We start from the raw sequence: 143,269 nt of genomic DNA, 5'->3' as shown, positions 1-143,269 counted from the left end.
ACTCCCTTGAAGGCAATGGAGTTACACCACTAAAAACCCAGTCAAGGTGAGGGGGGAATCATGCTCGACTGCAGTGGGACTACTCAAGTGAGTGAGGCCAAGTCTATCCTAGGAGTGCTTTACCATTCTAGGAATATCAATATGCTTTATGGGCAAAACACGCCTAGTTTTGTTGCAGCTCATACTGGCAAAGCATGCTTTTACCAGGATAGCTTATTCCAGCCGCCTCAAGCCAAACAAGCTATACTGCTAAAAGCTCAGTTTTGCTGGTATATCTTTGTCTACACTAGAGATGTCAGCTGTCACAGGTGTGTTGGTTGGGGACAATACTTCTTCACACGCTGACCAATGTAATTATATCAGAGAAGTCTGTAGTGTAGATATGGTCCAAGGGTTAGCAGGATCAGAAGTAAACACAGACTAACACAAACACAAAGATTTGGGGGCATTTAAAGAGAAAAGGAGAAAAAGGTTAAAATAATTCACTAAAGCGTGGTCTACACTAGAAACTTTTGCTGGTATAGTAATGTCGCTTAAAGGTTTGATTTTTACACCCTTGATATACTTGCAAAAGCGCTAGTGTAGACAGTTATACTGGCAAAAAAGCATTTTGCCAGTATAGCTTATTTAATCTGGGGAACTGGCATAAGCTATACAGGCAAAAACATTATTTTGCCTCTATAAACTGCATCTATTGTCTATACTGACAGGTTTCAGAGTAGCAGCCGTGTTAGTCTGTATTCGCAAAAAGAAAGGAGTACTTGTGGCACCTTAGAGACTAACAAATTTATTTGAACATAAGCTTTCGTGAGCTACAGCTCACTTCATCAACTGCATTTGGTGGAAAATACAGTGGGGAGATTTATATACACACACAGAGAACATGAAACAATGGGTTTATCATACACACTGTAAGGAGAGTGATCACTTAAGATGAGCCATCACCAGCAGCGGGGGGGGGGGGGGGAAGGAGGAAAACCTTTCATGGTGACAAGCAAGGTAGGCTATTTCCAGCAGTTAACAAGAACATCTGAGGAACAGAGGGGGGTGGGGTGTGGGGAAGAAATAAAATGGGAAATAGTTTTACTTTGTGTAATGACTCATCCACTCCCAGTCTCTATTCAAGCCTAAATTAATTGTATCCAGTTTGCAAATTAATTCCAATTCAGCAGTCTCTCGTTGGAGTCTGTTTTTGAAGTTTTTTTGTTGAAGGATAGCCCCCCTCAGGTCTGTAATCGAGTGACCGGAGAGATTGAAGTGTTCTCCGACTGGTTTTTGAATGTTATAATTCTTGATGTCTGATTTGTGTCCATATATTCTTTTACGTAGAGACTGTCCAGTTTGACCAATGTACATGGCAGAGGGGCATTGCTGGCACATGATGGCATATATCACATCAGTAGATGCGCAGGTGAACGAGCCTCTGATAGTGTGGCTGATGTGATTAGGCCCTATGACGGTGTCCCCTGAATAGATATGTGGACAGAGTTGGCAACGGGCTTTGTTGCAAGGATAGGTTCCTGGGTTAGTGGTTCTGTTGTGGTGTGTGGTTGCTGGTGAGTATTTGCTTCAGATTGGGGGGCTGTCTGTAAGCAAGGACTGGCCTGTCTCCCAAGATCTGTGAGAGTGATGGGTCGTCCTTCAGGATAGGTTGTAGATCCTTGATGATGCGTTGGAGAGGTTTTAGTTGGGGGCTGAAGGTGATGGCTAATGGCGTTCTGTTATTTTCTTTGTTGGGCCTGTCCTGTAGTAGGTAACTTCTGGGTACTCTTCTGGCTCTGTCAATCTGTTTCTTCACTTCAGCAGGTGGGTATTGTAGTTGTAAGAATGCATGATAGATAGGTGTAAGAATGCATTGTCTATACTGGTATTGCTATACCAGCAAGCCCTTTCCAGTGGAGATAAGGCCTTTCGGTTCCACTTGCGCAAGTTGCTCTGCAAGCGGGCTCTACATCTGCACAGAGCCCCGATGAAGTCACAACAGGACTCCGTGTGGATATAGAAATCTGCCTGTGTAGGACAGTTTGCACGATTGGCACCTAAATATCTATAAAGAAATCAGGGAAAAATAAGATCAAGTGAATACAATAAATACAAGCTTACACGTAATTCCTGCAACTGATTCCAGGCAAGTCGCCTCCTGCTCCTGTCCTGAGCCCTGGGGAAATCTGGGGTTGGGGCTATTGTACAAGTCAACTCAAGCACCTTCAATCTGCAATCTCATGTCTGAGGGACACCCTGCAAGAAAATGTCATGGCTCTCATACACAGGCAGTCAAGGAGCCAGTCTCTACCTGGCTGTAAGTGGACTGGGGATTTGTTTGTTTTTAAAGTTTCCTTGGAGTTTTATTTTGCCCCTAATTCATAAGAACATTTCTACTGGACTTAGGTATTCTGAAAGCTTGTTTGTACAAAATCAAAATTTGGTGGGCAAAAGTTAAATTGATCTTGTCCCTTTAACACAAGGTGAGCCTTTGCTTTATAGAATTTGTACCCATTCAACTGCATAATATCTGAATATAGACATGTAAATGTTTTCCAAAGGGCTACAGCTTTTCAAATTCTAAACACATCCCCAATATCTCACGCAGCTCTGATTTTCGGATGCATCCTGACATTGTGCATCACCTCTTTATTCCTTTTCAGCTTGATAACTCTGCTCACAGAGGTCTGGAATTTCTACCAAACAGAGAGCTCCCTTGATTCAAGGGTATTCTAAATTTTCACCGCTCTCTGCCAGGTTTATACATTGTTGGAGAGGGACAGTACACTGCAATTTACTAAGTTATGTGTACAGCAGAAAAAATAAATGAAACCCTTGCTCCCAGAAATCCACTAAAGGCTCAGACCTGCAAACAGTTAGTGCCAGGTGATGTGCTGATGATTGCGAATGAACCACTGAGCTTTACTGCTTTCACTTTACACTGGTATAAATCCATTGTTTTTGGTGGAGTTACTCCTGATTTACACCAGCGTGATATCAAAATCAGGCCCAGTGACTTCATTGGGTCAATTCATGGTGGCAAGCACTACCAACCTGATCCAAAATTCATTAAACTCAATGGGATCATTTTCATTGGCTTCAGTGAGTTTTGCAATTGACCCTATTCGTGAAATTCTAGCCCCATTAAAGCCAATGGGAAAACTGATTAACTTCAGTGGAGCGGGATTTCACCTGAAGACTGGTAATAAATATTTGTAGGATGAGGCTCTCGTGCCGTATAGGGCTGTGCACAGCTCCTATTGACTTCCGTACATCAGGACCTAAAAGTCACAAATAGACAGAGAACAAATCATAGATAATGAGCACCATGTGGTCATTTTAGTCAAATCCTCCTTTTCCAGCCTCTGCAGCCTCTTGTCCTTTCACTATGGTCCCTACATTCAATAACGGAGCTACAGACCTTTCCCATATGAGCACTTAGCAAAAACAGGGTCTGCCTGTGTGTATTTTTACTGTCCCTCTTAAAGAGGATCTGATAAATATGCTACTTTAATACTTAAAAAAAGAGACAAGTACAGCTGTTATGTCTCTTATTTCTATAGATCAAGGCTTGCAGTCCCTAAAATAGCCTGCACTAGTGTTATGCAAGGAGGGCAAGAAAGTTTCACCCAGTGATGTCTCACAGCTGGCCTCATGATTCCCACTAATACCACCAAGAAACCTTATTTTATTAGCATCTAGATACTGTATTATATTAATCTGTGTGGCCTGTACCATATAAGGCTTTTCAGTTATCTTTTGCACCATACAGCATGTGTTTGTGGAAATCTTTGAACTCTGTTCAGGGCTGGAGCACTGTTGCATTGACTTATTGTGATACTCACTTTTGTTAACATCTTAAGAAAGTCACTCACAATCTATCACTTTGAGGTCTTATTAGCTAAGCACCCCTGCTTGAAAATGGGTGCCATTAGAAAAAAATGAAATTTAAAGATGACATGAAGTGATGGTAGCAAATACAATACAAAAGAGATCATTGTGTTATCAGTTTATTTCACCTACCTGTCTCTCATAAAGTGTTAATGTCTATTTCAGCTATAAGTTTTGAAGCCCTCTAATGGATTTGCTTGAGCAATGCAAATGAAACACTTAGTATAAGTCTGTAGCTCCTAAGTGAAGGAAAGGGAATAATTTCGGATGCCAAATTAGAAAATCAGGCATGGACCTATACTGTACGTTAGGAAGTGGAGTGGTTATATTGAGTTACTGCATAAAGAAGATGGTTATGCAATTGTCACCGGATTACAACTGCTTATGCATTAATATTATCATAACAAATTGATTTATATAGTCACACACACAAGCCTCCAAGTACTTTACAGAATGACAAGTGAATGTGGCAAGGATCACGTCACAATCACTGAAATGCAGCCAGCTCTGGGCAGGGATTAAAGTAAGCGGGAACACAGGGTAGCACAGCTACCCCATCCTCTGCTGAAAGTATAGGGAGAACGTCCCTTTCTGGGCAAGATTCAACAACAATGTGCATTATACAACATTATGTATTTTTAATAAAACCTACTAGATTGTGCAGTGCATTTTGCATATTTAAAATATTGATTTAATTATTTAGATTTATTTCAAATGTGCCTCTGGGTGGTTCTAAATGCATGTGTCCAACACATTTATGCAAAAACAAAACACCACTGACCCTGAATAGATTGTAAGCTCTTAGGGGAGGGGATTGTCCTTTTATTCTACGTACAGCATCTAGTCCAGTGGGGCCTTGAACCTCATCTGAGGTCTCTAGGTGCTGCCACAATACAAATATAACAAACCAAGGCCCTGATCCTACATGATGCATTTGAGCAGACCTGCCTATGCAGGCCCCACTGCCTTCAGTACAGCTCTGTTGAGGCATAAGAGAGTCCAGCTGGGCAGCTTGCAGGACTGGGATTTAAAACAAAATCTCAAAGGCATAATAGATTAAAATTCCTGGATTGATTTTACAGCACTGTTGTTGCGAGTCCAGTCTCCCCCTTTCATGACTGAGAGCCTGTGTCTATCAAATGACTGCTTCTCCACAGCTGAGGCCTTGGAGAAGCTACAGTTATGTATAAATATGCACAAAAAGATGATGTAAACCAAGGGACTTTCCATTGACTTTAAATCAGGCCAAATCCATGCAGGCGGGTGGGGCAGAATCCTGCGGAGGTTATTCAGCTTTTATTTGTTTTGATTTATTGCCTCCCCTGGAAACAGTACAGGAAACTGAGCAATTGCAAGAAGCAGCCGCTTCTGATTGAATAGGTTTCACCTAGAAGGGAAAGGGCAGCTCTCGATCTGTCTCTCACACACACACACCCGCACACGCATGGCAGACAGAGCAGATGAGACAAGTGTGGGGGGAAACAGGGAGGGCAGTTACAGAGAGGTGCAGAATCAGGAGAAATGCAATCAATCATTTTGCATAACCCTGTACATAGCTGAGCCCTGCGGATGGAGTGTGAAGGTTTTACTGAGAGAATCGGCTCGCAGGAGTCGGCACTGTAAATCTCAAACTTAGTGGATCAAGGGCTGCTGTCGTTTCTATTTCCAGAATCATGTTATGCTCTGCCTCACTGAGCACCTGCCCATGACTTCCTGCAGCGTCTCTGAAGACTCAAACCTTCACTTTGCCTCCTAACAACTGGAGTGTTTTGAAAGCAGCAACTGGTTTTGTGCCATGAAAAATAGAAGAAAAGGAGCTGGAAGTGACCAGTGGAGCATCTTAGCTATGGCAGAGTACACATGCACGTCACTGACTTAGCTTTCAGCAGTTGCAGAAACCACCGACAGCTCAGACTTATTGGTGGTTCAGGTGGGTTGTTATTAACCCCTGTTGCCATTCAGACATCCACAGGAATGACACAGGCCAAACTGCTTAGTTTGGCAGGGTGTCAGAGTCTCTCTACCCGAGAACTTTTATCTATTTGATGTGGCCCCCCATCACCACTGGACCTCAGGCCTACTCACTTGGCTGAGCCAAACGGCAACACTACGATCACAGCCATATTTCCTGGGGCCTGTCATTCTTGAAAGCGCTGATTTGTCAAAGTTGGACTTCTGTGCCACTGGACTTCTGATTATTTCAATGAGAGCAAGATGGGGCCACGGGGGGCAGGGCGGCGCTCTGTCTGACAAACCATCAGCACCTATGGTGCTGTGTAAATAGGCTTGGAAGGGTTAGATTTTTATGGGTAAATGTTGATAAGCATCGATTTCACCGCACACACGCGAATTGACAAAAAATATTTCCATCAGTAGTAGTAGAAATTTACCGATAGGCATAGTAAGAAAAGGGCTGCTTGAGAACTTATTGGAGTCCAACCGCAATGTGTATAAACTGTGTGGTAACATTGGTGTTAGGGGAGCTGTGGCAGGGGTGCCATTTAGGTAGCTTTAATGTTTTGAATCTCAACAACTATTGTCATTACATAATTATTTTCTCCTTCCCTCCCCCACTATAAGTTCCTGCAACTGAAAAAACTGAAATAGATAACAGAAGAAAATGCTTGGAACTCATAATTTCGCACAAATGCGAACATTTAAATCCATAAAAAGTAAAAAAAAATGCTTAAAAATAAACATCAATATTATCCATCAAAATTATTAAAAAATAAAGATTGAATTCTGCCAAGCCTATGTATAAGCAACAAGTGATATGATGCCATTACCAACAACAGAGATCATTGGGACCACATATGGTATTTCCAACCTATATTTTTTTTAGTGTTGTTGCCATAGAAATCTAGAGATGCTGAACTGTAGTCTGTCATCCTTATGGAGACAAAGGGAGGTGATAGGGCTTTGAGCTGATATATGATGCTACACTGGTTTATGGGGTCCAGAAATCAGATGCCCTTTTTAGCTGCTTTCTTTCTTAACAGCTTTCAACAACAACACAATCCTGCTCTCATGACAACAGAATCAACACTCTAGAAAGGAGCTGGCACATTAAATATGTGAACTGCATTTTGTAAGGGCGTAGGAGTCCCCAATCCCAAGTCCGGGGGTTCTCAGCCCTCCATGCTAGCTGCTACTGGGCAGCTCAAGGGTTAGCAGAAGTGTGACCCTGCCCAGAGGCACCCCCACGAGGATCCTGATGGGGGTGATGACCAGCCGCACCGATTGGTCTGATCATACTATTTAAGCCAGAAGGAAGCACGGGAAGTTGTCTTGGCAATTGAGTGACTTCTTGAGTGGCTGCTGCAGTTGACCTGACTCTTGCTTGAACCCTCGTTCTTGGACTCTGATTCCTGGCATGAACTCTGGCTCTGACCACTAGGCCTGACCACTCCTGCTCTGACCACTAGGTTAGTCTGTAACTGTCTCGGTCCTGACATATTTACCATCATATGTAATAAGCTACCAGGTTTCAGAGAGACATTGCAAAAGAGAGGCCCTTTGTTGCTAAATGGCTCTGAATTCACATCTGTATATGGTTTTCCAGAAGTGCACCTATCAGCACTCAAGGAGGAGACAGAGCACATGAGAAGATTTGGCTCCGGTCACCAGTGAAAAGGAGAGAAAACTGTTGCACTGGTATATTGTGTATCCTAGAATTTTCCTTTTATGTACCCTTAGTCCATGCCATAGATAACCCTGTATAAAGAAAGCATATCTCTTATCCAACAATATATTAATTATAACACTTTCAAAGAAATGTAGGACAGGAAGGGACCTCGTGAGGTCATCAATTTCCCCGCTCTGTGCTGAGGCAGAACCATGTAAAGCAAGACTATCCCTGACGGGGGTTTGTCCAACCTGTTCTTAAAAACCTCCAATGATGGGGATTCCACTACCTTCCTCAGAAGCCAGTTCCAGAGCTTAACTGCCCTTGTAGGTAGAACGTTTTTCCTAACATTTAACCTAAATGTCCCTTGCTGCAAATTAAGCCCATTGCTTCTTGTTTTACTTTCAGGGAACACGGAGAACAATTGATCACTATCCTTTTCATAAGAGCCCTTAACATATTTGACAGCTGTTATCATGACCCCCCCTCTCTTCTTTTCTCAAGACTAAACATGAGCTTGTTTTTTAACCTCTCCTCATAGGTCAGGTTTTCTAAACCTCTTGTCATTTTTGTTACTTTCCTCTGGACTCAGCAATTTATCCACATCTTTCCTAAAGTGCGGGTCATCAGAACTGACACAATACTTCAGCTGAGGCCTCAACAGTGCTGAGTAGAGTGGAACATTTACCTCCTGTGTCTTTCATACACCATTCCTGTTATTACACCCCAGAATGATAAACCCATTGTTTCATGTTCTCTGTGTGTGTGTATATAAATCTCTCCTCTGTTTTTTCCACCATGCATCCGATGAAATGAGCTGTAGCTCACGAAAGCTTATGCTCTAATAAATTTGTTAGTCTCTAAGGTGCCACAAGTACTCCTTTTCTTTTTGCGAATACAGACTAACACGGCTGCTACTCTGAAACCCCAGAATGATATTAGCCTTTTTCACAATTGCATCACACTGACGATTCATATTCAGTTTGTGGTCCACTATAACTCCTAGAGCCTTTCAAGCCGTACTATCACCTAGCCTAGTTATTCCCCAGTTTGTAGTTGTGCATTTGATTTTTCCTTCCTAAGTGTAATACTTTGCACTTGTCTTTGTTGAATTTCATCTTGTTGATTTCAGACCAATTCTCTAATTTGTCACGGGCATTTTGAATTTTAATTGTGTCCTCCAAGTGCTTGCAACCCCTCCTAGCTTGGTGACGTCCACAATTTTCATGTAATAGCCGGGAGAATATGTTTATAAGTCCTGAAAATATTGACTAGTACCAGATCCAGGACTGACCCCCCACGGGACCCCAATAGATACGCCCTCCCAGTTTGACAGCAAACCATTGATAACTACTCTTTAAGTATGAAGAAAAGGAGTATTTGTGGCACCTTAGAGACTAACAAATTTATTTGAGCATAAGCTTTCGTGAGCTACAGCTCAGCTTATGCTCAAATAAATTTGTTTGTCTCGAAGGTTCCACAAGTACTCCTTTTCTTTTTGCGAATACAGACTAACACGGCTGCTACTCTGAAACCTATCTTTAAGTATGGGTATTCAACCAGTTGCAGGCCCATGTTGTAGTAATTTCATCTAGACCACATTTCCCTAGTTTGCTTATGAGACTGTCATGTGGGACTGTGTCCAAAGCTATACTAAATCAAGATATATCACATCTACTGCTTCCCCCCTTCCACTAGGCCAATAACCCTGTCAAAGAAGGAAATTCATTTGCATTGTTTAAGCACCTTTTGTCAGCGCAACCCAAAGCACTTTGCACACATTAAAGAACTAAGCCACACAATACCCTTAGGAGGTATAATAGGTAAGTACCATTGTTCTCAATTTACAAATGGAGAAACTGAGGCATACAGAGGCCTGAGGTAAAAAGAAAAAGGGGTAAACAGCGAGGTGGCAAAATTTGCAGATGACACAAAACTACTCAAGTTAGTTAAGTGCCACGCAAACTGTGAAGAGTTACAGAAGGATACCTCAAAACTAGGTGACTGGGCAACAAAATGGCAGATGAAATTCAATGTTGATAAATACAAAATAATGCACACTGGAAAACATAATCCCTGCTATATATTTAAATTAGCTGTTCCCACTCAGGAAAGAGATCTTGGAGTCATTGTGGATAGTTCTCTGAAAACATCCACTCAATATGCAGCGGCCATCAAAAAAGCGAACAGAATGTTGGGCATCATTAAGAAAGAGATAGATAATAAGACAGAAAATATCATATTGTCTCTCTATAAATCCATGGTATGCCCACCTCTTGAATACTGTGTGTAGATATAGTTGCCCCATCTCAAAAAAGATACATTGGAATTGGAAAAGGTTCAGAAAAGGGCAATAAAAATGACTAGGAGTATGGAACGGCTGCCATATGAGCAGAGATTAATAAAACTTGGACTTTTCAGCTTGGAAAAGAGACGACTAAGAGGGGATATGGTTGAGGTCTATAAAATCATGACTGGTGTGGAGATAGTAAATAAGGGAGTATTATTTACTCCTTCTCATAACACAAGTACTAGGGTCACCAAATGAAATTAATAGGCAGCAAATTTAAAACAAACAAAAGGAAGTATTTCTTCACACATAGCACAGTCAACCTGTGGAACTCCTTGCCAGACAATGTTGTGAAGGCCAAGACTATAACAGGGTTCAAAAAAGAACTAGATAAATTCATGGAGGATAGGTCCACCATTAGCCAGGATGGGCAGGGATGGTGTCCCCAGCCTTTGTCTGCCAGAAGCTGGGAAAGAGCGACAGGGAAAGGATCACTTATGAAGTCAGACAGCAAGTCAATGGCAGAGCCAGGAATAGAACTAGTTCAGTCCCCTGCTCTTTTTATTAGATCCCATACCCAGTACGTACAGATAGACCTATGTGATCAGCAGCCCCATCTATTGGGATTCGTGGCTTGTTCCCTCTCTCCTGGAACTTGAGGCTTCATCACTTCTGCAAGTTCCATTCAGAGCTACTTCTACTGCATGATTTGAGTGTCTGCCTGCAGCACTTACCTCCCTGATCACTCCTGCTTTCCTCAGCTGCCACAGAAGACATACAGACAAATTTTTGCTTATAGAAATATTTGCTTATAGAATCTGCTGTCCTGGCAGAATGAACTTTCAACATTTTCCCTCTGATCACAGCTTCTCCCTGCCAGTCCAGCTGGTCCTAAGGCTCCTAAAAAAACATTTGTCAAGTGCATCTCCTTGAGCTCTGGTCCCATAGCTGCTTTCTCTGTACATCTGAGCCTGTGTGAACAGATTAGCCAAATTGTTCAAATCCATCATAATACACAAGGTCTTGATTCAGCAAGGTGACACACAGCATGTGTGTCACAAGTCATCACAATGTGCCTCACTTTAACCAGGCAAGTTGTTCCATTAAGTTCAATGGAACTACTCACTTGTATCAAGTTAAGTCCATGGATCAGTGTTTGCAGAATCAGGGCCCAATCGCCTTAGCTTTGCATTAGCATGTGCAGTATCTTGTCCTCCAGCATCATTTCCCAGCTTAGCATGCCAGAAGCCCGAGTCAGGGACTAGTTTATCTCCCATTTTAATAATAAGTCAACCCCAAGAAATTCAAGATGGCATTATAGTTACATACTGAGGCTGGCAACCCCATATGCTGATGATCTGAGAGATACTGAGCACTAAACAGGACTCTTAGAATCCAGCAATAAAGAACTGAACAGACTATATCAGACTTTGATCCAGACTTCCATCTGGCTATGGATCTCCAACCAACATCTTCCCAAGGCAGTAAATAAAATAAAATAAAACTGGCCATTTCTAAAGCGTTTTGAGTGTGTTTCATGCTGGTGAAAGGTGGCCCTGGAGACTGACAGAGTCAGGATTTACCTGCTTTGCTCTGCCTAAAACAAGCCCTGGAGAGACATCTAAGGTAAGAGATTAGTTCACCCTCCGTAACCTCTCTGCTGAGGAAGCCAAGAAAGGTGCTAGAAGTTAATGCCAATTGTGCTGATGTTCCTTGTGACGTAGGGTAGGAGCTGGAGGGGTAATTTCCAACTCAAGTAGATACATCCTAAGTCTGCTCACGCTGGGAGTTACCCCTCCAGCTCTAATGTAGACATACCCATAATGACCGGCTCAGTTCACTAGGAATGGAACTGAGAACAGCACCTTATTTCACACAGGCCCCTAAAAACAGACATCAGATGGTAAAAACTCTCATTTGCTACCAACCTGGGCCAAATTCAAATGAGTAGCCACCATCCAGTCCCCCGCAAAACTATCTCCTTCCACATCTACATAGGGGCAGGCAGAAGAGAAACAAGCAGCCCCGTACTGCTAGGGGATATGCAGTCCCGGGCAAGCTCTGTAACTGACATCCCTCTTTCTGAGCACACCATCAGAGGGGCAGAAAAACCCCTCGGGGGGGGGCGGGGATCAGCACCACCATGTTGCGCGACGGACACTTGACAAAATTACTGGACTTAGAGACAGACATTGGCAGGGTGTTGTGTCATTCAGTCATTCAACCCGTAAAATAGTGCACAAAATTTTCCACACTAAAAGTAACCTAGCTAGCTAGCTAATAAGAAGAAGAAGAACAAGAATAATAATAAATTCAACTCACTTTAGTGTTTTTAATGTACCTCGCCACCACAGCTAGCATAGGCAGACAGGGAGACCTCACAAAGGTTGCATTAGGCTAAATTAATTGTTTATGATGCACTCAAATGTTGTGTTATTGAGTTCCATATAAGTACCAAGGGAGATGTTTGGAAAGAGAAGGAAGCCCTGATATTGTAAGGTCCTGTGCAACTGCTATGAGCTTCTGAGGGCCCTCAACAGCCATTGACTGCAGTGTGAGTTCAGGATACTCCGGACCTTTCAGGACTGGGCTAACTAACTTTAACTGAAGTTGCTGGCACTCAGAAATGTATCCCACGTGTGTATGGATATGTAGGTAAGTAGATCGATAGATTAAAGCCTGCTATAGCTGTGCATGGGTTTGGTTGGTATCAAAGCATCATACAAAATAAAAGGTACCCCAGGTGCATTTTATTGGGCTTGCACTTATTAGAAACTGTTTACACACTTATTAAACATGGAGGAAATGCTTTTGAATTATGAATACTTTTTAAAAATAATCACTTTTTACAGGGTCTACAGAAAATCAAAGTTCTGTAATCTGTACACCAGTAGCAGTTCACTAATAAAAACTATGGGCCAGATTGCACCTGGGCCCTGCCTGGATGATCAGCGGTGGGTTGGGGGAGGAGGGTACTAGAAATTCTCCTTCCTCACCTTTTGAATCTCTTTTCAGCATCAGACTTTCCTTCTCTTTCTAAATATTTCTTTATGGCCCTCATTCCTGCACACTGGGTTATTATTATCCCTGTGTGACAGCTGGGAACGGAGGCTTGCCCAAGGTCACACAGGAAATCAGTGGCAGAGGCAGAGCCAAGAATAGAAACCTGGTCTCTCAGGGACCACCAAACACCTCCACCAAGACCATCCTACCACGATGCAGTTCCTGCTCCACTTTCCCACACCCCATGCTCTGCTGACAGCGGGGCCTTGCTGGGCCTCACTGGGGCTCCTTGGGCACACAAGGGGCTGAGGAGGAGGCAGGGTCCTGGCCCGCTCACTGATCAGATGCAGGAGATGAGCAGCAAGGTCACTACCCTGAAGGGATGGGGCCATGGGGGTTCTAACCCTGGGATTAGGCTCCCATCAGGTTCAGTGCCTCCTGGTGCTCCCGCTGAGTGGCCCTGTTCTACACAACCTGCCAACATGGGACAGTGGGTAAAGGTGGATAATTGTGTAGCGACCCATTTCATGACAGAGACCTGCAGTGCCAACAGCGAGAAAGAACCTCTTTCTTCTTCACCTTCTTCTAGCACCTCGGCGGCTCCCCGTCCCTGCCGTTGCTGGCGGAGGCGAGGTGCAGCCAGGCTGCACGCCACCGCTGTCCCCCTTCCCTGAGCGCTGACTCCGCAGCTCCCGGCCCATTGGTCACGTCCGGGAACCGCAACCAATGGGAGCTGCGGGGGTGGCACCTGCAGCAGACGGAGGCCGCGTGCCTGCAGAGTGCCTGGCCGTGCCTCCCCTCCGCCAGCAACAGCAGGGATGGGGAGCTCTTGCGGGGGGAGCCGAGCCGTCCGAGGTGAGCGCTCCCCACGCCACGGACCTCGACATTTTTACGACGGACACTTGTGTCCGTGTACAGGCAGGTTGCTGACCCCTGGGGGCAGGGCGGGGAAGAATACAAAGAGTGAACTGCTGTGCATTTGTGTGTGTGCATGCACAGTTGTGCATTTATAAGTCTGATTGCACTGGTGTGCCTGGAGGAGTTTGGGCGCGCATGCTTGTAAACACATTTGTATGTGAGCACAGAGCTCTTACACCATGCACCAACGGTTCGCGGTCACAAGTTTATAATTAATGCTTCCCCCGCTCCCCCTTGATCTTTTCACTGCGGACCTGCTGCTGTAATTATGTGGAAGCCAAAGAACAGGTTTTCCAAGACAGCTGCTGTAATTACCACAGAGCAATGGGCTGTGTGAGCCAGAGCTGCGGATGATTTGGGGTTTGGGAGATTTAAGTGAGAGGTGTGATACAGATAACAAGGGGAACAAAACAGCTCAGTCAGGATCACGCTGCCTGTTCTGTCATCCAAACACCCCCTCTTTCCTGCTCCGGTCCTTTGTTTCTGTTGGGCATTGGGCATGTAACAGTTGTATCCCTAGCAATCACATTGGCGTCGTTGGTTTTGAATGGTATCTCACATCGATGGGCAGATGACCAAAGATCTGTGAATAATAATACCGCACTACAATACCATTATTATTGTAATGCTACAAGAATCATTCATGCTGTCCATTGGTGGGTGGGGCACCTATGTTTTTAATGAAAATAAGGGCCTGATTCACCTCTTGCTTTACTGGCGAGTGACTCTGCTGAGTCAGGGGAGTTATTCCTTCTTGAGGGCTCAGCACCTTGGCTCCGGTTCAAGAAAGCATTTAAGGCCATGTTTAACTTTAGAAATCAATAGGACTTAAGCACAAGGTTAAAGTTATGCATGTACTTAAGACCCCCAATTCATTCAGCACGTCACTGTAAAATAGATGGGACTTAAGCACAGGTTTAACATTAAGCATGTGCTCAATTGCTTTGAGAAATCAGGGCCAGAGCGCTCAGCACCTTACAGGACTGAGCTCTGACACCCATCTGTGATAAGAATCAGGTCAATATATCCATGCACATTACAGTCACTTCTAATTTCTCTGTAAGACTCCTAAATTCTTCTTTAGTCCTTACAAAACCAGCACTCCTTCAGAGGTGTGCACTGCAAACATTAATTAACTATCGCTCACAACAGCCTTGGCAGCAGGGAAGTCTTTTATACCTCTTTAAGCAGAGACTCACAAAGGTTAAGGCCAATATTTTCATACCCGTCTGCCTAAAGTGAGGTTCCTGAATGCATATTTTGCCTCCCAAATAAAAGGCATCTCAAGTTGGGCTTCCCAAAAAATCGGGACAACCAAAATCAGTGGCATATTTGAAAATGACATGGGGCACATGACTTGCCGAAAGCGACACAGTGAGTCTGTGGCAGAACCAGAAATAGAACCCAGGAGTCCTGCGCTAAACACTATTTCTCCCTGGCTGTGTCCTGCAGACAACATTGTTTATGTTTGCCACTCACACTGTTCTGAACAAAAGAAGGTATAGGGTAGATGACTGTATTCGGTGAAGGGTAATGGTGAATCCAGCCCACTAACTTCAAAGAGTTTCTCCTTGAATTACCGCAGTGTGAGAAGAGATTCAGGCCCACCATTCACCCATGTGATGTCTCAATAATAAGCATCCCATTCAACTTTTAACCCTGAAAGTCCTCAGTAGAACTGGCTGGGAATTTTCTGACAAAATGGTTTGTCATAGAAAAATGCCCATTTGTCACAACTGAAATGTCACGGGAAAGGGTTGGTTTCAACACATAGTTTTGACTAAAAAAGTTTTGAAATTGTTGAAACATTCTGGTTTGACGTTTTCAAAACAGAAAATTCTGGTTTTCTGGCTCAGAACAACTTTTGGTTTAGAAATTAGAGCTAATTAAAATAAAACAAAATAAATGAATCTGACATTTCAATTGACACGAACCATTGTTTTTCATCTTGTAAACATTTCGAGATTTTGACTCTGTTCCGCTTCGGGATGGATTTTTTTTTTTATATCTCAAAAATGTTCATAGGATGGGCTAATCACTTCCTGCTCATCTCTAGTGCTGGCATGGAGTGTGAACTCATTTCACTGCAGCTCAGGAGCGATGCAAGGGAACAAGTAAGGTTAGCAGTATAACCAGCTTTTGAGATTTTATTGTGAGTCTCACGATATTTGTGTTTTTTTCTTACTGCTCCAGCTGCTGGAATCAAGAGATTACACAAGAATCTCTATTTGCATTGACATAAAGTTCATCTCCAGCCCTTGTGATTCATGAGAAAAGCTTGGAGACATAAAGCAAAGACTCAGAAACCAGAAGAGAAAGAAAGAGAACCCATTGTTTTAAAGGTTTCAGAGTAGCAGCCGTGTTAATCTGTATTCGCAAAAAAAAAAGGAGTACTTGTGGCACCTTAGAGACTAACAAATTTATTTGAGCATAAGCTTTCATGAGCTACAGCTCACTTCATCGGATAAGTGAGCTGTAGCTCATGAAAGCTTATGCTCAAATAAATTTGTTAGTCTCTAAAGTGCCACAAGTACTTCTTTTCATTGTTTTAAAAAACTCCTAATGACTTTTAAGCCAATCTCAAGGTTTGGGGACCTGACCCATGTTTTTTGAACACTTGGGATCGGCGATACTGGGTTAAATGCTTGGCACGGCCCTCTGCACAGAGTAGCACGGCTCTGAATCCTGCTTCCCTGTAAAAGCGCAGGACATAGCAGAAGGGCAGGGCTTGGGTGGAGAACGGTGTCTGGAGTCCATGGTGCTGATGATCGGCTGCTAGACAGGAAGAAGGTGGCGTCTGCCCAGTAGCACTGTCGTTAAAGGAAGATGAGGTTCTCTGCCCATTTGGACCAGCTCATTGCTTGCATGTGCAGCTCCCTGCACCTGCACTGCGCAGGATCTGGCCCTAACTGGGATCTCCTGCAAAACAAATGCTATTCTGCAAGGCATGAGGTACTCAAAGCTATCCTACATGCAGCACCTACCTCTCTGCCTGGGACTGTCTTTTGCAAAGATGCTCAGGATCCTGCCACTGCTGGTGAGCAGGGCAGGGAGAGCCTCAGGTGATCTTTAAAATGTCCCCCGTATTTGCTCCCAGCCTCAAAAGTTACCCAGTCCTCCTGCTGTTTCTTTTGAAGCTGTGTCTCCAAACTGCATTTCACTCCCCCCCCCAAGCTTCCCCTTCCCCAGCCTCCTATAACTGAAGAAGGAACGAGTCTAGCAACCCCTGACAGGTTATTTATGCTCAGGGAACTGGGATTCAGGAGCTGCTCAGCAAATCTTTAGAGAGGGCAGCCCTGGGCTAGGCTAAGCCACACTGCCCTCTAGCAGTTCACCATGGTTGTAAGACCCCCTGTGAAAGAGACTCACATTGCAGACACTGCAGAATCAAAGGCAAATGCCAGGAATAATCCCACATCTGAGTAATGCTAATAGGGATTAGATATAATGGCTCAGATCCCCAAAGGTATTTAGTTGCATAACTCCCAAGATGACTTTTGAGAGCGAGGAAGGGGAGATTTAGAGCCGTCTCTGGCATTTCACACACAAACCATGTTTCTCTCACAAACGCATTCACTCTCCATCCAGGGGATCTCACTTCATTTCCATCAGCAGGGAAAAGGACAAAGGAACCCTGCAAGATGTGAATCTGGGTGCAAGGGAGTGTCTGGGGCTGGTTTATGACCTCATGTGCATGGGTCCAAATCTAGAGTCATGTCATTGATTTCAATGGAGTGACTCTGGATTTACACAGGTGTAAATGAGACTAGAATCAGCCACCAGAGGGCTGGAATTCTCCAAGGAGCTCAGCTCTCATTTAGGCACCAAAATCAAGAGCCAGCTTTTCTAAACACACCCAGTATCATGTGCTCTCTGGAAAATCTGACCACAAGTCTCACAATGGGAGCAGATGGGGGCTGAGCTGTTTGGAAAAGCTGTCCCTGATTTAGGTGTCTGGATAGGGGCCTCACTTTTTTGCAGACGTGGCTCCAATTGGGAATGCTGAGCACGTGGGAGCCTGGCCCTCTGTGTGTCTAAACTGATGTTTATATTACAATAAACTAAACCTACTTATGCCCCTTTCTATCGCACTGACCGGGCTGAGTTGAAGAGGGGGGCCTGACTGGGTTAGGAGACAGTGCCCCAGCTGCCAAAGCTGAGGGCAACGGGACTATCTTGGCAGGTCTCACTCTCTGCTGAAAAACAACAAACCCAGAAGTGCTAACACTCCTGCCGAGAAAATGTTTCTCTCTTTCTTCCCAATTCCCTGGCCCCCCTGCAGGTGCATGCGCATTTACCTCTTATTGATTGATTCCTTTTAATGACTCCAGCTAAAAAATCTTGTAGCTGCAGCCTGCAAGGGGAGATCAATGGAGGGGCATTAGCAAGAGACACAGAGGAAAGATTTCCTGGGTGGGGGGTCTCTTCAGAAGTCTTCTCTGGGAGCAAAACCACAATGTGCCCAATCGATATTTCATCATGACCTCTCTCTCCCCTCCTCCCCTGAGCGAGCTTGATAACAAAGAAGGTCCTCAAGTCTTTCACAGAGACTAGATTATAACTATCCCAATTGATTTGATATGTAAACAAAAAGGAGGCCTTTTAAGCCAAGCGACTGTATTGGAAAAGCTCCAATGGCTGCACAGAGAGGGTCAAACTCTCATTAGTTTCTAAAAGTTTGGAACCTGTCTCCTATGGATTGTGGAACCTGAGCTGCAGCACTGGAGAAATTCAATTAGTGAAGGCAAATTTTAACTCCTTATACCCAGAGACTTCCCAATCAGCTGACAGCACGGCTTAGACCTTTTCACTGATGTCAGAGTCAGTTTTCTTTCTTCACCGGTTAATGTAGGCCACAGATACAGATTTTGACCGGGGGTGTTTGTATCCAAAATTTTGATTCAGTCCTGTGGAGAGCTACTGGCCACCCTCAAAGTTTGGATGCAGATCCAAACTTCCCTAGACACTAACAGTGTTGAGATGTGGTTCCGCCCCTCATACAAGTCGTGACATTTGGATCCTGGATCTGAACTCTCCCAAAATTCAGACCCAGATTTTTGGTTACTGGGGACTGTCCCCAGTAAAAATAAATAGGATGGGAGGGGAAGACACAGAAGAAAACTCTGCAAAGCCAGGTTTGGTCTACTCTTAAAAGATGGGCTAGGTCAGCTAGGTCAATATAGCTATGTCGGTGCAAGGTATGAAAAAACCACACCCCTGACTGACATAGGAGGGCTACTCTACACTGAAAAATCCACACCCCAGAGAGATATAGCTATGCCAACCTATGCCCCGGTGTAGACAACACTACGTTGACTCAAGAATTCTTCCATCCAACTGGCTACCGCCTCTCAGGGAGGTGGATTAACTACGGCAATGGGAAACCCTCTCCCATCGCTGTAATAAGCGTCTACACTGACAGGCTACAGTGGTGCAGCTACAGCTGTGCCTCTATAGCATTTTAAATGTAGACATCGCCTAACTTCGTTTGGGGAGGTGGTGTTCTGACCCTGATGCAAAGCCCCTTCTGTTGGTGTCGGCTGTGTCTATGTGGACATAGCTACACCAGTATAGTGTAGACACAGCCTAATCTGCCAAGATTCAGAGTGATCTAGTGAGTGCAGCAGGGAGGAGAAGCTTCACTTTGCTCTGCAGTGATATCCGGGCTGACTGAGGCACAATGTCCTAGGGTTACAGGGCCATCTCCTCTTCCCAGCTGGGAGTCATAATTACAACAAGGGCCTGTCTGCAACTGACAGAGGAAGAATTTAAACTTTTGGCAAATCTCATTAGATCAGCATCTTCAGCCCAACACAGCCACAGGGGCTATAACTGAGATGGGCAGGTGAATACTGGGAAAGGAGTTTGTGGACACTCGCTCAGATCCCCAGCGGCTGGTTTTTTAGCAAGAGACACAGAGGAAAGATCTGCTGGGTAGGGGGGGTCTCTTCAAAAGTCTTCTGTAGGAACAGGTTGTTCCAGTCACATCTGTGCTCCTTGTATTGAGCTCTTGGTGAACATTGGTGCAAATGGGTTTTGCTCACATGACTGTTTGGAGAACCAGACAACTTCCTGGCTCTGCCACTGAGCTGCTGCATGGCCTTGGTTATGTCACCTCCCCTCTTTGTGCCTCTCTTTTCCCATCTGGGAAGTAAGGCTAATGATATTTGCCTTCCTTTGGAAAGCATTTGGAGAGCTACGTCACTAAGGATCATTATTAGTTATCATTCTTAAGCTGCCCAGAGGCCTTTGGACCAGGGCCATTGTGATGGAATATATAAACTCTGCTCAGCAATGGCCACAGAAGGATTAATGGACAAAGCAGTTACCTCCTCACCTGCAGCTAATTACCTGACTAGCAACAGCTGGGATAACAGGCTGTCTCTGAGGCCCAAGGGGGCAGCTTCCAGGCCGTGGCTGGCAAGAACCTGCCAAGGCACAGACCCCAGCAGCCCCACAGGGAGTGGGGTGAGATAGGTGGGAAGGGAACAGCTAAGTGCATTTCTCCCACTCCACCCCATAAGGTGGGAGAAAGGACTTGACTTTCTGAGACTCACATTGTCAGTCAGGCCCTTAGAAAGATTATGACAAGGAGTTAAAGGGTAGCCAGCATAGGCTGGAAAACCAGGAGAAGTAAATAAGCTGAAAGTAAATGGTCTGAAGTCAATAGGATGAAATTCAATAAGGACAAATGCAAAGTACGCCATTTAGGAAGGAACAATCAGTTGCACACATACGATATGGGAAATGACTGCCTAGGAAGGAGTTCTGCAGAAAGGCATCTCAGGGTCATTGTGGATCACGAGATAAATATGAGTCAATTGTGTAACACTGTTGCAAAACAAACAAACGTCATTCTGGGATGTATTAGCAGGAGTATTGTAGGCAAGACACGAGATGTAATTCTTCCGCTCTACTCCATGCTGATTAGGCCTCAACTGGAGTATTGTGTCCAGTTCTGGGCACCACATTTCAGGAAAGATGTGCACAAGTTGGAGAAAGTCCAGAGAAGAGCAACAAAAATGATTAAAGGTCTAGAAAACATGACGTATGAGGGAAGATTGAAAAAAATTGGTTTGTTTAGTCGGAGAAGAGAAGACTGAGAGGGGACCTGAGAACAGTTTTCAAGTACATAAAAGGTTGTCATAAGGAGGAGGGAGAAAAATTGTTCTCTTTAACCTCTGAGAATAGGACAAGAAGCAGTGGGCTTAAATTGCAGCAAGGGCAGTTTTGGTTGGATATTAGGAAAAACTTCCTGAACTGTCAGGGTGGTTAAGCACTGGCATAAATTGCCTAGGGAGGTTGTGAAATCTCCATCACTGGAGATTTTTAAGAGCGGTTTGGACAAACACCTGACAGGGATGGTCTAGATAATACTTAGTCCTGCCTTAAGTGCAGGGGACTGGATTAGACAACCTCTCAAGGTCCCTTCCAGTTCTATGATTCGATGAGAACAGGGTCCTAAAGGGCCAGCATACCCTTACTGGTCCCTTGGGGGGACCACGCCCCCTCACAGCATCAAGGAAGTGAGCTGATGCTCATTAAACACCTACACATTCAGGTTTCCTGAGCCATCAAGCTGAGAGTTTCTGAACACTGTACAAACTAGGAGTGCTTGTGGCACCTTAGAGACTAACACATTTATTTGACCATAAGCTTTCGTGAGCTACAACTCTGTAGCTCACGAAAGCTTATGGTCAAATAAATGTGTTAGTCTCTAAGGTGCCACAAGTCCTCCTTTTCTTTTTGTGGATACAGACTGACACGGCTGCTACTCTGAAACCTGTACAAACTGGAGTCCAGCAAATAAATACAACTTCAAGCTGCTAGAGACTCTTTGAAAGGAGCTTTGATTGCAAAGACTGTGACCAATCGTCTTGCTTGCTACACGGCCTTGTTTCTTCTATTTCCCTCCTCTGAAAAATGCAACATTTTGACAACCAAGCAAGGGGAAGGGAAGGCTGTTTGCTCTTTCCCAAATGCCATAGAGCTGCTGCAAACACGTGCTTTGGCTCCTGTTCATCCATGATTCCCGCAGCGCCTTTCATTGTGTAATCCCTTTATTTGGTTAAGGGGCAATCACACACACAGCACAGGCCCTGGGTAGCTGAGTTGGTTTGGAGCTACATTCTGCTCCATGACACCGGGGAGAATCTGGATTAAATCTACTGATTTCACTGGAATTCACATTGGCGTGATGGAGAGCAGAATTGAGCCCTAACTTTGTCTAACATGATAGTTGCAGATGAACATAGATACAAAGATAGCCACCCACCCGGGGAGGTAGATTATATTCAGCTGCAGCAGGTTGAGGCCAAAATTTAGATTTCTTTTTTAAGTAAGAGGAGTTACAAAACTGAGCGTGACTAAAAATTACATGGTATTAAAAATAGTGTTATCAGCTGCGTTAAAACCTCATTGAAGCCAATGGGTGTGAAGATGCCGGTGCTGCATCTCTCAGTGATGGCAGGGTCTTTGGGAGACTTTTAGCTGGAAGCTGAATCACGCCTTATCCCAGCTCTTGAATGTATTCTGTATTAAGCCATCGTGCTAGGACCGACTACTGGCACTGCATCAAAGGGAAACGAAAAGGGTGCCTGCAGGCTCACAGAGGAACCAAGGAGGAGGCCGGGTGAGGAAGGTCGTAGGCCCTGAGAGATTTGCAGAGGTCGCCCCTCACTCACCTTGGAGCAGCAGCTCCTGTGGTTCTGGTCCCACAGGGCTGACTGGAGCTGGCTCCCCACTCCAGGTTTGGCCCAGCTGCCCCTCCATCATGATGACAGGGATTGAGCCAGGGCATATTTGAATGATTGGCACAGCTGCTGGGCCAAACCTGAGCGGCTCTGACACCCATGTCGTGCTGCACGGAGCAGGGAGCCAAGCGCAGCCAGCACTGTGGGATGGGGCCCATGGTCTACTTTATTATGTTAATGTGTATGTTCTATATCGTGGGTAAGAAATATTTAGCAAGCCAGACGTTTTTTGCACTAAAGGTATTTCCCGGGTTGTGACGGGCCATCAAGGTTTACAAATGGGTCGGGAGCCCAGAAAGGTTGAGAACTACTGGCACCGAGCTTCCATGGGGATGACTCTAGGTATCCAGCAGATCCCCAAGATGTGGGCCAATCTTGGGGGCGGGCTCCATTGGGCAGCTGAACCTCTGCCCTGACAGAACAATTTGGGGAAGGTTCTGGGACTGGGCCTTGAGTTCAGGAGGGGATGCTGCCCTGTCAAGGACTGGCGGCAGTTACTCCATCACCCGTGATTCCTCTGGCTGCCTCAGGTCAGTAGTAACCCTGCGGAGCTCCGAGACACCTGGAATAAAGCCACACAGTGTGGTCATGGACATGTGGCTATGGACCCCCGCTGCCTAAGCGTGTTGTTGTTGTCGCTGTCCAGGACTGGGAAAGGCTAGTGCTCCCCTTGTGCTAAAGTGTGTGTCAGGCACAAACAGGCTGGGTGAGACCACCCAACACCCATCTTCACCTGAACCAGGGTCTGAACCCAGGTCTCCTGAGGTGTAAGGCCAATGAATTAATCTCCCCACACCAGAACTGTATTCAGAATATGAAAGAAGAAAAACCACCCTAGGCCCAGATGATCTTGGCTGGGGCATCTATTTCCCATAGGCTGTGGGAAACGGGTGCTCTGAGGTACAATGTGCCCCTGTTGCATGTGTGCATACAAGGATACGCGCGTGTGCGTGACCAGCTTCGACAACGCACAGCTGTGTCCCACTAAATCATTCTTCAGGGCGTCACACCACATTCCAGTAGCAACAGTCAAACCCAGCCTCCTCTGGCAGGACTTGACCCTGGGGCGCTACCTGCCACTCTGTGTGACTCTCTGTAACACACTCTTGACTAAGGCAAAGAAAGGCAGAACAAAGCTTTTCCTTCTTGTAAACCCCACCCCGCTATTTGTCCCCTTTCCCCTCCCTGCCTAGCGCTAGTGGTAGCTTTTCGGTGATTAAAGCCCTGGGACATGAGGAATGAGGGGGGTTGCTAGAGAACTGTAGGCCTGGAGCAGGTAAGTGTCACCTTGTCGAGTCTGACAGCTTGTTCCAGGCTTTGTGGGGAAGTGCAGCCTGCATCAGCCTCTACAGGAAAGGGGTACGCAGCTGCGGGGACTTGGTTGTAGGTTTGTGGGACATCTGCCGTATCTTATAACACCTGCCCCATTCTCTGAGATCCCTCGTGTTGCAATCAGCAGCACCTTCAGAGCCCTGAGCTCACCTGTTAAACAACAGGGCTTCTCCCAAAGATTGCATTCCAGTTTCTGCAGCACCCAGGGTGCTTTGTAGACATATCAGTTTCACAGGTGCCTGCCCCAAGGGGCTTACAAGGCCCCAATCCTGCATTCAGGTCCATATAAGCCCCATTGGGTTCTGCAGGGATCCAGGGGGTCCATCTAGTATGACCAGACAGCAAATGTGAAAAATCGGGACAAGGGATGGGGGGTAATAGGAGCCTATATAAGAAAAAGATGCAAAAATAGAGACTGTCCCTATAAAATCAGGACATCTGGTCACCCTAGGTCCATCCACACATATCCCATTGCAGGATCAGGGCCTAAGAGGCTGATCCTATGATGTACCTTCAGTTCCCACTTCAGTGGGGATTTATCCAGGAGTATCTGAAAGAAGAATTAGGAGCTTGGGGTGTAGCTTATGGAAGAAAGGGGCATTAACCTGGGGGGCAGGTTATTGCATTGTTCTGCCTTTGTACACCTGGCACAGTGGGGTCCTGGTCTCTGATTAGGGCCCCTGGATGCTATGGTAATACAAATTATAGATAGTAATACTTGTCCATTATGGAAATCCTTGCACCTTGCTCTGAGTCAGCTGGTGCCAGCCGCTGTCTGAGACAGGCGAACCTGAGTAACTCTAATCTGCTCTGGGCCTCTGGCCATTCCGGGTGTTATTGAAAATCCTGCCCTTTTGCATGCTCGTCCCTCCGAGTCCAGCTTTTTCCTACTGACACATTATGTCAATAGATGAGATGCACTTGGGAGATGAAGACTGACTCTAATAAACCCAACAGCTGTGTATTTCTTTTCCAGCAGAACACCACTTAAAGGAGCTGTGATATTTCAGGGCTGCTGCAGACGCTCTTAGAAGTATAGCTCGGAATAAAATTTCATTTCCTGCCTCCCTGCCTCGGAAGCTTTATTGTAATGATGTTGTAACTCTTCACTGCACTGCCTGGGGCTGCCCTGGAGAGCTCAGTTTGCCCAACCCATGTACCTGCTCGGAGCACCGCTCTGATGCCGTGGGGAGCTCAGTGTTTTTAAGCATTTTTAATCACATGGCCAATATTAGTGTTGGATCAGCCGGAGGCCTCTATGGCTTGTCTACACACCTGCCAGAGGATAGTCCCAGACACACACGCATCGTATCTATGGGACAAATACACAGTAAATATACCCGTGCACAGTAGAGATGGGCCAAAACAGGAACTGATTAGCTGATGTGTATAGTTCTGTGTTTGCACATGTGTGAGTGTGTACAATAGCTGTGTGTGTATATGTGTACAGCATCTACATATATAGCTGTCTGTGGGTATTTACTGTAGTTGTGTATGCAACAGTTGTGTGTGCCATAGCTCTGTGTGTATAACTGTGAATTACTGTGGTTTGGTGTAGCAGTGTGTGTGTACAGCAGTTCTGTGTGTATTACTCTCTGGATGTGTCTGTGCAGTAGCTCTGTGGTGTTAGCTGGGGATGGGGGTGAGGGGGTGTACAGCGGTTCTGTGTGTACAGCATTATTGTGAGTAAAACTTTGCATCCAAAGTCCATTGCCCTTGTTTCTAAGGAACTGATCTCATTGTCTGCATGAGTAACTCAGTAACTCTTGCAGGGAGAACAAGATGGCTTTAGCCCACGGACTCTTTCTCTGGAGAAGATCCAGGCTTCTTTGTTTTAAGAGCTAATGGTGGGATGATGCCTTGTGGTGGGGGGAGGGGTTAGAGATGGGGGAGAAGCAAAGGACACTTCCCAAGGGTTGTTTCTCTGCAGCCTGAATCTTCCAGCACAAACAGTGAAGACTGACTAACTAACTAGCTTGAGCTACTTTCTCTTCCCACATTGTCACAGGCTCCTTCAGCAACCCCCTGCCTTCCTTCTGCTCTTGGATGCTCAGCAGGGAAAAGCCTGCAGTTGGCACATGACAGAAATCCTAATGAAAGCAGCTACCCTTTCGGAGCTGCCTAGCTGGCTGTTCTGAATGGCAGCCTCCTCCCACTCCACCTGGCTCCACCTTTTTGCCTTTAACTCCAGCATCTGAGCCCCTGCAAGCTGATAAATTGGACTGCCAAGCAAGCAGCTCGGGCCAAGCCCAATTAATTGAGCTTGGAATCTCCTGGTGGTGAACAGCAAAGAGGAAAAACAATTCACTGACTTATGCATTGCTAGGGATTGTCACCTGTGTCGTAAGCTTCACTCAGCTCACCTTGGGCTCAGGTGGAGGCTGGGTGCTGCACCCGGATGATATCAGGGCTCTGGCCCAGCTGGGATCTCCCCAGGGAGAGCTAAGCTGCAGGGAGATCCTCAGTGTGTTGGGTGATGAACAGATGTGACGACAGGGCTGGCCGCAGTACAGGGTAGCTAGCAGTGGGAGTGCATGGCCTAGCCTCTCCCCTCTCTGTCCCTACCCACCCACAGCCTGGCTGCTGGACTTTGCAAGCGCATGGGAGTGCAGAAGGAAGCCTTGCTGATCAACCCTCCTGGGAACCATACCCATTCATGCAGACAGGCACATGCACTTGGGCTCACATGCACTAGCACACCTACAGATCTGCGCATACACACACACTCCCACCAGCCTGCTAACTGGGGAAGTGTCTCTCCTGGAAAAAAAAATCAAAGGGCAGAGGAAACTGAGGAAAGGAGCAGTGCAGAACAGACCAGCCTCTTCCTTCCCCCATCGCACACTGTACGTCAGCTTGTTGCCTCTGCACCCTTGTGGCCCAGAAAAGATGGGGAACGGCACTGTTGCTGGGTGAATGGTAGGTGGGGACCTTGAACACCATGGACTAGAGATGCACTGGGGTCATTAAAGTCATGAAAGCTGAGCAAAGGGCACTGTCTCCCCCTTGTTCTGGGGCTGGGCACAAGTGAATTCCCGGAGAAAAGTGAGCTTTGAAACTCATCAGCTGAGCCAGTGCTAACAGCCAGAGACAAGCGTACGTAGGTCCATCCCTCTCTCTTCTGTGACAATCCTGGCACCAGAACAAGCCCAAGGCCTCCAGGCCTGGGCCTTTGAGTTCCACTTTAGCTTCCCAGGAAGATTTCCTCTAGTGATGGGGAAACCTCTGCAGGCCAAGTGTTTAGATTCAGGTGCTGATCTAGAGTCTCTGGACCTGGTGGGTATGTTCATATTGCACGCTAGGCCCAGTCACTAAGTGTCCCAATGACAACTATGTGCATGAAATGAGACAATCACTAGGCTCTTGAATGAACTTGCACCGAAAAGCGATAAAAGACAAAAACACCTGATCCCCAGGCAAACACTTTTCCAAACGTGATCACTCCAGGTCCTCTTGGAGGAGACTCCCTCATCTTCATCCCCAAAGAAACCTGCACAACCCCTTCAAAAGACGAGCCTGGGAGCTTAAATTCTAACTTTGCTAGACACCAGAAATGTTGATAAAGACCCTGGATTTATGGCTCATCACAACAATCTGTAACCCACTAACCCTCTAGTTTCCTATGTCTGCAGAGATGTTAACTGCCCACTTCGCTTTGAATGGTCTCTTGCAACATGTGTTAACTCCTTATGCTTAACAATCTGGTCCACCTGATATTGAGCTGGGGCACTCTGAGTACCTTTCCTAGCCCTGAAGAAGAGCTCTGTGTGATCTTGAAAGCGTTTCTCTCTCACCAGCAAAGCTGGTCCAGTAACAGATATTACCTGTCTCTCTAATATCCTGGGACCAACACGGCTACCACACCACTGCAGACAAAGAGTTTGGGGTCAGTTTGCGCCTTGGGCAAAAATCCTGATCAAAATTCAGATCGCTTCCTATTTTATGGGAACTTCATGGCCCAAGCCGGACTCCTGCTGTCCCCTGTCCCATTGGTCCATCCTCCCACCCCTTTGCCAGACCTCATCTGGGCAGAGCTAGGCAAACCCACCCCACAGCTCTGCAGACACAAGCCAAGTGCAGCTGTTCCCCACTGCTTCGCCACGCAGCCTGAGAGGATTTCACCTTCCCGAGAAATGTGTTTTTCAGCGTGGTTTGTCGGGAGATGAGGCGAGGGGGCCAGGGGTAGGTTTGGGCTTTGGAAAGAAAGGCTGCTGTGATGCAGAGCCTGAGCTGCAGCAATGTTTTTGGCGTGGGGAATGGATTGAACCAGCAGAGCAGGCGATACGGGGACAGTGATCACAATGTATGTTTTGCTGGAGACCAGAAACAGTTACAAAGTCAATAGGCAATTAGTTCTGCCGCCGTCTGAGAGGTTGAGAGGAGACCGCGGGGCTTGGCTCTTGCTCCTGCTGGGCTAAATCTGGTGTGCAAATGGGGCTCTCTGGGGCAGGACACCGCCAAGGCAAAGGCAAGTTCTCCTCCAGCGTGCACCAGTGTAAATCAGGAGCAACGTCACTGAAGTCAGTGGAGTTACACTGGGGTAAAAGCAGGGAAAGATGACTCAGCCCCTGAGAGACCATCTAGTCTCCACAGACTATCTCAAGGGTCCAACTGAACCCAGAATCCTTTGCCCTTCTCCAGCCCCTGGCACCTGAGGATCTCAAAGCACTTTACAGTCGTGAATGGAATCAGCCTCACAAGGCCCTGCTCAGGGGCAGGGAAGGATTACACCCCCTGGATAATGGTATCATTAACAGGACTTTGTTCATATTTACCCTGTGCTTTGAAAAATGTCCAGCAGTACATAGGGGCTCAATGTCCTTATTCTTATACTTGGCTGGTATCATCTCCATGTTACAGATGGGGAACTGAGGCACAGAGAAGGGGCATGCCCCGAGCCCTCAATCTGAGCAACCCTGAGCCCTGGAAAAGTCCCAGGCTGGGTCCAAGCACTGTGGCGGTGTGTGACTCATACGAGGGAGACAGCAGAAGAGCCAGGAATAGAACCTTCCCTCTGGGGAAGAGGGAGAGGGGATGGGAAATAGGAAAGGGGGACGCTAAGAATCTGAGCTGAGGGAATTGAATCCTGAGGTCCTATGGTATGAGTAAGAAATTAAAGACAGAACCCGCTTCTCCTCCCGCTCCCCGAATCTTCGTCGGCCTTTTTGTTCAGGTTCTGAAACAGCCTGGTCCGTGTCTGGGTCCCCTGTTTCAGGCTGAGGCCAGAGGTGGAAGTGATGGGAATCCCCTTGAGCTCTCGAGGTTGCCAGCCCAATTTTGCATGACCAAGTCCCGTCAGGTAATACAAATGTTGCTTTTCTTCTCCCCCACCTATGCTGATCTGAACAGACCCTGAATTCCCAAATTGGAGACTCACTGATTTCAACAGAGTTTAATCATAATTAATGGGGAATTCAGAGAAGGGGTGGAGGACACACACAGAGAGAATATTATATTGGGGGTGGGTGGGCTGCCAAGCCAGAAAAACAAGAGCCAATTAGCATTTCTAATTATAACTGCTGCACACAGCAACATCAGCCCTGTCAAGCAGTCAGAGACAGCCGATGGCATTGTGTACAGCCAGCTGTGAGTTCGATGCAGGAAGTATGGATGATCTGCCTCAAACACTTAAAGGATGCACAGAAAATAACATTACAATAGGCATCTGTCATCTACTGAGCAAAGCTGGGGGAGCTGGGAATCCCAGGTTGGGCAATGGGCCCAAACCTGTGGCCATGTGGGGCCCACAACTCCCATCTCACCAGGCAGAAGGGGAATTCCTTAATGTGATGTTTCCTCTTTAATGCTAACAGGGCGCAATGTGAGCTGCTTCATGCTGACTGAGCTTTTGGGGGTTCAGGGCGTTATCCCCTTTTTCAAAGCCCTGCCTGGAGTTCATCACAAAAAGCCCCCTTCTTGGATGATAAAGGTAACAGTATACATGTACTCGACTTCTATATGGCATTTGACTTGGTAACACACACCATTTTGATGAAGAAACTAGAACAATACAAAAGCAACAGAACACATACTAAATGGATTGGAAAATGTCTAACTGATAGGTCTCAGAATGTAACTGTAACTGGGGAATCTCCATGAAGTGAATATGTTTCTAGCTGGGTCCCACAGGGACTGGTTCTTCCTTGGCCCTGTGCTACTTAACATGTCTATCAATGACCTGGAAGTAAACATGAAATCATCACTGATAAAATTTGCAGATGACACAAAGATTGGAGGAGGGGTTAATAATGAAGAGAACAGGTCACTGATACAAAGCTTGGTAAGCTGGGTTGCAAGCAAAAATATGCCTTTATAAGGCCAAATGTAAATGTATACATCTAGGAACAAAGGATGTCAGGCATTCTTAGAGGATGGGGGACTCTACCCTGGGAAGCCATGACTCTGAAAAACCTTGGGGGGCTTGGTGGATAATCAGCTGAATCTGAGATTCCAGTGCAATGCTGTGGTATAAAGGGTTAATATGATCCTTAGATGTATGAACAGGGGAATACTGAAGAGGAGCCGGAGGGTTATATTTTGTATTTGGCACTCGTGCGACTACTACTGGAATATTGTGTCCAGCGCCTGAGTCCACAAATCACAATGGATGTTGAGAAATTGGAGCAGGTTCAGAGATGAGGCATGAGAACGATTAAAGGATTGGAAAACGTGTTTTACTGTGATAGACTCAAGGAGCTCAATCTATTTAGCTTAACAAAGAGAAGGTTCAGGGTTGGCTTGCTCACAGTCTGTAAGTACCTACACAGGAAACAGAAATGTAGTAATAAATGACTCTTCAATCTAGCCAACCGAGGTACAACAAGATCCAACGGTTGGAAGAAGCTAGACAGATTCAGGCGTTTTTAACAGGGAGGGCAGTTAACCATTGGAATAATTCGCCAAAGGCTGAGATGGATTCTCTGTCTTTGGAAATTTTGAAATCAAGAGTGGATGTTTTTCTACAAGAAACACACTAGCTCACATGAGAGGTTTCAGAGTAGCAGCCGTGTTAGTTTGTATTCGCAAAAAGAAAAGGAGTACTTGTGGCACTTTAGAGACTAACAAATTTATTTGAGCATAAGCTTTCGTGAGCTACAGCTCACTTCATCGGAAATGCATCCAATGAAGTGAGCTGTAGCTCACGAAAGCTTATGCTCAAATAAATTTGTTAGTCTCTAAGGTGCCACAAGTACTCCTTTTCTTTTTACTAGCTCACATGGGAATTCAAGGGAGTCCTATGGCCTGTGCTGTACAGGGTGTCAGACATGATGGTCGCAGTGATCCCTTCTGGTTTTATAATCCATGAGCCTGCTACATCCGTGGGTAACGGGGCAGGCTCTTTTAGCTGAGGCTGAAGAACTTTTTTAGAACCAGACATCCAAGGTTCAATCCCTGCTGATGATAACCCACCCCAGGGCGCAGTGTGACAAATGGTGGCTCCAAACTCCCTGGGGACCACCGTCCAGATGCTGAACTTAGTGCAGATGCCCACCTGGCATAACTCACTGCAGCCCAGAACTCCTGAGCTCAAGTGATCCACCAGCCTCTGGTAGAACAGGTCAGGGCAGATGGGGAGAAGGCTTCTAAATCTTGGGCTTTACAACAAAGGGGGCAGCTAAGTGGCTTGGAAGGGGGCACTGGATTAGCTTGACCCAGCCTGGAAACCTTGACCTGAGGGCTCCAGGTAGCTGGAGTCCTTATGCTGTTCAACCACATGAAGTAAGCACAGTGCATGCTCCTTCTCCTCCCCAGGAATAACAGAGAGAGAGAGTGGGTGGGTGGAAGAGAAAGAATCTCATTTTCAGCTCTGCATTTCCTGGCGCTGGCTCATCTCAGACTCTTTGCAGTAGCTTAGTGTGGATTTCAGTGTATTTAAATCTTTTTTTAAATGTGTGTCTATGAGAGAGAGATTGAGATCCCGCATGGAAGGGAATAAGAACTGACATACCAGACTAGCTCACTGGCAAACCCAGTGACAGGAGTTTACTTGGCAGAATCTCCTTGCTTGGGATTTCTGTCTTCATGGGCCACTCAGTCCTAGGACTCTCTACTGAGGCTGCCAGCTGGCCCTGATGGGTTCTGTGACGGGGACACCCGTTAGGAAGTTAATTTAGAGAAACACCTTGCTAAGAGGAAGCTCCACAGTCAGAAACCTCTGGCATTTGATAGGAGGCAGTAACACTGGGTTTCAGAATAATAACATCCAATCCTTATACAGAGCCTTTAGCTGTAGATCTCAGTGCCCTTGCAAAAGAAGGAAGCATCCTCTGCCCCCATGTTGACAGGTTTCAGAGTAGCAGCCGTGTTAGTCTGTATTCACAAAAAGAAAAGGAGGACTTGTGGCACCTTAGAGACTAACAAATTTATTTGAGCATAAGATTTCGTGAGCTACAGCATACAGAGACTAACAAATTTATTTGAGCATAAGCTTTCGTGAGCTACAGCATCTGATGAAGTGAGCTGTAGCTCACGAAATCTTATGCTCAAATAAATTTGTTAGTCTCTAAGGTGCCACAAGTCCTCCTTTTCTTTTTGCCCCCATGTTGTAGACAAGCTCAGACAGAGGAAGTGGAATACCCAAGGTTACCCAGTGGCAGTCAGGAATAGAACCCTAAATTTTAGGCCTGTGCCCTATCCACTAGACCACACTGCCTCAGAGACCATATCCTGGTTTAATCTGGATGCCTCTTAAGAGCGGGCAAGTGCTCAGTGACATGTCATCGATTGCCAGTCAGAATGACTGGGCTGTCACCAACGGGAACTGTTTGCTCTCACACAACGTCAACATCCAACTTCCTGCCTTCTAGGATGACCTCATGAGCCGTGAAGACTGGGTCAGCTCAGGGGGATTTTTCAGAGAGACAGTCAGCGGGGCTGGGAAAGCAAAAACATCCTCTTTACAAATCAAGCAGAAAGAGCCTTGTCATCCCCCACTGAGCCCTGCTGACTGGGTCCCATTCCTTTGACAAGATCAAATTGGTAGCAAGGGCTAAATGTGATTAGGGCAAATCTCTGCACAAGGAGTCAGTCAATTGCCAGTCCCGGGGGATCCAACCTGCCCTAATATTGCACAGCAATGATCTAACGTTTCCTCGTCAGGATCCTGCCTTGTCTCTGTCATTTGCAGAACAGCTCCCAAGAGATGGCAGCTGGGAGCCCGAGGGAGCAAATGCATCTATTCTGCAGTGTGACCGAGTTGTTTTCAATGCAGCATGCAAGAGGGCCACACGCCTCATGGGGAGCTCAGATCCTTATTAGTGTGCGTGAGAGTTTAGACACGTGTGACTGTGAGTTACTTTGCGAAAGTGTCTGTGTCTTCATGCGGTAGTGTGTGTCTGTGTTCATAACAGTGTGCATGTCCTTTAGAAGTCCCCGTCCCCTGCTTCGCTAGCCACTCCCATGGCCTGGCTGTTGTGTGAGTGGATCCCTAGAGCAAGAAGAGCTGTTCTTTCCCCGCACCTCCAAGGGCTGATCCTGTAATGGATCGAGCACCCTCAAGTTCCCTAAACTCATCTCCGCATGTGCAGGAGGCAATCAGCACCTTGCAGGATTGGGTCCCTAATCTTTCCTGTAGCAGATTGCAGGCCTAATCCTGAGAGGTGCTGAGCACCTGCCCCGACCCCATGAAGGCAAGATCCTGTAGGATGGGACCTGACAAAGCAGGGAGGCTGCTGTTCTACTCTCCATTTTTGTATGAATGGTTTCCATAGGGATGATAGGAGAGGCTGGGGTCTGGATTCTGCTATTTCCACAAGACTCACCCCAGTGATGTTAATTTGCACCAGCGCAACTCAAAGCAGAATCTCCTCGTGTTTCCTGTAGCGCTAGCAGCATAATCAGTCCCACTAGGGAGAATTCAAACAATCCCATTTAATTCTACTAGACTCTCTGTATCTGATTCGTTTCCCTTTGCTGTGTCTGGAAGGGAGAGCTGCCATCCTTCCACCGTGGAGGCTTTCCTACCTGGGAAACCTGGCACCAGCAGCACCCTAGAGACACCCATCTGCTTTTCACATCCACTCTGTGTGGATAAAATCCCAGAGGCTGTAATCTGAAATGATGCTGGGTGGTGAGCGAGTGCGGGATGGAAAGGCAGAATGCTCTCCGGAGATGTGCCTGTTTCCTATACCAAGCAGCTACCAGAGAAGGCGGCATCAGTCTTGAGGTAGGACGACATGGCCCGAGTGTAATCACCCTGATAGGTAGGCTGTCATGGCAGCAGTGTACTGTGGGGCAGGGCCCACACACAAAGGCTGTTGGTAGACACGATCCAGGCACTCACCACTTGGAGAGAGTTTGCTCAGAATTACAGGTGCAAAGAGGAGAGGGAAGGAGGCCTTGTTATGAAGGGACTGGAGTGACTCTGGGGAGTCAATTCCCAGCTCTCACACAAACTATGTGTGACCTTGGGCAAGTCACCCAACCACTCAGTGCCTCAGTTTCCCTTCTGGGGATAATAATACCTCCTTTCTCCCTCCTTTAAGCTCTTTGGGGACAGGGACTGTCTCTTACTCTGTGTTTGTACAGCACCGAGCACAATTGAGCTCTAATGTCCATGAGGGCCTCTAGGTGCTACTGTAAGACAAACAGTAGGGGTGACTGGCACTTGGGCAGGGCTTGGTACCCCCTGGGGACAATCATCACTATCCACATTTGGTGGTGGCTAATAATGGGGCATCACTGGGGAAAATCAAGCATGTGCCCCATTGTCTATCCATCCATCCCAGGAGCCAGAGGCACAAAAGGACAACAAGGGTGTTACTGTCGGTCCTCTCACTCCATACAGGATCGCTCCTTGCACTTTACTCCTAAATGACCCAAGGGACAGAGCCATCACTTCCCTTCAGAGACTCCACCACAGTCTAGAGTCATAGGCTGTAAGGCCACGTCCATCCAGCCTGACCTGCCTAACGGAGGCCATGAACTGTACCCAGTCTAATAAAGCTTGCAGACAGGAATTGCTTCCTGATATTCAGGATTTGTTCATTCCTCTTTTGCCCACCATTACTTGTAAAGATGCCACCCCCATATCCTGGGTCTAGATGACCTAGTGCACCTTCCTCTGAAGCATCTGGTCCTGGATATTGTCAGAGACAGGAAATCAGACCCAACGAGACATTGGTCTGATATGTTATCACAATTGTGTCTACCACATCTGTTTGGAAGGGAAATCGCCTGGCACATTGGTAAATGTTTTGCCAAATGATGGAGGGGTTGGAAGTGTCATTCATAAATAAGGGCTATTTATTATTCAGGGATGCTTATTACACTGTTATAAGGGTTCTATATTATACTATTCACGTGTATGTGTCAGAAAGAGACAGATATCCGAGTGCTGCCACTTGAGAACTTCTGGAGATGTAATTGGAATGCATGAGCTTTCAACAGCACTTCAAAACAAAATAATATATTCCTACCCTACTCTGATTATACACAGAAACGTTCCCGTGGGTCTCCATTTACTAAGAGGACACTTTGGGTGTTTTTTGAAGAGAATGTATTGATTCAATGCAAGGACACACAGACAGTAAGAGTGACACCATTTCCAAAGACATGGATGAGAAGTGATCACAGGATTGTGGCTCTCTAGGAAGCCGATTTATTGGAGATTATCAGGGCTTTTGTGGTCTAAATTAATGAAGAGAAGCTGAAACAAGTAAATCAAAGGGCTTTAGTGGTAGATTCCCACAAAGATCAACATAGCTGCTTTAGTTTCAGAGTAGCAGCCGTGTTAGTCTGTATTCGCAAAAAGAAAAGGAGTACTGGTGGCACCTTAGAGACTAACAAATTTATTAGAGCATAAGCTTTCGTGAGCTACAGCTCACTTCATCGGATGCATTTGGTGGAAAAAACAGAGGAGAGATTTATATACGCACACACAGAGAACATGAAACAATGGGTTTATCATACACACTGTAAGGAGAGTGATCACTTAAGATAAGCCATCACCAGCAGCAGCTGCTTTGGGGGCTTTCAAGGATGCAGCCACTTCGCAGGCAAACTGTTTAGCTCCTCCTCTTCTGAAGCACCCGATGTTGTATCCCTTCCTATGTAGTTTCAAACAGCTGTTCCACCAGCCTCATACACTGAGGCTGGCGGATGTGTGGGTGGGTTTCCAGGGTTGTACTGTGGAAAGAATGTTTGGTTTGGTGGGATTCTCCCTGGTGCAGGGACCACCTCAAGACCCACCCCCCAATTAATTCCCCTGGCTAGGGTTTAAGTGGTTAAGGGCCTTGTGCCTTTAGCAAGGGGAAGAGAAAGTCTGAAGAAGAAATGGATATTCTTCCTCCCGAGCTATGGGCTTGGTGGCAGGCTTCTCATGCAGTTGAAGGTCACAGTGCCAGCTGCTGAGGCTGTGTTATGATCTTTTTTGGTCGCATATCTGAGCAGGCTCTTTTACTCTCAGCACAGAGGGGTGGATGATAGCCTGGAACAAGAGCAAGAATCGAGCTGGATCAAAGCAGAAATCTTGACCTGAAGAGCAACCAACCTTCTCCAAAACTGGGTGTGCCCCTATTTTTCTCCCGCTATGGCCCTATTTGTGATAGAGGGGGCCCTGAGGCACAAACCTGCTCTCAGATTTTAATCTCCCCACAAAGTTGTTCAGACCCTGTGTTTTGGTCTGGCCCTTCAGAGAAAGGCCCGGGATGCTGAACCCTTCCTGTATGTGCAAAGTTTTGGGGCATTCAGCCCAGCCTTTGATAGATGGCTTTCAGATATTGGCCTCTGGGCTGATTCTGGCTCCGGCATTGGACTAAGAATCAGGAGTCCTGGGTTCTGTCCCCAGATATGCCCATGGCCTGCTGGGTGACCTTGGGCAAGTCACTTTCTCACTCTCTGTCTCAGTTTCGTATCTGCAGAATGAGGATAATGATACTGACCTCCTTTATAAAGTGCTTTGAGACCCACTGAAGGTGCTCTATAAGAGGTAGGCATTATTATTAAACCTGGCCATCGTACTGCCAATTACACACATGGGTTTGCATCACGGTTGAATCTGTCTCAGAGTTCCTACTGCTCAGGATTTTTCTAAAAGAAGAGCTCTGTGTAAGCTTGAAAGCTTGTCTCTCTCTCCAACAGAAGTTGGTCCAACCAAAGATATTACCTCCCACACCTTGTTCTCTCTAATATCCTGAGCGCGACACAGCTACAACAACACTGCCTAGAGCCAACTCACAGGTGAGCCTGGAACAGGCTTCAAATTGCAAGCTGCTAACAGGAGGGTAAAGCCAATAGTTCTTGCTGGTGCAGGGAATGGAACAAAACTGCAGAAATTTGGTCTGGCTGATTTTGTTTGGTGAGTTTAGGGTTACTGGGAGCTCCTTATGTCCAGGCACTGAAACTTGACAGCAAGGACCCTGACCTTTATTGGTCATGTCTGCACTGCAAGAGCATTCACAGCCCAGACTAACTTTCTAACAGTCATATCCCAGGGTGCTGGGCTCAGGGCAAACGTGGGATGGAATCTCTGGGTAGGAATCACCTCTCTGGAGATTCCAGGACCTAGGTTAGGAATTTGAAAGGGCTGCCTCTCAGGACAGCCACCCCCCCACAAGCTGTTGTCATCAGTGGAGAGGAAGGAGATTAAGTGGTTTGATTCTTCCCAGGAGATACCAGCTGTGAATGGGAAACTTTGCTTCCATAGCCCTGGTCCCCAATCCAGCCAGCCCTGCACAACAGAGGTCCTGTGAGGCCAGTGCAGCGTGGGCCATATGGCACAGAGAAAAGTTTCTCCATTGGAAAAAAGGGACAAAAATCCTGGCTCCATTTGAAGTTCACAGCACAATTCCCATTGATCTCAACAGAGCCTGGATGGCACCTAAGGCCTTTAATGAAGGAGTTATTTTTTTAGCCAGATTTCCTGCCACCCCACCCCATCCTACCCCTTCTCTCCTTCGTTTGCCTTGCCTCTCTGGGTCTGTCAGTCTAACAGACATGAGGTGTTTTAACAAGCTCTTTGCTGAGCTGCTCAAAAACTTTCCATTGAAACTCTTGGATGGGAAATGGCTTTTTTGACATTTCATGAAAAATGTCCATTTTTGTTGGAAAATTTGGGTACCTTGTAAAAAAAAGTGCCAAAGCCTAAAAAAAATTGATGAATATTTTTGACAAAAACAACAAAGTTATTTTTGTTCAAATTTTCCATGGGAAATGATATTATTTCCCAACCAGCCACTAATCCTTTGTTGGATTTCAGCTCTTCCTGGAACAAAAGGATGATCTAAAAAATCCTCACACACCTGATGTGAAGGCAGAGAGTCAGAGCAATGCAGTTTGGACAACAAGGCCTTTTTGTGTAGGTTGATCTGAACGAGAGAGCCATAGGGCCTGATTTTGATCTCACTCCAGTTTTACACTGATGTAACACCAATTACTTCAGTGGAGTTACTCCAGATTTACACTGGTGTAAGGATCTGATCTTACTCCCATTAATTTCAGCGGTGCAGGATCAGATCCTTAGAACAGAATCGGCACTCCTGATTTACACCAGTGTTCAGTGTCCAATACTGTATTCGCACAGTACATAAATACACATAGATAGATCCCAGAATCAGACAGAGATGCAGAGAGATTCCTCTACTCATGCTCAGTGGGTAGATGATATAATCACACCTGCAGAATTTTTATTACTCTCATTATTGGATTAATTAATCATTCAGTGATAATTGATCTTTAAGCATTTCAACAATCAATACTAATCACTTAATTACCTGGCAGGATGCTGCTGTAGAAGGTCTGCTCACTCCTAATTAGGTACTCTGGGCAGTCCCCCCTGAATATTACACAGCCTCTGTGTAATTACAGCCTCTGTGGCATTTCAAACCCCTCTGAGCCCTTCTCACAAATGTGTCATTTCTCACCTTGCTCCTTATTCCGCCAGGCCTCCACACATGGTACGATTGTGCCTATCTGAACAGAACTCTGCCCCAGCTCTTGGGCTTTTAAAATGCATAAATCTCCAGCAGAAGAATGACAATGAATAGCAAACACAGGGCGTAGGAGCGAAAGATCAAGAGTCGTACATCTGCCAGTGCTCTGTCAGCGAAAGCAGGATGCTGCTGGAGTCAAAGGCAGAGCTATGTACTAATGCTGGGTGGTTTTATTAGGTAGCATGGGCCCCATGTACAGAGTGGCCAGGGTGGTGGTTTTTTTGCAAGTAGGTCAAATAGGTCACCTGTCAATAAAATACAAAACAAGGATTACTGCATAATCTTATTAGAAGGACTCTGGCTGTAGGGAGCCGGGGTGGAGGTGGGAGAGGCAGGGGGAGAGGGGAGTGGGGAAGAAGAATATTGTGCTTACCATTTGTGATACAAAAGCCTCACAAGAACATATATATCTATATCTACACACACACACACATATATATAATGGCATGGAGACTGCTTCATGGATCCCCAAGCCAATGAGCATCAGGCAAGTGTGAAAATAATGATCCTAAGATTTAAAGCAAAATAATGAATTATTGCTTAGTAACATGGCCGGTTCCTGCCTTTATGACCCTAGTCTATGATGAGGGTGAGCATGTGATGAGGGGGAGCAGAAGAACCATATTCTGTTATGAAATGAAATGCTAGGTGGATGAAAGGATAGAGTGTGTGTGTGTGTGCGCATGCATGTGTGAGTGAGCAAACACACCACGGATCCCTCTTATTCCAGATATTTCCCTACAACTAAAATGCCAATGGACACATTGCAATGCACTGGGCCCATTTGGGATTTTCATTTTATTTCACTTGGAGGACCTTGTCTGTACACCTTGCTCTATATAACTTTCCTTATACCGGTAGCAACTGCTGTGTGTCCATGCACACACGTCCTCCTGGGGGAGTTTTTTGGTCTTCCATCGACACAAATTAATCCGGCTTGCAACCGAAGCAACCCTGAACTAGTGGGAGTTAAACTGGTTTAGTAGCAGCTGGAATGTATCCCATTTCCGATTTAACTAAACCTGTGCAAGTAGGTGCCCAACTGCTGTGCAACACTGCACTCTAGAATTGACCTGTCTGCTCATCTTTCTATACTTCGCTGCTCCAGGAGCATCTGGTCCAGATCAGATGTCAATCACTTGTTTTAATTGCTCTGGCAAATGCATGGATCCCATTAAGCTAGGCATAGGCCCAGCTGTGTTCCAGGTTCCTGAGGGCCTCCTGAAGCAAAACACTTGAGTCTCAGCAGTGAGAGTAGTGAACTACAGGGCCTGGGTATCCACTCTGCACTGACTAAACTCTTAAAAGTCCCTGTCCTCCATGAATTTGCAGTAAAACCTGGGATGGAGTCTCTGATGGTGATTCCAAAGTCCTGAAGAGGAATCATGATGAGATGTTGCCAGGGATGTTGGCTCAAAATCCTGGATCCAAACATCCCTGAAATATGGGATTGTCTGAACTCTGAATCCAGGCGCCAATCCCCTTTTTGCAGTTGCCTCCCTAGCTTTATAATGATTTGAACTGAAAATCCAGAGCTGAACTCCCAGGAATGTTGAGGTGTTTGAAATCTGGATCCAGCCTTGGACTTATGGACTATAGCAGCATTTGTAGTGATGCAGGCAAAGGGACTGAGCCTGCAAGGTGCTGACTACCACCTGAGTGAGGCTGAGCACTCTCAAATTTCACTGCAGTCAATAGGTGAATAACAGATTTTAAGACTGGAAAGCCCATTACGATCTTCTAGTCTGACCTCTTCTAGCTCAATATCTCCAGGATCACGTCCTAAAATAGGGGTGGGGAAGTCTTGTGCTTAAGGATATAATAATCTGATTGGCAGATGTGCTTTTTGGGGTGGGGGAGAATGGTGGAGTGCTGGTTTCCTCTGAAACATGAGATACTGCCCAGGGCTGGAGGCAGATCTCTGGGCATAATGAGTGCACGAGCTGATTCGGTATGGTGTCCTATTTTCCCACACTGAAAGTGACACTGGCAATGTGCTTTTCAAACGTGCTTCCACGCACAGGGCTGATTTTGGATAAACAATTCTACTGGCCCAGTGGAATATGGTGTGGTCTATGCCAGAGGTCTCTCATCTGATCTCTTTTTGTGTTAAGACGAACACCTGCTGCCTGGGACATTTGACACTTTCCCTACTTGTACTAGGGGTTTCTGTACATGTCCCTCACAACCTCCGTTTTGCTATCTATGTTTTCCATGAAAATGGTTTCTTAAAAGAAAGTTCAAGGGACTTGTCTGTTTTCCTGGGCCAATTAAAACTAAAAATAAGATGGGCAAGAATCACACCAACTTCATCACACCATAGGAAACAGAATAAGTTAGAGCTGGCTGTTAATCCAGGCTTGTTATGAAAGGGATGCTGTTAACTAGAAGTTTAAAACTCCAAGTGCAGATGCAATAAAATCTTTCTAGGGGTTTTCATATGAATAGAATGATTTTTTATATTAAAAGCAAAATTAAATAAATGGGGTATTTTATTTATTTGTTAATTTAAGCAGATCCCTATAGGGTTATGAACTTAAACAATAGCATCTTTGTGCTCATATATAAGAACCAGAAAAAAAACTGAATAGAAACCAATGGGAAACTAAAGTGAAAGTGATCACATTCTGGTTTCAAAGTCCACTTTGAGTGAAGTGCAAAAGTAAACAAATAGTTTACACAGTGAAAAGGAAAGTAGATTCAAAACAAAACAAACCAACGACAAAACTACCTGTGCAGGTTTAATAATCTAAAGTGCTATTAGTAACACAGGCAAGCAATTAATTTAAAAAATGGGTTTTAACTTTTATGTGTGAGCTTACCCATATCATTTCCCCTCTCTGTGCTGCTGTTTTTCTTCCTTGTCTATTTCTATTGCAAACGCATTGGGGGCAGGAACTGTCTTTTTCTACCAGTTTGTACCATGCCTAGCACAATGGGGCCTCGATGTAATACAAATAACAATAATTAATATTGTTATTGGTGTACTTTTAAATTAATAAGATGAAAGAAAGAAACTTGGAGCTTGTTTTCTCACGACGGGGAAGAAATTTTCTCCTAGGTCAGATTGGCAAAGACCCTAGGGTGGGTATTTTTTTTATTTTATTTTTTTTTGCTTCTTCTGCAGCATGGAACACAGGTCACTTGCAGATTTGAACTAATGTAAATATTGGATCCTCTGCAACTTGCAGTCTTTAGCTTAGGGATAGCTCAGTGGTTTGAGTGTTAGCCTGCTAAACCCAGGGTAGTGAGTTTAATCCTTGAGGGGGCCATTTAGGGATCTGGGGCAAAAACTGGGGCTTGGTCCTGCTTTGAGCAGGGGGTTGGACTAGATGACCTCCTGAGGTCCCTTCCAACCCTGATATTCTATGACTTCAGTAACTCAGCCAGAGGCTATGGGCCTACTACCGGATGGGGTGGGCAAGGTCCTGTGGCCTGATGTGCAGGTCAGACTATATGGTCCCTTCTGGCTATGAGAACAGCTCTGTGGAGTTTCTATGATAAGCCTCATCTATTGGAACATAAAACAAAAGGGAAATGTGCAGTACTGAGACTGTTCTCATAGATTAATTACTGTAAACAGGTCAGGGTGTGTAAATTATTGGTCAGAAAAAGCAGTGTCTTTATTGAAACGCTTTTGTTGGCGAAACACGTTATTTCCCGTTGAACATCTTGCAGGAAAAGCCCATTAGGGATACATTTTCTGGGCATACTCTCTGAAGTTGAATGAGACTTCAGATGAGGTATTCAGACATTATAACGATAAGGGCCATATAGGTACCTACAATAGATAGATAGATAGGTAGAAGGGGTGTATATGGATAGATAGATAGCCAGCCCTAGGTTTATTAGAAGGGACAGGTATGCAACGAGGTTTTTGTCCCGCCCCCCACCGCCCCCACAATCTTGCAATGGGACCTGCTCCTGTGGGCTGCGCGTGGGCCAGGGCTAGCAGATGTAGTTGTAGGCTGAGAGCCCCGGGACGGTGATTTCATGGGCCAGAGTCCTTGCTTTTGATGTGGCAGCAAAGAGCCAGGCCAACTTGGGGGGGGGAGAGGGGGCGGGCGCTCTGCAAATAAATGGTCCCCTTCACTGAAATGAGGGGCGGGGGGAGCTCATTCAGCAGCCAGTGCCTCTATCTAGGGGCCAGAGCAGCTTTGTTCCTTGAGGGCCTTTAATGGGGTCTGGAAACCCGCAAGGGGGCTGCTGCCATGAAAAGAAACCGGGGACCTGTCTCTCTATCCCCCGGCCTGCGGCACACGACGCCCCCCCCCCCATCTCACCAGGGTTCATCTCCCCCAGATGCTCCCCCCCCGCACCCCCAATCAGCTCCAGCTGGACTCTGACTCAAGACCCATCCGGCGGGGCGCTGGGGGCCCGCTCAGCGCAGAAGGGATGGGGGGGGACGTAGGGAGGAGTGGAAAGCAGCCCCCCCGTCCCCAGCCCCCATCGGCCGTCAGAAACCTCCCTTCGCCTTCCCCTTTAATTCCGGCGCGGCGCTGCGCCAGCAGCCAGACGGCATCGCTGCCCCCCCCCCCCGCCGCCGGGCTCCCCCATGCAGCGGCCCGGCCCGGCTTGCGGGCGAGCTGGGCTTGATCCCGCGCCGCCTCCTCCCCGCTCCCGGGCCGGGGGATGCAGAGCGGCCGCCCCCGCCCAGCGCTGCCCGCGCCCGCTGCAGCCGCCGAGCCCGCTAGCCCAGCCCGCCCCCGGGGGGGCGGAGAGCCGCGGACCCCGCCTCGCCCGAGGCTTGGCTTGACGGCGGGGGCTGAGCGGCGCGCCCGGGGAGGAGCCGGAGGCGGGGGGGGGGGCTTCTTCCCCTTGCACCCCCCCTCCCGCCCCACGGGCTGCAGCTGCACCCACCCCCCCGGCGCTGAAGAGCGGGGCGGGGAGCGCGCCGTGATTTCCCCTGCGGATCGGCCAGCCCCAGCTGGGGCGGCGGGGGGAGCCCGCAGCATGCGGAGGCTCCGGAGGCTGGTGCATCTGGTGCTTTTCTGCCCGCTTTCCACGGGCTTGCAGGTGAGGATGGAGCCGGGGGCGGCTGGCTAAGCAGCTGCCCTGGTGGGGGGACATCCTGCGTCTTCGGAGGCTGGAGGTCGGGTGTGTGTGTGTGTGTGTGTGTGTGTGTGTGTGGTGGGGGGGGGCTGCCTTTGATCCCAACTTGGAAATAAATAAATACCTACAAAGTTAAGCCCATGTCCGGTCCTTCAGATTGATCCTGAACAACCTAGTGCCATTTGGAGAAGGGAATTTAACATCCCCCCCCATCACTCCCAAGGGGATTTGCCTGAGGGGGAAACTTACACATGGTTAATTTCACTGCACCTTTGATTTTCGGTTGTACTGGACCTTGTAGGTCAGGGTGCTGGATACACAGAGAGAGAGATGAAAACTGTGGCTGTTTAGTTTTATGTGCATAGGACAGATGGATGGATGGGAAGAGTCTGATGAACCATTCCCTGGTACCCAACTAATTTTCTTCTCCTGCAGACTGCTGGTTTCCTATACCAAACACTAGAAAAACCTCCAGCCCTGGGAGCTGTGAGTCATTGTGGTGGCTTCTTTTTCCATTTCCCCTGAGGATTTTTTATTGTATTTTATTTTAATTTGATCAGAGTGACTGGTTCCCTGTAGCTACTGGAGAGGGTCAGTATGGATGCTACGCTTGGAAATCTGTTTCTGACCCTGCTATGAATGAAATCTCAGGTGTGCATGTAATGAAAGAAGCAAATAGATGGCTATTCAGCTTCAGCGCCACTGTATTTAGGACTTGATCCAAAGCTCATTGAAATCAGCAGGAGTCTTTCCACTGACTTCAAGGGGCATTGGATCAAGCCCTTAATCCACTGGCTTGCAGTGAGATATTTTAACCACTAATGCTTCCCCCCCACTCTCTGGCTTGTTTTTGAAAAGTGATCCTGGATTATTCTACGTGGAGTAAATATGGATCAGCATGGCACACCAATTGCATAACATGAAGTTTAACTGTGAGCCTCATGTTGGAAAGAATCCACATTGCATCTACATAGAATGAAAGAGCCAGTTAATCAATCAGTCCTTACATAACTAACGGAATAAGCCAATGCAGCAATGTACCAGTCTAGAACAATTACTTTTTTCTTTGGCATGCCGACCTAATTGGATTGAACGTCTGGTTCATAGAGAAGGACTTGGAACGATTATCTACCAAGAGGTCTTTGGAGTGGCAGGGACTAGAACCTAGCAACAGAACCCGAGGCTCTTACTCAAGCCAAAACTCCCAGGGAATTTCAAGGAAAATGAGCACGTCTTGGGGCTCACTGATTTTTTTTTGGGGGGGGGGGCAGATCTGACTCTGGAGAGCAGAAGTTCCTCATCCATGAATGTTCTACCATTAAAAGTCACATTGAAGCCAGCAATGATGCTTGTCTTTTCAGGTGGCCATTAGAGCTGAAGGAACAATCTCAGCTGCTCTTACATGTTTGATTAGATGGAAAATGGGCTAATGTGGGGAGGAGATTTCCTATTATCCATTAGGGCCAGCGCTGGGGGAGAAATGGAAAGAACGGCAGAGAAAGTGAGAGGAATGGCAAGGGGGGAAAAAAGAGAGAGAAATCCAGCAAACCCCAGAAAGTTGAGGGAGCAGTTAAAGAGCAAAGTTCTCCCCTATGGCAGATCTCTTCCTGCAGAATGATGTATTCCATTCTGCCCTCTCAACCCCTCTCTGACTGGAATGATCACAGTCCTGGCAGCATAGATCTAATCTGCAATGCTAGCTCAGCCCTGTGCCAAAGCATGTGGGACAGTTACAATGAGATGCGGACCACTGCCCAGGAAGGAGCTGAGCTGAAAGCATTCTGCTGGCTCCATTTAGTCCTGATCTCAGAGGTGAAGGGCCTCTGACCTCCCCAAGCTCTCTGCTTTCTTTATAATGCTAAATCATGGCGTTGAAATGGGCATTGGGGTGATGCTGTACATGAGGAGCAGTGTGGGCTTTACACGCAGGACTTGAAATCAGTCCCTGGCATGGAAAATGGAGTGTCAAATAGCGAGCTGCCACCGCCGCAGAGCAGAAACAGTCGAGCCTGTTAGCCATCCATTTTGGCATCTCTTTACTGCGCCTTGCTCCTCTTGTGCCAACTGTGCAGCTCTGGCAATACTTAGCAGCCTTTTGCACTTGCGTTAGGATTAGTGCCATAGTTATTTTTCCAGTACTCATTGTGTTTACCCTGCAAGGCAAGGTCAAGAGACCAGCCGAGCTGTTTAAAGGCCAAATCCAGCTCGACTTCTTCGCACAAGAGATCTCACTAAAGCCATAATGGCTTGATTCTCTGGATCCTGCACCTTGTGTCATCATTTATACTTGGGCAAAGTGGGCCAGGTCCTCAGCTCTATCCCCAAATATCCCCCCTCTATCTATCTATCTATCTATCGATCTATCTATCTACACAGCCCTCTGTCTATCAAGCCCTGTAAATGTAAACTGCAGCTTTGCTGATTTGCAGCAGCTGAAGATCTGGCCCAGGATGGGCAAAGTGGGGAGTAAATGCCAGCACCAGCGTGAGTGCTGGATTCTGATTTGGCATTTCACGCTCCCTTTGCCCAGGTGCACATGCTGCCATAAGGTGCAAGGCAGCGGAGAATCTGCCTCTAGATGTCTGTGTGAAATCAGTGCATTTGGCAGCTGATGTGTGCACGTTTGATTTTGATCTGCGAAATCAGAAATGCAATGCCGACAGAAAGGAACTTGATATTCATTGGGTAGAGACCCTCTGTCGGTGAGAGCCTGGTGTGTACTGATAATAGTCCTGAACCAGTATTGTTTGAGAAGCTGTATTTTGTTTTTTTTAAATTTGCCTGTTATACAGTTTATGCCTTTAATGTAAGAGTTGTGGGAAATCTTAATGACAAGCCCTGAATTTCTCTCTCTGTTAGCAAGGCTTGGCAGTGGTAAAGAATCACAGAAAGAGCCTTTTTCCTCCAAAACTGAACTCCATTAGAGTAAGGGGAAAACCAGCATTATCCTTAAAGCTACTCTCTGTGTCTCCAGGCTTCAATGGAAAGCTTTTGCTGAGAACCCAAGGCCAATCTTATCTAGCTTCCTGCAACAGATTTAAAGAAACAGTACAAATATACAGGCCATGGGGTAAATTGTTTTGAAAAGAGCCAAAACGATGTGGTTGATGAAACCGACATTACTCTGGAAGGATGCGGGGGTTTGAAATGCACTGATGCTCTCTGTAATGAAATAACAGTCAACCCGCGACTAAAGCCCAGCAGAGAAGAGAATGGATGTTGCACATTTTTGCCCTAGTCCCACATCTACCCTGAAAGAGCATCATCAGAGGGGCAGCTAGGTAAGCATGAGAATGGCTGGCAGGTCATGGAGAGCTGCGGCAGAAGAAAGGAGACAGAGCAGCCTTTGAGGACTCTGTCAGTTTTGCCTTTGAAGCTAACTCCAGCCAAGTATCTGTAACACTTCAAACAGGAGGCGCTAAAGACTCCTGCTGGCCAGCTGACAGCTGGTTATTCAGCCTGCCCACTGTACGCTGGCCAAAGGAAGGGCAGACGCTAGCTGCTGATGAGATGCAGTTTATCTTAATGAGAGGGTCCGGTTTAACGGTAAAACCCTTTCCAAGGTTGAGAATAGGTTTTGGTGAAATATACATTAAAAATACCCAGAATGTATCCATCGTCACGGGGATGAAAACTGTCTGCGGAGGGAGCCAGTGGGAGCTGAAGATCTGTCACGCATTCTCAGGGTTTCAGATGGGATTGGAACACACCTGTCTGCAGTTCTCTTGTCCTTCCCTTTTGTCTGTTCATTCACCTGCGGCACACTGCTTAGCTCCTTGACTGTGAGCTCTCTGGGGCAGGGATGTGTCTTTGTGTTAGTTGATAGGAGGCCCTGATCCCTGCCTTTAGGGGTTACCCACAATAGAAATAATAATTAGTCAAGGAAAGCTACCTTTTAAACACCGATACAAATTCCCTCTGATTTCCCGGAAAATGGCCCATATTTTGCCGAAAACTAAATACATACAAACGGATCCCTACTGGGGCCAAATTCTGTTCTCATTTACACTGTATGAACCTAGAGTCACTCAAGGTTTTTAGCTTGGTGGAGTTGCTCATAAAACCAGAAAAAATTAAACCTGAAGGGCCAGATCCGCAGCTGGTGTAAACTGGCAGAATTCCACTGACTTCAGTGGAGTTATGCTGATTTATTCGAAGTGAAGATCCAGCTCTCAATAAATCAAGACAAATGGGTCCTGTTATTATTTAGAGAGAGGGGCCAGTCACATTGTGCTAGATGCCGTACAAACGGCTCTGGGGTAAATCCAGAGTAACGCCGAGATTTTTAACTCTGTGGATTTATTCTGGGTTCCACTGGTTTAACTGAGAGCAGAAGTAGCTGTGACGTTGGAAACTCTAATACCAATTGTCTCAGCTCTGACATGCACCATTTGGAGGAGGATTTCCTCTTGCAATTCATTGGGAAGGCAAAAAAGTGAAATAAAAGGAGCAGGAGATCATGGCACTGGGAGTTGCAATAGAGATGTCTGTCTTCTAGGACCATGCTAGGAAGGTCAGGAGTCTAATTCCCCTTCATTTCATGTGGAACACCACTACAGGAACACACGGGCACTCTGCATCCCTCAGGGCAAGAGTGATGCTTACACATGGTAAGTTATTCAATGGCTTGGAAAAAACGAACTCAGTAGATGAAGGTTGGACTATGCCACTTATAGCACTTACAGCCACTTAAGATGGAAAAAGGCCCATTCGATTATCTAGTCCATCCCTACTGTGTACTTTGGAATACATTGTCTAGGCAAGTTTTACATGTCTTAAGAAATGACATTTCCAATGCCCTCCTTGGGAGAGAACATAGCTGAATGGACCATCATTGGGCTGATGGCTGAGCTGTTAGGATATGTAACTTTGCTTGAAAATGGAGATAGGATAACATGAGTGCAGCCTCTCATCTCTTCAGTTATTATCTATCTATCCAATCACTTGCCCCAGTATAACATGTAGTATTCTCCTATAACTGGCTTGCACTAATTTATGAACCTATGTTTATGATGCACTGACATTAAACCAGGGCCTCATCTGAACTGCCAAGCACCTTCAGAGTTTGGGGTGTTCAGAATTTAGATCCAAAATGTTGCTGCCCAGGCCCATCCATAGTTGACTCTCTGGAGACTGGATCCCAGCCATGGCAGCTTGCCCAGCAAACCTCTTTGACAGGCTTAGCCAAGGAGCTGGGTTTTTTAAAAAGAATAAAATGTCCAAATGGGCCAAAGGCAATTGGTATTTAGATAAAATTCCTCAAAGGGGAAAAGCCATTGGTGTCATCTTCTGGAATGATTGGCTGGCTTGCTCCACAGATGGAGACTAGGTTTAAAATAAAGAACTGTCCTGTAGTTCTTGTGCAGGTGAGGCTCCCAAGCACCTCAATGGGAATGTTGAGCCTGTAGTTGTGTGGCAAACTCTGGCAATTTTATTGCGAGTCTCAGGATATTTTTTTCTTAAAGCCCCAGCTGCTGGAATCATGTGAATACATCAGAATCAAGGCTTAAACACCAGAAGGCAAATGTTATTTTTTTAAATCTCATGATTTTTTTGTGGTGGGGTGGTGGCTGACTCATGATTTGTGAACACCTGGGGTTGTCCATATTGCTGGAGCTAGCTTCAACCTGCTGAACTGGCTTTCTCTTCTTATCCACACAGGAGTTTCTAGCCTTGCTGCTTGGGCCAATGCAGTAGGGCCACTTTGCAGAAAGAGGGCTGCCTTTTCCTCTGCACTCTTGTTGACCCTTTATGTCTCACTAGATCCCATGAGACCACCCTTTTTATGGATAATTTAGGGCCCGTTCCTGTTTTAACACCCATGGGATCCATTGATTTTTCCCATAAAGAATGTGAATAGGAGTTTGAAGAGCGCAAGGAGTGGAGTATTGAACTCTTAATTTCTGTCAGGCAAACTCCACTCTCTTCAACATTCCCCCTGTCTTCCATGACTCTTCCTTTTCATTTCCTCCCTTTTTTCTAAAAAAAATAAATAAATATTTTTTGCCTTGTTCCTTCTAAGCTATCAATGGTGAAGGCATCTCGTGAAGCTTTGTGACCATCAGAGATAATCCAAAGACACTGACACCTGCAGTCAGACAAATAACCAGACTAACTTGGACAATATAAATGTTCAGGCATTCCAAAGGACTCAAATAGCATGTGGCTTTACAAATGTTTGGGCCTAAGTGTGCTGCCCTTAATTGAGCAAAATTCCTATTAAAGCCTCCTGCTCATGAAATGCATTGGCCCAGTGTGTTTTTGTCCCCCTCTAGAAGCTGAATCATGTAAAAGGAGTATGACTTTGTTACTGATGTCAAGCTTGCAGACCCAGGTCACGCTTGTAGCTTGAGATGTCCTGGATTCAGTGCTGTAGATGACCCAAGCAGGGCATCATTACATTCAGATACCAAGAACTGGAATAGAAAAGAATAGGAGTACCTTGCTCACTGACCTGACTTCTAGACTAAACACCCAGTCTCTCTTGACAGGGCTATAGCCCCATATCAGGCCCCCTCTAGATCCAATAGAAGCAGGCTAGGTGGTAGTATTAAACTGCCATGAGAAAGCCCATTTGCTGATGATGTGTGTGTGCCTTTATTGAGTACAGTTGTTTTTAGATCTTAAATACAACATAGTCAAATAGGAATAGCCACAAATCTCTTGTATATGACAACTGCTCCCGGTAATTAGAGTCCCCCTTTTTACAGACATTAATTTGTGGTAAATTTTTTTGATGGTGAAATAAGGCATGCTAACCTAGGGCTTTGTGGGCTGATTCACACCTTGCTACAGTACTTGGAATTAGCACACAATGTGTCAAGATGTCTGCTCAAACCTAGACGCTTTCACACTTATCTGCAAATTAGTTCAGAAACAGTTATTCAGATTGAACTGAAATAATGTAGCCAAAGAAAGCCCATCAAGCTGAAATGCAAGAACGGGAGTGTTTGTTGCCCTGGTTTTTTGATAGCAGGTCAGAACACCGTAAGGCATTCATGCAGCTAGATCAAGGAGGTGCTATACGCCCAATATTTAGAATCCCTGAGTGGCTTTGGAAACCATAATGGGCCAAATCCTCAGCTGGGGTGGACTGGTGTAAATCCATTGGGTCCATTCAGATCTGGCCTTACATGAATGGAAACAATTGCCGACTTTGGTGAGTTATTTCACTGGAAACCATGGGTCAGATTCACCCCGATGTGACTCTCTGATGAATTGGATCAATCTTTGCTGGAGACCCAAATACAACATCACTGAGTGGGCACAGATAAACCAATAAGAGCAACATTGATTGGTTGATAAAACGTGGTTGCTGAACTCTAGAAGGGTCAGCTGGAAACACGCTAATGAAATAACGAAGTGAACAATTAACAAAGTGACTGCCAGAGTCAGTGGAAGTTCTCACTGATATTTCTGCACCACTTCCGAAAACCATGCAGGCTCCTCCGGCACCCCCGGCTCATCCCCTCCAGCCCCCCCGGCTCATCCCCTCCAGGAAAAGCCAGCAGAAATAGGGGGGCACTGAAACACACATTGACAGTCAATAAACTTGGCTTCTCAGACCAGTATGGGGCGTGAGTCCACAGGTGGTGACCTCTAAGTGAAGATACCCTACTTTTAGCCCTGGGTGTTTGATCCAAAGTCCACTGAAATCAATAGAAAGATACTTATTGACTTCAATGGCCTTTGGATCTGGTCCTAAAAATGGGAACTCTAAGTTTGAGTGACTTGACTGATCAGAGCTGTTGAGACAGAACATGAGGAGAGAGGGTGTTTCTGTGGTAGCCATGATCCACACCATAAAGTGCTTTATAGGTCAAAACCAGTGCCAGGAATTGCATCTAGAAACAGAGTCTCCTGTGAAGAGCTCTGCCAAGTAAGGGACTCATCCAAAGTCCATTGACGCTAAGGGAAAGACTTCCATGGTCATTGGCTCAGGTCCTAAGTTTGCAGCTGCTATTCTGCACTAGTTGAAGTTTGCAATGCAGGAATGCAGTCTAGAACCAACCAAGGCCTGGCTCACTGGGGCAAGATCCCTCCCCCGCCCCAGGAAAGGTTGTAACCTCCTCATCACATGCAGATGAAATGAAGCAGTTTGCTGCTATATCTACTTAACTGCTTAAGAGGCATTGGAGATCCACCAGGACTCCTGGATTCCATTACAAAAGTCAGGCAAAGATCCTCACTGTAGGGAAGCCAAATGATATCAGATAGTGAGGTCGTTGCGCTTGCTGGCCCCGGGGCAGAGAGGGAGAAATTACCAGCTTAATGCCAGGAACAAATCAGTCTCTGAACCTCGGCATCGTTTGCATGGAATATCGTTGATGCCTTTGACAGACCATTCATTATTCATTGTTCCTGTGGACTCTCCAGAATGAAAACCCAGAGGTAAGAACCTGACAATCATCATTACGTTCCCATTACGTCTCTGGCATTTAGGGCAGCGATGAAGCTCCTCCACTCCTGTCTGTTTCTGGCAAGTCTTCCAATGGTTCCCAGCTGTGCCCCAGGTTTTTCAGCTCGGCTTCCACAGATCTTCGCCATGTTATTTTCAGGTGGCCTCATTTTTGCTTGCCTTCAGGTGCCCATCTTATTGCTATTCTGGTGATGGAATCAGTTTCCATCCGAAGCACATGGCCCGAGGCTGTTGTTTATCTTCCTGATCCCATCCATCTGCTCTCACTGCCACCCAGGATGTGTAAGCTGAAGCGTCTCATCTCTGCTGAGATGTCTATGTGTTCCAAAAACCAAGTTTGGTTTTTGTCTTGGTGGTGAGCACTTCAGTCTTCATGCCAGTGGCTTCCTCTCGGCTTTCACTGCTGGCAGTCCTACGGTCATTGACACCTGCAGGCCATCACACACTGTAATGATCGACTTCTCCACTGCTGTTTCCGTAACATATTTTGTTTTTTATGGGACAGGGTTGCTAGCCCTGTGCCTAACCCCCAACCTGGAAAGCCAGGATGTCTGTTTTGTCTGGCCCCTCCTCCATAGACCACTCTGGCATGGTTGAACCTGCCAGGAGCAAAAAGCCACTGGCAACACAGACTCTGGGGAGTGTTAGAGAGTGCAAGCTATCCCACCACGACAAGGCATGGACACCGGAGGACAGAACCTGACAGTGCTTGGTGGTTTTGTTCCATGTACACGAGGTGTTCTGAAGGAGCAACAGGCGATGCCTCCAGCTGTATATGTCAGCATAGAACCATTTTATCCCAGTGCTCCTTACCAAGGGGACAGTGGCAGTGTTAGAGAGTTTATGGATGCCTGGAATCCCTGCTCTTGGATTATATTGTATATAAGAAATGGAGTTTTCTGAATAGGCCCTTGGAACAGTTTCATAAGAGGGTCAGAGCCTCTGCTGTTGCAAACCAACCCAGTCAATGGCGCTACACTGGGTATACATCAACTGAGCCCAACATGTGCCATGAGAGAGGCGCTTGCACTGTGAGCTCTTGCAAGCAAGGCAGCACTAGAGTGGCTCTGTACAGGGGAGATGAGAGCTCAAAGGGAACCCCAGGTGCTGGACATGATCCCAGGGGGTGATTTCCCCCTCTGAGCTGGCATTGAACCAAAACAGCAGCGTGATGTTAGGGACTCAAAGGCAGCCCGTTGCAGGGGAAAGGGCTCTGTAGACCTAGAGTAGAGCTCTGCCCCTCATTTCTCACATAACAGAAAATATTTGCTTTCGAAAGGGCTGATGTTTCTTGCATTGCAATGACACAGCCGCATCACCTTGGGGCACAGTGACGTCACCCCAAACCTAGGAGTCAGCTTGCATGTGGTTTTGCCTCATGGGTTCCAGGACATGTGGTTACCCATCTCCATCGTACTGAAGAGTCTGGCCAACTTCTCGGATCCTCACAACATAATCTTCCTTTTATTTAATTTGCAAATGACCTACTCGCAGCCATAGTTTCATGAGAGATTGGGGTGTATAGATAAATCAAAATAAAGATTAGAAAAAGGTTTACCGAGAACAGAAAGTTTGAAGTTTCTGCTGATGGTCAAACTGTTCCATGTGGAAATGTAATCACGTGAGCATGTCTCCCCCAACACACGCAGACACAGCGTTCAGATCTCCCAGGTCCAGGTTCTCAACAGTGTTTAGCTGTCTAACTCCCAGTGAGGATCTGGGTCGCAGTGACTCCCTTACGCACACACAGGGCCATATACACAGACACAATCTCTTCCAACACAGACACACTCGCACACTCTCATACACAGACACTCACTCCCCCAATAGGTATGTACCCAGATACACACGTGAATACATATTCCCATGGCCACACACACACACACACACAGATCACATATGTCTGCCATTAGGATATTTCCCCTGATAGTCAATGCATGTCTACAGCCTGTTCGGTGACCTTCTCCTCTTGCCTCCACATGTAATAAGCTTTTTCAACGGCAATTCCCCTCCTTAGGGGCAACAAAAGCCCCATTTCAGTTTAATTGGGGCTATAATCTGTGAAAAAAATGACCAGATTTGGGGAGAAACGAGCTAGACTCCTCTGATCTCAGCCTGAGGCTTTTGACACTCCCTCCAGCTGGGCTTTTGTACAGCAGGGCAGTGTCTACACTGCATTGTAAATCTGGACTCAGTGTTTCCAAGCCCATGCTTGAGCATCCACACTGCATTGTAAATCTGGGTTTACAATTGCTGGACCCGCGGTCTCTCACCTGGGCTAATGGGTCCATGCTGCCCTACGCAGACCTTCTGACTTGGATCTGCAGCCTGAGCTGCATCTGCACTGCAGAATGATAGGGCTTGGACTCAAGTCTCAGGGCATGGCTACACTTGCCAGGTGGTTCCTAGGACCTGGGTCCTGAGTAGCTGACTCAAGTCAGCCTGATTTGTGTGTGGACAGAAGGGCGGGGTTGGTCTCAAACCTGAATCTGAGTCTGGGTTTACGGTGCAGTGTAGACATACACATTGGGATTGAGAGGGGGGAATTGCTTCTTCCCATAGGAAGGACTCTGTAGGTGCAGAACTTACTGTGGGTGACTCTGGTGTGATTTGCTTTGTACCTGCCAGTAATTCTGGGAGCAAAAAACAGCCCAGTTGTAAATGCACCTAACTGCTCCGCCCAGTGTGCTTTAAACTCAGGATGACTGCAGGAGTGGGGATGGGGACTGACTCCTGCATTTTCCTCATGCTCTTTCCCTCCATGCCCAGAGGCCACTGGGGCCAGATCCCCGGCTGGGGTAAATGTGTGTTAATCAGCAGTGCTCCACTGACTTCAATGGCCAAGTTCCACCAGCCACGGGTCTGAACCAATTGGCCTATGGAGGATCCTGGCTCTCACTGTGCTATGTCTATACAAATTGATAGGTCCCCTATGGGGACCGCCGCCACAACTTTAATACTGCTGCTCCCTGCAGAGACTCACCCAGGGCCACCTGCTTATTTTACCTGATCCTTAGAAGAAGGAGATCAATGCTCCTCCATGGGGCCCAAACCCTCTTCTCTGTACTTGCCTCCTTTTTGTATTGTAGTAGTGCCCAGAGGCCCTGATCCGGGATCACGGCCTCCATTGTGCTCGTTGCTGTACAAACATCCATCCATACATGACTACAATGCAAACAACAAAAATGACAGAGGACGGTCCCTGCCCCAGAGAGTTCACACTCAAAGCTCAGCGAAGCAACAGGTGAATACAACAGCCGGGGTTAGGGGGACAGACAAGGTAACAGTGAAATGACCACTTGGAGTGTAATAAGTCACAGTATACCCACTGCCCACCCCTTTTCAAGCATTAACTTTTATATTCCTTGTATGTAATGCTGGCATTTTCCTGTTATTTTTTCCAGAGTCGTCTCCCTGGCATCAAAGTGAAATATCTTTTCCTTGCCTGGCTGGGCATCTTCGTGGGCAGCTGGGTGGTGTACATGCATTACTCATCCTATTCCGAACTGTGCAGAGGTCACGTCTGCCAGATGATAATCGTGAGTGCCAGCCACTTTCACTTGATCCTGCTGCTTTGCTTCAGATCTGTGTGTTTTTCAAAGCCCTCAGGAAGGGGAGTGGGGGACTTGGGAGGTAGTGTCATCAGAGCAGGGGACCGGACTCAGAAGTCCTGGCTACGTTTCACCGAGGGAAGCGATCGCTGTGATTGTTTGGATGTCACTTTTAACACATTTTGGGGGGTTTTGAGGATGAAAGGGGCCATATATAAAACTAACAGAGGAGCGGGCTGAGAATCTCATAGGGGAGATGCTTTCCTGTGAGATTTCTGGTGCTTCGGCTTCCAGGCAATGGAGGGGAAACAGCCTGTTCCATGATGTTTTCACATTTCAGAAATGAAGAAACACCCCAGCTAAAGATCCAGGCACTCACATACGGTGGAGAGGCTCAGGTCCTGACGTTCACTTCATAGCTGGTGTGTGCTTCTATAATGGACTGAACCAAGTCTCTGGACAAGAAGCCTACCAAATTCAGGGATGTTGGAATCCCTTCCCATTGTTTGCACTGGTCTCAGTTCCCACAATGGGTTAATCCTGCCCCCTAGGGACTGAACAATGTTAGGGCTGGCCAGAAAACAAGAATTCCTTTTCACAAAACATTTAGAGCTTTAGTCATTTGTTTTCATTCTGTGTCGGAGAGTATTTTTGTGAAAAACCAGAGAGAAAGAGTCCCCAGGCAGAGCAGAGACTTGAGCCCCGGTCTGAGAAACATTAACATCAAACCCAAGCAGCTTCTGTGACAGGTTTCAGTTCTGACAAATTGGCATTTTCCAGCAAAAAAAAAAAAGTTTAATCAAAAAATTCCCAACCATCCCCAAGCTTTGGAGAAATGTGGATGCAACTCCAACCCAAGCTTTGTAGCTTGGCCTTATCTCTGATCTTAGCATTTCAGGACTGAGACGAGGTTTGGTTTGAATTCTTATAAGGGGCCAGGAGTCGGGGGAGGTTTCTGTTTTCTCCCGGATGGAAGAGAGGGGATGACTGTAGCCAAATGATGCTGGAGGGCTTTTTGGCATGGACGTGGCTCCTTCCCTTGGTGGGGAGATGATCTCCTGTACTTGGTTACATATCTAGGGATCTCTAGGGCCTTTATCCCCTAATATCTGAGTACCTTCTACTGAATGAGCCAGCTGCAGGGGGATCTGAGAATGGAACGCATCCGGGTGGGCAGAGATGAAGCGAGGCGAACAACGTGGAAAACGTTTCTTGACAAACGCATGGCGTGAATGTGTGGCAAGGGCCATGTGTGCAGCAGGGGCTCTCAGAATGAGTTCAGTCTCACACGGGGCCATGTGGTGTCTCAACCCCTTGCATGCCCATGGGGGCAGGGTAAAGTAGGGCCAGGAATGGGTGTGTCTGAGGAGCTGACCTGGGCTTGGCTGCCAGCCTCATCATGCTAAGCAGACATGTAGCCAGGCTCTCCCCTCTCAGGCCTCGCTGCTGGTACTCAGGAGAGGAAAGGTAGCCTGGAGAGGAAAGATGTCCTTGCAATGAAGGCCTTGGGCTGGGACTCAAGACATAGAATCACAGACATGTAGGACTGGAAGGGACCTCAGTAGATCGTCTAGTTCAGTCCCCTGCACTCAAGGCAGGACATCTGGGTTCAAATCGCAGCTTTGCCCCAGACTCCCTCTGAGACCTTGGGTCTGTCACCTCGTCTTGGTGCCGGTTCCCCCTTGATTACATGGGGTTAATCTCTTTTTGGGGACTGTCTCAAACTCTGTGTTTATGGAGCTCAGATTGGGGGCGCACTGGTAACACAAATAACTAAGAACATGAACTAATGAGGCAAGGTCCTTGCTCTGCAGTGCACTCGCCCCGCTCACTCCTTCTCACCTTGCACCAATACGCCCAGTGCCCTCAACACGTCCTGGGCAGCCCTTCCCCTCCCCGGCAGCCTCGGATGTGCTGAGCAAGCAGTGCTGCAAAGTGCTGTTACATGATTCCACAGGGGGATGGCTGGAAAGCTGCTTCAAACCATCACGGGCCTTCTTACGAGGTTCCTTGGGCTTTATTAATAGACGTCTAATTAGAGCGAACACCCCTTTGGTTGTCCCAGACACTCGCCCTGTGCTTCCCGTCTGTGACCTCCCAGTGCCACAAGTGTCCGACCTGCAAAGAAGCCCACTTAATATTCACCCGATAGCTGTAATTATTGGGGAATCAAAGATCTTGTATGCCACAGTTAATATACACAAGAGTTTTCAGCGGTGTAATGAGGCGTAGATGCCAGAGAATTTTCTGCTTCTCTGGCTCATTTCTTACTGCCTTCCTAACCCCATTAACACTTGTTGCGTTCTGCTTCATCTCAGCTCACCTCTACTCTCATCCGAACTTCCACAATGGAAGTAACACCGGCCCCAGAGTGAGCTTTAGTGGGGGCCCATGGAGCCCCAGAACTGGGCAGGGCCCCTTCCATTCAGATTTCCTTTAAAAAATGAGTCAATGTCTACCCGTTCTCATAATACTATTGCCAGGATAGGTATTCCCAAGGCCCTGACCCTGCTCCAGCTCACAAAGCTGGTCTTGGGGCTTGAGACCAGGCCCCTGGCTTCATATAGCAGGAACGAGACAAAAGCAGCCCCATTTCCCCTGCATTCAGCAATGGTGTCAGCAACAGCAGCAGCACCCTGGTCCCCTCGCATGTGGGGAAGAGCAGGCACAATATGTGATAAGGCCACGGCCTCAAACATTGAAAGGAAGTTGCAAATGTTGCCGCCTTGAGAAGTGGCATCACTCCACAGTTGCTCTCTCCCCGTCTCCCTCCTCCGAAGCCCCCCTCCCTAAAACCTAGAGGCCACACTGGGTTTTAGGGAGGGGGCTTCGGAGGAGGCAAGACAGCCTCCTGATCTCCAACCCATATATTTCCTGGAGATCCACCTGCTGAAGCATCATCCAGGGTGTGGAGGTGCTATTGGCTCCGGGGAAGTTAGCAGCTTCCTCCCCTCTACAACATTTTCCCTCCTCTCTGTGCTAAGGACACTGTCCCCTCTCTTGCAGGAGAAGAGCCCTCTGACATTAGAGGATGTGAGCAGATGGCCAGGCGTGGGAGACCCAGCAGGGACAGCATGCAGAGCTATGCTAGCATGTCTAGACAGTACCATTGTCTGGAGGGTGGGATCTGGGTACCAAATGCACAAGCATCTACTACTGAGCTACAGGAATATGGCCAAGATTTGCAAAAGCAGCTAGTGACTTTGGGTGCCTCAGTAATCAACTTCAGATGTCCCAAAGGGGCATAATATTCAGAAGAGCTGAACACCCCTCCTCTGCAAGTCAGACCGCTTCAAAGTGACTCAGGATGGGCCCGCACTCACCAAGACCACTAGTGGCTTTGGAAAATCCTGTCCTAAGTCTTTCATCTGGGAGTAAGCAGAAGGCTAGTAGAGGATGGGGACAGAGACTAGAGGGAGAGCCATTGCTGAATGCCTTGAGCCGGTGTATTATACCAACATGCATGCTTGGGAAGCTGAATTTTCCAGCCTCATGCTGATTTGGATTGGGTCAGTACACATCTGATGAGCAAGGATCACAGCTGCCTGAATGGCTATTTGTGGGGGGCTGAGCAAGTGACCCTACCTTGAGACTCCTGTGCCATGTGTTGACACTGGGACACAACATCCACGTGCTTTGAGTGCTGGATTGCATGAAACCATGGGGACGTCTTACAGAAACATCCTGGGGGTTCCACTGCAGCCCGTTGTTGTGTTGGGAGAAGTCTGTCCTGCCATGCAAACCTCCCGAACTGGCAAGATGACTAGAACGCCAAATGGGTGGGAGAGGGATTTGTTGAGGTTGTGGGGGGCGGGGGTCATGCCCCTAAAATGCAGGGATGTCCTGTGCCAATGCAAAATGCACGCAGAGATGGACAGGTAGCCATTGTTCAGGATCATAGGATGGAGTCCAGTGTCTTCCTGTTATACCCACCCAATACAAATCCTCATCTGGCAAAGAAAATCATTCTGGGCCTGACCTGAGCATCCACTGAGTACCCACAACTCCCCCTGTTGCAATGCTCTCAGTATCTCTCCAGCTCAGACCCTGCAGGGCAGATCTCTTTGCTGCAAGATTAATGGTATTTTGCACAATAAAAAAAAGAGCTAGTGTGTGTCAACAGGCATGGATGCTTGCATATATAGGTGTGCACATGCTTGTGTGCATATGTGCATGCTTGTGAACATCTGTGCACACACGTTTGAGTGCAGGCCTGTTTGCGTGAGCATGGTTGTATCTGTGCAGCCTTGTGCATGTGTGTGTTTGTTTGCACTCGTGTGTGTGTGTTTACTCCATTTAAATTCCCAGAAATGTATTTCCTGGCTGGAGCTGTGGATTTCACTGAGACAGATTAACTCTCCCCGCAACCTCCCCACCCCAACCCCACTAACCAACTCCTGCAAATGGCCATGGTAACATTGTTACAGTTCTAATCCGATAGTAGGAAGGAAGAAAGCAGTGGTGGGGGAGGGAGGATGTTAGTGGGATTGAAAAATGCTTCATCTGCCATGCAGGCTGAGCTGTCTAATTGAGCCAGCCAGTGCTGGGAAGCTATTCAAACCCAAAGGGATGGTGGATCGGGGGAGCTACAAGAGAGACAATATTGAGTAAATGATGTAACGCTGTCCATCAACTTTATTGTTAACTCTCTGTCATCTCCCTTTGGGGTTCTAAATCGGTACTAACGAGTTATTCGTTAAGGATGTAAATTCTGCTGTCAAGATTAGAATGAAATAGCGGCACATTCATCTCCTTTTTAATTTTTATTTTAAAGCGATGAAGGGTCTTTTCCACTGCAGACCATGAAGGAACGATCCAGGGCCCCAGCCTGGTCCTGTCACCCACAGAGAGACGAGCCACATGGGCCCACAGGGGAGGAGGAGGCAGGCATCACTTCTACCTGCAGAGGTGCCGTGAGCATTCCAGGGCTGGGGCACATCTGGAGGCATCTCTGCCCTAGAGCTTTAGAACTGCCTGTGGGGCTGGGGCCGGGAAATGTAGCAATCACCAGAGCTTCTCCGAGAAGAGCGAGAAGAGCGTTGATCTGGAAGGGGGTTGGAACAATGAGGCGCCAGATCATTGGCAGAGCTCTGAAGTCAGATCAGTTCACCCCATCTGGGGGTCTGGGACTCAGGTACCGCAGTGACAAGCAAACACAGGGCTCAGTAGCCAATAAACAGGTGTATGTGTGTCCAGGTCCGTCCCTCTATTGCTGTCCCACTAGGGCCTGGGGAGACCCGTGCATTTCCAGGCCTGAGTTCCCTTTGGAGCACAGAGAGGAGGTGGGCATCTGAAGCCTGCTCCAGTGGACACATTTGAGCCTGTCTTAATCTTCTGCTGTTGATCCTGACCCTGCAGCTAGCCACAGGTGAAGGGGGAAGCGTCTGGTAGCTCCTGTGTTGAACTCAGAGGGGAGAGAGGGACTGGGGGGGGTGTCCATGAGGAACAGTCCTGCGCATAGTAACGGACGTCTGTGGAAACTTGATGCCTTGTGAACTGACCCAGGTCCTCTGGGCGCTCACATGAAGTCCTTTGTTTAGGGCAATCGTTGCTCGCTGGATATCCGGCCCCATCTCGGCTCCTTTGGACTTGTTCACCTTTCCCCGAACCCAAAACCTCTCTCTTGTAATATGATGAGAGAATCGGCCCTTGTGTGAGCCCATCAATGTGCCAGGTATGCTCCCTGCCCCTCCGGGCCCGTGCCAGGGCTGGCTCCGTGCTGCCAGCCCTGCGGTCACAGGGAGTCCCCTCCTCCATGGCTCGGATGAAAGGTTAGTGTGGCGCGGTACACGGCCTGACACTATATGTGAGCAGCTCCGCTCTGCTGGGCAGCTCTGCAGGGACAAGCAGGCGTTAAAGTGGATGGACCCAGGAGAAGCAGCTGTCACTGGACCAGCCCTGGGAAGTGGCACGGGAAGCACACCCTACAGCTGCCCACTCCCATCTGAAACCTGTCTGGTCTTGGAAACCTGAGATGTGACTTTCATAGTTCTGCGTAGGCCTTACTCTCTTTCTTCTTCAGACTGCACGTTCCCTTTGTTATTGTAGGGTTGCTCACGTGAGTTTGTTATTAGAGGGTTGTGCATGGGTCCTAGGTTGAGCATGTGTGTTTGTTTTTTGGGTGGCTCATGAGTCCTGGAGCTGAGTATCCTGGAAACATAGGAATTGCCTGACCAGAGCAGACCCTTGGTCCACGTAGACTGGTATCATGACTCGAAAAGTGGCCAGTGAGAGGATGCTTCAGAGGAAGGTGCTGGATGTTTCCCATAGAGACAGTTTCTTCCTGACCCCAACCAATTAGTGGTCAGCCTATACCCTGAAGCATGAGAATGTACTGGCTTGTTTTTGCAGTGTCTTGTAAATAGCGGCCAGTGTGGATCACGCATACAGAAGAAAAGAACATTTCAGCTTCTAATGTGGGGAAAGCAGTATACAAAGAATTACACAGACTTTGAAAACAGAGAGAAAAAGATGAAAGTAGATCAGGTTTGGGGTCAGGCAACTTCAAACCTCTCTCTTTTTTCTTAGCTTAGCAGCAACATATTTGTTTGCTGACAATCATTAATACTCTCCTTAACTTTCAAGCTCCTCAGCTGGTGTAAACTCGTGTAGCTCCTTTGACGTCAAAGTTGCTCCACTGATTCGCATGAGCTGCGGATCTGGCCCTTAGTGTATGTATGTGTGTGTGGAGGGGGGTGTTTAGAGTTAACAGCAGCTTCATTTCCATGGACATTTCTCTGATGCAGAATAGGGTGGAACTTCTAAACAGGTATGTTCATGTGCCATCCATACTAATGCCAAGGAGTTGCCTTGTGAATCAGTTATTCTAAATATACAGTGAATCCATAACTCTGGGAGACAACATCAAGATCAACCTGGCTACCTATCATTTTCTTTGCAGGCATATCAGGCAAGTCAAGCACGTACTGTGACTATACACTGGGGCCCTGTAACAAAAGCTGTTGGGGCCATAGACACATGGGGGGAGGTGAGAAGACCCCACCTGACCGGAAAGCAGGTCCTGTTTTCTGTCAGCGTTGATGAGTTCAGTTTTGGTAACTACTCCCCGTCTGCCTATCTTCACCCTGCGCTTTCAGTTGGATATAAGATTCCGCATCAGCATCCCTTCTAGACTGTGGTGTAGTGCTGTTGTGTGCTGTTAAACAGCCATACTCCAAACCAGAAGTGGCCGCATTTCTGTGGAGAATGAAGTAACTCCCCATATAGTTTACCTATTCACTTTGGGATGAAATGCAAGATACTCGTATTGGGCCAATACTCAGTCCTTACTTAGACAAAGCCTCCATTCTTGTTCAGGCAAAATTCCCATTGACAAGAGCTCGATAGCATTTTGGCCTATTGTTACTTATTCCAGGGGTCATCCCGACTGACTGTCCAATCTAGTGTTCATATCAGATCTGCCTTCAGCAGTGATTAATTCTTGTAATTGGAATGAAGTGGGGAGGAGAGGCTTTACTGTGAATGGTGCTGGAGTCAGATCTGACAGCAGCCCTGATGAATGAAATCTGTGTTGTGATCTAATTAATAAAACACAAGGGGCAATGATAGCATCGGTTTGGAACAGATTTCGTTCTAGATGGGGTAATCCCTTACGAGTAATTATATCTAGCCCTCATATAGCACTTTTCATCAGTCAGTCTCAAAGCACTTTACAAAAGGAGAGAAGTATCATCATCCCCATTTTATACCTGGGGAAACTGAGGCACAGGGTGGGGAAGTGATTTGCCGAGGGTCACCCAACAGGCCCTTGACAGAGCCAGGAATAGAACCCAAGTCTCCTCTGAGTCCCAGTCCAGTGCTCTGCCTACTAGGCCTTATGATTTCAGTGGAGTTACTCCTGATTTATAAGGTTGTTACTGAGGTCACAGTCTGAACCATTCCTTCTGTAATGTTATTAACTGGTGCACAGGTCTCGTGCTGACCCTCTGCCCAGAGGTGAATTTCCTCCATGACCCCTCATTGAGCTGGAAGACTTGACCAAAGGGACTGAGTCATCCGCACAGTGGGTGACAGAGGCTGGTTTCACGCTGAAGGCTTCACACAACAGGTAGTGAGTAGGTGGGTGGGGCCTCCACTCAACATGGGCTGCAGATACCTGCACGTTGCCCCCCAGCTTGTGTGCGCAGCTGGCCCATGTTGCATACATACATACCTCCACTGCCTTCCATGGCAGCTCTCCATGCCTGGACAGGAATTCAGCCAGCCAGCGGATGAGTAAGGCCCTCGCAAAAAGGAAGGAAGGAAGAGCAGTCTCTCTCTCTCCCTCCCCACTTACTGAGACAGGCTTTTTAATCAGCCCTGATTATTGAAAGGACGTACTATGTTTTGGTAATGGATCGGGGAAGTGAGTGAGAGGGAGATAGATAAATTCAAAGCTTTTAGCGCGTCAGGGGCCAGAATTTACCATCGAGAGCTGGGGATGGGAGTGGCCTCTACTGAAGAGTTCTAAAGGCCCCGATTTAATGGCTGTTAAACGAGGAGTGATATGCCTCCGTCTGATTGAGTAGTTACTCTACGTGCAGCAAAGGGGGTAATTGCACAGCGAGGGGCTGGGTGACAGGAGGAGGGAGGGCACTGGAAAGCATGCAGCAGCCAGGTGGCTGGGGATGTCGAGATTGGCAAGGATACCAAGAGCAAGGAGCACCCAAGGCTTGTTTGCTTTTCTGCGCTGACACAGTCCAAAAAGTGGTGATCTGCTGGGAGGTGGTGTGGAGCGATGGGTGATCGGAGCTGAACGTCTCTTTATTATGCTGTATTAATGGTTTGTATTAGGGTAACGTCCATTGTGGCCCACTGTGTCAGGCATCGTGCAAACGCCCAGGAGGAGATAGTCCCTGCCCCGAAAAGCCTAGACCCTAAATAGACAGTCCCTTGAGAATTTTTGAAAAAACTTTTCTGTCTCAAATTGGGACAAAAAGTCAAAAATCTCTAAAACTTTCATGAATTGAAAATCCTTTACACACTGCTGATCGTTGGGCAATGGCGCCAAGAACTGTGCAGTAAACTAGAGAGACTGGAACCAATTTGATGGGCTCGGAAGAGACTGTAACCGATTGCAGCACTGAATAGAGGCAAGGAGAGGTGCTGAGATGTGACGAGTGGCAGTTTAGTCTCACAGAGGCTTATAAGTCAGTCCACAGTGAGGAGGGGACAGTGGGTTCTCGGCTGGGGACTGTGATCAATACCTGGGATGAGGACTTAGGACCCTGATGCTTCTTTGAACCTTCTCTTCCTGTGGAGTGTGAAGGGTTTGGCTGCAAGGCTCACAAGGACAGAGTTTGGGCCACCAGGTGGCTGGGAATCCAGAGAGTGCTGACTTGCTTGTGGAAATGCTTGGTGTTTCCTCTGCAGCAGTGCCAAGAGAGCTATGGGGGGAGACAAAGTGGGGAAAAGCTACATGGCTTCCAACGGTGAAGGCAGGGCCCAGTTTGGGACATAGGTTCAGGTCATAGGATCATAGAAATGCCGGCCTGGAAGGGACCTTGAGAGGTCATTGAGTCCAGTCCCCTGTGCTGAGGAAGGGCCAAGTCACCATCCCTGACAAGGGTTTGTCCAACCTGTTCCTAAAAGTCTCTTATGACGGGGATTCCACAACCTCCCTTGGAAGCCAGTTCCTGAGCGTAACTGCTCTTGCTGTTACAAAGCTTTCCCTAATATCTAACCTAAATCTCCCTTGCTGCAGATTAAGCCCATTTCTCCCTGTCCTACCTCCAGTGGACATGGAGAACAATCGATCGCTCTCCTCTTTATAACATATTTGAAGACTGTTCTCAGGTCCTCGCTCCATCTTCTTTTCTCAAGAGCAAACATGCCCAGATCGATAGGTGCTTCGGCCCCTCTCCCCAGGCAGGTGTCCCAGGCACTGGCAGAAAGGGCCAGGGGGTGATAAGACAGCAGCAGGTGCAATGTCCGTAGCTGCACGAGGGTGGTTCTGAACCCGGCACACACTTGGCAAGGGCACCTGAGAAGCTGGGTGTATCTGGTGGGGATATGTAAGCAGACACCCACTGATTAGCCAGAGACACTGAGACTGGGATGAGTGACTTCAATGGGACCGGCTGGTATCTTGCAGTAGGAGACTATGGACTGGTGATTACAGCTTATTGACTGGACAGGCGGTGACCAAGGTAAAGGGCGAGGGGGTGTGTGTCTATGGAGTGGGAGCTTTATGAAAGGACAGCAGAGCCCTCACTCCCTCTGCCCTTAGCTCTGCCCAGGCACTGCTGGGTGTTGAGATCTGGTGGCAGGAACATAGGTCAATGCGCCAGCTTCCCTAGCTTCAGCTCCGTTTTCTTTCCTGCTTCCCCTGCCATGGCCTACTTCCTCCTCCTTGATCCTAGTCTTATGCTGGCTGGCTTGGTCTCCAAGGAGATCCCTGCCTCCCTCTCTGAACTGCTGACAGGCAGAGGATTACAAAGCAGACGGTGCTCCCTGACAGCTGCCAGTTAATGGGCTTCTGAGCATTTCCCTATATGCAGCCTGGACTTTGCCATGACGCACTCCTGTGAACCCATTGTCTGCGCCCCCTCCCTGCCTGCCACACACACCCTGGACTTGCTCACCTCACTCTCTGTCTCTCTCCACACCCCAGATCTGGAGTCAAATCCCACTGGGGGTTACACAAAGAGTTCATTTCAGTAACTCCCAGCTCTCCTGGCACCAGCACGGGTCACTTGGGTCCAGTGTTCAGAGGAGACTGGGAGTCAGGTTTCCTGGGGTCCATCAGCACCTCTGCCGCTCTCCCAAGATCCTCCAGTAAGTAACTCGTATTGCTCGGTGCCTCAGTTTCCCATCTGTGAAACGGAGTCATGAGGGTTAATGAATCCATGTTTGCAAAGTGCTCGTGGATGCTATTGCTATTGTTACAGTGAAAGGTGGTAATGGGGTCTTGGATGCAGACCAATCACAGAGCTTGAGGTGAATGGGTACACTTAACCTTTCCCCTTTGTGTCCAAGAGGAGCAGCAATTGGGACTCTTGCAGTAAAACCAGCTGCAGACAAAGGGTGCAGTGAATGCCTCAAAGGCACCTGGAAAGGCAAGCCAGTGAGGGGAAAGAGGGTTTTCCGAGTAGCCAACAGAAGGGCTGGGCGCTCTACTGCACTGTCTGTGTATAGAGGAGCAGCAGTAAGCAATAGACAGAGGTCTAGAGTGACCCAGGAAGGTGACAGAGGCTGAGAGACAGCAGCTTCTTGGGACCAGGGCTGGCATGTCTGGTTTGGGAGGAGAGCTGGTTGGAGCATTTCTGACAAAATTAAATGTCATCACAGTATGGTGCTTGGACGAAGCTGAAACGTTTTGTGGAGATGTGTCAATTTCGACAAAGTTTTCATGGTGATGGTTTTTGTGGTCCAGGGCTCTCTGGTCACCTCTGATCAGAGAGAGAGTGAGAGAGACCTGAATCAAAAACCTGAGCATTTTGATCCCAAAATGTGTGTTTTGGCACAGTCCAATTGGTGAAAATGTTCCGAAAGTTTTTGGTCTCATTCCAATGCAGAACGAAAACCAATATTGAAACCTCAAAAGTTGGCATGAAATGGGATTATCGTTCTCCAGCCAGCTCTGCTGGGGATCTCAGCAAAAGCCTGCGTGCTGTGTCTCCCTACTGCTGGTCAGAGATACGTGACCGTGTGTCTATTTCTATGAATAAAAAGACTGCACCCAGAATATACCTGACTCATATCAACCATTTCTCACGTGGGCAGAACAACCCTGCAAGGCCCTGGATTACCGTGTTCCACTCAGCCTATGGGGCCACATTATTATTAGAACTTGTTTTGATAGAGAGAGCCCAACGGACCCCATTGTGCTAGGTGCTGCATGAACATGTAGTGAGAGAGAGTCCCTGCCCCAAAGAGCTTATAGTCTAAACAGACAACGCAGGATTATTACCCCCATGTCACAGAGGGGGAACTGCAGCCTAGAGAAATGAAGTGGCTTGCCCTAGGTCACACAGGGCATCTGTGGCGGTACTGAGAACTGAACCCAGGTCTCCAGAGTCTCAGGCCAATGCCTGAACCCAATGGCAGACCCTATGCTGAAAGGCGCTAGAGAATAGGCTTCGAGCAAAGGGAGGCATGATGCAGACACGAAGAGGCAGCTCCTTCTGGGAAAGCAACTCAGGTGCCTGGAAAACAGCAGCTCAGCTCCCTGAATTTACCTTTCCATCTCCCCTCGCGCTCTGCCTGTCTCCAGCTGCCAGCTCCAGTAATCTCTCTGTGACACATCAGCAAGCCTATGTGTCTGTACCCTTGCTCCTGGCTTCTCCCTCTGTCTCATTACAGCTGCATTAATATTACAGCATCCGAGTTGTAGGCTGTCACTGACATTTTCTCTGGCGATCCCCAACAGCCGGGGCGAAGGCTTGTGTACTGGTCCGGGTCATGCCGCAGTCAGAAGCTAGGGAATGCTTTCGCTTGAGACTTGCCCTGTCTTAGATGTAAATTAATAGCATGAGCAGCAAGATCAGAGCAGGGAGACCATAGCTGTGGTCCCGGGAGCATTGTAGTGCCATCAAAACCTATTAGAGTGATGGGTTTATACGCAGGGTGACATGCGTGGCAGACACGGAGCAGCTTGCAGGAGTTGGGAGGAAAGGGTTGCTGGAGGGTATAGCAATGGCAGGCAGATCTCAAGAGCAGGGATTTTGAAGAGATTTGCAGCTCTCAGCAGTGAATTGAGCCTGTGCTAAAGGGGGCAGTTGGAGCCCTTTGCTCAGCACCGAGAGCGCGCCACAAAACCTCCCCCTGTTCTCGTCCAACGAGGATGGAGAATGGGAAGCTAGCTTCACCCTCTGGGTTTGGGTCATGGTTGAATGGGACCAGGGCTGTTAGAGTAACACAAATCAGCTCCCGGCTACTGCGGTACTTCATTCTCACCTAGTTTGTCCGTTGGTGTTTTTATCTGCCTGTCTAGTCCCTCTATCCACCCATCTAGAATTATAATGCCACCTCCATCACTGTGGCATCTGGGCACCTTACAAAGAGATCACTCTCTCTCTCTCAGCTCCTCTCTCAGGCTTTCCTATGCACAATCTTATAATGCTTGAGTTTGAGTCCAACTCCCCAGGCCAGCTAGCCTGAAATGTGGATTTCAGCTATGAAGGGCCAGACTGTGAACCCCTTACTCCCACTGGTGAGTAGCGACACACGTACATTGTCCCGGAGAGGGGAGGGAGTTCACAGCCTGGGCTCTTAGTTTGTTACATTGGTTGATTTAATATTGTTCATTGTTAGTAATGCAGTAGCACATAGGAGTTCCAATCACGGCCCAGGCCCTCATTGTGCTAGGGAATGTACAAACACAGAATGAGAAGACAATCCCTGCTCCAAATTGCTGACACTCTAAGTATGAGGCAAGAGGCAATAGATGGATACAGGCAGATCTCCTGGGGAGCACAAGGAAACAATAAGACAGTACTGGTCAGCATGATAGGCTGTGGTCTGAGCACACCAGCTGCGTAACTGCTCTCAAGCGTTTTGCATCCTGGCAAAGGAGAGCTAAGATATTAAAATATTCAGGTTTGAAGGCTGGGCCCCAATAACGCCTCGTAACTCCTAATTCCCCTCTGTGTTAACAGCCTAGGACTTCGCATTGTCACATGGGGAGGTCACGAGTTGAGCTTGTCCTGGCCGGAGGATGGCAAAGCAATTTAATTAGGTGTCAGCAGAGAGGAGGCTAGGCCAGGCAGACAGTGGCAAATTAACGTCAAAGTCAGGCCATGGAAATGAAGTTACAATGTCAAGGCAATGACAAAGCGATTCCTGTGTCAGGGGAGATCACAGTGTACTAGCAGAATGGCAGCAAAATGATTTCAGTCCACGCCTGCTGTGGGAAACCAGGGCCTCTCAGTGAGAGCTGCACACCGAAGAGGCGTGGGGAAAGCCGTGGCTTCTGAAACTAGCAGTCAGCGGTACAGAGGCCCAAACAAAAGCAGTGAAACATAGAGAGGTTGTGTTAATGTAACGTTACCTAATTGACCTGAATTGCTGAGTAGCCTGTGTTAGGCAGGGGGTCAGGCTGCAGGATCACAAAGGGCCTTGCTGGCCTTAAAATCGATGAGTCGAGAGCAGCAATGAAGTGCCCCAGAAAGATTGCCAGCTGGAGCTGAACCTGGTTGTGCCTAGGCTTTGTAGCACACAAACTGCTCTGCCAGAGGAGCAGATGCAGCTTGTGTGCCTGCTCTGGGGAGATCCTGAACACATCAGTATATCTCTGGCAAGGGCATGCCCTGCGGGCCCATCTGCGAGAGGGTCAGGTGCATTGCTGGCGCTAGTCCAACATGGCTGGGCTGAGGCGTTAACGAAGAAGCTCCTGGTTACACTATAGTTATCTATCCACACAACCAGACTGTATTTCCCTTCTCCCCCACCTGGGTTCCACGGAAGCATTCTTGGAGACTGGGTTATCCCCTTCTCCTTTATGTCATGGCTCCACTTCTCTGGCAAGGAGATTCCTAGCCATTAGCAGACAGCTTCGCTGTCTCTACAACTGCCCTTAATGAGATTTTAACAGCAGTCCTTGATCGTCCTCAGTGCGTAACTACTGAGTTAATTGTGTCAGGCAGTGGGCGCCTGATCACTAATCTTGCAGTAATAAAGGGAAGGGAAGGGAAGATCAGGAGGTCAGAAGCACTAGGCCATTAAGGATGAATTACTGTGTAAGAGTCCCTGTTATGTCCCCCAAGCACACCTTGCCTGTGAGAGGGACCTGGAAGCATACACAGGCCCTTATTAAGAAGGGCAAGAGAGAAGGGCAACAAAAATGATCAGGGGTAGGGAACAGCTTCCATACAAGGAGAGATTAAAAAGACTGGGGATGTTCAGTTTAGAAAAGAGACACCTGTGGGGAGATATGATAGAGGTCTATAAAGCCATGACTGGTGTGGAGAAAGTGAATAAGGAAGTGTCATTTACCCCTTCCCATAACACAAGAACCAGGGGTCCCCCAGTGCAATTAATAGGCCGCAGGTTTAAAACAAAGACAAGGAAGTATTTCTTTGTACAACGCACCACCAACCTGTGGAACTCATTGCCAGGGGATGTTGTGAAGGCAAAAAGTATAACTGGGTTCAAACAAGAATTAGGTAAGTTCATAGAGGACAAGTCCATCAATGGCTGTTAGCCAGGATGGTCAGGGAAGCAATCTCCGGGTGTTCCTAACTCACAGTCAGTTCCTTTCTTATGGCCTCTTCCTACTTGGTCATTTTTTTTCCAACATAAAAAACATTGTCTAGAAGTTAGAACCTGGGCTCAAGAGTCAAGACTCCTGGATGCTGTTCCTAGCTTTGGAAGGGAGTTTTGGCCTGTTGTTAAAGCAGCTGGCTGAGATGTCAGGACTCCTAGGTTCTTTTCTCAGCTTTGGAAGGAGACTGCAGGCCTATACTTAATGCTGCTGACTAAGAGTCAGGACTCCTGGGTTCTCAACCACTGAGTCATCACTTCGCCTCGCTGTCGCTCAGTAAAAATGGATTTAAAAATACTTATTCCTCCCTGTTGCTGTAAGGCTTAGCTGACTGAAGCCCTCAGGCCAAGTGCTTGGCAGATTCATTATTTTAATGGGTTTTTCCTCTTGGCATGTAAATTCTCCTGTTTGTTCCTAGTACTTCCTTTTTGCTAGGATTTTCTAGGGTGCCAGTGTGAGAAGACAGGAGCCCTTCCTCATTGGCTGGCAGGGGGAAAGGGCATGCTATGCCCATTTAGAGGTCAGAGAGGTTGCTGCTGCAGTACACGTTGACATCTGTTCTCTATGCCTTGCACTCGTCTCTGCAGGCAGTTTGCGTCCAGGAACGGCCACTCGTGCCGAGCTCCTCTGCTCATCCCCAATGTGGCAGCAGTTGGTAAAGCAGCGATCCCATCCCATTTGTGCTAAGATCTCTTCCCTCTCAACTCCATCGCTAATAACAGCTCCCTTGGTAGGGAGCCTTTTCATTTGCAGGCACACTGTGCTCACTTCAGATTTCAGCACTGCTGCGCCTGCCTTGTTTTGACACATTAATTGATTCTACTTGGTGAGATGTCGCTGAATCAACCCCACTCCTAACGAGCCCGTTGATGAGGAAACATACGACGACAGTATTGCTGGAAGTTGCTGCCAGGATAGATAAGGCTGGCTTCAGAAGTGCACTTATTGTTGCATGGAATAGCTACGGGGTGAATAAATGGTTGGTGCTCCATGGGTCTGCTGCTATCCTATCACCCACACCATTTGAGAGTCAACCCGCACGGGCGGCCAAGCTCATTGCTGCTCTGGCATAAATTTCCCGCTAAAATGTGTGTGTGTGGGGGGGGGGGGAGGATTGTGGGGTAGAAGGGTGCAAGTGGGTGGATTGCAGTCCCTAGGCTTTCATTATGCCCTTGAGCACAGCCTGCCAGCCTTTGTAAGGGCGCCCTTCCCTCCTGTGCGCTGAGCTGGCAGTGGGCAATGGCTGGGCTGGGTTTCTACTGACTCTACTTGACCCCATCTATTTCTCACGAGCAGCCCGGATTCCAGGCTCTGTCTGCTCCCTTAGGTTTCCTTGTTGGCTCTAACAGATTTTGCTGGGGCAGGTCGCGGGTGGGAGCAGGCAGGATTTGTAAGCTGGTGCAGGAGTCTGCCCTCTGGCCATGCTGAACTCACTGCTGCAGGCACCCAACCCTTCTGAGTTGAGGGTTCATTTGTCAGCTGTGGGGCCTGGTCCAGCCCCATTGGGGAAGTGTTGGACTGGGGTATGCAGGCCATGTGCTGCTGGGAGCATCCTCCCTGCCTGGCTGAGACAGCAGCTCGCCTGACTCTTTGCTTTCCCTTAGCTTCCTTTTTCAGAGGCTTATTCTCAGGCCTGAATCCCCGAGGCACTGAGAGCTCAGTGGGGGAATTGATGGGAGTTGCAGGTGCATCCGGCTGCATGCCCCGGGGAAGGCCAAACAGCCAGGGTAAGCACAGTGCTGAAGTCTGCACAAGCCTTCACCATTGCTGCTGCACAGGTGCAAGCTCAGAACGGTCCCTCCATGGGGGAAGAGCTGTTGGTGGAGCTGGGGGGGAGGGGGAAGAGAGTCAATGTCATCCGGGGACACTGGGAAAATCCATTTACTTTCCTAATTCGAAGTCCAAGTCACTGCAGGGCCCAAGCTTCTTAACTGGCAACAGCTGCTATGAATCCAGCCTCTGCATGGACTTCAGTGGCGAGATCACAGGGGATGCTTGGTCAGGCAGGCAGCGTCTGAATTGCCTCAGGAGAGGAGAAATGAGCAGCTCCTTGAATTTACTCATTTGTATGAAAGCATCAATCAGTTTGTGGATCAGATGGTATCTAGGCTGCATAGGCAGGTGCACACAGCCCTGCTGGGGGGAGGGGCAGGAACTGGGTCATTTGAGGACAGAATAGGACACATGGATTTAGGAGGGAAGGCAGCCTTATCTTGCAAGTTTGGGACAGTGGTTCATTTGGCCAGGGAGGTGTAAAAGACCCCCCACCCCCACCCCATAAAATGCCTTTTCAATTTATATGTGGAGCCTAGTCTCCATTTATTTGTATCCAGCAGCTTTACCAGCCATCCTAGCAAACACAGAACAAATGCACACTGCAAGACCCCTTCTTCTTCCTGATTCAGGTTCATCCCAGCTAGCCCCTATCCCCAGCAGCTGCCCCCTCCCTCCATCATCAAACCTCAGCAACCTGGCATGGCTTGCATTACCACACCCCCAGGCCTCCCTGCCTAGACTCTCTCCCTCCACTACTAGCTACACAACAGCTTGAGCAAAGGAGAATTTTTAAAAAAACAATTCCCCCCATCAAGAAATCCCCCAACAAGGACCCTAGCACTGCAGCAACTAGGAGACTTGCTACCTAACTAAGGGCAGTCCAGCCCTCAGACAGGCCCTTTTAAAGGCTTGGACACCTTCCCCTCCAGCTCTCAATCAGCTCTCCCTATTAGCCAGACTCAGTGATGGCAGGTTAGCCCATCTCCCACTCAGAGCTTGTCTACACAGAGTTGTGTCTGACTAATGGTTCCTGATTTACTCCCCGAGTGGCCACCCTGATTCTGGAATAAGGGTGCCTTGTTCCAGTTTTGCTTAACCTAGCAGGTCAATCAGGAATAACTCCACATGTAAACAGCCCCTCAGACTCGCAAGCCCCTGCTTGTGACCACTTCCCAGGCTGGGCTTTATAGTGTTGCTTGTTTACTGACCCTCCCTCGTTTTGCAGGGCAGGGAATCTCAGCTCTGCTCCAGGGCTGGCACCTTCCCCCAAACTCTCTAGCTAGCTGGCTGTCTCCTTGGGAAGTGGGGTGCTTTTCCCCACCCCACCCGTTTAGCTACATGAGTGGGGAGTTCAGGTGCTTCCCCATCTGGTGCTGCTGCTGTTTGACCAAGCTGGTAACCCTCTTCTATCACCACCATAGCAAGCAGAGGCACCCCCATTCTTATAAACGGGATGATGGTGGCTCAATTCTGCAAGGTGCTGAGCACTCCTGTGAGATGCCAAGTGCCCTCAACTTGCTGACATCAATGGGACGAAAGGGCCCTCTACCCCTGGCTGGATGAAGCCCTGGCAGGGTCAATGTGACCATCTCAAACTGCAATTCACTAAAAGCAAACTGGCCTGTTGCCCCTCCCCTAGCCCCTGACATTGTATCTGAGACTTGAGATTGCTGTGGTGCTGACTGGAGGAAGTGTGTGATCCTGTGCTAAAGGGGAGGAATCTCTAGTGACAGATGCTCCCATTACCATAGGCTGGGACATGCCTTAGGACCACTTTCACCTGGAGAGGGGCTCTGAACAACTCCCCCCAGCTCCAGTTAGCCCTGACCACTTCACAGCTCAGGTGAGCTCCTTGGCCTTTGTGGCTGGTCTTTAACAGGCCAGACAGGAACATCAGCATCCCAGAACGCTGGGAGAGTTTGGATCCCGATCCAGTTTGCAACTAATCCCCATCTCGAGAGTAGCACCCTCGCTGGAAAGCGCCATCTCCAGATTGAGTCAGAGTATCCTGTTTGCGCTTATCGAAAGAGCTGGGCAAAGAGCGGCATGAAACAACCCAAATGAGGGAAGCAACGCGATGACAGCACAGCCCATCTCCCCGCTCTGAGAGCAGCAGGTCATTTAGTGCTGAGCTGCCTGCCAGCCCATCCTAATTAAGGCACCACTCATTTGTCAGATGGAGACTACCATGATGGAATGAGTGATTACCAAGTATTGATCCACTCCCTGCCTCTGGGGACTAATTTGTTTATTGATGCCTGCTGGATCATTACAGCAGGCCTAAGCCCAGGAATAGATTGGGCTTAAAGGGGTGGGTTCTTTCAGAACAGAGAGCAATTAGGGTGACCAATGCAGCCATTTGAGTAGGCAGATGTGCAGCACATGTCCCTGGCTGGGTGGGGGAATTTGCTGCATTCCCAAGCATTGGGCTTACCCTTATCTGGTGCAGCAGCTGTCCTGCTTCTGATAATGGCCGTTTAATAGTGTCCAGCACGGGGCTGGACATGGGCTGTAGGCAACAGGTCAGATCAAACTGGCAGAAAAGGCAACAGCTCCAGCTGAGCTGCACGGTCTGCTTTTGCAATAAAGCCAAATGTAGCTGGCACATGGATCCAGTGTGGAAAACTCAGGCCCAGCTCAGTTGAAGCGACAGGAGCCAGTTTTACCTTGGCCGTGGCTCTTTATGGTAAAAAATCTTGGGCAAAATTTTTAGAAGTGACTAGTGAGTTTGGGCACCACCATTTGTGGGGACCCAACCTGAGCCTCAAAGTGGCTGAGCACCTGCCCTCTGCAAATCACAGCCCTTCTAGTTGGCTCAGTTTGGGCATGCAACAATCATGAGCCACGGCTGAAAACGTTGGCCCTTCCGCTTGACGTAGCTCCTCAGGGATTTCACAGCTCGTTGCAAACATGAATGAGTTAAGCCTCACCCACCCAGATGATATTGAACAACTGCATTATCCCCAAGTTACAGGTGGGGAAACTGAGGCACAGAGCACCTCCAAGTATCTGAATCCCCCTGACAAGTTGTGTGTTTTTACCATCGCCCTTTCCTAATTTGTAAGATTTTCTTTCCTGCCCCGTTACTGGCTGAAAGACCCCCCCATGAGCAGAGGAAACCGTGAAATGGAATATAAACAAAATACTGTTGAATGCACACAGTAAACAGACAGAAAACCAGAGCAAGTATATATTTTCTCAAATCTGCATGTATGGTCATCTTAGCTGGTCAACTTCTACTAACAGAAAAAAATATAATTTCAGACAGCTGTCTGTTTTTTTTTAAATTGACAGTGTCCCTTTGACCAGACTGTATAAAACAGGGGCTCTCAAACGGGAGGTCGTGAGGTTATTACATGGGGTGGGTCACTAGCTGTCAGCCTCCACCCCAAACCCCAATTCACCTCCAGCATTTATAATAGTGTTAAATATAAAAAAAAGTGTTTTTAATTTATGGGGAGGGGGTCACACTCAGAGGCTTGCTATGTGAAAGGGAGCACCAGTACAAAAGTTTGAGGACTACTGGTATAAAACATATCTAACACTACAAAACTAGTCCGTATAGCTATTGAACCATTAGCTAGTCTAAGTCCTGAATCATTTACTGTAGGGTTATAGTAAATAGTAAGTTTCCAAGTAGCAGCCGTATTAGTCTGTATCCACAAAAAGAACAGGAGTACTTGTGGCACCTTAGAGACTAACAATGTTATTAGAGCATAAGCTTTCGTGGGCTACAGCCCCCTTCATCGGATGGATAGAATGGAACATATAGTAAGTATATATATATATATATATATATATATATATATACATACACACACACACACACACACACACACACACATACATACAGAGAAGGTGGAAGTTGCCATACAAACTGAAAGAGGCTAATTAATTAAGATGAGCTATTATCAGCAGGAGAAAATAGTAGTTAATTAACATCACTTCTGTTTTATGTACGAGGTACAATATCCATTAGCTAGTTACACCTGAATCCATGATTTTTTTAAAATTAGATGTTTGTTTACCAATGGGACATGGCGGGAAAACTAGAAACAGAAAGCCCCCCTCCACCCCACAAAGGCCATGATACTCTTCCAAGGACAAGCTCCAGCTATGGAGACACCAAACCACCACTCTGCTCCCAGGAGACTGTGCAGCTTTCAAAATGAGCGTGTGGTACTGTGCTCCTTGCACTTGGCACTGCTGCCCCCTTTGGGCTCTTGGTCTTTGGCTTCCCCCTTTACCAGGGTTACCCTATAGGAACGGGCTTGCGAAAGCTAAAAGAATACAACAGCTATACCGAGGACACATTAAAGTTCCACGCACTCTTTATGAGAGCAAATATGATTCCAGATGCCTGAAGAGCATCTAGCTGTGCTCAGAGGATGATGCAAATCTCAAAACATAACTAATGAGGTGCTAGAATACAGAAAGAAGTAAACTGTGCTGATCATTCAGTTTGTTTTCTAAGCATGCTGATTCATTTAGATTTCAATATCCCTGGACTGGCTGCGTTTAACTCCCACCAAGGGAAGTACAGAGCTCTTAGTCAAGAGTGGCTGAACTTTACATCAATCACAGAGGCTAACCTAGAGAGAAGATTGGTAGCAGTTCATAATGTATAGTTAAAGCATTGAGCTGCTACAGGCTCTTCTGTGTTTATTTGCACATAGGTCAGAGAGTCAGAAACTGAACTGAACCTAGCTGCCTCTTATAATTAATTTTTGTTTGGGGTTTTTTTTTTTTTTTTTTAAAATAACTCAGGCTGTTCTAGCTCAGTATTTAAAAGCCTTAGCACCAAGCATTGAAGTTAACACCCTGTGAAAATGGTGGTGGGTAGGCTGGATAGCTGCAGGTTTCATCCTCCATGACTCAGGGGACAGATTTACATGGACTAGGACAGCGAGTAGACAGTGCCATAATCAGATGGGACAATTAGTTCCTTTGAAATGGCTGTTTACATTCTGCATAAAGGTTAAATCTGTCCAACCCTCGTTTCATTCATTGCCCTTGGCAGTCATACCGAAGCCAGGTGTTGCCATGATGGTATTCAGACAGGGTGCTGGGACCCTGACCCAGGAAGTGGTGCATAGACTCATTGGCACAAGGCTCTGGAAGCAGGGCTCAAATGAACTATAACTCCTTGCAGCTTGGGAACAACTCCATGGCAGTAGAAAATGGATCCTGCTCATGGACATTAACTCCCATGAGTGTGGTAGTGGGGCAGGAGGGGCATTGCCCCCCCAAGCTGGAAGCCTTGGGCCAGCACAAAATTTACCCCCGCTCCCCATGCAGCCCCATTGGCCTGATAGGCGCTGCCCCCCCCCATACAAAAGTCAAACTATGCCTCTGAACCTGCAAATGAGTTGGCTAACATCTCTCTCCCTCTCCCCAGTGTGATCAGTACAAGAAGGGGATCATTGCTGGCTCAACATGCAAAGACTTGTGTGAGGAGCACACCCTTGTATTCCAGCAGTGTCTTTCCTCATCTCCCACTCAGCAGGTAGGTGGGGCTGTCTGAGCTCTGGGAATTTAGCTTGGTGGATAAATGAGTCTCTTCCCACAGGGGGGGAAGTAGGCTACTGATGCCCCTTTAAGATAGATGTATGCCATGCACACCCCCTACTCCCCAGACTTTAGTTTTCACCATTTTTGTCACAAATGTCTTTTGCTTGGGAGGTCTGGGCTGAGCTCCTTAGAGACCTCAGTGGATGCTGCTTCCTTCTTCTGGAGCTGCAGGCCAGCCTGTGCTGCTAAACAACCTCATCCATCCCCTGGCCAGTCTCCTACAGTCAAAGCAGGGAGGAGGAAAAACAAACAAACATACATTTAGGCTCTGATCCACAGTCCATGAAAGTTCCTGGGAGCCTTTCCATGGACTTTGGATCAGGCCCTTGGAGATGAGGCAGGTCAACCAGCTTTTCTAGCCTCTGGTGGCATTGACAAGAAATAATCGCTGTACGGAGGCCGTTAGAAGAGTGGGGACACAGTGCTTACCTGAACTCACTGGAGTTGGCATCCAAGATCCCCGTTAAATAAAATGGAGAAGACTTGGTGCAATGCTGGGTTACCATGGCAGTTCTGAGGGGCTGCTTTTCAACCCCTCCCTTCATAGGCAGGTGAACACACTCCCCAGAACACCTCCACTGTGGTTACCCCGTGTGCCTCCGCAGTGGCTGCTTCAGTGGAAAGGCCAAGGACTGAGGGGGCGACCCAGAACCCTTCTCTTCCTGACCTGGGCCATGTTGGCTCCACAGGGTAGACGAAGCTTGCACCACCACTGCCCATCTGGTGCCTATTATGCAGATAGAGGGCTGCATGGCTGCAAACCCACCCTCTTACTGTTTGCCAATACAAAACTCACTGGAATTGGTGGAATGAATCTCACTGATATCATCCAATGGGCCCCACAGCCACTGGGCTCTCCTGGGAACCTGCATGAAGAATGCACCAACTAATCATTTGCATTTGCTTTCACCCAGTCAATATTCCCATGGTCACTTACCTCTGCTTTGGTCCAGGTTTACAGGGGGCGCTGGATGGAGAAAGAAGTGATCATTAAATGTGGTATTGAAGAAGCCTTAAAGGCTGACAGCAACCCCGATTCAGTGTCCAAGAGGGACATGGTTCTCTTTGACAAGCCTACAAGAGGGACATCCATGGACGAATTCAGAGAGATGCTCCTGAACTTCCTAAAAGTCAGTGTTGCTGAGGCTCCCAAGCTCTCGCATTGCGTTTTTCTGGACAGGGTATTATCACCTGCATTTGGAAGTCCTTGGGACCCGACATAGTGCTTGTCAGTGGCGAGAAGCCTAAGCTAAATGTATTCTTCTATCCCCTGTAATCCTTGAAAAGATCCAGTCCTGTCTGTAGGACTCTGATACCCACTGTTTGTTGTAGAGTGAGGCTTCGTGTGATATGTCATATTCAAGATAATCCCCAGAGCAAGTACTGTAGGAACCACTAGATAAGGATATACATCCAACAAAATCACTGTGTTAGGTGCGAGGGTACATTTCATTCTCATTTTGTTCTGTTTTAGTGTGAGTCTCTACCGCTCCTGTGCAGTCTAGCAGTAGCGTTTGAACCTAAATCAGGGTGTTTAAGAGGATATCCTCACTTGAGATGTATTTACTCTTTTGTAATTAGAATATAGATTCGACTGTAATAGATTTCCTACGAAGAAGGGGTTGGTGGCCCTGATCCTAGATTGGCTGCAACTCCAAGGCTGGCTCCAACTGGTGTAGAACCACACTCCAAGGGTGTTGGACAGGCACAAAGGTGTGTCAAGAGCATAGCCAGAGCATGCTGCACTCCGCCTATCCCTTGAGGGCTTATCCCACATTAGAGCAGCTTTCAGCAGCAAAATCACTCAGAGAATCTAAAGGGCTGTAAGCAGCTGGCTGCAGCAGAGTGCATGTCTCAGGGTTGTTCTAGCACTTTTACCTCACTCAGAGAGCAGCACCATAATACTCTGCCCTGAATTAATGTACACAATGGGTAAAATTTAAAGAGCTCATGCAATTTCTTATTGGTTTGCAGGCTAACCTAGGAGATCAGACATCACTTGTAGCCTTGGTGAACCAAATCATCACCATGGCAGATGTGAACAGAGATGGGAAAGTGTCTCTAGCAGAGGCCAAATCCATATGGGCTCTACTTCATCTGAATGAATTCCTGCTCATGCTCTCCTTGCATGAGAAAGAGCACACCTCCAAATTGCTAGGGCACTGTGGGGACCTGTATGTCACGGAGAAGATTCCTCACAACTCCCTCTACGGTACTAATGTCCCTCAATTCTTCCAGCCATTGCTGCCTTCAGCCATCCACCGGATTATTCACCAGTGGTTTGCTCCAGCCTGGCCCAGGAGAGCAAAAATCGCCATTGGCCTTTTGGAGTTTGTGGAGGAGATATTCCATGGGACATACGGGAACTTTTACATCTGCGAAACCAGCTTTAAGAATGTGGGCTACAATGACAAGTATGACTTCAAAATGGTCAACCTGAGGAAGGTGGCAACAGAGATGACAATCAGAGGTTTCCTCAAGGGGCATCACTGTGAGCAGAACGTGGACTGCACCTATGGGAAGGACTGCATGGCGACTTGCGACAAACTCATGAAGCAGTGCAAGAGCGACATGGTCCAGCCCAACCTGGCAAAAGTCTGTGGGCTGCTGCATGATTACTTGCTGTATGGAGCTCCATCTGATTTGAAAGAAGAGTTGCAGAAGCAGCTACGAACTTGTATGACCCTTAGTGGCCTGGCTAGCCAGATGGAAGTGCACCATTCACTTGTGTTGAACAATCTCAAGACCTTGCTTTGGAAGAAGATTTCAAATACCAAATATTCCTAACAGGACAGGACTGTGGGCTATAGTGTTGGTATCCAGTTAAGGACAGAAGGTCATGCCTCCTCATTCCGCCAGAGAAAATGCACCGGAAGCAGGTAGTTCACATGGCTGCAGCCCTTATACCTTCATGAAACCCCCACTCCAATAAAGCATCAGTGACCCATACCACTTAGCAAAATCATCAATAGCGTGCTTTAGGTCTGTAAAGAACATGATGCAAAGTAGAAATACCAAGAGCTTGGCTGAATAGGTTTGGGGAAAGAAGATAGAGGAACCAGAGTCGAGCTGCACTTCTTTCCTGCTAATCAAGGAACAATCGCAAGTGCAGAAAGAGAATGAATCATCATGCTGTAATTGTCATATCTTATTCTGATGAACACTTCTGATGTAAATAAATAGCTTTTATGTGAGTAGCACTGGTACGTCAATGGCAAACAGCCTTTTCAATACCAGCATCCTGGTGATTCTTAAAAGGGTAGATTATCCCACCCTGGAGTCTGCACAATTTATTTTAACATCTGAATTTGATTCTGTAAAATTCAGACACCATGTAGGGAGCAGACAGAAAAGCTCACCCACACACACTTTGAGTTTAGTTGTTACACACCTTCCTGAACTGCCTGACCACATAGAAGGTAGATCCTGGCGAATTCTAGGTTGTGTGTAAACAGTTGCTACGCTTGCGAGAAGGAGCATTGCCTGGTGGACTGCACCATTACCCATTTGCATTGTTTAATAATGTATTAAAATGATTACAGTTAAGGGAAAACACCGATGGCTATAACATAAGGATAAAACGGACCTATACAAATACATAAAGTCCCTGGGCAAAGACATGAACCAAATTAAGAGTGGCATATATGCTACATAGTATACTGTATTCCCCATATCAAGAGAATAACAGTGCTCAAACACCAGTTCAGGTACAAATCCACCTCTTGGTTTAATTGGCACTTCTAAAATTGACAGGATTTGATTGGAAAGGTAAAAGACTAATCCCCCATTAATCCACTGCTCTTCACCTGCCCCCAAAATAAAATAAAAGAAAGGAATTTAAAAATTTTTTAGTAGGCAACAAAAACAAATCTCATTTGGCTGTCTAAACACTACCTGCTATTGAAGTACTAACCCTTTGTTTCCATTTGTATTTACTTATAATAATCCTTTAACATTCAAAAGTGCTCTGAACACATAGATGGAGTGGGGTGTTTAGCTTATGTAAACTATTTTTAGTTGGTTCTCCATTCCCTGCACAATTTTTTCCATTCTGATAGACTGTATGCTGGTGATCCGATGGTAGCTTCGTGAAGTGAAGCACACATCTGAAGTACAATCTCTAGGAAAAAAAATTCTGTTGCACAGGATATATGGCCTATGAAAGCAATCTTTAATGTCACAGCTGTAAAGTTATGAGCCCTCTGGAATGGAGATATCAGTCCCTACTTTTAGTTCTATACGATCATCATTACCACTCAACTGTTATTTATGGGGGAAATGTTTTAGTGGCAACAATGCTTTAAATCTATCTTGCAGCCAGTTTAACTTCTTGTCCGAGAGCCAGGCCAGCTTTGCACTACAGTAATTCATACACCAGAAGACTAAGCATCTTTTGTAGGGGTATTTTTGTTGTTTGCTTGGGGTTTCAAATTCATTGTGTTATGTCCATAAAAATTACTCAGACTTTTTAAATACTATAAAACTACAGTGGGTAGGAAAAAAAGAAAAAAAAAGAAAAGGAGCCTAGAAATGCAAAGGCAAGGCCAACAATCCGAACTTAATGCATGCTATTGCATTAAAAGCCCTCTTGGTTTAAGAGTTTTTAAAGGATTCTGCCTAGTTAAGTGCCGGATTTCCCATTTTTTGCCAGATGAATCAGAAGTGAATTTAAACAATTTTTTGAAAGCAATTTAAAAATAAAAAAAAAATTGGAATGATTCAAATGGATATTACTTATGCTACTGTGAATACATCAATATAATTGACTTTAGATTAATTGGGTAGGCCCCTTTTCTCTTTAGACTGACACTTAAATGAAGCTCACACCCCAAGCCAGGAAGAAAATCCGTTTAAACTTTAGTCTCTTTATGGTTTCACTATCCATTTGCTAATCTGAAAGTGCCTGGAAAACACATGAATATAGCATTCAATGTAGTTTATCAGGAACACACACAGAAGCAGTGTGAAGATCAGAATAGCTTTTTATTCTTTATTGCACCTTGGCTAAACAGGTTATAGAGAACATTTACAGTTGCAAAAATATATTAACATCACAACATATTATATTCACATTCATGGTCTGTAGTGCTTGGAGCATCTTTGAGCAAATGCATGGCAGAGGATGAAGCTATATCTAGCAAACTTCAAGTGCAGAGATTCCAAATGGTTTATTTTCCTGCTGTCAGGTTTGTTAGAAAACAAACTTACAGGCATCATCTGCAAACAAAGTGCACCAGCATATTAGAATAAGAACTTTAAATAAATGCAGTCCTCAAAATGTAGTGCTAGACATTGCAATACTTCAGTACAGGGCTGGCACGCAACATTTTGGCAGCTGAGGAGAGGAGCTCTTTGACCTCGTTTGGGCCAAACCTTTGAAAGGTCTCCATTCTGCCTTCTTCCTGTTCTACTCCTCTCATGTTACTGCTCTGCTACCTACCCCAATAAAGGAGAACTAACCACTTAAAATGCCTTGTTCAAAAATTTTAAGTAACACAACTTTCAAACACCTGAATGTAACTTTTCTTGTCTGCATAGTAAACACTGGCATTTTTATCTGTTTGAATAATCAAAGTGGTGCTTTCTGTGCCTTCTTGGTTGCAAAGATTTGAACTGTTTCCTGAAGGTCCACAGTCTGGGCCAGCTCATGCTCTATTGAGATGGTTGGAAGGCTGACCAGCCTCTCCTGTGTCACTGTGGAGCGTAAATGTGTTTTTATTAACTTCAGCTTGGAGAAGCTGCTTTCTCCACCAGCAACTGTTACAGGAAGTGTCAGAAGTATGCGCAGAGCAACAAAAACATTTGAAAAGAGGGTGGTCATTTTATTTGTGCACATATATTCCAGAACAGCCTTTGGAGTTGATCCTGCTGAAATGTATCTTGAAAGGGCTTTCAGTTCATCACCTAAATCACTTGCATCAATGTCACTTGCGAATGTCATCATGTGTCAACACTGTCTCTAGTGCCTTGCATTGTTGGTATAGGTCCTCTTTAGGTATAGTGAGGAGTTTTGGAATATCATACAACATCCCAAATATACTGCTGTGTTCCTTGAGCTGCATGAAATGTTCTTCAACTGACTGTATTGCACAATCTAGCACCTGGTTAAAGAATTCAACTTTGAATTGTTGTTTGGGGTCTCTTATGGATTATCCCATGCCTCGTAATCAAAATGTCGTCTTCTTCAGTGACTCTTGTATTCTTGAATGGGTGGGAAAATAGCTTCAGTGTGAAGTTCCTCTGCCAACTTCTATGCACTCTTCAGAACATTTTGAAATCCCTCATCTGACTGGTAAGACTGTAGGTATGACTTTGCTTTGTCCAGTTGTTCCATTGCTCCAGATATATCAAGGTCAACACCTTGGAGTCTCTTGCTTACAACATTTATTTCAAACAGTATATCATGCCACAACACTAAGCCACACAGAAATTTGAAGTTATGTATGTTTCTGGTGATTCCATTTCCCTCTGCCACTGTTCTCCCATGAACAGTTCCTGTCATAGCATTTTCCTTCATAATGGCAACTATGGCATCATCTATCTTCCCAATTTGGTTTTTGATAGGCTTTATTGCCTCCACTCGACTTTCCCATCATGTGTCACTCAGTGGTTTCAGTGTCAGAGAGGATGTTCCCAGATATTGCTTCAAAAGTTTGCCATTGATGAGCTGATGCAGAGAAAAATACATAGATGCTCTGAATTACATTAAAAACTTCAGCAGCCTCACTAGAAACTGATGCTGCATCACTGACCACCAAGTTCAATGAATGAGAACTCCATGGGACAAAAAAAGCTTGAGGGTTTAACTCTCGGATCCGTGTCTGCACTCCTCTGTTCTTTCCTCTCATGTTGGCACCATTATCATAGCCCTGACCTCTCATGTCAGCTATCGCAATTCCCGTATCTTCCAGCTTTTTAAGAAGCACATTTGTCATACCAGCTCCTGTAATATCATCAACGTCAATACTAGAAAATGCTCTGACAGTCACCATTGCAGGGACATTTTCACTAGGTTCTGTTGTTGTTACAAAACGCACCATTAAAGTATTTGTTCCATACAGCTGATGTCAGGTGTGCAGTCCTGAATAACAGAGTAATATCTTGCTGACTTCAGATCTGCCACAATCTTCTGTTTGACTTTTGTTGCTAGTAACTGTATGATCTCATTTTGAATTGTTTTCCCAAGGTAGTGGTGTGTGTACATTTCTTGGGTGGTGACTCTTCTTAGATGCTCCTGGAGTAAAGCATCAAACTCAGCCATCAGCTCCACAATTTTAAGGAAGTTTCCACTGTTTGGCACATACAGCTGATCTGAAGTGCCATGCAGTGCTAGGTTTTGGGTAGCAAGTAGTCTCACAATGGCAATGAGCCTTTTCAGAACATTTTGCCAGTAAAGAAACTGATGCAATCTTCACTTGATGCTGATCATCTATGGTGGCCTTTAACCTTAGTCTCATCTCAAGCTTTTTCCACCTATGGAATGCTCTCTGGTGATTTGCTCCCTTCTCATGGCATGCCAGATTTCTAGCCAGATTTTTCCAGTCTTCTGTTCCTGTAGAACCCAATGTGGCTGGAACATTAGACTGGAAGAGTTTGCAACAAAAACAGTATGCAGCATTCTGGGTTTTGAGTACATAAGCCATGGCCTCTCCACTTTGTCACCATTGGGAATTTCACACCAGTAATGTGTTGGATGGAAACTTCTATTTTCATTGTCTTTGGGGAACATGAAGTTTTTCACTTGCTGTGGCTCATGCAGTACAAGGAAGTCCCTCAGGCTACTGTTCAAGTGGGTCCACAGTCCTGGATCATCTAGACATAAGGAACTAAACTCAGCAGCGGCTGTTTCTTGTGCCTCCACAACACTCTTCTCTGATCTACACTTTTCTTCAGGAATGTGCATGGTTACATCCATTTGAGATGGAGATATGGATACTGCAGCAGCTGCCAGGTCACCTGCACTCTGACTAACTGGAAGATCAGCCATCTCCTCACCACCCACATCCTCACTGGGGCCAAAAGGTTCACCATGAACATTTGTGTCTACGTATCTCAGGAGAGCTCCATCCTGCTTAGATAGAAAAGCTTCCTTTGCTTTCTTTCTTTTTCTGAATACTGCCCCAGAGGGGCGTTTTCTTCTTTCACTCGTGACTGCTGTTCTGTGCCAGCTATAGTGGCTCTCAACATTCAGTTGAAGGGGACAAATAAGCAGGCTGGTAGCAGGGGGAGTGAGGGAAGATATCAGTGTCTTAAGGGCCTAACTGGCTCCTACTACTTCAGTTGACTGTCTGTTCTCAAGTGGGTTCAGGGAAGCAGCAGGAAACAGGAAGCTCCCTGAGAAGCTGGTGTTAATCAGTCCAGGCTCCTGGGGGTTGCTAGAGAGGTACATAAGAGGCTCCTCCTCCTCTCTCTCCCTGCAGCTCCTGCTGCTTTCTGTTATTCCCTCTCACGTTTTCTCCTGCCTGCCTGTTATGTCTCTTGTGCCCTCCTTCCTCCAGCACAGAACTCCATCATCTCTGTGCATCTAGTTCAGAGAAAATACATATGCACCAGCAGCAGATGCAATTTTCTACACTCTGGGTTCTAGTGGTGCCCCCGCACAGTCTGGCACCACCTCAGGTCGCCTCATGGTAAGGCCAGCCCTGCTTCTGTAGCCCAGGAAGGTACATCATACTGCTCCTCAAGCACGTCTGATTTGACACCTCTGATTGTGGCTCTGAGGGGAAAGAGAGAAGCTGATCAATCCCTGCATTTAAGTCCTTGCTGATCACTGTGATACAGCATCTAAGTACCTTACACATTTAACATGAACATACATCTCTGTTCTGATTGGCAACAAAATGATCTTGTCCCTGTAGCCAATGAACCAAGGATGTTGAACAGAGTCAGTTATGACTCAAGGACTATTCAGAGAATTTCATTTCTCAAAGAAAAACAGCTCTGTAAAATGAAACCCAGTTTTCAGGAAAGTCATTACAATGGCTAAATGAAGAATTCAAAAGGAGCTTACATTTTAACCACCCCGTGCCCAGGAACAGTGGTAGGTGGACATTACTAAGAAACAAAGCAATATGGACTCTCAGTGGGTAAAATTTATCCCAGCACTGAAGGACTGGCAGGAGGCCAAATGCAACCTATAAACCCCAATTAATCCCTTTGACAATGCATTTAAGTCATGAATACGGCTCTGTGCCCGCACGGAGCTGAATTTTGTTCCAGTAAAGAATAGTTAGGGCCCATTTAACAAAGAGGATACAGGGTTAAGAAGCCATTCACAACTTTGTGACTTATCCACAGCAAGGGATTCCATTTTTGCATAGGGTTATTGGACTGATGGTTCAGTGTTGCTTCAGGATATGGGTCACTCCAGAAAAAGGTTAAAGATCTAATCATTTGAGAGTTTAGCAAGCCATGGGGTCTTTTTTCCAATCCTTTCTTGCTTATGAGGGTCTTCTGCATCCCTCAGAGTCCTCTGCCAGTTCTCACGTTCCCCCCAATCACTACTGTAAAGCCCACTTGTAGCCACCTTCCTTCCGACCAAAGAGGAACGAAGCATCAATAGCAAATCTCAAAATGAGTAGATGCTACTGGTGAGCAATGCAAGGTTCTCTCTCTGCCTCCCACCTCAAAACTAAAAGTTGTATGTGCTAACCTCACAGCAGGTCCAAGCCTGGAATCAATCAGAGCCAAAACTAAATTGTATGATTACATCAGCAAGCAGGCTTGAGATTGAGAATCTATGTTAGTGTAATTTTTATGAGATTCTGCAAGAGGGATATACAGGGAGGATCAATAACAGAAGGACATCAGAGGCTAAATTAAGCAGTCCTGCACCTGCTCCAACTCTTACTTTCTTTAACTTACACCTTCCTATGGCTGCTCAGTATGAAGATGCAGCTATTAGACACCCTTATGAAATCTAGCTTGGATTTTGGCTCTTGGTATTCAAACTGGGTCTCCAATAGCAACAGAGAGCATTACCCATGATGCCACTGAGTTGCACCAAAGGGAGGATTTTTTCCAAAACCATTTGCAATCAAGGATTTCTCATTCTCAGCTGCACTCCAACAGACTGGATCCAGCCTTAGTTATTTACTAAGGTTTTATTACTTTGCTATTATGCAAATTGCTTCATCTCTTTTCGGCAACTAATTTCACTAATATTATCAAGTTGTAGTAGTTTCTGGGCATATTCAGTAATAAGATTTGATACAAGAACTCATCTCAGATAATATCATTGCCACAAGCAGCAGGTAAAAGCCCATGGCAGCTGATAAGCAAACCTGATGCAGAAACCAAATTATAGCTATATTTATGAAGAGATTATTGCCATATATAGTAAGCATGAATTCTAAGACAACCCTAGAAGAAAAAGCAAAGGCAGAATAAGCTAAACTGCCTCAAGACATGTTTTATGTTTAATTTATAATACGCAACAATGCACGTTTTAAACTTTTCTTAAGATACGTGCTTCTTGACAGTCTATTAAGTTTCTCACTATATCAGTAATATTTCAACTCTTCCAAGTTTTTTTTTTAAATCCCCCAAGTTTGTCTCTTATAGCTTTTCCATCATACTCCTATTTCCATGAGTTCAAGATGTTGGTGGGGTATATGAATTAAAAAACAAAACTTGAAATATGAAATCATATGACAGTTCCACAAATTGTTTGTTCCGTATCAACACTTGTGCCAAGACTGGAGCTTTCGTTCTCTCAAACTCAGACCCTCAAAGGCCTGACACCACATTGCTATGGCAATTTTACAACTGCAACTGTCAGACTGCTGGAGTGCTTAAATCAAATGTGTTGAAGTCCCAACCCACTACCTCTATTTGCAGCGTCTCAAACGTTTTCAGAGATGCTAATTACATCTGTAGGAAATTACATATAAACACCCGGTAAAGTAACAAATTCAACTGAGGTTTCCATGCTCGTCTGTTTAATCCTTAGGAAGGTTGGTATTTTCCACACATAGTGGAACATAGGCTTTTAGTTTCTCTTGAACTCATTTAGCTGTGCCCAGGTCTTGGAACAGTGACTTCCATAAGGTATCATATGCAATATCTAGCCAGTAAGCTGTAACTAAAGAACTAGCCTAATCCCTTAATTTCTTTGTATTCCTTGGTTTAAATCAGACCATTACTTAATTGTGTAGTTAGTCCAAAAAAGCCGTTATCTTAAATTTTGTTCAACATTTCTGACTGTAATTATGCGGATCATTTCTTTTTTCCCCACTCTCTTAATTATCTTGATTCTTATTTGGCTATCATTTTACTACTGACCTCTTTCTGGCACAGCTTTCAATATGCTATACCAGGGGTGGGCAAACTATGGCCCGCAGGATTGCCCCCCGTGGTGCCACAGACCCTGCACCGCTCTCAGAAGCGGTCAGCACCACATCCCTGGGGGAAGAGGGCTCTGTGCATTGCCCTTGCCTCCAGGCATTGCCCCCCACAGCTCCCATTGGCCGGGAACGGGGAACCGTGGCCAATGGGAGCTTCAGGGGAGGTACCTGGAGGCATGGCATGGGCAGCCCTCCATGCAGGGACGTGGTTCCGGCTGCTTCCCGGAGTGGCACTGCATGGGGCCAGGGCAGGCATGCAGGGAGCCTGCCCTGGCCCTGGTGCGCACTGCTGCGACCCCGGTGCCGCTTTAGGTAAGCGGCACCGGGCCGGAGCCCGAACCCTTCCTGCACCCCACCCAACTCCCTGCCCACAACTCGCATACCTCCTGCCCCCCAACCCCCTGCCCTGAGCCCCCTCCTGCACCCCTGCCCTGAGCCCCTCGTGGACACTGCACCCCAACCCCCGCCCTGCATACAATTTCCTCACCCAGATATGGCCCTCGGCCCAAAAAGTTTGCCACCCCCTCAACCTCTCTTCACGTGGGGTATGAACGGTTAGACAGATGGAAGTTTCAAAAGCACTTTATTTTTCACAATATTTACATCTTGGATATTTGTGATTTAAATGCAATACAGTGGTGAAGACTTATTTTAGAGATTATGCCACAGCATGGAATGGCTCTAGATTCTGAAGTACGAATCAATGTGACCAAAGGTTTTTCTTTCAAAACATGTCTTACTTTAAAAGGTTGGTATTTTCACTGGCTGAAAGTCAGAACCATAGACGAGTCCTCTAAGAAAGTGTAGTCCATATCTGGATTTCTGTCTGGCTTTGGGAAGATTATTATCTAGCACTATTAACATGATGGGAAATCCACTGAGCAAGTAACCCTTCTGCACAGAAGTGATCTTAATACCAGGCAATTTTTAAACGAGACTTTTTTTTTTTTTTAACCTAATGTAACTGCATCTCCTAAGACTTGGCATCAGATTCATTGACATGTTCAAACCAAAGTGATCAGCATCTGCTTGATTTTAATCAAATGCTAGAATTCTGTTTTCTCCGATTTTCTCAAAATTTTTGTCTTAAATTTTTACATTTTCTAGCAGCATAATTCAACTGAACATCATTTTCTGAGGATTAAAAAAAACAAACAAGTTATACCTAACAAGGTGAAGTTTTAAAATAACCTCGTTAGGCACTTACTACCCTGATGGAACCCTTGATCTAATTAAAGACTTATGAGAAACCGAATATATATTTGAGGGATAAAAGAAATCAGGGATTTTAAATGAAACATTCCACATCTTAATGTATAAATCTTTCCACAGAACTGCAGCCATATACACCACAACCTTATTAACATTCTTTTAAGAAGCCACTGCTATCGGGCTTCTTTTAAGAAGCCACTGCTAACCACTGCCACTGCTGCTGCCTTTTCCCAATTAAATGGCTCATTTTTGCAGCCACCAGCTACTCACTTGGTTAATGGCACCTTTGGCCCTTATAATGCCCACTTAATGAGAACATTTTCCAGCATTCAGCACTGCCAGATTTTGTCAGGCTATTAGTCAAAGCCTTCAGGAGTTTTAGAATACTCAGTCTGGCAATAGCCTAGTCCTCTTCAGTCATCTTACAACACCAATACAGTGGAGGACTATCTGCACTATGCTCCCAGAGATGGCATTGGTTGCACAATTATTACAGCATGTTTATATCTTTGCTCCCTAACAGCTCATAAGCTTGGAGGTCAAGCTTTTTTGCAGATGTATTAACATATAAAACTTAGTAGAAAACTTACAAGCCATGTTGCACCTTTAAAAAAAACAACAGAACTTTTCTTTAATCAGATCAAAGCATTTCACCTTTGGATGCACTGTAAAGTTTATTCCTCTCTTATAAAAGGACTTCACTGAATTGCTGCAGGGAGTTTGGATTGGCTATTGAAAGCGTATTCTTTTATCTCATCTATTCCTTTAACATGTCTGAATTAACTTGTTTTATTACATACTTGTGACATATGATGAATGCTTTTGCAGTGTTTGAAAGCATTTTGCAAACAGACGTGTGGAAACATACAATCAGCTTTGAAGTTCTTTAGCATATGTGTTTACTGGATTTAGCATAATTTTGTTGTCGAGACGTTTGAGAAAAATACTGTGCTTTACTAACTTTGTATTACAAGTTAATGGCTATATTAATGCATTAAGACCAATTTAATTTGAAATTCAACAGACCTTTAAAGTAATCAGCACATTTAAGGAAAGTGATTTGTTGAAATGGTTATTTCAAAAACCTTAACACAAATTCAATCTCTACAGAACAGTCTGATGCAAAGAAAACAGACAGCCCCCTCACTCTTCCTCCCCAAATTAATAAATTGTTTAGCCGCGGTAAATGTCTGCATCCATTCTTTAAGGATATAGACTCAAAGCGGCCAATGCTTCCTGTCTGCCTCCTTCTGGCATAAAGACAACACTGCAGTTGTATTTACGTCTCCACGGGGCAGTAACTGATTAGCAGGCAACGGTAATAGGAAAATTTAAAAACGAAGCCTTGCCAACTGAAGTAGCAAACATCTACTCTAGCTATCTGAACTTAAGAGGCTAATATGTCTCCACAATGCTGACACACTAGTGATGGACCGCCGTGTGCCAGAGGGTTATCAGGAAATATTATGATGAAAGTAATATAGTTCTGCTTATGTGCACATGAATTTTATAGTGCTTACAAATAATGTACGTACAAAACATAAAATATGAGAGCTCTAACAGACTATCAGTCTCCTACATTAGCCAGAAAAAAAGTTCCAGCCCAAACCCAGTGGACAATGATGTACAACCATGATTGTTCTAAATTAAATAATGAATGCATTATAGGACTGTCTTCCACGATCACTGGGTTTTTCTTTAAGGCTTAAAAAGCAAAGATGGACATAATGTAGGAAAAAAGAATTGCTGAGTGTTTCTCAAAATTAACAGTATATGGTCTGGGAGCTTAGATCCAAAATGAACTTTGTAGAAATATAAGCTACAAAGAGAAATGTACTCAAAGTTTTTAATTCCATGAAAATAATTTACAGGTTGAATTTAAAAATCCCCTTCAGACTAAGTAACCTAAACATATGCACAAGCACAGTGCTGCAGAGAACCAGAAAGTGAAACTGATTACAACAAAGGTGAAACTACCTATCTAATTTCATTGTCCAATCTCAATTAGGGGCAGTAAAGGAGGGGAGGGGGAATCAGTAAAAATGATAGAAGGTAAATTACATTTTAAGCCTTCTTTCATTTTCAAGCATCTAACAGTTTATTGGTGACATAGATAAGGACATGTTCTTTTATAAATATGATTTTTTTTTTTAAATAACCTGACCATGATGGAGCATAAAAACTGATGTTTAAGGGACAACTCACTGGCACCAGCAGTTGTGGTAACTGATGTCATGCCAGGATTATTAGATTCCAGTGCTAAGGATGCCATAATACGTACCTTCAACAGCATTTATGTTACACAATTTCAAAGGAAATTAGTGATGTCCTCCTCAAAAGCAACTGTGAATAGGAGACAGAATATCAAACGTTTGCAAAGTAAGGCAGTGATTTTAAAATACTTCTCAGAAGTTCTTCCTATTTTAAAATTATGCATTCAAACGTAAAACCCACAGAACTATTCTTTTATTTCCATGCAGGCAATATGTGAACTCAGTAATGTTCCTACAATTCATATATTATTTGCTTACCCCCTCTCATTGGACACTCTGTAACCTGTATAATTCAACCACTCTGCATGCCAACAAAATAGCCACAAATATTTCTACTTCAATTCATAAGTAACCAGAATTTCTCTCTTTGCTCTTTCATTAACAACTGTGCCTAAGTCTCACAAACCCAGAACTGAAGCTAATGGATTAACATTTGAATAGAAGCATTACTTATGGCTTGTCTACATGGGAAATTAAGCAGCAAAACTATAGCTGTATAATTAGACTGCTATAGGTATACTGGGAGAACGTCGCATGTGGCATTCTTAAAAAGAAAAGGAGTACTTGTGGCACCTTAGAGACTAACAAATTTATTTGAGCATAAGCTTTTGTGAGCTACAGCTCACTTCATCGGATGCATTCGGTGGAAAATACAGTGGGGAGATGAAAGGTTTTCCTCCTTTCCCCCCACTCCTGCTGGTGATGGCTCATCTTAAGTGATCACTCCCCTTACAATGTGTATGATAAAACCCATTGTTTCATGTTCTCTGTGCGTGTATATAAATCTCCCCACTGTATTTTCCACCGAATGCATCTGATGAAGTGAGCTGTAGCTCACGAAAGCTTATGCTCTAATAAATTTGTTAGTCTCTAAGGTGCCACAAGTACTCCTTCTCTCATTCCAGATGCTTAGCATTTATATGATGTTTTTTGTCTTTAAAGTGCTTTAAAAGTATAACCCCCAAAAAACCTCATGAGGGGTATTAAAATGTTAACCCCAATTTACAGATAGCAGAACAGACACCAAGTAGCAATTTTCCCAAGGCCATAGAAGACAGTTTCAAAGGCAAACATGGGACTGAGGAGTTCCTGAGAACAGAACAGCATACAAGGATGAAGGGCCTTTTCCTGACGCAGCTAAAATTGGTGTGCTTTTAACTGCCTTTCAAAGGATATTTGCGCCATCTTTCACCAATTCTCTGGAGAAAGCAGGTATACTTGGAAACAATGTCAGGCTACTAATCATTCTGAGTGCTCACAGGTTTCAGAACAACTGAGCGTAGACGCTGCCTCTTCCTCTCTGCCACCTAATGACACACACATGGCATGACAGCCACATGTGTAACGCCGCTAGGGGTATGGGACTATTAATATATAGGATGCTGAAGAGAAGTAGCGATTCTTCCACAACTAAATTCAAAGCAGCAACAAAAAAGAAATCCGAAGTAAAAACTCAACCATGAGACTGAAATCGACATATATAATCACCCCTATCCACTTAGTGTTGTGCAAAACACAGGATGCTTTCAAAAACTCAAAACAGCTGCAGAATTTCATAAGCAGCTCCTGAGACAGCTCTCATCTCTCAGCAATCTCAGCAATGCAAATATCTGCCATTTTGAAGCTTATATCTGTATTTGATTGTAGAGCTGTACATCAAGGACTTCGCTAACTACTTCCAAATTCTGGTCTAGACAACACATACTTACAGGCTAGTGTAGACAAGGCTGTGTGTATAACCCATGTCACTTTAACATGCGTTAAAGGCACACCGCCTTGTCTACACTTCAGGCTGTCAATATTGTTAGCAAACACATCCTAACTCTTAGTCTAGACAAGGGTTTAGCTGATGGTCTCTGGTATATGGAAATACTATTTAGAATGTACACTGTCTCCATGCTCACCTCATTCCTAGGATGCAGGCTTCTTGGACCATGGTATCTTTTGATTCTTCTGCCCAAAAAGACAAAACACACTGTACAGCAATTCTAATTCAAGAGAGATGGAAAGGATGGGATGTTTGGATTTAGGCTATTTCAGAGTTCAGAGAAGCAGAGTTTGGATTCAGGCTCAGCTCTGCAAACATAATATTCCTGAAAAAAATGGAGGGCGTGGGGAAATGATGTGCTGGACGGGCATTTATTTCCATTAAAGAATCCCAGTCTGCAGAGTGAAATATCAGGGCAGCTCCACCTATAATTTTAAAGATCGCCAAATACGGAGTAAATTGCAGTTCACGGAAACACCAGGTCACAATGGTACCTAAACAAAGTTGGAGCTCCCCACTCTTGCTGATCAAAACAGTGAATTTTCACAAAAGACCTTGTTCATCCTCTTTATGCTACTTCAGAACCATCACCACCAGGGGATACCAAATGACCAAATACAATACTCATCAATTCTAGGCTGCTGATTCAAATTCAGCTCCAATTGGTAGTATTTAACAAAAATTGGTTCGTCACTAAACAGCTATCTGCTGGTAATGCACCATAGGTTAGTTGGTGTCAGTCCAACGTAGGACAAACGTCCACATTGCAAAAGGCACCACCACAATTTGCCCCAATGGAATGGGTAGAGAGACCAATTACCTTCTTGCCCAGAGGTGGGCACACTGGGGCAGGGCAGAGAAACTGTCCCTGCTCCTGACATGTGATACTTGCACTTGATTGAAAACTTCTATCTCCACTGCTCTTATTCCAACACCTTCCACTGACTACTACATTTACATTAAACAATGTAAAGAAAAGAAACAAAATGTCAGGCTGCTAATCATTCTGAGTGCTCATGATTTCAGAGCACCGAGCGTAGACACAGCCTCTTCCTCTCTGCCACCTGATGACACAAACATGGCACAGCCACCATATCTGCAACGCCTTCAGGGGCATGTCGTGAACCTGCATGAAACGATGCTCACCTCAGCTCTAGGAGAAAACCTCTTGCATTTGCAGTATTCACATTTCCACCCCCTGTAAAAACAGCAGAAACACAGACAATAAATAGAACATGTATTATTCTCATTTGGAGATGGGCTTCAGAGGCCCGCTATTTAGGTATCAGTGTGTGGCTGAGAGCAGTCTGGAAGACGCTACACCGATGCACTACAGCCAAACTGAAGAGAACCACTGGATTCTCCTATGAGGATAAAACATGTAGCGGGGGGAGGGGCGGGCACCCTAGGAGCAGACGAGGGGGACGCCCCGAATACAGACCGGGGAGGGGGGGTAGTGGGCGGGCGCCGCGAATACGGACCGGGGAGGGGGCGGGGGGCTCGGGGGGGCGGGCGGGCGCCGCGAATACGGACCGGGGAGGGGGCGGGGGGCTCGGGGGGCGCCGCGAATACGGACCGGGCAGGGCGCCCCGAATACAGACCGGGGAGGGGGGGTAGTGGGCGGGCGCCGCGAATACGGACCGGGGAGGGGGCGGGGGGCTCGGGGGGCGGGCGGGCGCCGCGAATACGGACCGGGGAGGGGGGGTAGTGGGCGGGCGCCGCGAATACGGACCGGGGAGGGGGCGGGGTGACCGTTGAGCGGAGCAGGGCCCCGGGTCTCCAAGAGGGGCGGGCCCGGCCCCGCTGGGGTGCGGGGTGGCGAGCTCCCCCACAGTCCCGCCAGGGCGAGGGAAGGGCCCGGCCGCTCCCCACTCACCGCCCCTGCGTGGCTCGCCGAGAAAAAGGGGCGGAGGGGCCCGCGCCTCCCGCTTATATAGAGCTGCCCGACGGGAGCCTAAAGGGACCAAAATCCCTGCCCTCCGCGGCCCGCAGCTGCCTCGTGGCCGCGGACACACTCCCCCTGCTGGACAGGAGCGTGCAGTGCAGCGAGTCGGCTTCAGGGGCCCAGGGAGGGGGCGGAGGGGCAGCCTGGGGAGGAGGAAGAGGGGAGGAAGCAGAGAAGGGAAGAGGAGAATTAGCATGGAGAGGGAGGCAAGGCAAAAAGAAAAGAGGGGGCCAATATGGTCAACCTCCAGCATTCAAAAAGCATGAGCCTAGCTCTGTTCAACAGCTAAATACGTTCAAAATAGCGTGTGTGTTTGTATTGCTCCTTCTGGAGTCTGAGCCTATACAGCTCACGTTTCCCAGCTTCCTTCCCCAGACCTGCAGGCTAGACACACAGGTTTCCTTTCAAAAAATAACTACAATGGCGAGACGCTCAATGAATCCCATGACTCCACGAGATGGAGCTTTAAGAGAAACACCAAATATCTCAAGAGCTGGCAACACTGGAAAGGGGTCTGTAAAGGCAGGGGACGAAAGGAAGGGAAATGGGGAGGAGATCAGCCTTGGGGAGGAACGAGAAGTGGGGTAAGGCTGGATGAGAGACCCATTCCTATCCAGGAAGTGATTTTACCCCTGAAATATCTCAGTGTGCATGCATTTGAGGAGAGCGCTGCAATGAGGCTGATAGACTCAGAGCGAATGGGAAACTAGTCTGGTGAGTAGGAGTAAGACCTGTGCATCGTTTCCATATTCAAGGTGTGGGCATACATAGGACCATATAGGTAACAGTGATTACTAAACACACGTTCCTCTTGAAATGAACAGGGAGGCTGGTGTCAAGGTTCCTTCCCCACTCTGAACGCTAGGGTACAGATGTGGGGACCTGCATGAAAACCTCCTAAACTTACTTTTACCAGCTTAGGTTAAAACTTCCCCAAGGAACAAATTATTTTACCTTTTGCCCTTGGACTTTCGCTGCCACCACCAAATGTCTAACCGGGTTTTTTATTAGGAAAGAGCCGTTTGGAAACGTCTTTCTCCTCAAAATCCTCACCAAAACCTTGCACCCCCCTTGCTGGGGAAGGTTTGGTAAAAATCCTCACCAATTTGCATAGGTGACCACAGACCCAAACCCTTGGATCTTATGAATTTTAATAGAAGAAAAAGTAAAAAAAATCACCTCTGTAAAATCAGGATGGTAAATACCTTACAGGGTAATTAGATTCAAAACATAGAGAATCCCTCTAGGCAAAACCTTAAGTTACAAAAAGACACAAAAACAGGAATATACATTCCATTCCGCACAGCTATTTTCTCAGCCATTTAAAGAAATCAGAATCTAACGCATCTCTAGCTAGATTACTTACTCAGTTCTAAGACTCCAGTCCTGTTCTGTCCCCGGCAAAAGCATCTCCCAGACAGACCCAGACCCTTTGTTTCTCCCCCCTCCAGCTTTGAAAGTATCTTGTCTCCTCATTAGTCATTGTGGTCAGGTACCAGCGCGGTTATCCTGGCTTCTTAACCCTTTACAGGTTAAGGTGAAAGGGCTTTTCCTCTGGCCAGGAGGGATTTTAAAGGTGTTTACCCTTCCCTTAATATTTAAGACAGCTGGTTTAAAAAGCAATGGCACACAGAGACCACTGATCAAATTGTGCTTGTCCAAGTCAAACACAGATCTTGCCACTGGTGTTAAAATAAATGGATTGTTTCAAATGCTAAGCTGAGAACTCAGTCTTTTCATAATATAGGCTGCACTTCAGCAAAACACCTAACCATGTGAGTTGTTCAATGGGAAATTAATGTTAAGCTAAAAAGTTAAGCCCAAGCTTAAGAGCTTTGGTGAACTGGGGCCTTCCAGCACCCATATTTTCCTTCCACATAAAGCAATAGAGTTATAAAATAAAACATCATAGCTTCTAATGGAATGCTCTAACCTTTAAAAATATCACACTGTTGTCTGAATAATGCTTTAGTTATTGTTGTTACAAGCAACACTTACAATCACTGTGATGGGAAAAGACTGGAGAAAAAAATATTTCCCGTTGTTTAGGGCATGGCTACATTTGCAGTTGTAATGTGCTGGGAGTTAAACCAGCCTTTGGAGACTGCAGCAGGGAAAATGCTGCGGAGCGTTTACACTCTCTGCTAGAAGCGCACTGGCATGGCCACATTAGCAGCTCTTGCAATGCCACAAAGAGCAGTGCATTGTGGTAGCTATCCCAGCATGCAATTGGCTGCAACATGCTTTTCAAATGCAGGGGGCGGGGTGGAGTGTGACAGGGAGTGTGTTGTGAGTATGTGGGGGGAGAGAGAGTGGGTTTTTAGGGGGCTGAGAGCGTGTCAGCATGCTGTCTTGTAAATTCAGACAGCAACAGACATAGATAAACATGATGTGTTGGGGAAAAATCAATATAGTTTTTGTAAAGCTGAAACCAGGCCTCACCAATCTATTAGAATTCTCTGAGTTAGTCAACGAGCATGTGGATGTGGGTGATCCAGTTGACATAGTATTTTTGGACTTTCAGAAAACCTTTGACACCTAAGCAGTCAAGGATAAGAGGGAAGGTCCTCTCATGGATCAGTAACTGGCTAAACATTAGGAAACGTAGAAATGAGTAGTCATTTTTTTACAGTGGAGGGAGGTAAATAGCAGGGTCCCCCAAGGATCTGTACTGGAATCTGTGATATTCAACATATTCATAAATGATCTGGAAAAATAGGTAAACAGGTGGCAAAATTACAGTCAATACAAAATTACACAAGAACATAAGAATGGCCCTACTGGGTCAGACCAAGGGTCCATCTAGCCCAGTATCCTGTCTTCCAACAGTGGCCAGTGCCAGGTGCCCCATAGGGAATGAACAGGTAATCATCAAGTGATCCATGTCATCGCTCGTTTCCAGCTTCTGGCAAACAGAGGCTAGGGACACCATTTTACTCAAGAGAAGATAAGTCCAAACCTGACTGCAAAGAGTAAAGTGATATCCCTAACCTGGGTGACTGGGCAATAAAATGGCAGATGACAATTCAATGTCGATAAGTGCAAAGTAATGCAAAATGGAAAAAATAACCCCAATTATACATACAAAGTGATGGGGTTTAAATGATCTGTTACCACTCAAGAAAGATCTCAGAGTCATTGTGGACAGTTCCCTAAAAATATTTGCTCAATGTGCGGCAGCAGTCAATAAAGCTAACAACATTATGAACCATTAGGAAAAGGACAGACAATATAGAATAGAAAATATCATAATTCCACTATATAAATCCATAGTATGCCCATACTTTGAATACTGCCTGCAGTTCTGGTCACTTCATCTCAAAAACTATATATTACAACTGGAAAAAAGTGCAAAGAAGGGCAACAAAAATGGTTAGGACAATGGAATAGCTTCTATGTGAGGAGAGATCAAAACGACTGATATGACTGGGGGCAGGGTAATGATAGAGGTCTATAAAATCATGAATGGTGTGGAGAAAGTGAACAAGGAAGTATTTATCCTTTCCCACAGCACAAGAACCGGGGGGGGGGGGGGGGTTTCACCCAATGAAATTAATAGTCAGCAGCTTCAAAACTAACAAAGTATTTCTTCACACAACGCACAGTTGACCTGTGGAACTTGTTGCCAGGGGATTTTGTGAAGGCCAAAAATGAAAGTGGGTTCAAAAAAGAATTAGATAAATTCATGGAGGATAGATTAATCAATGGCACTTAGCCAAAAATGGTCAAGACTGTAACCCCTGACTCAGCATGTCCCTAAACCTCCCACTGCCAGAAGCTGGGACTGAAGAATGGGATGGATCACTCAACAATTGCCCAGTTCTGTTCATTCCCTCTGAAGAATCTGGCATTGGCCACTGTCAGAAACAGGATACTGGGCTAGATGGACCATTGGTCTGACCCTGTCTGGCTGTTCGTATGATTTTCAAGCTACAGAAATGGGCCTGGATCACCCAGGGGCAGGTGTAGAACCTAAAACTGTTTAACTCATTTTTTAAACTCACCAGATTTCAAGCTGATAGGGACACTTTAAAGAGTAGAGATTTTACCAGCCATATTTTAGGATCATAGGATACAGTTTATACTCGGCCTATGACATAGCACCTGAAGTGAGCTGTAGCTCACGAAAGCTTATGCTCAAATAAATTTGTTAATCTCTAAGGTGCCACAAGTACTCCTTTTCTTTTGACTCAGACTTGGCACTGATTAGGCTATAAGACACCTTTCCTCTCCCCCAACCAATGACAGTCAGTTTATATTTTTGTAAGGGATTTCTCATCTTTTATTTAATAAAACAGACTTGCATGTTAAAAAAAAAAGGAATATTTTATTTTTTCATAGGGAGAAGAGAAGTGAGAGGAGAGGGGATGGGAATTTTAACACAGTTAAATTCAGATCACAGTAAGTTTTGTGTGTGGGGGGGAAAGATCACAAGACAGATGCTTTACATATTCCTCCTCGAAGAAGAGGCAAATACAAGCAAACCAAACTGGATATGCCTATCTTATTTAACCTTGCATTGTTTTAGGTGCTCTGGATGAAGTTCTTTTTGCAGGAGGGGAAGCGGCACCCACAGGTGACTGATATTCATTGACAAATCCACTCTCTTTTTTTTTTTGGTTTGGCAAGTTAAGAATCACAGATGAGCACAGATGGCTGCCATCACCATGGGATCTCCTCCTCAGGAGTAGGCCAGGGACCTCTTTCCTAGGACCCAATCCAATTCTCATTGAAGTTCATGTTAATATTTCCACTGCCTTCAATGGGAGCTGGATCAGACCCTTACAGAGCTAAAGTGGGAGCATTCCCATCCCCTCCTCCCTCCCACCCAAGCCTTATGCATGTTGCTGGCAAGTCAAAGAAGCCTAGTAGGTAACCTGCTGGGTACTGAACACCATTGTGGTACGGATGAGCTAGCAGATTTTGCACCGGGGCTAGTAAGAGCACGAGGCTGATCTAACTGCTTTTGGCTTTGTTTTGCAGTCCATACAAAACCTCCATCTGCTTCCTTTTGTTCTTTGCCCGGGTAATGGTCATTTTAAAGAGCTTGCAATAGAGCTCCACCGCCAGGGGGCTGTCATCGTTCCCAGGGATGGGGTATGTGATGATGGAGGGGTTGCAGTTAGTGTCCACCACTCCCACAGTGGGGATGTTCATCTTGGCGGCATCCCGAACGGCCACGTGCGGCTCAAAGACGTTGTTCAGGGTGCTGATGAAGATGAGGAGGTCGGGCAGGCGAACCCCAGTCCCGTACTGGACGTGGGCATTGGTCAGCAGGCCCCCCTGCCAGTAGCGGGTGTGGGCATACTCCCCGCAGTCCCTGGCCATGACCTCCACCAGGTGGCCAAACTGACGGTTGCGGCAGACGAAGAGGATGATCCCTTGGCGGTAGGCAACGTGGGCTGTGAAGTTCAAAGCCAGCTGGAGGTTTTTCATTGTCTGATCCAAGTCTATAATGTCCTGATCAAGGCGGCAGCCAAGGATATACGGCTCCATAAACCTGGGGAAGGAGAATGAGACATAAAGATCTTGGAAAAATTTTATTTTTTGACTGAGATTTCCAAACGCTCTCTGCCCCACAGAAACTCTCCTACATCAGGGCATTAGCCAGCTTCTAACCAATGGGAGTCAAGAAGAAAATTTCTCAGGGGGCAGGTTATTCCATAATTGTCTTCTTCTGAAGGATCTGCTGCTAGCCACTGTCAGAGGCAGGCCACTGGGCTAGAAGAACCTTGGGTCTGATCCTGTCGGGCAATTCCTGTGTTCCATTTAAGGGAAAGGGCAGTTAAGGCCCTGATCAACCCATCAGATCCCTGCACCACGCCCCGATAGACAGGGGATTGACAAGGTGGATCTGGTTTTATTTTGGTTCTAAACCAACCGACTGGCCGCTCAACTCATTACACTGGAATCCCAGAATATCTGCAATATGAAGAAATCTTTGGATGCCTAAAACTTTTTGCTTCCAGTGCTGCATGCCTGTGTTACAGCAAATAAAATAACCTTCCCTGTGCTATGACAGTCAAACACAGACTTATTGTCAAAGTCATTAGGAAGGAGCCACCTTACAAGCACTTTATAGGGAAAATAATCCTACCCTTCTTTTTACTAAAGACCGAATTCCCAAATTGATGGAAATACACCCATTGACTCAATGGGTATTGGCTCAACCCCAAGGATCCACGTCAAAGTTGTGTAACTTACCTATGACGGCAACCTTTTTTATGTCCCAAGTGCACTCTGGCATCAAAGAGATCTTTCAGGGAGAAGAGCTCTTTCACATTGAAGAAGTCCGGGTGTCTGAGGGGCTCGGTTATAAGCTTGTCATTAATAACTGAAAGAAGGACAAAAAAAAGTTTGAGCTCTTCCCCCAGTTTGTGCAGCACAAAGGTTTGGTTGTGGTGTGAAAAGCAGAGCGTTGTTTAGTTCTAGATTGCCAACACCACCACAATTGGGCATGTATATGGCGGTTAAAGTGTTTACACAATCCCTTTCAGCCAGGTATCTTAGTGCTTTACACTTTAAGACTCGTATTATTTCTCGCTCATTACATACAGGGAACCAGAGGTACAGAGAGGCTAAGTGACTTGCCCAAGGTCTGGGAGTCTGGAAATCTGTAGCAGAACCAGGAATAAAACCCAGGAGCCCTGACTCTCAATCCCAAACCTTAGCCACAAACTGTTCCTTCCTCTCCTAGGTGCGTGTTCAGATAGGTTAGAGGGGAATCTAATGTACTGAAAATCACATGCATATACAATCTGAAAACTAATGTAGCCAACAGGGCTTAGAAGAGATGCTCATTAACTTAGCGATACATTATCTTCTGGCTTAAAGCAAACCTGGTGCTATCAGAGAGGGATGGTTGGCTTAACTCAACTTGCTTTGGACAGTATAAGCCAAATAGACTGGTTGCTTTCACTCTCCTAAAGTAGGTGGGGTAAGGACTCTTACCATTGGGGTCCACCTGCTGATTCGCTTCTGGGGCAAGAAGAGTTCCATAAAGTCGACTGCTAAGCTGTGAGGTTCTGGGAGAAGCTTTCCCCAGTGACGCAAAGCAGCTGAATCTTGGTACGACTGACAATGGAGAGAAGAGAGAAATTAAACGAAAGCCTTAAAAACAGATGGGCAGTAAAATAAAGACACCAATAAGAATACTTTGCAACACCCATCTGCACTCCACAAACACTAAGGCTTCCCAAGTCCTTGAAACATAGGTTAATATTAGACCCACTTCCCAGAGGCAGAAACCGTGGCACAGCGTGGAGAAGTGGCTGCTCTGGGCCTCTCAGTGTTAAGAGCCTAGTTTCCTAAGAAAGATCTAAGAACTTTCTCTCCTCCAGCTGGGCTTTGGGAAGTATGAAGTGTGCACACGAGATGGCAGGGAGCATGGGGCAGGCTCTGCATCACGGATACTGGGATCTCATAACAAGTCAAGCAGCACCCCTTCTTCTAGCAAAGCAAGGAGCGGACACCCTGGCAGGGGAGGGGCTAGGCAGCAGGGGCATAGGCTTAGGAGCTCTGCTAAGGAGAAGAAGGGGGAAGCTGCTACAAAACCAGAAGCTGGGGAAGTTGGTTGCTTGATTTCGGCAACACCCGGAGGGGCTGTTTCCCGGGGAGTTAGACTCCAGCAACATAACCCCGCAAAAGGCAAGTTTCCAGATCGTCGGGGGTGTGCGGGGAGTTTCTTAAAGCCCCCGCTCCTGGAATCAGGAGAAGCTCAGCTCACATTTAAAAGAGAAGTGTCTAGCTTCTGTCACCCATGTGTGCCCGCAAGGCTCAGACACTAGGGAGCAAAGAGAAAAGGAAAGGAGTACTTGTGGCACCTTAGAGACTAACAAATTTATTAGAGCATAAGCTTTCGTGAGCTACAGCTCACTTCATCGGATGCATTTGGTGGAAAAAGCAGAGGAGAGATTTATATACACACACACACAGAGAACATGAAACAATGGGTTTATCATACACACTGTAAGGAGAGTGATCACTTAAGATAAGCCATCACCAGCAGCAGGGTGGGGAAAGGAGGAAAACCTTTCATGGTGACAAGCAAGGTAGGCTATTTCCAGCAGTTAACAAGAATATCTGAGGAACAGTGGGGGGTGGGGTGGGAGGGAGAAATACCATGGGGAAATAGTTTTACTTTGTGTAATGACTCATCCATTCCCAGTCTCTATTCAAGCCTAAATTAATTGTATCCAGTTTGCAAATTAATTCCAATTCAGCAGTCTCTCGTTGGAGTCTGTTTTTGAAGCTTTTTTGTTGAAGAATAGCCACTCTTAGGTCTGTGATCGAGTGACCAGAGAGACTGAAGTGTTCTCCGACTGGTTTTTGAATGTTATAATTCTTGACGTCTGAGAAAAGGAGGATTTGTGGCACCTTAGAGACTAACAAATTTATTTGAGCACAAGCTTTCGTGAGCTACAGCTCACTTCATCGGATGCATTGTAAAAGCTTATGCTCAAATAAATGTGTTAGTCTCTAAGGTGCCACAAGCCCTCCTTTTCTTTTTGCGAATACAGACTAACACGGCTGCTACTCTGAAACCTGTCATTATAGAGAGCAAAGGATCAGGCTCCATTTTCTAAAGTGAGCTTTAAAAAAAAAAAAACCCTCCGGATTTTTAAGCTACTGGGGATTTTTACATGCTTGATCTTGGCAGGACTGCCCCAGCCTGAGACACACCAGGCCCAAGGCCGAGAGAGGCACCTTGCCCAGCTCGCCTGGGCTCGGACCCGCCCGCCTGCCCCCCCCCTCCGCTCCAGCCCCCCTGCACCCCGAGTCTTTGCACGCAGAGCAAGCCCGGTCTCCCTGCCTCACCCGCCTGCAGCAGCCTGGCAGCGGCCATCTCCGCAGCGGAGCTGCGCCAGCAGCGGGCCCGGGCACGGAAGCGCAGCTTAGGCTGCTACACCGGCCCTTTCCGCTTCCTCCAGCCACAGCCAGAGCCCCTTTCCCGGGGCGGGCGCGGCGCAGCTCCGCCTGCAGCTGCACGGGCTCCCGGTCCTCCCCTGCTTGGCGGGTGCAGCCGCCAGCTGGGAGCCCGAGCTGGCCGCCCTGCCGCGGGCTCCCCTGGCGTGCTGGGGCCGCTCTGATCACACGCCCCGCCCGCAGGGAGACTGCAAATGCCCGGGCCAAAGGCAGACGCTGCAAAAACCTGCCCTCGCGGAGCAGGGGTTGGCTGGGATTCCTAGCCGGGACCTACTGGGTTCCTACAGGGATCCGAACAGGTGTGAAGCGCTAGAAACAATCACAGGTGCTGGAACTAGGGGTGCTGCAGCACCCCCCGGCTGGAAGTACTTTCCATTATGTACAGGGTTTACGGTTTGGTGCAATGGCTCTCAGCAATTCCCGTAAAAATGGTTCCAGCACCGCTGGAAACAACAGGGTTTATGGATGAGCAAATGACTCAGATCAACCCCCCCCCTTTTTTTTTTTTTTTTAGAAATTATCAGTATTTATGATTTGGACTGCGATAGCCCTTAAAAGCCCCAGTCACAGATAAGGATCCCATTGAGCAAGGCACTGTGCAAACACAGAAAAGATAGAATGTCAATTCTTTGCAGCAGGAACTAAGCAGAGGATAAAAAACAACAGGTGCTGACAGACAGGGAAGTGCAAGGAACCAATGAGGCAATATGAGTCAGCAAATGCACCTTCATTTCTTCACTTCAGCTGGGTTCTCTCTCCTACATGAACAAATAACAAAAGGAGGCATGCAAAATACTTTCGGGAAAACTATTGAACTAGGGGACTGAAAGTAACAGAATTAAGGGCTTGATCCTGCAACCACTGCAGGGCTTAGTAGGAACTAATACTTCCACAGCCCCCAGCAGTGTGCATGGAAAGTGTTTGTAAGCTGGACTCTTGTCCCGGAAACAGTACTGTGTCTTTAAAGGCCTCTCTCTTTGTTGCCAAGTTACAGCCTGTTTCCTAGCAACATACAGTTTGTTACTTAAGCACCCTGTTTCTTGTGTGCCTGATCAATTTCCTGCCTCTTTGTGCAGCTTGGACCAGAGTCCTAAAAAGATCTTAGCTCAAAATGTCCCAGGGGCATCTGCTGGAAGCATTCACCACCTGTAACAAAGAGGCAGAGGAGGGTCGGTCCCAGAGAACCAGTGACTACTACAGAGTTAATGACAATTTGCCAGCCAGGTTCAACCACCCAGGATGGTTTCGGGGCTACAGGTGAGAAAGCTGATATAACTTGTGTGATGAGCAAAAGCAGCATGCTGAGAGAAAGGGAAGGGTTCACAGTGCAGCCAGAGGTTGCCACACTTTGCAACAATGACCTGAGATCCTGTGAAGTCATCATGACCTCTGCACGATTGTGAAAATGATACCCATTTTAAGGCCTGAAGGACCTCTGGGATGTGTCTCATTACCTACAGCCAGATTAGCCATCATGGGCAGAGGTCCCAAGCATGCTTTGCTCCATCTTCATTCAAGCCCCAGCTCTCCAAAGTCAAGCATGCACAGAATTGTCCTTGTTCTTAAAATTCCTCCAGGAACCTTGTCTTGCTGTTTCCTTAGCAGACATTTCCTCTCTGCCCTATCAGTCTCACTGCTGGTGAAAAACCCAGCTGCTTAGCAGCCCGTGTCACTTAGAAATGCCTTCTCATCTCTTCCCACCTTATCCATTCCCTATCTCATCCCAAAAGCATCTTTTCCCTTGTCTGCACTTCCTAATGTCCATCTGTTTCTGTAATTTATCTGCATAAACTACTATTTAACTCTGTACAGTGCTGCAGGATACAGTCTGTATGAAAGAAACCATACCAAGTAAAATTACATTCTATTGTGTAGAACGAATGAGCCCCATCCAAGGTACAGGACCACCAACCAGATCTATGGAAGCAAAGCGCCTACTGTACATGAAATGCCGGTAAGTATATGCAGCACAAGGCTAATTACAGTGTGTATCAATCTTATCTTTTAAGTGAACTCGAGGTACCTGTTGAGGAATAAATTATTTGCTTTATCTGTAGGAGTACTTTAAAAAAAAAACTCAACTATGCTTTTTGCTTTGTTCCTTCCTTTAAGAAACGGTCAATGCACTTTTTTGCGATGATACATTGCCTTCCTTACAGGAGTATCTAGCCCTTGCAGTATTTTAAAATGCATATATTATCCTGTGGGCACTGTTTATTCACCCTCCTCTGCCCAGATATCACCTGCTCTTGGCAGGAGCAAACTGGAAAGGGAAACAGTAGGTGTGTGGCACAGCCAACCAGAATACAGGCACAGAATAATACTGAAAAGTAGTCAAGGGAAATTGGCCATGAGGAATTCTGATATTCAAAATTTATTTTACCCTTAAATCTATTGTTAAATTTAAGGGTTTTTGATGGTGGCCAGCAGTGGTTCAAATTTAGGTCTCCTGTATAAGACCCAATAGACTAATTTTTCTATTGCTATTCAAATTTGCATTTCATGTTGCCACTCCAGCCACTTACAAAGGAAGGAAAATTACAGTAATATAATTCAGGAAAAACTGAGGGGGACCATAGTTCTATTTTAATATTCTAGGTCTCAGGGGATCTTTGAAATCAGAAGGTGGGATTTTCAGAAGCCTCTAAATTATTTTCAGTGAGACATGTGCTCTCATGTCACTTAGGGGCTTTTGAAAAATCCCATCCAGAAGCTTCGGTATCTCCAGACCATGAATTTTACAGTATAGGAAGGTTAGAAAGAAAAGACTCAGTAGTTTAAAAGGGAGCAGATGCAATGATCTAGAATCTCTTTGGAAACACACTGGAGCAGATCAATGATTTTTTTAATTGGACACAATTAAATTCCCCTCCTAAATAAACAAGGAGAGTTAATCTCTGGCCACTTGTGGCTAAAGTCTGATGCCAAAGAGAAAAGGGTGTTTATCCACAAACACCCTCACAAACACTTATACTACTACTATGTTAAAAAAAAAAATCAGAAAAGCTGAGTTGGAACACAGGGATTGCTAAAGTGAAAAAATAAACCATAACCAAAACCACACACAGGGAAAGGTGTGATGATCAGTGCCTGAAGCTTCAGAAGGTGGCCCGAGCTCTTCTCCCCACTCACACATAGTATACCTTTCTATGATAGAGGAATTAATACACTGTGTAAGAATTTCAGTTTTTGAATTTAGCTGAAGTTGGTGCAACATCTCTGGTCTGCTCCATTGGTGTGCTGCAGAAACCAGCACCCTTGGAGCAAAATTTAGGACAAGTTTCCGAGAGTACAAAGACCCTTGATTAAAAATATGCAAACAACTGATGGATGTGTAGGGTTTTTTTCCTGACCATAGCTGGTGTTTGGTTCATGCTTTGAAGCATGAAGATTCAGTGCCCTTGTAATTATACCCTAGCTCTTGTAAAACACAGAGATGCTATTCATATGGGTATCTAAAATATTTCCTCTTGCTTTTCTCCCCCACAGACCTCCTTTAACATTACCTCACACGCATTTTCGAAACATCTTGGAAAGTGTGGCATGTATAGGAATAATGGGCTCAACACCTACATGGAGAAAAGTGATGTGACTGGCATAGATAACTTTATCACCTTCTACGACAGACTCAACTTTCACCCCAGTTACAATGGCAGTGGGCCATCCCACTGTGAATAATGTTTCAGCTGTGGTGTCTGCAGTATGACACTGTTCTTCAGTTTACTGTCTACTGCCTGGTTAAAAAAAAAAACAAGCAAACAAAGCATTGACATTTCCTTAGGATTTCTGCTTCTCTCCTAAATCACCTCCTAAGACTCACTTTGAAAGCATGACTGGAAACAATATGCTCCTGCACTGAGTGATGTTAAATATACTTCCGTCTGCCACGTTAGCTTGCAGGATGATTCACCACAAGAAACACAGGCTTCTTTTACAATAATGCTACATGCCATTAAAGCATCATTAAGCTGCAATGGGAATCTTTTATTTTAACGTCTGACTTCAGGTTACCTTGCTGAAGGAGAGTCTAGAGCCAATGTTAGCATGATGTCGTAGAAAAGGTCATGAAAACAGAATAAAATGGGTAAATGAGCAAGGATGAAAACTCTGTCATTGAGAGAGTAGTAAGAGCAAAATGGTGCTTTAGAGCAGGTGTGTTAATAAAGAAAATAATCCGGAAAAATGTCTGTTGTTTTCTTAAAATGCCTATGAACATAAGTGAATTCAATGCTGGTTAAACATAAATGAATAGCCCCACTATACACTACAGCACAGGCAGCCAGCACACACACACTTTCCCATGCCATGCCACTGTGCCTCCGGAATGACCAGCAAACACCACTGTCAGGTATGTCAGAGAAGTTCTATGGACCATTCCTATCTTGACTCTCTGCTAAGATTGCCAAGTAAGGCTACACTTATTCATCGATTCCTGGGTTAGAAGGGACCGTTGTGATCATTAGTCTGAATTCCTGTATAACACAGGCCAGAGAACTTCCTCAAAACAATTCCTAGAGCAGATCTTTTAGCAAAACATCCAATCTTGATTTGAATCCACCAGGGCCCTTGGTAAATTGCTCCAATGGTTAATTACCTTCACTGTTAGAAATTTACACCTTATTTCCAGTCTGAATTTGTCTAGTTTCAACTTCCAGTGAACCATCTTTCTCTGCTATATTGAAGAGACCATTATCAAACGTTTGTTCCTCATGAAGGTACTTATAGACTGTGATCACATCACCCCGTAATCCTCTTTCTGCTAAGCTAAATAAATTGAGTTTCTTCAGTCTATCACTATACAATGGGTTTTCTAACCCTTTAATCAATCTCATGGCTCTTCTTGAATTGTGGACACCAGAACTGGACACAGTATTTCAGCAGCAGTTGCAACAATACCTAATAAAGAGGTAAAATTGCCTCTTTACTCCCTCGCACGTTTCCCCTGTTTAAGCCTCCAAGAATCACATTAACCCATAAGCCACAGTGTTGCACTGAAAGTTCACATTCAGCTGATTATCCACCGCCAAGACCATTTTCAGTCTCTGCTTCCCAGGATACAGTGTCCCATCCTCCAAATATGGCCTGTGTTCTCAGATGTCTACATTTCCATTTAGCTGCATTCAGATGCCTTCTGTTTGTGCCCAGTTTACCAAGTGATCCTGTCCTCTTCATTATTTACCACTCACCCAATCTTTGTATCATCTGCAAACTTTTAGAGTGATGGGTTTATGTTTTTTTCCAGGTCATCTGCAAAAATATTAAACCCAATGGGGCAAGAATCAATCCCTGCCAGAGCCTATTAGAAATGCACACTATTCAGTGATGATTTCCTCATTTACAGTTACATTTTGAGATTTATCTGTTAGCCAGATTTTAATCCATTTAATGTGTTCCATGTTAATTTTACAGGTTTCAGGTAGCAGCCGTGTTAGTCTGTATTCTCAAAAAGAAAAGGAGTACTTGTGGCACCTTAGAGACTAACAAATTTATTTGAGCATAAGCTTTCGTGAGCTACAGCTCACTTCATCGGATGCATCCTCTAGTCTCTAAGGTGCCACAAGCACTCCTTTTCTTTATGTTAATTTTACATCATTCTTGTTTTTTTTTTAAATCAAAATACCATCCATTATCAAGTCAAACACCTTACAGACATCTAGGTTTATTACATCAATACTGTTACCTTTATCAACCAAACTTGTAGTCTCATCAAAACAAATATCAAATTAGTTTGTCAGGATCTATTTTCCACAAATCCAGGTTGATTGGCGTTGATATTACCCTACTTTAATTTTTTATTAATCCCTTCTTTAAGTAATTATTAAATCGAGTCCTGAATCAGCCCCTCTATTATGTTTCCTGGGATCAATGTCACACTGGCAGGCCTATAATTAACTAGGTCATACCATTTACTCTTTTTAAATATTGGCACAACATTAGCTTTCTTCCACTCTTCTGGAACTTCCCCTGTGTTCCAAGACTTACTGATAATCAACATTAATGGTCCACAGTGATCCTTGGCCAGCTCTTTCAAAACTCTTGGATGCAAGTCATCTGAACCTACTGATTTATAAATGTCTAACTTTAGTAGCTGCTGTTTAACATACTTAGTTACTGCTGGAGTAGAAATATTTCATCATCTCTTTTTTCCTAAATATGGAACAGACATGTTTATTGAACACAATCCGTAACCGTTAAAATAGTGACTTCTGTGACATGGACACTTGTCTACTGCAAGAAACAGAATAGTTTAAATGGTACCAATAACTTGAGCTGATACTGCTTAGAAGTACATAAATTGGCCATAAAATAATTCCTACAGTGCAGTAAGCGATACCAGATTAACAAAAATGCTTCAACATTAACCTTAAAAGTCAAATCTTGTCCTGTTAAACTATGTTTTTCCCACTGCAGGAAAAAAAAATTACCTTGCTTGATAACAGGACATTTCCTATGAGGATTTGACAAAGCAACTACAAAATTAAGAGGTTTAAGGTGGAATTGTGTTCATAAAGCTGAGAAAAGGTATCATCGGTGAAATTTGTTAGAGAGAGACTCAAGGAACTAAACTGTCAAATTTAGGTTTGGAGATGCAAAAATTTTAAAAAAATTTCATTGTAAACAGTTTCAATAGTTTCTGTCTAGGAAACAAATATGTTTCACGATGGAACTGGAAAAAAATCACTACAGAATTTCAAGAATAAACTTTTATTAGAAAAAAAAAGACACCCATTAACACACATCTAATATGGTTAAATGATATTCAAGTGTTCAGGTACAAATGGTTGCTGAACCCCTTCCAGTCAACATATACTTATAATTAAGTGGCAGTTCAGTTAACATAGCTTACAACAAAGATAAACATATGCTTAATAGCCTTTTCTTCAATCACAAGTGATCCTTTCAACTCTTGGTTCATGTACTGCATGGTACTAAAGGATGAATGAATTTTTGAATCTTTGTTTCTATATTGTTTAGAATCTGACCAGGATATCTCAAGATCCATGTTTTCCCAAAGATAATAACCCTTTAAATAGTATTGTTAACTGATTTGCTGTAGAATATTTGTTATTCCTTCCTGTCTCAAGACTATAATTTCTTAATGGATTATTCAAACACGGGGAATGAATCCTAGAGAAATATTTTCTAAAGTTTTATTGCAACAAATGCAGTTATACAACCAATGAAACTGTGTTATTTATATATCAATCACACTCCATTGCAGTGCTAACTTCGCAATGTATTTCTACCTATAGTTCTCAAGAACTTTGTTTGTGGATGAGACACTATCCTAGTTTAACAGTGCAACACACCGGTAATATATAAAAAAAAGCTAGGAGAAATTTCCAGCAGCTGCCTAAAAATAATATTTGGTATAATAGATGAGATGTGTCCAGGTAATACTGCAACCTATATTTTTCATAACATTTTCTTAAGAAAACGTAACTTTGACTTGGATCATTTTATACTGTCTTATAAAACCAAATTAATCAAGCAGACAGGGTTAAGTTTTCAAAAATACAAGCAAGGCAAGATTACTTTGCTACTGGTTAACAAGATCAATAATGACAGGTTTCAGAGTAGCAATAATGAAACACCTGAAATATGAAACTGAATAGTAAGTCTAATAAAGGCATGAACATAGAATAAACAAATACAAATATATGGTGCCTGATCTAAAACCTATTGTTGTTCCCATTGACCTCAAAGAGTTTTGGAGAAGGCCCATGGTGTAGTTCCACTATTACACCACACAATATTTGGTGATCTCAAATACAGAAATACCTGGCAAAATTCTGCCTTCATTTATAATCTGTCAATGGAGTTGAACAAGTATTATAAAGCAAGGGCTGAAATTCGCCCAAAGAACTTATATTTTCAATATCTATCACATGGCTTCCAAAGAAAAACCCAATTAGAAAAAAAAATCAACCTTCTGCTTTCTCATTTACCACTTCTCTTTTAGGACTTCAGGGCATGTCTTCATTTCCTCCATTGTTTCCAATTTTTTGCCTGAAATACAAAAGTCAACACAGTGCAGAATAAATAAGAATCAGTTCTGGCAATTTTACACAATTTTACTGTTCCATCCACTTTTTCTACCGATGAGATTAGTTTACAGAGAGGACTGCCTCTTTTTAAAAAACCATTCACATTTACCTGCCCATATCTCCCTACCACAATTTTTAAATTTAAATTTAAATTTCGCCACAATTTTTAAAATCTCACCTAAAAAAAAAATATCTTTTCTCTTTTGCCTAAGCCTCTTCCCTGGTTTTGGTATTTGAGCTGAATGTTTCACTCTGTGAGATAAACCATATGTAACAATCTTCCACAACAGGCTCCCTTGCATAATTTAACTTTGTAACACATTTGGGGATACAGTTTGTATTAAAGATGCTATGCAAAATAAAATCGTATAGTAATGAATTGTAGTTGTGTACCATTATAAAGAGCGGGAACACACCCACACACCCCTTTTAGATGAAATAATACAAGTTGCACAACTAAACTCATCCCTCCTTTTAGGAAACAAAGTGCTTATCCCTTCATTTTTAGAATCAAACATCATCATGGTAAAGAGGAGGTTTTTCTACAACCATGGCCCTGGTCCATTCTAACCAGAAAAAGGCCCCTACATACGATTCCTGATAGGATCAATTTATATGGAGAACTGTGTATAAGATAAAGTATATCTAGTAAACTCCAGAGAAGATCCGTGGCAACGAATAGGCCCTCAATGTGTTTAAACATTTTAAACGTTGGGACACCGAGGATTAAAAAATGAAGCACTCAAAGAAAAAGATGAAATTTCACAGCTAAGAATCTACCTGGAATTCTCTCCTTCCATTCGGGATTTTTAAAGTAAGATTTTTACATAGCTGTGTTGGAGATAAAATAATATAAGGTTGTATTGTCAATCCAGGATCAATAGAGGTTCTTAAAGAACTGGAAAACAACAACAACAAAAATGCATCAGTAGACAAAGTGAAACAGACCTGCATTATAATCACTTCTGCTTTAGGCATGAAAAATATATACATTTTAAATTGCTTAAAACCTAAATTAGCAGAATTTATGCACAGAGTTAAAAATCACAAAGAATTACATTTTAAAATAAGATGGTGGATGATTTTAAAGAAAGTCATTTTCTTTTTTACCTACCTGCCAAGATCTGAGTTTGTCTACTGCAGAGGAAATATGGAACAGTAAAAGGATAACACCAACCTCTAAAGGAAGTTTGGAGTCACTGTAACGACAGGACAGGCACTGCAGGGCTACGCCAGTGCACCTTCAACCATCACCTGGGAGGTGTCACAGGTAGGGTCAAGAGAGTTAGTCTAGCTCCATACCTTTTCAATCATTGGCTTTTTTGATGAATGCCAATAAGGCATTGCTCAGTACAAAGAAAACCATTTTGGCATTGTGCCTAAGACAACTCTGCCTTGTGTGAAGGGGTCAGGCTGATCTCTTTTGTGATCCCAAAGCAGGTTCTGGATGCAGCTTAAATCCACATAAATTCATATAGTCACTGGCTCAGTTAATGCAATACTACTATTTCTTAACTGGGCAGCCTTTATTCTGTTAGTTTAATATTGATTTTTTTAATTGTTCCAAGGACTCAGGCTTTATTTTTCTTGACTAAGTGAATGATGCTGTTGCAAACACAGCATAGGAAGAAGCCTGACAACAGCCTGCACATGGCTGTGGTGCCAACACTGAAGATGATGGTGTAGTGTTTAGAATAAAGTTCCCTGTGGAAAAGTTTGCTTCTCTGATAAGTGAGCAATTCTAATGGGAAGAAGTTTGAAGAATTCAGGAGACGCATAAAACCAATCTAGGGGGATATCTGTAAGGCACACATTGTGACAGAAACATCAGGGAAGACTGGTTGAGTCACATACCAAAATGCAACCTCAGGCCACAATAGACAAACTTCTGCGAAGTGCAGAATATCTTTAATCCCCAACCACCTTCCTCCCAATATAGTCGCAAGCCCCAGCCATCCACACCCCAGTGTAAGCAGGAAACCTTTCACCTCCTTCTCTCCCAGTGCAGACAGACAACCACCCTCACTACCTCCAATCCTCAGCACTGGCTCTTGGTGCTGTAAGGAGTGTATCTGGTCCTGGATACTGGAAAAGTGGTGCTGGGTAAGAGTGAGTGCTGATCCTGGAAGGTGGGGGTTGGTGGTGCCCAAGTATCTCGGTGAAGTCTCTACAAATGCTTTCCGCCTCCAATCCCACTATCTCCTGCTGACCTCTGCCTACCTCCCAAGAGAGCAAAAACACTGCTCCTGCAAAGCAGTCTTCAGAAGCTGCTACGGCAAGCTGAGGAAAGATCCCCCTCCTTGTCCACAAGCTTAGGGGAAGAAAGGTGCCTACTATTACTTCTCTTGCGGCCCTGGAGCATCCGGCAACCCTGCTCTGAGTGCAATTAGGAGCCATTAGAACTTCTAGATCTACAGACCCCTTTTTTCACATCACTCATGAAATTCTCTGAACTACATTTTTGTCACACTTCCTCCTATAAGCTTTGTAGGCTCTCCTCTCGCTTTCTTTATCGTTACTAGGAATATCTGCATAAAACCCAGATCTTTTAAAATCTGTTCCTGCTTCTTTTTCCCACTGGAAACCTTCTTCTGTCATAGCCACCGAATTATGATTTCAGATAAGATGTGTACAGAAGTGGGAGGAGACAATAAGCAGCAGGAGCAGTTGAGCCTCTGATCTTGCTCCCAGTTAAGTCAATGGGAGTTTTGCCATGGTCTTCAAGGGAAGCAGGAGTAAGTCTTTTTTTTATCCAGCTGACCTAGTCACAAAAACTGCTGGCAGCAGTTCTTGACAACTTTGCATTTAAAAAATGAACAGGGAAAGAAAGATTTCATTTGCAACCAGTCTTTTGACTCAGGATGTTGATACAAACCACTTGAAATCTTGCTGGTTTCATGGTTCATGATCAGAACCCAATTTATTAAATGTTATAAACTTATGAATTCACACCATTTCTTATATACAAATCAATTTTTTCAATTTTTAAAAAAAGTGCTCTTTAAAAATTAGATTAGTATAAAGCACAAGTTACAAGGAACTGCATCTTAACTGAAAGTGAATTAGTACATCAAGAAAGGTTTCAACCACACACACATCAATTGGGGCATGAGACACTTTTAAAATCTTAATGTTGGTTTACTGAAATTTTAACTAAGGAAACACTTAACCTTGTTTATACAGACAAGGTATATAGTGCTTTCGTCATTAAAATTAATTACAGCTTAATCTTATTAAAGCAATATATTTGGAAAACTGCTATTTTAAAATACCAACTTGCATCCCAATTTCAAACTAAAGACCCCAGGCCTGCAATCAGATTCAGGCAGGCAGAACCTTATGCCTGTGCAGACTGATTGCAGGTTTGGGGGCTTAGAATAAATCTTTTTTTCCCAGGTGTACTATTACTAAATTAAAATTTTTAGTGACCTGATGTAAATATTTAATCTAAAAATCAAATGTGGTCAGGCAATAAGATGCCAGACGACCACAACTGAAATATTTTTAAGTTTAACTGCACAACAATATAAAGCACACAAAAGATGTCTAGACATAAAGGTCATTGTTTCTTTTTTATAACAACATTACTAGTACTACACTATTCTATGCTACAGCCTGCCAATTCTCTGCAAGATCAGAGCACATAGGGGAATGAAATGCAATACTGGATGCATTCTTGACTGCTTTTGCTCTATTCTGGGAAATTAAGGCCAGCCTCAGGCAGGCTGTTGAAATAAGAAATAGATAGGTGGTAGACAGAGATTTGGAGGAGGTTAACCATTTAAAAAGACCAGATTATTATAGAAATGCTAAATCAAACTGCTGATACAAAAAATACAGACTGACTTGAAGGGCTTCACTATACACAAACTGAAACTGAAGTAACTAAATTAGTTTTAATTCACATATTTTTGTTATTTCAGTGCAAGTCTATGCATGGGGATGCTCTTATTCCAACATCAGTGTCCCGTTTAAAAAAAACCCGATTTTTACTCTGGATGGAATGTGGGTGGGAAGGGTGAATGGAGTAGACACACTGAAAATACCCTAGGATCTCACTCAAATAAAGATTTGCCAGCCAAAAATTTTAAGGAAGTATTTACTGTAGCAAGCTTAAGTTTGCTCTATTGCACAAAACAGTAGAAAGGGATCAAATTTTTGCAGAGATGCATCTTATAGAAACAATTGTTAAACACTGGATACAAGACACTCCAATGCAACATAAAGTTAATTTTGAAGAACAAAACGCATCATGTAATTGTAGGGCATCAAAATGAGATTAAAGAATGCCTATGGAATTATTTTGGCCTCGGATATTTCAGCAGCATGTAGATCTAGTGCAATCCACTGCAGTAATGTTCGAATGAACATACAGAAGCAAAAAGCTGCTTCACTTTACTGAACTGCAATTGTGCTTTGAAGCATTTGCTTACAGGAGGCTATCAGAATGTTCAGAAGATAAAAAGGACTCAGCAGTCCCAGAGTTGAAGCAGGAAGCCCTTAAAAGACTGCTCCATACCATGTTCCTGAACTTGCAACTGAATCTATAGGGACAAACCCCTGCATCTGCATGGAGCTACACTGACTTCAGTGGGCCTGTGTTAGTTATAGTAGTCCAGCAGAGCAGTTCTAATTTCAAGATGGGGACCCAAGTGGAAAATGGCTACATGAGGCTGTTCTAAAATAGTTCCAATTCCATGAAATGTCAGAGAACGTGCTTCAATATCTATAATATTCCTAATCAACTGCTGTTGTTTTCTAAGATCTCTTAGCAACTGGCCAATACATTATGGACACAAAATGGGTTCAATTCCAATATATGGATGTTTTGATACACCACATAATTGAAAGCATAATTAGCCATGCTATCTTCTTATCTATGACAATTACATGTCAAACACAGCATCCTGTAGTAATGCATGCCCTAAAAATCATTATAAAAATATTTCCTTAAAGCACTTTAAATAATTTACAAAATTCTACAAAAAAATTTAAACATTTTATCCATGATACACCTGTTAAATAGGTTTTTTCACATTAGCGTACACATGATATATATCAGTATCTTCCATCTTCTTCCTTTTACTCTCAAGTTTTATCAAGATATTTACAATGATAGGTATTTTCTAAAAAGACTGAATGTTGTTATAAAAAAAAAAAAAGTACTTACAAATCTGACACCTCACTTTTCACCAGGGAACTTGTGCATTCCTCTACAGCTATGTCACTAAATTCTGCAGAACTTCTGTCTAAAACTTCCTGAACATGGTCCTCTTTACAATCAGCTTCCCTACTTCGCTGGACTAACATTTTCCCTTCCAAAGTAGAGTTGGGTACATTAATTTCTTCCTGCCTGTTGCTGTCTTGCTGGCTCTCTCCTTCCTCTTCCTTAGTGTATGTGTTTTGGCTCTCAAAAATAAATGTTCCTACACTAACTTGGTCCTCATCTACTGCTGCCATGATGGGTTCCTGCAATGGGGGATCTGGATTTGAATCTGAGCTGCAGTACATCTGCTTGTCTCCCAAAGTGTTATCCTTTCTGTAATCATCCACTTCAGTTTCAACATGCAAAGAAGCAGCCTCCAGTTTTTCACAGGTTTCTGCTAAATGGAGACTTGTCTCCTCTACTATAAGGCTCTGAGTAAAATTTGCTTCGTTTATTCCTGTCTTTCCCTCTCCACCAAGGTTCCCATTTTGCACCAAGGCTCCACTTTTCTGTTCAAGTGCACAAACGTTCGGGAGAGTTATCTCAGTCCTTAATGTGCTGCTATGGGGAAGTGGAAGTTCTACATTTTGCCTTTTGTTTAAAAGCACAGATTTCTTTCTATCACGAGCATACTTTAGACCAGCTATAAATTTGCTGGAAATTTTTAACTGAAAGGTGCTATTTCTTTTGGAACTAGACTTAGCATTAAAGTAATTTTGCAATTTACACCCACCAACTTTGCTGTGTGGCAAGGGAAGGCTTTTCTGCTTAGGCTCTATAGTACCCTTTTTACTTAATGAATTTCCTTTTACAGATAAAGCACCAGCAGCTACACCTTTAGTCCACACTGTCCCTTGCTCAGCCTTCAACTCCAGAGTAGTATGGAGGTACACATTCTCTGCGTAGGATGCACTTTCCCCACTATCATGCATTATTGCACTTTCTCCTACAGTTCTCAGAGAGCTTTTCAGTTCATCTGTTTGCTGAGTTACTTTTTTAGTTTTTTTACTCTGACCTGATAACATGTTAGTCTCATTTTCGATTAGCTGATGCTTTGCTTTTCCTTTATTTGCACGTGGTTTGGTAACTCTCAATGAGTCAGCAGTTAAGTTAACCCTCCGTATTTCCATACTGCTTGCAGAGTCTTTAGCCTTTTCTGCCAAAAATTTCCTAATTTCTTGTTCAATGCTGTCGTCGCTATCCACAGAGCTGCTGTCATCTGTTGCTGAAGTAGCAGTCACAGAACATCTTTTATTTTTAGCTGCCTCCAGGTTATTCTGGTTGCAAACTGGTTTAGGTTTACATTCTTTTTTAAACTGCAATGCAAACGGTAAGTCCTTTATGCTTTCTGATCTTCCCTTTGACAGCCTGCCATTTACATTGTTCTGTGGGCTTCTAACTGCATTTTCCTCAGTATCTTTATGTGATTTTGAAAGGCAGCTTTTTAACAGAATAGGACTTTTACATTTCCAGTCCTTTTGCTGGAGGCTACTGAGTTCATCCAAAAGCTGGGTTTCTGTGTCACCAAATCTGACTTTCTTCTTGCATTGGATTTTTTGGTCTTTGGACTTTTTCTTTAGTTTCCTCTTGGACCTTAAGAGGTCTTTGATAGCACTATCAAGATCTTCATCGCTGTCCAGAGAACTGCTCTTGTCATCTGTACCATCTCTCTCTTGAGCCTGGACTGTATTTTTTATCAGTTCTCTTGTGTTACTCTGAACCTGCATCAAGCTGTTTGCAAAGTCTAAAGCTACATGCTTCTCAACAAGCCCAGTTAATTCTGTAGAGATCAGCTGCTGACTTGTTTCTTTGTTACTAGACCTTCCAGCTTCAGAGGCTTTTCTATGACTGCTCAGGCCACTCCCATCTTGCAAAACTGGCATTTTGGCGCTATTACCATAAACCGCTTGGATACACCCCATCTCCATCCCTTCCGTTTTAATGTCTATGCTCTGTTTTGCTACTTTGCTTTCTCCTTTAAGTCTCCTTTTACGACTCAACGATAGATTTAAAGTTTTGGGGAGGGAAGGTTCAAGGCCATCAATTACACTGTTACATTCAGAAGACAAAGGCCTTTGGACAGAGTAGGACAGATTATCAGGTTTTGTTACAAGACTTTCTGACTGTGCCTTGAGAGCCAAAAAAGCCCTGATTTCCTGCTCTATGCTATCATCGCTGTCCACAGGACTGCTGTCACTTTCACGGTGGGAGGAAGGCATGTTTTGGGGATAGAAGAAAGGGTTTGCTGAAAATGATTTGTCCTCACCTCCCATTTGGGGTGGCATGATTGTTTTGGAAATGTCAAGGATGGCTTCCGCACACATCAGTTCTGCAGACGTGTCTGACCTGCAAGAAGCCTGCAACGTGAGCTCGCATTTGGCAATTTTGTTTACTGGAGATGTACAACTTCTGCCTTTTTTCAATGGCTTAAACAGTTTGTTAAATTCATTGCCAGTGCCTTTTAATTGTGTAGATTTTGTACTAATCTCTCTCCTCTTGCGGCTTAAAGATTTTTTAGGGTCTTCTGCCGATGCACATTTTGTTGATCTGATTGTTAGGCTTGCAGAAATGTCTGCCACACCTTTTTGCAAGTCTGTTGTAGGATTCGCCTCTTTCTTGATTTTCTCCAGCTGATAAAGCTGAATGGCTTCTTCGATACCATCATCGCTACTTGAATCAGAGAAGTGTGTGCTTTCAATTATTTGTTCCCCTCCGGTTTTGCAGAAATTTCTCTTGTCTTCAACTTCTTTACTTTGCTTGACAACCCAGGGTTGGCTAGTAGCAATCATTTTAAAATGTGCATGGTTTGTTTTCCTGAAATCACAAGGCTCTTCACTGATTTTAGACTTCAAACATTTAGATTGTACATTGGTCTTCCTTAGTTTGGGCTGGTGCCTTAAGAGGAGTGCTTTGGATCCTTGCTTTAAAGTACTGCGATTTGCTTTGTTAGCTGATTCTTTGTTACATTTAAACATGGATTTCACTTGAGTTTCTCTCTGTTCTAGTTTTTTATCCTCCACAATTACACACTTATTAGTTTCTTGCTGTTTCTTTTCATTCAAGAACTGTACAATTTCCGCATGTATGCTCTGTTCAAAAGAGTCATCACTACTGATGCTCAGAGGTGAAGCAGACCGTAGCTTTTCACAAATTCCCAAGTGATCAGAAATGAAACCTTCAGTCACCATTTCAGCTTTAAATTTCATAGGGAGTAGATTATTAGTCACCTTATTCTGTGAGAGTTCCCTTTTGACCCTCTTGTCTCCATCTATTCTATCTGAACACTCTGCATTGTTTGGCAATGGCTGGATACTCTTGCTTTTCTTTTTCAAGTACTCTTGAATGGCTTCCTCTATGTCTCGGTCAACAGAATCGTCACTATCAGAATCCAACAGGAGGGTCCCAAACTCTGAACTGTCTTCCACTTCTGTGCCATCAGAATCAGCAGGGCAATCACACTTGGAATATTTAGTGTGCTGTTGTAGCATCCGGGTACTAGATGCAAGTCTGTTACCCCTTTTTTCTCCCTTTCGTTTTTTCTGTGTAATACAATCATAATCATTGTTCATACCCAGGGAAGACTCTTGGCTTTGCAGGTTGTTTATGATCATTTGAACTTTTGCACTTACAGATGCTCTAGTAACATCCTCTTCGGATTCAGAGAAGCAAACAGGGTATCTACAACTCCTCGACTGTCCAAAGGACTCCCATTTTGTCTGCAGAGCTATCAAAGGAGAGGCATTCATAAGAAACATTCTAGCAGGCAATGAAGACATCCACAAAAGAACTGTTTTTCAGGCTGGTCTCTCGTCCATCCTAAGGGAAAAGAAAAAACACTCATATAATGTATATAAAATAAAATATATAAACACACCACTTAGACAGATTTGCACGTGATACAACTCATATGTTACTAATGTCCAGTAGTCTTGTTACATCAGTTATTCTCAGAAGTTGTTCCTAAATATAATTTAAATGGGAAATCTATTACTAGTACCATTTAAAGAGGAGATAAAACTGAGTTGCTGACCATTTGAGCTCATTAAAGGTCCCCTGGCACTCTGGCTCTAGCTATAGTCCAATCCAGGTAATTATACTCTGCCTACCTAAAATTCTTCCTGCACTTTGAACATAGTATTCTTTTACTCTAATTCTAATTGCTGTGGGCTGTAAAAAGTTGTCAAGGTGGGCTGTAGCTGCAAGGTGGGCTGTAGGGATGAGTAAAGAGGACCGTTTATATGGGGGTCCATCATTTTATTAATTCTATAAAGAGTTTGAGGACAAAAAAGAAAAAAAAATTTAGGACTTTCAAACCAGAATAGACTTAGGGGGAAAACTGCAAAATATTCTACAAATGTCTGTTTGTATTTTCTTTGTCATCATTATTGTGTTTAAGTAATTTTCTCCATCCATAACCAGGTTTCACTGTCTATTTGTTTGTGCGGTAAAATCATTTATGACTATATTTCCACTGAATGACTGCAACATTACACATTCAGCAATATGACTTCACTGCAGGATCAAGGCCCTTCTATAAATACAAATCTTCAATAGCCAATAAAAGTGGTAAGAAGATTATGAATTATTCTTTATATTACAGTAGGGCCCACTCTTGTAAGTATTGCACAGCCACCCAGTGTAAAATAGATTTCATCCCCAAAGACCTTACAATCTTCCATGGGACTCCACAAGGACACAGGATTCTGAATGCAGGCACCAGTTTGCAGGATCAAGACGGAATTTTGCTAGCTCAACGCATACTCCTATCAACCCCCGGGTTCTGGTAAAACACTGCTGCAGGGGAGCCATTCCACAACTCTGACACGCAATCACCACCACAAACATGGTGGGTCTCAACCACTGCGTGGCACTGTACTGTATAGAAACTATAAAACCAAGCTTCTATCTTTGAATTTCTTCCAATCTAACTTTTCTCTAGATGGAGCATTCAGAAAGATGTTTTTTTGCAACAATTTAATTTGTGGCAGTATATTTTCTTTAAGAATTATTATAGTTCTAGAATTTTTAAAACAAAGCATATTAACTTTTTCTTACCTCTCTCATGGTTTTGTTACAGACAAGTGGGCATTAAAAATGTTGGGGGAATGATGCTTGCTTGCTTACTTTTATCAGGCACTTGGAGCACCAAGAATGAAAAAAGCATTACAAGTACTCCTGTTCTTATTACAAGCGTGCTACATATGGTTATTTTTGTCAAACCTGTTCTTTGACCTAGAGGCAGAGGTCAACTTTAACACCATTTAAAAAGCAGCCTGGGTCATTGTTCAAATCCCACCAGTCTAGGCAGAGTCACCCCTGATCTGCCTTACACGATTTCCCATCCCGGAAAGTCCAATGGAGCTAATGCTTCTGCTGCTCCTTCATCCTTTGGCTCCCTGCCACAATGTTCTGGCATAAAACATTCTCACCCAAGCCTTTGGCTCTAGATATTGATTCTTGATTTTTTCCCGTTATAATTAGTTTTAGAGCACTGCTTTTGTTGTATAATTTAATTTTTAAGGGTATTGATTAAGAATGTTCTTCAATTTGGTTGGTGCCCAGAGCAATCTGACACATGCCATTATAAATTATCTCTAGTCAAGCAAACAAAAAAAAAAAAGTTAAGGATTTACCCCTAGTATGCACATTCTAATAAAATACAAGTATCTTTGACCTTTCAAGTGTCAAGCAATTAGGAACCACAGGTAAACTGATAACCTAGCTAGGTGGTGATTACTTAGTAGCAGCCTAGAAGACTTTACTTGTAATGTGTACTACAGTGAGGGTCACTGGTAGAGAATGTGGATGATTAAATAGTTTCCAAGTTTTCTGTAAAATAATTTACAGTATACTTCATAAAAAACCTAGAGGCTTTCAAGCACTGTGGTAAGTTAACCAATTAAGTTATGAGAGAAATGAATTGAGAGAGACTCAGACCACTGGGCTAGTTACCCCTGAGGAATGCATTCAATACATTTAAGCTTTTGGCTCTGTACACATCGCTATTTCTTCCCTATGAACCTCTTTCTTTCCAGAATAGTGGATGTCTTCAGTATCTGAACAACATGGGATTGTTGGCGTACTGAAAATTCACAGCTATTCACAGGGAATTGGGTTTAACTTTTGCGTCATGTTATCTACCCATAACTTCAGTGGGCCACTGCCAATCATTTAATAGAGGCTGACGGAACTTAACTGCAGGCCACTATATTAAAGCAATAGACTACCTATAGTAACCACATTCAGCATCTTTATGGACAAAGGATCCCAAAGTACTTTACAGAGCATATACACAGCTAGCACTTCACTAACTCTTGAAACGCAGCCACTTCTAAAAAGGTACGTAGCAGCTATTTACGCTAGACAGAAATGTACCACAGTAATTTAAGACAGCAAGACTGCACCCAAATACAAGCACAGAGATTTTAGGAGGTAGAATGAAGTTATCCAAGTGGAATTTAGCCACGACATTAAAATTAGCATCCTGACTCTTGCTGGTTGGGCGTGGACCTGACGAGAACACAGTTCTCTTCAGAGCTGTGCCACTGACTTGCCACACAACCTTCAGCAACTTGCTATAAATGGACACAGTGATAGCAACCCACCTCGGTAAAAGGATTTGAGAACAGCAGCTGAAGACTCTGATCACTGCAAAGTAGATGACCCACGAACAGTGCCACGGTACCTTCAGTGCCCAAGAATGGCCAGGCACATTGAATTTCACCTTCCTGAAGGAGATGTCCCTATCAGGAGACATCAAAGCATTGGTCTTCCTCAGCCCCAACTCACGCTGGCCTCTGCCTTCACACCCCCCGGGACCCCAACCAGAAACGCTCCCAACCAGCCCTTGGCTTCTCTGCTCAAACATCACCAACTCCACCCTCCTGGGCTGCAACCTCTAATCTTTCCAGAGACACCCTAGGCTGCCATCCCGAGGCATCCCTCCCACCGGCCCAGCCTCAGGGATCTCGGCCCGTCACCCCCAGGGAGCCCTCGACCCCAGCCCTGCACACCGCAGGGACCCTGCCTTGTCACTCCCCAGGATCTCAGCATGTCACTGCCAGAGAGCCCCCCCCATATCCCAGCCCCCCCATATCCCAGCCCCCTACCCCCAAGGACCCTGATCCCGGGATCCCAGCCCTACACATCTCAGAACCCCACCCCAGGACCCTGCCTTGTCACCGCTAGAGAGCCCCCCCCCGGGGTCACAGCCTGTCACCCCCTCAGAGAGCCCCCACGTATCCCAGCCCCCTCATATCCCAGCCCCATACCCCAAGGACCCCGCTCCCGGGATCCCAGCCCTACACACCCCAGAACCCCACCCCAGGACCCTGCCTTGTCACCGCTAGAGAGCCCCCCCCGGGGTCACAGCCTGTTGCCCCCTCAGAGAGCCCCCCCGTTATCCCAGCTCCCCCATATCCCAGCCCCATACCCCAAAGATCCCGGGATCCCAGCCCTACACACCCCAGAACCCCACCCCAGGACCCCGCCTTGTCACCGCTAGAGCCCCCCCCCGGGGGTCACAGCCTGTCACCCCCTCAGAGAGCCCCCCCGTATCCCAGCTCCCCCATATCCCAAGGACCCCGATCCCGGGATCCCAGCCCTGCACACCCCAGGGATGCCACCTCCAGGGACCCCCCCCCGGACCCCGCCTTGTCACCGCCAGAGAGCCCCCCCCGGGGGTCGCAGCCTGTCACCCCCTCAGCGAGCCCCCCCCGGACCGCGCGCCCGCGATCCCAGCCCCTCCCCCAGGAGCCCGGGCCTTAACCGTCCCCGAGACCCCGGCCCCCCAGCCGCCCTCGGCCTCGCCCCCGCCCCGGCGCCGGACCCGGGCCTGGCCCCCTCGGCTCCGCCTGGCAGCGGCTCCCGCCGCCCTGGGCCCTGGCCCTTCCGCTGCCCGGCCGGGGCCTCGGCGGCTGCCGCGGCTCCCCCCCGCCGCGCTGGCCGCCCACCTGCCGCCGGGCCCCGGGGGGGGGCGCTGGGGGAGCGGCTCCCGCCTGCTCCGGCCGCTGCCCGCCGAGCTGGTGCAGGGGCGGGCGCCGGGCGGCGCTTCCTCCCCTGCCCCCGGGGAGCGGGGGGCATGCGCCGCAGGGCTCCGCCGGGGGAGGCGGCCGGGGGGGCCGGGGCCGGGGCCGGGGGGTGCATTGCCCCAGCCCTGCGCGCGCTGGGGCCGGGGTGGCAGAGGGCGAATTGCTGCGGGCGGGGGGTCCCCTGTCGTACGGGAGGCTCCCGGTCCGGGGGACCGGCTCCGTCTCCCTCTCTTTAATCTCTGCCCCCCCCCTTCCCCGGTTCCTAAACCTCCCAGCCCCCCCCCCCCCGCCCCGTGCCCGAACCCGGCAACGACTGCGGCATCCTTTGTTCGGGCTGCGGGGAGCCGATTTTCAAGAGAGCTCAGTTCCCGTTTAGCTGCTCAAAGATTTCCAGAATCTGGCCCCTTCTTTGGGTCCCGAGACGGGAGCGGAGCCCCCTGGAAAAACCTGCCCCCCCCCCCCGGCGGGTGGCTTCTGAAAAAGCCCCTCTCCGAGCCCCAGAGCCTGAAGCGAAGCTCCCCCTGGGCTGCAAGAGCTTCCCCCTTCTTGCGTCTCTCCTGTGGCTAACCGGAGTCTCTGCTTCTGGCCCCCAGCAGCGGCCTCCCCCCCCGCGGCTCCTTGCACGTTGCTGCTACCTGGCTCCATCACCGCAGGTGTCCCATGTGGTGGAGGTTAGCAGGTCTCCTTTAGGCCTGCTGTATTAACACCAGCACCTCAGTTGTGGGGTTAATCTCCGGCCAGGCACAGACCCCTACATGCTGCTCGTGTCCATAGAAACAAATTGCCTCTCAGAAAAGTAAACTTTTTTTTTTTTTTTTTTAAGAGTTAACATGAGGTCAACTTGGTTAATGCCTTTGGGGCCTGATCCAAAGCCCAATTGAAGTCAGCCCCTGTCTTTCTATTGACATTTCAATAGGTATTAGAGGGGGACTTGGTGAATTTATGAGTGTCAGTCTTTACACATAAAGAAAAGCAGTACTTGTGGCACCTTAGAGACGAACAAATTTATTAGAGCATAAGCTTTCGTGAGCTACAGCTCACTTCATCGGATGCATGCTGTAGCTCACGAAAGCTTATGCTCTAATAAATTTGTTAGTCTCTAAGGTGCCACAAGTACTGCTTTTCTTTTTGCGAATACAGACTAACACGGCTGCTACTCTGAAACCAATCTTTACACATGTATAGCTCAAGCAGTAAGAGGCTCAGGCTTGATCTAAAGACTGCATGTTCAAAATTTGCAAGTGACCCCACCAGTAGTGTCTTTATGTAGGCAAATCATCATACAGTGCTTGTTTTAAGTTCTTCCATTTTCCCAGCCATGTCTGTCTCTCCATGCACTTAACAAAGACCTTTAGCTCAAGCTATACTTCCCATCTAGCTCTGTGGCTATCTCTGGGTCTTCTCCACACCATCTGCCATCTCCTATTTAACTCACTGAAACACCCTGACAGAAATACCACTCCTTCTAGTAACAGACAGCTCATAAAGAGGACTATTGGTTCCTTTTTCTTAGCATGAAAGAACACTATTGTTGCAGTGACAGTGCTGTTTCAGGATTATATTTATCGTCTTTTTTACTCTGTTCATTTTCTGTCCTGCATTGTTAATGCAGGCCTAAGAAAGGGTGGAGGGACAATCAGCTTGAAGAAGATATGAGCTGGAGGTGTAAAAGGAACCAACAAAAGCTAAACTACAGTTTGCACTCTTCATCAGAGAGAGAGAGAGAGAAATAATGGAATATTCCTTGAACAAATAGGTAATATTTTCCATGTAAATGTACATAATATTTTTAAAAACTGGAAAGAGTTAAAACCTAAAATGTTTTTCAATACCAGGTGAAAATGAAATAGAAAATATATGCTTTAGAACAAACAAATATTTTAAACTATATATAATGGATATTTTGCAATAAAATTACAAAAAAAGACACTCCTCCAATCTGCAAATACTTACACAGGTGAGTAGTCCCAGGCTACTGTCATGTTTAAAGATAAGCACATACATAAATCTTTACATGATTGGGGCCTAGAGTCACCCGTGTGGAACTCATCTCAAGATCAGGGCCTAAAGTCCCAATCTTGCAAATATTGATGCACATATATAACTTTACTCACCTGAGTTGTCCAACTGAGTTCAACAGGACTACTCACTTGTGTTAAATTTGCAAGATTGGGCCCATACAGTGCAGTGCATTTATACACGGATGCTATTACCAAGACCAGGAAAAATGTAGCATACAAAGATAACAAAAAATAATTCACGCTAATGGACCCTTGGGAGTGTAATATAAACCCCTTGGTCAAGGGAAAAAAATCCTTAAAACCAAACAACCCCCAAGCAAGCAAGCACAAAACTCAAAGAGAGATTCTGCTCCCTACACTTGCTCCTGTCTGCAGCAAGCCCTGGTCTAGGGGTATATTGAGGGTGGAACCAGGGAGTAGGAGGAGACCGGGCATAGCACATACCGTTACAACCATTCTGACTCATGCCACAAGCAGCACTGAGGAGGAGAAAGCAACAGATATGCTGGGAACTTTTTTTGCCAGTGGAGAAACTTTGAATCAGGAGGGTTCAAAGGTGGCTTAAAGCTTCCCCCTGGGTTGGCTTAGCAAAGAATTTGGCTTCAGTTTCTAATCGCTGCATCTAGAAACTTATGAACAAAGGAACAGGGAGACATATCCTCAGAATTAATGAGTAGGCAATTCTAGAGCATTTGTTGCCGTTCAGATACCGTACAACGGAACAGCAGATGTAACACTTTCAGAAGAGAGCAAGAACTTCCGTTAAATTGCTGATCCAACCCATGACTTCAGTGCAGCCACTCACGTACTTAAAGTTATGTACATGCTTAAGAGCTTTGTTCATTGGGGCCTTAATGATCAAAGAGTCCAGCAACTCTTTTATGATGGGCCAATTTCAATGATAATGTAAAGAATATTAAAGTTGCCTTCAGTTTATATATCGTAGAAATGTAAGGTTGGAAGGGACCTGGAGAGCTCCCCCTCCCCCACAATGCAGTGGCAGGACCAAGTATACCTAGGCTATCACTGACGGGCATTTGCCCAACTTGTTCTTAAAGACACCCAGTGCTGGGGTTCCACAACCTCCCTTGGTGACCTATTCCAGTACTTAATTATCCCTACAGTTAGAAAGATTGCCTTATATCTAACCTAAATCTCCCTTGCTGCAGATTAAGCCCATTACTTCTGGTCCTACATTCAGTGAACATGGAGAACAATTGATCACCGTCCTCTTTATAACCTTCCTTAACATATTTGAGGACTATCTGTCCCTCCTCAGTCTTCTTTTCTCAAGACTAAACATGCCCCATTTTTTAAACTTTCCTCATAGGTGAAGTTTTCTAAACATTTTATCATTTTGGTTGCTCTCCAGTGGACTCTCTCTAAATTGTCCACATCTTTCCCAAACTGGACACAATAGTCCAGCTGAGGCCTCACCAGCGCTGAGTAGAGCAGGACAGTTATCTCCCGTGTCTCACATATGACACTCCTGTTAATAATATCTTCAAATGTATGTCAGTTCTCTTTAGTTTCCCACAGATGAAAGGGCCAACATGCCACTTTGATTTATTTTCCAATACACTTAATTTCACAGAGCATAAATATTTGTATGATGCTTCACAACAATTAGCATTCACTACAAATTCATCTGATGAAACATGCAGTATTTGGTATGCATGTTACCAAAACCACACGGTGAAGATCTACCATGAATGCAGGAAATGCTGCAAATTTTACAGACACCTCAGCCCCCCCTCAAGTACATGTCAATAGAAAAGAGAAAAAATCTAAAATTTTCAATCACAATCTTAAAATGGAGTGACATCTAGTGGCTGTGCCATCAATCTGCTGCACAATGCTAGCCTGACACAATGGCCCTGATTCTCCCCTCTTCCACTTTTTGTACACCAGCGTTACTCCATTAATTTCAGGAGAGTTGCTATTGATTTACACTAACGTAAATGAGGTCAGAATCAGACCCTACTCCTCTTAATAATCATATCACACAATCATTTTCTCTAACCTTTTTCTATTCAAAGATTACAAAGCATGCTATGCATTTTGGATAGAGATTGCATGACCACAACTGAAATGCTGCCACCTCTGGATGGAACGTGTCAGCTGCCTGATAGCATATTGCAATGACACAATAGAGTTTAGGATAGAAAGTATCACTGAAATTGGAGGGGAGGTTTAGCTAGGTACAATATGATAGCTAGAATATGGTCAGGACACGAAGGCTTATGGCTCCTACTCTTGTAAAAAGTGCCACTGGAACTTTAATGACCACTGGTCCAATTTGCTGTTGCCCTGCACCTTGTTAAGTCTTTGCACCATGCAAATGTTGGTGTGACATGCTCCAGTTGTGATCTAGTAGCATGAGCACACACCTTTGCACTCACTTTGCAGCATGCAAATGTCTGAACTGGGTGTGGGCAGATGAGAACTGGAACCCCTGTGTGGACAAGATGTTGGTTCTCTATTTCACCCAAAAGAGGGCACTTCTAGAGAACAGGGATATTATTTCAATACGACTTCAGAGAGAAGCATGCCATTTCCTGGGAAACTAACGCCACTTCCTGACATTTCCTTAGACATCTCCCATCTAACTACTGACCAGCCCCAACCCTGATTTGTTTGAAAAATCTGATGAAATGCCAACTCAGGCTGGCACGTATGGTTACAGCCTCCAGTCTCCCATATTAACTTCCTCCTACCCTATGGTAGCTGAAGCGGGGGAAATAAAACTCACTGAATGTTCAGTGTTTCTTTTGGCATATATAATGTGCTTTTAAGTTCAGAGATTGCTTGGCTGAACAAGCTTTCTAAAAGGCACCTTCTACAAAACCCCACCCAGACAAAGCTTCTAATAAGCTTCCCTCATCCCTAACCGCCGAGCCTGTAGCTCAGTGGTGACTAAGGGCATGGCTGCACTTGCAGATGTAGAGTGCCGTGAGTTAAACCAGCCCTCGGAGAGCGCAGTAGGGAAAGCGCTGCAGTGTGTCCACAATGTCAGAATCAAGCGCACTGGCGTGGCCACATTACCAGCTCTTGCAATGCCACAGAGAGCAGTACATTGTGGTAGCTGTCCCAGCATGCAAGTGGCTGCAACGTGCTTTTCAAATGAGCAGGGGTGGAGTGTGACAGGGAGTGTGTTGTGTGTATGTGGGGGGAGAGAGTGGGTTTTTGTGGGGCTGAGAGCATGTCAGCATGCTGTCTTGTAAGTTCAGACAGCAGCAGACCTCTCTCGCTCCCCGCCTCTCTCTCACACATACTCACAGCAAGCAACACTGCACAGTAATGGTTTGCTTTGTCCCAGAGCAGATAAGCATGCCGGCTGTCAGAAACAAAGCTTTGAAAGGGCATATCCGCATTCCTACAGCCGATTCTAAAACAATGAGAAGAGTGGTCACTTGACTTAAGGGGATTAAGGGATGTTTCCGGAGGCTCATCAGGGCTCAGTAATGCAACACCTCATTCACACTGACGCTGGGGTGTTTCAGCCGAGGCACAGCAAGCGTTATGCTTCTCATGGAGGTGGATTACCACGAGCTCTCCAGCTGCAGAGTCCAGACGCTCTAAGTGCCCTGCTAGTGTGGACGGGTCATGAGTTAGGGCGCTTGGGCTGCTTTAATGCGCTCTAACTTTCAAGTGTAGCCAAGCCCTAAGGTATGCTCTCTGCATGACAAGTCCTTCTCTCCAAAGCCATGTGAGAAAGTAGAAAGGACTCAATGTTTGTGCACCCCATTGGAAATGTGCTAGTTTGATTTGCACATACATAAACTTTTTAAGATAAAAACCTAAATGACTGCAGCAGTATTCTTGCACAAACACCTTTCCTTGGGAGCTACATAGAAATTGCTTGTTGACTGACAGCACTCTGCAGTTACCAAGCGCTAGAAAGCTGTGGCAGGATTTTATGACTCTGCTGGGTGAGTTGCCACATTGTACATCCCTTGACTTGAGAGACCAACCAAGCCACCTCCTGAGGTCCCCTTAAGGGTCATTTGTCTTTCTGATCAATAATGTATATGCAAATAAGGCCAGTGCTCATTTCCCTCGGGGACAGATGACAAAACTGATTAGCACTAATTGGCACCCTTGTTAAAATTACTAGAATGAAAATAGAAAAGGAGTACTTGTGGCACCTTAGAGACTAACAAATTTATTAGAGCATAAGCTTTCGTGAGCTACAGCTCACTTCATCGGATGCATCCGATGTAGCTCACGAAAGCTTATGCTCTAATAAATTTGTTAGTCTCTAAGGTGCCACAAGTACTCCTTTTCTTTTTGCGAATACAGACTAACACGGCTGCTACTCTGAAACCTAGAATGAAAATGTCAGTGTTTTCAAAATGGAACATTCTCCTGACTGCAGGATCTGACTATTTCGTTTGCAGCTCATTGCAGGGGGCTCTGCTTATATGGGGCGATGCATTAGACACTAAAGCTGCTTCTGTATATGAATTATCCATGGTTGAGCCTGGAGCATTGGAAATGGCTTTTTTTCAGACAGAAAAAGGACAAGGCTGAAAAGACATGAAAAAAGAATCACCTGGCAGTTTCTCCTGATGTTAGGTAACATGTGGCTCCATGTCCAATTATATTTCTCATAGTGACGCTTGTTAAAACACACTTCTACCAGGCTCCTGTTTCATTCAGACCATTAAGAGTTCCTATACTGTGCAATGCACCAGCATATAGTTGTGTTGAGAGCAGTGTGAAACTTGCCCATCTCAGTCTGTGGGGCTTGCATGAACTATTTTTTCCTAGTAGGTTTACATTTGCTGAGTTTCACTTTGAATTTCAGGTCAAACAAACCTTAAAAAAAGTAAAATCCAGCCCAGGTCATTGAGTTTGGGGGTGGAAATGGTATAAATTTATATGGTTTTGTATGGTTCCAAGTGGAAGCTATAACTGACCCCTGGGTTTACTCAGAACTTGGGGCGATAGGCTTGCATGGCTGTCAACCAAGGTTCATGAGACTCAGCAAACTTTGCAGCAAAACTGGTGCACGTTTTGGCTTTATGGTGAAACCCAGAAGGGATGTTCCCCCTGGTTTTGTTGCAAAACTTGTGTGTGGATCTAACTTGCTTCCCACTAATGTGGGAAGCACAGCCCACTGCTCTGAACACCAGAGGACATCATGTGGCAACAAACAAAGATCTACATCCGTTCTCCAGGATTGTTATAAACACTGTAATTTTGTGGGTTGGAGTGACAAGGAATGGCCCCCAAATAATGCCCACTTGCACCTTCTCATTTTGAAACATTGTTAAATCCCTTCCACCCGGTTATATTCAGCAGGCTAGATTGAGAACAATCAGGTCAGGGAGTAATATCACTGATTGCAAAGTTAAGTTATTTAACGAATGCCAAAGGGACACATCTGGGGCCTTGAGGTTATAAGAGACGGATCTAATTTTCTAAAGAGTGAATTCACCATTGGTGAAAGCTGCCAGCTAACAGCCTTGGAAACTGAACATGTCCATTTACTCGCAGGAGAGATACAGCAGGAGCAGAGGTAGTGTGAGCTTCTACCCAGAGTGCCTCAGTGCTGACCTGGAAGGCCCACCTGTCAGGGGAAGAGGGGAATTGAGGGCAGGTCCTCAGCTGGTGAAATTGGATTAGCTTCACTGACTTTCCACTCTTACTTATCATGGCCCAGTTCGTCACTGGCACCTTCGCTGCGACTGCAACAGAGGGATCAATCAATGTAAATGGCTCTTACATACCACTTAAAATAAAATAGAGGCACATGGTACTTACTAAGTGTATCCAAAGGAACATTATTACTTTTAGTGTTTCAGGATCCAATCCTATGACGCGCTGAACAGCCTCTGTTCTCATTACCACCAATGGGGGCTGAAAGTATTCAATACCTCCCAAGACTGGGCCCAGAATTTGTATGGGGCAGAGTCAGGTATTGTTTTCCATCTTCCCTATATTGGTGCTAGCAGCCTGCACACCTGGAATTAGAGTAAAACCTAGGAATAGAATTTAATGCCAAAAGATTTGGTTGCAACCTCTTCTGTTTCTGGTTACCATTATAGACAAGTCTTATATTTTGACCTGTCTCTAGAAATCAGTAGAGAATAAGTCTCCATTACATGCTATAAATAGGTTAAAAAGCTATCAGAAGATTTTCTTGCTTTCTTTCCTTCCATATACACACATATATAAATAATCCTGCTATAAATTCTGTTGGAGGTTTAAAAAACACAGAAAGTATCTAATTTTCTGTAGATTATGAGAGTAATCTCCACAGATATCTCTTAAATTTCTGTGGACTCCTCCTGGTTTCATCCTTAATAAATGCTGTATGTTCCGCTTCCCCCGCTCCCCCCCAAATAACTGAATAGCTGGCCAATTTCTATTCTTGTTACACTATCAGATGTGACCATTAGATGTCAGACTTTTATCACCATAGACAATATCTGGTTTCTGAAATTTCCCATAGAGCCACAGACAGCATGAAAAGTCATCTCAAGAGATCATCTTCCAGTCCTATTAGTAGCAACGTGAGCGGATATCAAGAGTAATATGCCATGTCTACAATACAGGATACATTCTAAATGCACAGAGGGATTTTTTCCCCACACCGGGACATTTGGATTCCATCTGCTGAAAAGAAGTTCCAGAGTTGATGGTGCTTAATCAGCCACCAAACCATGACCTTGTGCCAGCCACTGGCACCTTCTTTATGGGCTCCATTTGCTCCTGTTAATGCCCACCTCAGACTCTGCCCTGGAACAGCTCCCATTTCAGGGAACTTGGTTTACAGATTGGGAAGTAGGTGGAGGCTCTGCAGTGTGGCACAGAGATTTCTGCCCTTTTATTGCATGTACTTTACATGATTCATTTATATTTTAGATCTCAGGCCATATCTTTAAGCTTACTACAACACCTTTGCACTGCTTTGGAGGCAGAAAAGGACTGTAAAGGCAGCTTAACTAGCATCCTGAGAATTTCTCCAGGGTAAGGGGAATCTCTGGGCTGTGCAAAGCTGATGAATCAGTTCTATGCCTGGCGTAAAGGGGGCATAGCCACAGTGCCATTGCACTCTGGCTATTCCTGCCTGCTGGGGCCCTAGAGATCTGGGTGAGACTGTAGAGGCTGCTCTGAGTTACTCTCTGGTCCGAACTGGCTCCCAACCAGCCCCCCCCCCCAGGGTTGGGAAGCTGCAAAAGTGACACAAATCACCTTTGTTCCAACTCTCTCTTCTGTGCGACATACAGCTCGGCTAGCTCAGAGGGCGCATCTCACTGATCATAGCTTTAAAAATCCCTCTTCAAAAATACATCATCTTTAAAAGGCAATTTACAGATTTTTGTTATAGAAAACATTTTTGTGCATCTGTACAGGTGACACGGCACTTTGAGCTCGTTGGGCCAAACACACCTTGCATAAGAAGGAGTAACTTCCTTTCAGGAAGGATGACTTGCATAGCTGGAGAGCTGGACTGTGAGATCAAAGCAGCACAGTGGGAAATCCACCTTTATCGCTACCTGAAGGAAAAACATAATGAAACTGAGCTGTTGCCCCGTGCCACTTGTTTCAAAAGGCAATTGCTCTGCTTTGACTTTTCATTAGGATCACAGAAAACGTCTCAGTGGAACTGGATGAACAGAAAATGCATTCTAGCCTCAAACTACCAACCTTTCCTCATTGTGGTTTCTCTGACTGTTTTACTGGAAAGTCCCAACACAGGTTTGGACCAACGGCTTTTTAGCTGCAATGGTAATGTCTCAGTTATATCAAGTGGATTCTCTGCTCCTTGAAGTCTTTAAACCACTATTTGAGGACTTCAATAGCTCAGACATAGGTGAGAGGTTTTTTGCAGGAATGGATGGGTGAAATTCTGTGGCCTGCGTTGTGCTGGAGGTCAGACTAGATGATCATAATGGTCCCTTCTGACCTTAGTATCTATCTATCTATCTATGAGTGCCTATCTTGTCCACGTGCTTCATGGACACAAAGAATCACTCTAGCCACCTATGAGATGGGACTCAGCAGCTGTATGTCAGTGCAGGGCCTCCCTGCAGGAGAAGGAGACTGAACTTCCAAGAGAATTTTAGGGAGGGAGAATTTGGCCAGCACATGCATTGTTAACAGAAACCCTGTGTCTTATGAAAAACATCTTGGGGTCAGCACATTGATCTTACATCTCACCTGAGAGCTCACCCCTACTGCTCCACTGGGACATTGATTCAATGCTGACTCAGAGGGAAATGGTTCCCCTACTATTATATGTGTGTACAGCACCTTGCACAACTGGGCATCAATCGTGGCCTTTCGTGCCACTGCAATACAAATAATAAATAGCCATTTGTCATTTTGGGACCAGATCCACAATTAGTGTAAATGGGCAGTGCTCCGGGGAAGTCAACGGGGCCGTGCAGCTCTGCCCATTTACACCAGTTTAGGATCTGGTCCTTGTAGTCCACTTGTATGTAAAACCTCATTCTTGCTCTCATCGAATTCAATGACTTCAAGGGCATCAGAAGCAGGCTCTATAAATGAGGGCCTAATTCTGATCTCATGCCTGGTTCTATACAAATGTAACCCATTGATTTCCCTGGAGCTACTCCTGATTCAGGGTGTAAACTGGATCAGAACCTGGTCCTGAGTTAGCATTTTGAACTAGTTTCAGAGTAGCAGCCGTGTTAGTCTGTATTCGCAAAAAGAAAAGGAGTACTTGTGGCACCTTAGAGACTAACAAATTTATTAGAGCATAAGCTTTCGTGAGCTACAGCATCCGATGAAGTGAGCTGTAGCTCACGAAAGCTTATGCTCTAATAAATTTGTTAGTCTCTAAGGTGCCACAAGTACTCCTTTTCTTTCTACTATTTTTAGAACGTGTAGACTCTCTTGACTGCAAACAACGGAGACTTCTCTGCACTGAATTCATAAAAGGGTTACTTGGCAGATTTTCAAAGCTTACAGTTGAAGCACACCACAAAAAGTTGACCCTTCCTGAGATCTGTTATTAAACTCCATTTATTGGTGTTCCATCCATAGACAAATATATGCAATTGGTACAGGACCCCACATCCCAGATTATGCCTGGATAACGACCAGGGATCTAAGGGTTAAAACTTGATGCATGTGACAATTTCTTGTAATAGCTGAATATATCCACTATGAACCAACAGTTTGTTGGGCATTTGAAAATGTTGGTGCGTTGGTAATGGATATACGAAGGAGTGCCAGGCATGATTCTGATCTCAGTTTTACACCAAGGCAACTCAAAGTCAGTTCCAGCTACACTGTCAAACCTGCAAATGCAGGAAGCCCAATGGTCTCCAGGGTCCACCCCAGGGACAGGCTGAAATGTTACCATTCGGCTCCAGTGAGATCTAGTGTCAGCTAGAAGTGATTCCATGCTGGCATAGCTTTGTCTTCTTGAAAGGCTTACATTCCTAATTTGACAAATAAAGAGCCAATTGCAACAACCCCCACAAATAGTCAAGAATTCATTTAATCTAAGAGATGGCCCCTGCAGTGGCTCAGCATCTTCTAGCCCCATGCTGGGCACCAATTCTGCGCTGACTCAGAGAGAAGAGCACCCTACTGTACCCAGCTGAACTTCTAGAAGGAGAAATTTTATTTTTATCCCTTATTTTGGATACACTTGCATTTTACTGTCAGGGTCCTGGTGTATCTCCAGTGGTGACAATTTTTGACCAAGGACAATATCTGATTTATCATCCCATCCTTTTATTAGCTGGCAAGGGCTGGAGAAATATTGACTGTAAAAGGGCACTAGAAATATGTTATGTGAGAGAGGTTTATCGGAGCCTTCTGGAGCATAAAGCAGGTCTATTCCTGTCCTTCCTGTAAACATTAAGAAAAACAAGTTGATATTTAGAGAGCTGTTTCCTTTGGGCAGGGATTGTAACTGATGTCATTGGGTGCTTAACATTCAGTCCATCTGAAATTATTACCCCACTCAGTGTTTGATTCGTTGGCTGCTAGCCAAACCCTTTAGCTAATTATCTACTCTCATCTATTTTTTGCATTTAAATAGCCCACTGCACTGTGGTGCCTAGGCACCATTCACAGGAGTGAATGCTGAATGAAGTGTGGTGTGTGTGTGTGTGTGTGTGTGTGTGTGTGTGTGTGTGTGTGTGTGTGGGTTATTGTTATTAATTAATTGTATTAACAGTAGCAACTAGAATCTCCCAACCAAGGTTGTGTCTCCAGGTGCAGTGTACTCCAGTGTACAGCAGTACAAAGGCATAGTGAGAGACAGTCCCTGCCCACAAAGAGCCTACAGTTCAAATAGAAAAGACAAACAAAAGTGGGAGATTATTATTCCTATTTTACAGATGGAGAAACTGAGACAGAAAGCGATTATGTGACTTGTCCAAGGTCACACAGGGACTCTGGGGCAGAGTCACATATATGGGCCTAATTCTTCATTCCATTAACCAATCTAACTCCATGACTTCAGTGGAATTACACCAGCATGACATGGGAGAGTCAGACCCATAGTTTTATTTAATTCAAGTCACTGAATGATAGAAGTTTCTCTAGTCTAGCTCTGCTAATGTATTTTATCTCGGAGTTTCATGGTTCCTCCCTATTCCACTCCTGGGCAGAGACTGTGGCTGAGCTGAGCAGAGTATGATTGTTTGGTGCTTTTTGTAAGAAAAGCCAGGTTTCTGGAGATGAAAGGCCAGTCTATTAAGCCACCTGGGCAGTTTAAGCAGTCTACCATTGACAATGCATTTCAGAAATTATTTGCCTGAGGAAGCATAACATTTAGTTCATATAACAAAGTAGCTTCTGAATGCTAGTCACAAAAGGCCCGGCTTTGTTCAGTTATGTGGCATTGGTCAGATTGGACTATGTGGATCAAAGAGACAAAAGTTTCCTTACCATTTACTTGGTGTATTTCACATTTTGCAAGGTCCCCCTGGGCAGAGCTGTTCCATGGGAAAATTCAGCTGAGCACTTTGGCCATATTTAATGGCACCTCTCCTTTCCTGGCCATCACGCAGTTTGAATCACCAGCAGAGGAATAAGCTCAGTGTGGAAGGCAAAGAGAGGAATCAGCCCCAGTTCCTTCTGTTACTCTTCTTCAGGTCAGCTGAGCAACTTGTGATGAGCGTGGGAAGGAAAGGCATGAGCAGCTTGGATAAACCACAGGGGAGCTAAAGGAAGGAAGCTGGGTGGCAGCGAACTAGGGAGAATTAAAACCCAAGATGCTCTAGCCCTTGGCTTTGTGCATATCACCAACATTTCCTTGTGGCAGAGATAATGTGGAGGACTAGATTCTGCTTGACTACATGCCTGCTCAAGGGAGTAAGAGTGCCCACTACACCCATGCATCAGCCAGCTAGACATTGCATCAAGACAGACAGGAGTAAATAGAGTTATGACTAGGTTACTCTCGCCCTGGAGCATGTGGGTGGGGAATGGATGCACTCTTCTTTATTCACTATCTGGTGCAGTTTTGTTGACACGAGTGGGGTTGTAGCTTGCTGCAGATATAGGTGCTCTGCTGATTGATACCAGCTGTGGATCAGTCATTGTGTTGCTTTCTGTCTTATCGCTTATTTTTTTTTCTGCCTTCCTGTCAACGTGGCGCCAGTTTGGTTTGGTTCCAGGCCGCCCTTCACTACAGTGACAGGGAAGAGTTTTCAGGAAGCTGAAATCTGACACTCATTCAGTGCCTAAAGCTCCAGAAGTGGCTTTATCACCCTGCAGAAGGAGACACTGGGAGCGAGAAGAGAAGAGAAAAGAGGCTCCTGTTAGATGGAGGGAGGTCTCTTTTTAATTACCACTTCACGTTTCCACCAGGGTAATTTATAGGAATGTCATTGGCATAGCTGTTGAGAGGCAGAAGTAATACAAGTCCAGCTGAGTAATAAAAATTGCTTTCAGGGCTGTTTTATTTCAAGCTCAGGAGGCTGTGTGGTCAGCTCCGCTGCATAATAGATGCGTCTTTTCCCCCATGACCCTATTCTTTAGAGCAGGGTGGAGTTTGTGCTGCTCCGACATACAAAGAATAGTCAGGACTTTAGCCTAAGGCCACACTGGGCAGGTGCATATTCATGAAAGACATTCCCTTCCTACTTCCTTAGTTACCTGTAGAGTGCTTCAGTGACTATAGGCCAGATTCTGCACTTGCTTACAGCCCAGGGAAGTTGTAAGTATCTCATGAGGCATAAGTTAGCACAGAATTTGGTCACAGGAGCCAAGTTGTCACATGGAAGGAAAAATACATATAAGTAATGTCTTCTAAAAGCCTCAAACAATGGCCAAAAATAGCCTTTTTATTCCTAGAAATGTCATGAGTTCCTGGGCTAGGAAAGATAGGCTAGTGAAAGGGGAAGAGAATGGGACTCAGGAGACCTAGGTTTGGTTCACAGCTCAGCCACAGACTTCCAGCGTGACCTCGGGCAAGTCACCCAATTGATACCGTGCCTCAGTTTCCCATGTGTAAAATGGAATAAGAGTCCCCTACCTCACAGCAGTGTTGTGAGTCTTTTAGTGATTGTGAGGCGCTCAGATACTATAGTGATGGAGTCCATACAAACACCTATATAGATAAGTTTAGAGGCTAATATCTCCGGATCTGGCAGGACTAGAAGCCAGCAGTGTGTGTCCATGTGAGACTCAACCCTTTCCATTGGTATACAGTCCTCCTTTCTGGCATTAAGAAGATATGAAGTTTCTGACCTCAAACCTGTCACTGGTCCAAGCCTGGGGCAGTGACATTTTTGGGGAAGAAAATTCCACATTTACAGTCCGAAAAGGAAACATTTTTGTGGGTGGCAGCTCTCTGGAACATTCTTAGAGTTTTGGATGATAGAATGAGGCCTGGTGGAGATGGGTCAGGGTGAATGCTAGTCCTCAAGATATGATTTAAGGGGAATTATGTGTCACATAGGCCTTGTCCTCACTCTTGGTACTGGGGTGAATTTCATCCAGAGTGAGCACATGGCAAGTCAGTCAAAGGTGCATGATAAATACACTTTATTACTTAGCTCCACAAATCACTGCATGAATGTTGTCTTCATATATCCATGTCTATGTCCATACTTGTGTGTTTTGGGATCTTTTCCCTCAGGATGTTGCCAGGACAACCAATGTTATTTAGGAGCCCATTACTTCCCTCAGATACACAGCTCACGGGTTCCCCCCACAATGAAGCCAGCAGGAACTTGCTCCTTATGCCGGAGAACAGATGCTTTAAGGGAGTCTTCAGAAGCTGGTTAAAAAGGCAATATCTTCATTTGAAAAGACTGGAGCAGATCTCTCAGTTAATTTAACTTCTCTTCTGGAAGGCAGGAATATCAGTGATGAATGAGATTTCATCAGGACACAAAGCTCATGCCATTACATTTCTAAAGTCAATTACTATGCAGGCACTCATTTTTCCACGTTTGTTTAGTTCAGCTTTGACAGCTTTTAGATTAAAAAAAAATCTTGCAAGGAATCTCTTGCCCACAGTCATGGCCTCTGTGTGCAGGACCGTGTGTGTGTGTGTGTGTGTGTGTGTATATATATAAATGTGCACCTGTCCCAGCCTCACCTGTGATGGATTAGCTTATCTCTCCTCCTGCCCCAGCTGAGATGGATCAGCTTGGAATCAGGTGGCTATAAAAGCTAGCAAGTAGGCCAGCTGGGGAGAGAGCTGCCAGGAGCCCCCTAAGGGGAGAGCTACAGGAAGCAAGCTTGCTTCTGGGGCAGGCCTTGGAGCAGAGTGTGACTGGTCAGGCAGGTGGCCTGTAGAGTGGAAACCTGTAGGAATAGATAGCCCCAGTTAAGGGGAAAGGGACAAGTAATGTGCTTCATTGGGTTTATGTTGAAGAAACAAAGATGAAGCCCTGAGAAGAGGGTTGAACCAGGCATCATTCTGCCCTGGGCTGAGAGAACAGGCCAGCATCCTACAGCTCCTAATTCTGCCTTTCTCTAGTTATCTTCCTTTGCCTTTGCATGGCCCTACCCCTATCCGATGTTCTCAACCTTGTCCATCTGTTCGTCACCTCTGTGCCTTCTGTCACCTGGCCCCCTACGCATGACACGTCCTCTCTGGGCTCATCCACAAACGACCAACTCCGTCCACATCTCAGTCCCTCGTAAAGACCCACTTCTGGTGTGTCGCTTACAGTAAATCAAGTTGACTTATTTACAGCCTTTTCCCCATCCTCACCTCTGTCTTCTTGGCTGCCTGTCTTTGGAGCATG

General features: G+C 45.5%; 4 protein-coding genes, 2 long non-coding RNA genes and 3 other non-coding genes across 10 annotated transcripts; 2 read left to right on the top strand and 7 right to left on the bottom strand.

Moving 5' to 3' along the window:
• The first annotated feature begins 43,489 nt into the window (after positions 1-43,489).
• DIPK1B (divergent protein kinase domain 1B) lies at positions 43,490-82,977 on the top strand. Its single transcript, XM_038374787.2, has 5 exons — positions 43,490-43,740; positions 55,600-55,734; positions 78,123-78,230; positions 79,249-79,425; positions 80,270-82,977. Exons 1-5 carry the CDS (start codon positions 43,678-43,680, stop codon positions 81,080-81,082), a joined length of 1,296 nt encoding a protein of 431 aa, XP_038230715.1. The 5' UTR covers positions 43,490-43,677; the 3' UTR covers positions 81,083-82,977.
• Positions 64,634-79,263, bottom strand: LOC122456921. The gene is made up of 2 exons (XR_006276095.1): positions 79,233-79,263; positions 64,634-65,132 (listed from the first exon to the last, which is right to left on the bottom strand). It is a non-coding gene; the product is annotated as an uncharacterized LOC122456921 (long non-coding RNA).
• A 3,774-nt stretch (positions 82,978-86,751) lies between the features above and the next one.
• On the bottom strand, positions 86,752-96,884 carry LOC119844221. Of its 2 annotated transcripts, none has more exons than XR_005289201.2 (5): positions 96,770-96,884; positions 96,040-96,091; positions 95,030-95,078; positions 93,134-93,195; positions 86,752-87,011 (listed from the first exon to the last, which is right to left on the bottom strand). It is a non-coding gene; the product is annotated as an uncharacterized LOC119844221 (long non-coding RNA). The 2 variants fall into 2 exon arrangements; XR_005289202.2 differs by lacking the exon at positions 96,770-96,884 and adding an exon at positions 96,626-96,644.
• On the bottom strand, positions 92,021-92,151 carry LOC119844431. The gene has a single exon (XR_005289260.1). It is a non-coding gene; the product is annotated as a small nucleolar RNA SNORA17 (small nucleolar RNA).
• On the bottom strand, positions 94,351-94,486 carry LOC119844428. The gene has a single exon (XR_005289258.1). It is a non-coding gene; the product is annotated as a small nucleolar RNA SNORA43 (small nucleolar RNA).
• On the bottom strand, positions 95,879-96,011 carry LOC119844429. The gene has a single exon (XR_005289259.1). It is a non-coding gene; the product is annotated as a small nucleolar RNA SNORA17 (small nucleolar RNA).
• A 4,265-nt stretch (positions 96,885-101,149) lies between the features above and the next one.
• MRPS2 (mitochondrial ribosomal protein S2) lies at positions 101,150-105,831 on the bottom strand. The gene is made up of 4 exons (XM_038374597.2): positions 105,656-105,831; positions 103,790-103,912; positions 103,043-103,172; positions 101,150-102,338 (listed from the first exon to the last, which is right to left on the bottom strand). Exons 1-4 carry the CDS (start codon positions 105,681-105,683, stop codon positions 101,795-101,797), a joined length of 825 nt encoding a protein of 274 aa, XP_038230525.1. The 5' UTR covers positions 105,684-105,831; the 3' UTR covers positions 101,150-101,794.
• A 95-nt stretch (positions 105,832-105,926) lies between these two features.
• Positions 105,927-109,496, top strand: C16H9orf116 (chromosome 16 C9orf116 homolog). The gene is made up of 4 exons (XM_038374600.2): positions 105,927-106,062; positions 106,840-107,020; positions 107,639-107,717; positions 109,253-109,496. Exons 2-4 carry the CDS (start codon positions 106,875-106,877, stop codon positions 109,439-109,441), a joined length of 414 nt encoding a protein of 137 aa, XP_038230528.1. The 5' UTR covers positions 105,927-106,062; positions 106,840-106,874; the 3' UTR covers positions 109,442-109,496.
• Positions 109,497-112,461: 2,965 nt separating this feature from the next.
• On the bottom strand, positions 112,462-127,113 carry PPP1R26 (protein phosphatase 1 regulatory subunit 26). Its single transcript, XM_043498631.1, is given in 7 exon segments — positions 112,462-113,773; positions 114,592-114,709; positions 116,022-116,053; positions 116,056-116,122; positions 118,982-122,833; positions 125,623-125,760; positions 126,970-127,113. Coding segments are annotated over 5 exon segments (4,059 nt in total). The 5' UTR covers positions 122,794-122,833; positions 125,623-125,760; positions 126,970-127,113; the 3' UTR covers positions 112,462-113,743.
• Between the last annotated feature and the right edge of the window lie 16,156 nt (positions 127,114-143,269).

Source organism: Dermochelys coriacea, chromosome 16, assembly GCF_009764565.3.
Source record: "Dermochelys coriacea isolate rDerCor1 chromosome 16, rDerCor1.pri.v4, whole genome shotgun sequence".
Lineage (NCBI taxonomy): Eukaryota > Metazoa > Chordata > Testudines > Dermochelyidae > Dermochelys > Dermochelys coriacea.
This window is presented reverse-complemented; position numbering and strand designations above follow the sequence as displayed.

What these genes read in the sequence shown, in the direction of transcription:
- DIPK1B (XM_038374787.2), top strand. Translation starts at nt 43,678, where the DNA reads ATGCGGAGGCTCCGGAGGCTGGTGCATCTGGTGCTTTTCTGCCCGCTT. An exon ending in CGCTTTCCACGGGCTTGCAG is followed by an intron (nt 43,741 to 55,599) that starts GTGAGGATGGAG and finishes TATTTTTTCCAG; the next exon opens with AGTCGTCTCCCTGGCATCAA. An exon ending in CCTCATCTCCCACTCAGCAG is followed by an intron (nt 78,231 to 79,248) that starts GTAGGTGGGGCT and finishes GCTTTGGTCCAG; the next exon opens with GTTTACAGGGGGCGCTGGAT.
- C16H9orf116 (XM_038374600.2), top strand. Translation starts at nt 106,875, where the DNA reads ATGTCCCAGGGGCATCTGCTGGAAGCATTCACCACCTGTAACAAAGAG. An exon ending in GGATGGTTTCGGGGCTACAG is followed by an intron (nt 107,021 to 107,638) that starts GTGAGAAAGCTG and finishes TCTATTGTGTAG; the next exon opens with AACGAATGAGCCCCATCCAA. An exon ending in CTACTGTACATGAAATGCCG is followed by an intron (nt 107,718 to 109,252) that starts GTAAGTATATGC and finishes TCTCCCCCACAG; the next exon opens with ACCTCCTTTAACATTACCTC.
- MRPS2 (XM_038374597.2), bottom strand. Translation starts at nt 105,683, where the DNA reads ATGGCCGCTGCCAGGCTGCTGCAGGCGG. An exon ending in TGCCAGGCTGCTGCAGGCGG is followed by an intron (nt 103,913 to 105,655) that starts GTGAGGCAGGGA and finishes CTCCATTGTCAG; the next exon opens with TCGTACCAAGATTCAGCTGC. An exon ending in TCAGCAGGTGGACCCCAATG is followed by an intron (nt 103,173 to 103,789) that starts GTAAGAGTCCTT and finishes TCCTTCTTTCAG; the next exon opens with TTATTAATGACAAGCTTATA.